Source organism: Pyrus communis, chromosome 11, assembly GCF_041283825.1.
Source record: "Pyrus communis isolate YQ-2024b chromosome 11, ASM4128382v1, whole genome shotgun sequence".
Taxonomy (NCBI): domain Eukaryota; kingdom Viridiplantae; phylum Streptophyta; class Magnoliopsida; order Rosales; family Rosaceae; genus Pyrus; species Pyrus communis.
The window spans coordinates 24,322,933-24,466,544 of record NC_142575.1 but is presented as its reverse complement, the minus strand read 5'-3'; the positions used below and the strand labels follow the sequence as shown (position 1 = coordinate 24,466,544).

The 143,612-nt window shown below is 35.8% G+C and overlaps 9 protein-coding genes, 1 long non-coding RNA gene, 1 other non-coding gene and 1 pseudogene across 24 annotated transcripts in view; 7 read left to right on the top strand and 5 right to left on the bottom strand.

Moving 5' to 3' along the window:
- Window positions 1-2,470, top strand: part of LPXK (tetraacyldisaccharide 4'-kinase family protein) — a 3,735-nt gene extending 1,265 nt beyond the window's left edge. For 2 of the 3 annotated variants that reach the window (XM_068482629.2, XM_088680426.1), the window contains exons 4-9: window positions 232-381; window positions 518-727; window positions 956-1,015; window positions 1,365-1,445; window positions 1,683-1,825; window positions 2,102-2,470. In XM_068482629.2, the coding sequence (XP_068338730.2) occupies window positions 232-381; window positions 518-727; window positions 956-1,015; window positions 1,365-1,445; window positions 1,683-1,825; window positions 2,102-2,105 (648 nt within the window). In that variant the 3' untranslated portion in view covers window positions 2,106-2,470. The remainder of the gene's footprint in view (window positions 1-231; window positions 382-517; window positions 728-955; window positions 1,016-1,364; window positions 1,446-1,682; window positions 1,826-2,101) is intronic. The other variant, XM_088680427.1, reaches the window with a different exon arrangement.
- Window positions 1,827-5,053, bottom strand: LOC137742695 (lactoylglutathione lyase GLX1). Its single transcript, XM_068482630.2, has 9 exons — window positions 4,931-5,053; window positions 4,535-4,656; window positions 4,297-4,424; window positions 4,069-4,133; window positions 3,745-3,957; window positions 3,596-3,643; window positions 3,169-3,279; window positions 2,359-2,511; window positions 1,827-2,125 (listed from the first exon to the last, which is right to left on the bottom strand). Exons 1-9 carry the CDS (start codon window positions 5,000-5,002, stop codon window positions 2,060-2,062), a joined length of 978 nt encoding a protein of 325 aa, XP_068338731.2. The 5' UTR covers window positions 5,003-5,053; the 3' UTR covers window positions 1,827-2,059.
- Window positions 5,054-16,336: 11,283 nt separating this feature from the next.
- On the top strand, window positions 16,337-18,837 carry LOC137742895 (5'-adenylylsulfate reductase 3, chloroplastic-like; annotated as a pseudogene). The gene is made up of 4 exons (XR_015952843.1): window positions 16,337-16,460; window positions 16,840-16,995; window positions 17,097-17,223; window positions 17,490-18,837. The product of XR_015952843.1 is annotated as a 5'-adenylylsulfate reductase 3, chloroplastic-like (transcript).
- Window positions 18,838-21,082: 2,245 nt separating this feature from the next.
- LOC148693146 (uncharacterized) lies at window positions 21,083-22,152 on the bottom strand. The gene is made up of 2 exons (XR_015953606.1): window positions 21,851-22,152; window positions 21,083-21,649 (listed from the first exon to the last, which is right to left on the bottom strand). It is a non-coding gene; the product is annotated as an uncharacterized LOC148693146 (long non-coding RNA).
- A 28,024-nt stretch (window positions 22,153-50,176) lies between these two features.
- On the top strand, window positions 50,177-52,489 carry LOC137741482 (GDSL esterase/lipase At5g55050-like). Of its 2 annotated transcripts, XM_068481188.2 has the most exons (5): window positions 50,179-50,629; window positions 50,740-50,879; window positions 51,324-51,557; window positions 51,653-51,896; window positions 52,094-52,489. In XM_068481188.2, the coding sequence occupies exons 1-5, from the start codon at window positions 50,281-50,283 to the stop codon at window positions 52,312-52,314; spliced, it is 1,188 nt and encodes a 395-aa protein (XP_068337289.1). In that variant the 5' UTR covers window positions 50,179-50,280; the 3' UTR covers window positions 52,315-52,489. The 2 variants fall into 2 exon arrangements, with proteins under 2 accessions (XP_088535283.1, XP_068337289.1); XM_088679157.1 differs by lacking the exon at window positions 51,324-51,557 and having other exon boundaries at window positions 50,177-50,629.
- Window positions 52,490-55,149: 2,660 nt separating this feature from the next.
- On the bottom strand, window positions 55,150-57,892 carry LOC148693145 (uncharacterized). Of its 4 annotated transcripts, none has more exons than XM_088679148.1 (5): window positions 57,423-57,892; window positions 56,980-57,007; window positions 56,794-56,880; window positions 56,208-56,239; window positions 55,150-55,874 (listed from the first exon to the last, which is right to left on the bottom strand). In XM_088679148.1, the coding sequence occupies exons 3-5, from the start codon at window positions 56,865-56,867 to the stop codon at window positions 55,720-55,722; spliced, it is 261 nt and encodes an 86-aa protein (XP_088535274.1). In that variant the 5' UTR covers window positions 56,868-56,880; window positions 56,980-57,007; window positions 57,423-57,892; the 3' UTR covers window positions 55,150-55,719. The 4 variants fall into 4 exon arrangements, 3 of the variants coding, with proteins under 3 accessions (XP_088535274.1, XP_088535273.1, XP_088535272.1); XM_088679147.1 differs by having other exon boundaries at window positions 56,980-57,047; window positions 57,423-57,891; XM_088679146.1 differs by having other exon boundaries at window positions 56,980-57,047; window positions 57,378-57,888.
- Window positions 57,893-67,430: 9,538 nt separating this feature from the next.
- On the top strand, window positions 67,431-69,693 carry LOC137743584 (GDSL esterase/lipase At5g55050). The gene is made up of 5 exons (XM_068483507.2): window positions 67,431-67,781; window positions 67,892-68,031; window positions 68,515-68,748; window positions 68,844-69,087; window positions 69,285-69,693. Exons 1-5 carry the CDS (start codon window positions 67,514-67,516, stop codon window positions 69,503-69,505), a joined length of 1,107 nt encoding a protein of 368 aa, XP_068339608.1. The 5' UTR covers window positions 67,431-67,513; the 3' UTR covers window positions 69,506-69,693.
- On the bottom strand, window positions 69,569-80,529 carry MSH5 (MUTS-homolog 5). Of its 5 annotated transcripts, none has more exons than XM_068483505.2 (35): window positions 80,407-80,529; window positions 79,950-79,981; window positions 79,682-79,776; window positions 79,410-79,490; window positions 79,265-79,337; window positions 78,597-78,660; window positions 78,181-78,335; window positions 77,954-78,055; window positions 77,861-77,888; window positions 77,743-77,774; window positions 77,589-77,646; window positions 77,283-77,369; window positions 76,806-76,862; window positions 75,714-75,815; window positions 75,564-75,608; window positions 74,980-75,057; window positions 74,658-74,708; window positions 74,468-74,549; window positions 74,197-74,270; window positions 74,025-74,124; window positions 73,760-73,856; window positions 73,547-73,636; window positions 73,384-73,448; window positions 73,222-73,280; window positions 72,613-72,689; window positions 72,428-72,514; window positions 71,975-72,036; window positions 71,822-71,883; window positions 71,666-71,719; window positions 71,497-71,579; window positions 70,983-71,014; window positions 70,640-70,663; window positions 70,271-70,386; window positions 69,977-70,076; window positions 69,569-69,884 (listed from the first exon to the last, which is right to left on the bottom strand). In XM_068483505.2, the coding sequence occupies exons 1-34, from the start codon at window positions 80,443-80,445 to the stop codon at window positions 69,990-69,992; spliced, it is 2,430 nt and encodes an 809-aa protein (XP_068339606.1). In that variant the 5' UTR covers window positions 80,446-80,529; the 3' UTR covers window positions 69,569-69,884; window positions 69,977-69,989. The 5 variants fall into 5 exon arrangements, with proteins under 5 accessions (XP_068339606.1, XP_088536269.1, XP_088536268.1 ...); XM_088680143.1 differs by lacking the exon at window positions 80,407-80,529 and adding an exon at window positions 80,138-80,257; XM_088680141.1 differs by having other exon boundaries at window positions 69,762-69,896.
- A 2,242-nt stretch (window positions 80,530-82,771) lies between these two features.
- On the top strand, window positions 82,772-82,895 carry LOC137743962 (small nucleolar RNA snoR86). The gene has a single exon (XR_011069567.1). It is a non-coding gene; the product is annotated as a small nucleolar RNA snoR86 (small nucleolar RNA).
- A 9,224-nt stretch (window positions 82,896-92,119) lies between these two features.
- On the top strand, window positions 92,120-98,671 carry LOC137742289 (uncharacterized). 2 transcript variants are annotated; one of them, XM_068482119.2, is made up of 14 exons: window positions 92,120-92,343; window positions 92,540-92,616; window positions 92,899-93,099; window positions 93,562-93,656; window positions 94,796-94,986; window positions 95,111-95,289; window positions 95,727-96,068; window positions 96,156-96,220; window positions 96,406-96,454; window positions 96,541-96,697; window positions 97,478-97,562; window positions 97,664-97,733; window positions 97,847-97,987; window positions 98,236-98,671. In XM_068482119.2, the coding sequence occupies exons 1-14, from the start codon at window positions 92,247-92,249 to the stop codon at window positions 98,557-98,559; spliced, it is 2,073 nt and encodes a 690-aa protein (XP_068338220.2). In that variant the 5' UTR covers window positions 92,120-92,246; the 3' UTR covers window positions 98,560-98,671. The 2 variants fall into 2 exon arrangements, with proteins under 2 accessions (XP_068338220.2, XP_068338219.2); XM_068482118.2 differs by having other exon boundaries at window positions 92,875-93,099.
- A 1,237-nt stretch (window positions 98,672-99,908) lies between these two features.
- LOC137743463 (uncharacterized) lies at window positions 99,909-103,019 on the bottom strand. Of its 2 annotated transcripts, none has more exons than XM_088680579.1 (9): window positions 102,845-103,019; window positions 102,638-102,747; window positions 102,376-102,494; window positions 102,173-102,270; window positions 101,871-101,958; window positions 101,637-101,777; window positions 101,387-101,498; window positions 101,049-101,179; window positions 99,909-100,534 (listed from the first exon to the last, which is right to left on the bottom strand). In XM_088680579.1, the coding sequence occupies exons 1-9, from the start codon at window positions 102,904-102,906 to the stop codon at window positions 100,490-100,492; spliced, it is 906 nt and encodes a 301-aa protein (XP_088536705.1). In that variant the 5' UTR covers window positions 102,907-103,019; the 3' UTR covers window positions 99,909-100,489. The 2 variants fall into 2 exon arrangements, with proteins under 2 accessions (XP_088536705.1, XP_068339459.2); XM_068483358.2 differs by having other exon boundaries at window positions 101,387-101,495.
- Window positions 103,020-135,715: 32,696 nt separating this feature from the next.
- LOC137741300 (uncharacterized) lies at window positions 135,716-136,514 on the top strand. Its single transcript, XM_068481023.2, has one exon. It carries the CDS (start codon window positions 135,791-135,793, stop codon window positions 136,289-136,291), a length of 501 nt encoding a protein of 166 aa, XP_068337124.2. The 5' UTR covers window positions 135,716-135,790; the 3' UTR covers window positions 136,292-136,514.
- The last annotated feature ends 7,098 nt before the right edge of the window (window positions 136,515-143,612 follow it).

The following is a 143,612-nucleotide window of genomic DNA, read 5'->3' as shown; positions in this document are numbered from 1 at the left end:
CAAATTGGCCTAAATCAGACTTTAACTGTTTAACATATTTACATTTTAACATGTAGAGCTTCTTTTGCTCTGCTACTATTTTTAATTTTGTAAATATGTGTTCTGGATGCTAAGTCCATGAATCTGTAATCCAACTCCTAGTTGCTACTTTTTGTTACTTTTTCTTATAGTTGTCTTATGCTCATTGAGGTGCTATGCTCTTGCTTTATGCTATAAAAATTTGGAAGACAGCACTGGAGCCTGCAGCGTAATCTGGAGATTCTAATGATTAATGGATTAACACTATGGGGCAACTGTCACTTAACACCACGTGGACCGTTAAGGGAACCTTTGAATGCACTTAGACGGGCAGATGCTGCTGTGCTCCATCATGCAGATTTGGTATATAAACTGACCTTTTATTTCAAGGTTAAAAAAGTGGCTTAAAGATTATATGCCTTGGGTGCCCTTGGTAACTTTGTGTATGTTAGCCAGGGAAAGTCATTAATTGACAATTTTATGCTTGTGAATCTCGCAGGTTTCAGGACAAAAGCTCATAGATATAGAATTAATGCTAAGAGAAGTTAATAAATCTGTTCCAATTTTCTTCACTAAAATGGATCCCTGCTTTTTCTCCGACGTGGGAAATGTCAACTCCAGAAAACCTCTTACAGCTTTGTCTAACAGCATTGTATTATGTGTTTCTGCCATTGGTTCTGCGGATGCATTTGTGAAGGGAATGGAGAAAGTATTATACTCTTGCCCATCTCTCCTGTACATATATAAACATATTTTTGTGTGTTCTACTGATGATCAATTAAGTTTCAAATTTCCTTCTTGGAGGAGATTCCAAGAAGCTTAAAGGTCTTTTTTTTTTGGTCTTGCTACAATTTCTGTGGGTACAATTTATTTCTTTAACCTTTGGTTTGTTTCTATTATCTGTGATTGTATCTGTAATGTGGATAACTTGCTGCAGATAGGAGCCTTCTTTGTCGATCGACTTGAATTCAGTGACCACCACATATTTCAGCCCAAGGTACAATCTTCCTCTTCTTCGACATGAGATTATTGTCCTGTACAGTTTTTGTTCAACCAAATGTTGGAGAGACACCTTTATACCTTATATGCTTACTGCATAAGTAAAATGTAAAATTGTTGTGGGCTTTTTAGAGTCTGTGCTGCCTTTGCCCCTCCAAAAAATGTAAAATATGTTATTCTTTGTGATTACCATCCAGTCTCGTCAATATAATCTAATTTCAATCTTCTGGTCAGACACAAGTAGATGGCGGGTAATGCTACATTAAAACAGAATATAGCCCGCAGGGTTGGTCAAATGTTGATTTGGAAGCTAACGTGTTGACTTCGTCTTTTTGTTGTGAATCTAGGATATTGAGATGATCAGGAAGAAACTAAGAGAACTGGAGGATGCATTTGGTTCCAAGCCAGTTGTTATAGTCACAGAAAAGGTAAAATAAACATTAATACTGGCAGGTGGCATAAGCACAGCACTCTCTTTTTCTTGCTTAGTCGTTTCCTTTATCATACGATAATGTTATGTATATTGGTGAGAATTGTGGGAGGCATGTCTTCCCTTTCAATTGATGTAGGGTGGCGAGGTGTTGAAAATATGGATTGTTTAATCAAGATTGCTGACTACATCATTTCATTTTTCTTCTTTCTGAATTTAAATTTCATGCTATCAGGATTATGATCGAGACCCGGGGATTTTTAAGCATCTGGATCATTATGAAATCTTGGCACTCTGTTCTGAATTGAAGATCATACCTTGCGGCGAACGCACTGAAGATAGCTTCAAAAAGCTGTTGAAGGAGGGAAAACTTACAAGGTACAAACAGAATACAGGCTTGCTCATTTTTATTATTTTTTATTTGGACAAATACAGTTTGCTTAGTTACAGTAAGGCAAATGAATCGTTAACCTAGAAACAGAAAAGAACGGAAAAAAGAAAACCTAACAAGGATGCAGAGAAACAATTGGAGAAAGGGACATAAGTAGAACGAAAACATATTCGAATCAGGGCTTCTTTATTCAACTAGAAATACATGAGCAGTACCAAATGCTACGGATTTTGCTTTACCGCTCTTTCTTCAATTCTTTTCAGGTAGTCTTCATTGTCTACCAACACCTAGAGGGTTAACAAGAAATGTTTCTGTAAGCTTGCGCCCATAAAAAATAATATATCTTTGAGTTATGCAATGAAAGGAGGTTCATGTTGCCTTTGCCGGTTAACTCAAGCAGTGTGAAAGAGAGTGACGCAATGAGTTAGGACCAGGATATGTCCAGGTTTCAAATCTTTCCAACATAAAAGCATGAAAGAATCAAAGAATATAGTTTTCATGTTGTTTTCTAGTTCCTTACCGTTTCAAAGCCATCTGTATCAAGGAATGCTGTGATCTTGGTGTGAATTTTTGGGATTGGACCTGGTGGTCTTATTATTTTCCCTCCAACTTCCTGGATAACCAGTTTTGCAGCTGCTGCGCTCTTGTACACGTCATCAGTGCCAATAGCAACCTTCAAATACAATGTTGGACAAAAATAAAATTAGAACATAGAAATCCCTGACCAAGGATTAATTTTTAATTGCAGTCACTCAACAAAACCCTAGACACGAAGGGGCCAAACAGAGGGAGGTGGGATTAGGTGATGAGGATTCTCTCCGGATCCTCAAATCGTGTTCGTTTATCGTACATCGTGCGATTAGTTTTTGTTAGGTACTATTTATACTTAATTTTAAATAAAAATATTTAAAATGATTTCTGTTCGCACGATGTATGATGAACGGACACGATATTTGGGATTAGGATTGGGGGTTTGGTGGGTTCGATAAAATTTTTTGTTTTGGGGGGGGGGGGGGGGGGGGGTGTTGGGTGGGTTTGAGGTAAATGTGTTTTTTTGGTGTTTGGTCTGTAGAGTTGACGTTATTCGGTTTTTAGACGCTAGAATTTAACCTTAATCAATGACTAGGAGGCGAGGCAAGTGTGTATTTTTGGTTTGTAAAGTAGAGAATGAGTCAAGAAAGTCAATAGACATCTTGATGAAACAAGGTCAACAGATTTTGGATTCTAATTTTTGGCCAAATCAAAGACAACGACTCAACGCGCTTTGCAATTTCTTTCATTTGTGTGTTTGACTGAATGAATTGCATAAATATGCATGGGTGTAGCTCACCTGTGCGTAACCATTTCCTCTCCTATATGCCGTCACATTATAATTGTATTTCAACTCGATCACAACTGTTTGAGTGAGATTGGATCCATACCCCACCATACCTACGGTATACTGCAACACAAAATAATGATTAATATAACATTTGTTGTGCATATATTACAAAGTAAAATGAATCCCGTTATCAGCACTGCAATTTAGTGGTTTTTCTCTTAACATGTAAGTAAGACATGTTTTAACTCTCCGTGATGAGTTTGGTACGAATTTATGATTATTCGAGTGAATGACAGTATTCTATATCAATTTATAGTTGGCTCATTATCTGGTTTAGTCCAAACTCTCACCACCAATGTCGTCATATAAAAGAAAGTATAAAACTGACCTAGAAGGTAAAAGAAAAAAATATATATTTACACGCACACATATATACCTGCTCTTGAGGGACGTCAAACTTTAGTAGTAGGTTCATGCCCAAGGACTGCACGTGGCGTTTCAGCAAAAAATGCAATTGTGTAAGCATTCTGATAATCATAGCTAAGAGGGAATAAGGGGGTTTATGAGAGAGTACGCAAAATCAACCTTGTTGTAGAACTCAATAGACCGATTTATATCATTAACATTAAGACATATATGAGAAAGTGGTTCTGGAGTTGGCGGCCTCTGGAGGAGCTCGAAACTGTAGCCGTCGGGATCGTTCATGAAGGCGTAAACGGTACCCCCCCCTACGAGGGGCCCGGGTTCACGAGTGATCTCACCGCCACTGGCTCGAACTTTTTCAACCGTGTTATAAATCTGAAGGTTGATACAAACACACAGAAACGAAAATGTTAACCAAACGGTCACCACTCCTCAAAGTTTCAAACTTATTATTCAGCGAGAGTTAATGAACAATATGATACATACATCTTGAGTTGCAATTCCAAAGTGACTAAAGGCTGTTCCGATGTCTAGCTTGTCCGTTGCGTTGTCTGCGAATTAAGATCGTATGACTAATAAATCAGTATTTGCTAGTACATACACGCATAAAATATTAGGGTTTCTTTAAGAGTTCAATTGCCTCCTATGTGTATATATATTAATATATGTTTTGATCAATTTAGACAAAGTTTTGGAGTGAAGAAATTAACATACGATGCCATGTGAGCCCTATCACAAAGTGAGATTCTTCAGGTCCAAACCCAACGATTGCATTTGAGTATTTTTCTTCTGGGAAATCTTTTCTACTCAATACTTTCAATCCAAAAAGTTCTGTGTAAAACCTGAGAAATAATATTTTGAGAAAAAAATTAATTAATTATGTATTAAAACAAGCTTAACCTGAAACGAATTTGCATGCATGCAAGAATACTTTGCCAAATTAAAGACATACTTAATGGTGCGATCAAGATCACTAACTCTGATATTAGCACGCAGGAAACGACGACTATCCTTCTGTACCCATTCTAGCACATCGTCATGGGGTACTGCCCGAGCTGCCATACTTGATCCCATCTGATCATTAACATATATAGATGATGTTCATTAATCACCTCAAATAATTTAATTATTAAATATTGACTAATTGAGATATCAGTATTTTTATAGAATGAGGAAAACCAGAATTTTGAACAACTAATAGTATCGATATTCGTCCAAAAGTATGCCATTAACGATTCTAAATATGAATAATCTGGATAAATAAGTTGCTTAACTAGTTATAAAAACTTGAAAAATCTAAAAAGATGATCCTGATGACGTATTAGCTAGGTTACCACAGACAGCTTACCAAAGAGAGGAACAGAAGAATACCACACACCAATTGCTCGGACTTGATCACCATCGTTGTATAAATGTACATATATTTTCTTGGACTATAAGGAAAAGGTTCAAATGAAAGTATGTGATAGTTCCAAACTTCCAAAACTTGTATATATTCAGATCGGTTGTCGCTTATTTATAACTCTTGGGTTTTTCTGACTTTTCTTCGATTGAAAATTATTGCATTGAATAATTCTCTCTCATGCCAAGTATTTTCATGATTTTGGTCAAATTATATGAAGTTGAGAAGTTCTTTCGTCCATCGTTTGACTTGGCTAGGCATGCACGATCTAGATAATTAGTTGTATTAAAAGAATCTGATGATGTTCATTTACTATGTAAAAATTAATTTTACATAAGGCGAAAAGGAGGCCATACATTTGATTTTTTACACTAAAGATAAGTGCATGATGAATCTTTTACGGTATTAATAGCTAGCAACTCTCAAAGTAAAAGACAATATTTTTATTTGGGTTGGCCGACGTGTTAAAAAGAGTTAGTAATTATAACAATATTGCTGTAGTAATATGGGTAATGAGTACGATATGTATTGATACAATGAGTTCAAAATATTGAGCTCAATTAGAATCACTCTCATAGAACTCAAATTTTCTAGCCTATTGTAGACTTAGATTATTCCGAGCCCCACCTCTGTTGCCGTCGCACGAACCATTTATGATGATCGCGTCTGGGTGGATTGTGGTTTGATTCCTATAAAATTGGAATAAACTCAATTTTCTAGCTCATTGTGGAAGGCATGAAAACTACTAAAAGAATAACCTTTATATAAAGAAAAGTTGTTATTGACGCTTCAAAAAGGTCATCGTGCACTCATTTTTTTATTAAAACACAAAAGGACAAATATACATGGAAGAGTGCAAGATGATCTTGTTAATCTGTAGTATATATGATAAAAACACAAAATTGTACTAAACTAGGTTCACAGAAGATACATATGAGCTAATTTTATTAAAATTCTTGTGCGTATCGAGATGCTCCTTGATTTTGTCGTGGAAAGGGGTTTGTCTTAGCATTTTATGATAAGTTGCGATGGCTTTAGGACACTTTCTTTCGAAGAAAATGACATAGATAACTAGCGAACCACTACAATAGAATATAACGGGTCTAGTCCCTTAAATTGAAAAAGCTGCTTTACACTACGTGTCTTCTGGATATAGTTGTGGTTAGTATGTGCATGTGGTGCCAATGGTGGTTTATAGATATGGAGAATATCTATATGTTCCATTGGAAACCCGGAGGTTGTCGTGGGTTTGGTAGACTCACTAGGATCTCGCCTGATGAAGTACACCGTGGATGAGTCAGTCGTATTGTTTTTCTTGTACCATCGGATGACATGTTGCTATCTACAACAATGTCGGGCATGGAGCAAACCCCGCGACATGTAACATGAGATGAGTTTGGTAACTTTCTTATAGTGAGAACTTCATAAAAAAAAATAAAATGAATTTTTCATTCTTGCATGTCTACAAAACTCTGCAAATAATCATTGTATCATGACAAGGTTATTTGATGTTGTACTCTAACTTAAGCCACTACAGTGGCAAAAGATTTTAGAAGATCTTAGTAGCATCGAGGGGATTCTTTCTAAGGTCCAATTGCTATTATTTGAAGGTTATACTAAGGAGTACTGTGTTGCAACTCACCTATTCGCCCAAAGAGTACTAAGCTTACGATCTGGTATGATAATTGGATCGATAGTAGGCAGGTGTTCCCAAAACGAATCCAGTGTTTGTTACGGTTGCAGCTTCTGGTTTTCCACATAATGTATTTGTTGTGCTCAATTATAGCAAGTTTGCTAGCGATATCCATGGCTACTTAAAGTTCTTTCTTGCAGACTTCTACGTTCCATTTTGCCAAAGAGAGACCGAAAGAAGCTTTTATTTATAGGTGTTGGAGGTCCTTAACCCTTTTTTTATTAGGCTATTTTGGTTTCATAACATGGATAATTTCAAACCTGATTTTTCATGAATATTGAACCCAATCACTAGATTTTAGTACGCTCAATAATTCTCCTTTGAGTACGAAAGACTCCCACAAGAGCGAATAGTGAATAGTCCTTTAATTTTTTGTGGGTATTGCCACATAACCCTGATCACAAGATCGATGGAGACCTTCTTGATTCATCTTAGGTTCTTCAAGCACTCTTAGACAAAACTCTTCTATTGGTTTTTAACCAGTACGTCACAATATTGAATGAAACCCTTACTTATATAGAGTACCTACATACTTGTCGTAATGTCTTTTATATCAGCGACTCAACACTAGTTACTTCTTCTAAAAGACATAGCATGTGACCTTTGTGGATTGCCAATGCCTAATTGGAAATCCTGCGATCATGAACTTTTAGGAAATGAGTATGAGAGAGAAAGCTCTGATGAATCTAACTTCTTTAGATTACACTCTCTATTACATATTCATATGGACTCATTGCTTAAGCATATAACTTTTAACAAGACAACTATATATATATATATATATATATATAAAATCTTTTGTTCTTTAATTATTAAATGGGGCTTTTAGATTCAGGTCCAAAAATTAATCTTATGATTGCTTTTTGGGGCTTTGAAATGCCCATAAAATTCATCTTATGAGCTTTTTAGGGCAGATTTTTAACAATCTCACTTGGTTATTATGAAATTTGATTTTGTACATATAACTTTGAAATTTTTATTGAGTAGTACTGAACAATAGAGATTGATATGGCCCAAGCATTTGATGAATTCACCATACTCCAAATGTCTATGCCTAAATCCTTAATTATTCTTCTTAGTAAGGAGTATGACTTTCTTTCCTCCAACTCACCTTCCCTCCCGTTCATTCCTCTCTCACTTTCTTCTTTTTCTTTTTATCTATAAAGAAGTTAATACCAGAAGTTGACATGGTTTAATCGTGACCGTTCAAATAGAAGGAACTATAGGGAAGGGGAATTTAGAGAAGAGAGAATCCTATTCATTTGAATAAATGAGAGCCTCTCCACATTGTTTCTTAATTGTACGACACTCTAAATACTTTTATTTGCAAGGAGGGTGATTCAATAAGTGCAAAAGGGCAACATATTACACTGGCTAATTGCCGACACCGCATTCTTGATGTTTACCATATCGTCATGCTTCTGGTTGTCGTCCACCGCGTTGCTAATAAAAAAGAGAGGGAATGGGAGTTGTAGACCTTTTCCAACTTTAGGAAGAGAAATAGTACTAGATTGAGATTCATTGACTAATGAATGTTCATAACTATTTTGACCATTATCATCTGAATATATTTATTGAATAATTCAAAAAAAATTAAAAAATGACTATTCAATTGGGATTTTTTTCTCAATACAACAAAATAATAATAAATGGGATTTGGAGTGATCTTAATATTTTTTTACAAATTCAGAGTATTCAATCAGGATTTTATGTGATTCTCTGAAAATTTATGTGGAGTCGAAATTAATTCCAAAAATTCACAAGGCAACATGTGGACCTTTTACTTTAGAAAGACAAGATTGCCTTAATTAAATGGACAAGGCTGTTAAGCGTTCCCACACGCAGCTCAACATGCCTATAAGTTCTAGCAGCTGACTACGACTGCTCAAAACTCCCCTACTCGTGACAAAGAAAAGTCAAAGGCATTAAAGATAAGATTAATTACCACATTTTGTCTTTAACACATTCCCAATTGAAGACAAACTATTTCAAGTAACTAATCCTAATCACATTTAATATGAGATATTTTCACCATTATCCCAAGATATTATTTACATAATATATTGAGAATATTCTCATAAAAATCCAACCCTAGGTCGGTCACCTTATCTATAAATACCATATTTCTACACCAAAATTCGATAAGCTTTTCTACATATAGAAAACCCTAAACACTCACTCTTTTTAGAGAGACTAACTTAGGCATCAGAGATCCATTGACCAAAATCCCCCACTATCGTGGGCGCGTGAGGCTTTTGGTCTTTGATCAAAATTGTTGATTGTTTTGCATGTGAATTTTCGTCAAGACTGAAGACGGCATAAACTTGCATCAACAAATTGGTGCTTTCATTGATAGTTTGATTTAAACGCTCGAAGAAAACCCTCGCATTCAACGTTTCTAATTTTTCCTTCATCTGTAGATTTTCCCACACGTTCCTACTCCTAGAATTTTTATATAATTTTTTGAATAGCCATAGGAAGAAATACGATGACGGGAAATTCAGAAACCATAACGAATGAACTTCTTACATTCAAGGATTTAGACAGGAGAGTGAAGAGGAACACTACCTCTGCGAAGCCATACCACTGTTGTAGCCACTGCTTAGTAGCCCACGGCAAGGACCACTACCTAGCAGCCATCACTGGGCCACCAAACAGCACCCCGCCTCGCTGCCTTAATACCTGCAAGCCACTGGCAAGAGGCTTAAACTACAGCAGTTGCCACATCACACCTAGGGCAAGAAGGCCAACCCATTGTAGTAACTGCAGCAGTAGGCCACGTAGGCCAGACAACGCAAGCTTAAGCTAAGCCATGATGCGTGCAGCGCAAGCTAGGGGGTAGACGACCCATGCGCAAGCCTTGCGCATGGCCTAGCCAGCCAAATAGGCTGGCCCGCCTTGTGACCTGCTATGACTACCTATCCCACGACCGAGACCATTTCAGGCGATTTAGATTTCGACCACCGGACCGATGATTCACTCAGGGATATTTTCACCCTATATTTTCGCAGGTATACCCGTTCAAGGCCCAAGTTTTGTACCTGCAGCTTATTACACTTCAACCATATGTGGAGATGTCTATTATTTAAACCCTTCCACCCCAAATGACGAACATCACTTGTCCCAGCAGGTTGCTGACAAAACCAGTGCTTTCCCGCATGAGACAACCTTGGTGAATAAGCTATTTGAGCACATCGAGATGCAGCGCGTCTTAGATGAGGTGTTCAGAAATAGAACAAGGGCAGATGATCGTGACTTTTTCTAGTGACGTTCCTGCAAGTAGTCTCTTTGTCTGCCATGAACCGAGCGTTTAGGCAATGTATACTCTTGTCTTAGTCCTCATGAAAATTTTCTCTCCTACCTTAATACACAGAGAAACGTTCATTCCCGACTCAACCCACAAGTTAGTGTGCACTATAGGTTGGGTTCACACTCTGATGAGCACTCTAGACATTTCATGTAAAACATCCACACGAAGTTAGGCCTAAGAGGATATCCTCCTATGAGGCACTGGAGTAAGCAACTGCACGATGGGCCAAGGGAAGCACGAGAGCAATTCGTCTCGAGTTTAACTGGAAGCCCACGCCAAACGCAACAACCAATTATTCACTCACCAGCTACAAACAAACCACATGCACCACAACTGCGACACGGATGGGCAGAACGTGCATAAGAGTAACATAGACCAGCAGGTCAACACCGGGGGTAACCGAAGGCTTCGCTGCCCTAGCAGAGGGAAATTTAGGAGGAAGTACAAAGGCTTATAGCAGAGCAGTTCCGCATAATCCAGCTCATTGAAACCATCGACGAAGCTCAACCTCGCTAGACGCCCATCCAAAGAAGACCTGAACGATCGTAGATATGAAGTTCCCTAGTACTCTAGAGGAGATACAAGGTCTAATTAGGCGAACATCAGCACTCAACCGTTTCTTCTCGTGATTGACTTACCGATGCAAGCTCTTTTTCAAGGCGATCAGGAAGGCACGACGAAACAAATGTAATGACGAAGTGTGAGAAAACATTACAGGACTTGAAGAAGTACCTGACACGGTCTCCTTTACTATCCAACTTGGAAGCAATGGAGGACTTATACATCTATTTTGTGGTATCTTAACTAGTAGTGAGCCCTACCCTCATACGAGAAGAGTTAGGGACCCAATTATTTATATTCCACATTTCAAAAGCTCTCCTCGATGAGGAAACGAGATACCCAAAAATTAAAACTTTGATTTTGGCACTAATTATTGCAACCCAGAAGCTCAAATTGTACCTTTAGTCACCCAATCCAAACGCGTGACAATAAAGTCATAGAAATTAACGGACATTTCAACTAACGCAGCAACTTAGCCCAAAGGCACGCTGGGGGCAAATGAGCACTAAAAGGGCGCATTAGCCCAACCTGCAGGAGAGTTCCTCCAACTACCAGGGATTAGAAGCATGCATTGTTCTCATTACCTAGACGGTTCCTTACACGAAGCAACCCAGCGCTAACAGTTGAGCATTGCCTCTCGCTATGTACAACTCAGCCCTTAAACAACCCAATATTACTAGTTGATCAAGCTAGCCTTAGCTATGTAGCTCCAACTGCGCCTATCATGCACAACGATTCCTATTCATGCCAAACTTGTCCTGCGACTCTTTGCAGCGCCGATTCATGCTCCATGGCTCCTAGCTGCGCTGATCAGGCCAATAATATTACTAACTTCAAAGCATCCAACAACAGAGAAAAATACGAGGTTTTATTAGCAGCCCTCTGCTAGCGAAAAACTTAAGGGGTGAAGAAGCTTGCAATCCATTCAGATTCTTAGCTAATCACCAATCAAACATCTGGGGAACACAAGGCAAAACATTCAAGGATGGCACAACACTTGGATTAAGTTTGGGAGTAGCGCACGACGTTCCCCACTCACACCCTTATGCGGGATCCACTAGTGGTTAGTCGAATAAGACCTCACAACTAATGATTGATTCAGTTGTCTAGCAATCCATATTTCCTCAGCTGTACTCACAACAATGACTTTCATGCTCTCTAATGTGAGAGGGTAAGTTGATCCCCCGACACCTATCTGGGTATGCTGTTCCATGCTTTTTAGTGCGAAAGGGTAAACCAATCCCCTGAAACTCATCTGGGTAAGCTCTTTAGTGCGAGAGGGTAAATGAATTCTCCGACACCCATATGGGTAAGTTTTCAAGTACGAGAGAGTAAACTAATTCCTTGACACCCTTTGGGTAAGCTCTCTAGTGCAAAAGGGTAAACTATTTCTCTAACACCTATCTACGTAAGCTCTCTAGTGCGAAAGGGTATACTAATTCATCGACACCATTTGGGTAAACTCTCGAGTGCGAGAGGGTAAACTAATTACTCGACACCCATCTGGATCTACTATCCAATGCGAGAAGGTAAACAAATTCCTTGATATCCATCTGGGTACGCTCCAGTGTGAGAGGGTAAACTAATTCTCCGAACCCATTTGAGTTTGCTTTCTAGTGTGAGAAGGTAAACTTATTCCCCAACACCCATCTTGTTAAGCTCTCTAATGCAAGAGGGTAAACTAATTCCCCGACACTCATCTAGGTATGCTCCCCAGTGCGAAAGGGTATACTAATTCTTCGACACCCATCTGGGTTTACTTTTTAGCGGAATGAGGAAAACTGCCCATGAATTTTCACACTAGTCATTTTTTTAATGTGATTAGTTAACGATTTTCATATCCCACATATATTTATCATGTTATGTAGGCCATGTAGCTCAAATGATCGAATGCTCAAAGACCAACTAAGCAGCAAATGGTTAGGGGGCAGTAGCTCATGGTGAATGCAATAACTCAATGCCCCAAGAAGCCAGAACTCAAGACCATAGTGACTCTGTGGGATCGTCTGCTTTTGTCTAAGCAGTGTACCCAACCAATAGTTCTATGGCTAAAAGCTTCGCAAGACGCTTCAAGCAAGCAAAGTTTCAAGAAAAACAAAGATAAAGTAAAGCGAAGAAAGCAGTTTATTAAATTTCTAGCAAATTGATAAACTTGCACAAAGGTTGCCAAAATCCGAAACAAGAAAAACAAAGCATGACTACTCATTTAGCAGCTTGGATGACCTTGGGCTCTCCAGCAACCATCCTGCCTTCATTAGCCACTTTGCACTTAACAATTTGTTCATCCAACACTTTATCTTCAGTAGCTCTATCCTCGACTGCTTCATCTATGGTAGTTGAGAAATCAAATTTAAGCAGTTCCCCTTTCTTAGCAAGCAGCACAAATGTGGTAGCAGCAAAGAGAGCATACTGTGACGTCTCTTTTTTGCCAACAACCTAGTAGGTGTGAGGGCATTTATAGAGCAAAAAAAAATCCCAAAAATTCACAAGGCAACACGCGGACCTTTTACTCAAGAAAGACAAGATTGCCTTCATTAAATGGGCAAGGCTCTCAAGCGTCCCCACGCGCATCTCAACATCCTTGTAAGTTCTAACAGCTGACTATGATTGCTCAAAGCTCCCCTGCTCGTGGTAAGGAAAGTTAAAGGCATTAAAGATATGATTAATTACCCAATCCTATCTTTAATACATTCCTAATTGAAGACAAACTATTTCAAGTAAATAATCCCAATCACATTCAATCTGTTATATTTTCACCATTATCCCAACATATTATTTACACAATATCTTGAGAATATTCTCACAAAAATCCAACTATAGGGCCAACCTCTCTATAAATATACTATTTCTCCACCAAAATTCGTAGGCTTTTCTACATACAGAAAACCTTAAACACTCATTCTTTTCAGAGAGACTAACTTAGGAATTGGAGATCCATTGACTAAACACCCCCCCCCCAACCCCACTCATTGTGGGCTTGTGAGGCTTTTGGTCTTTGATCAAGGGTGTTGATTGTTTTATAGGTGCATTTTTGTTAAAACTGAAGACGGTGGAAATTTGCATCGACAATCTAGGTGTATTCAATCAAGATTAACATTCTAGGTGCATTCAATTAGAAATTATTTTTAAAGGATTTTAAAAAGTTGGAGAATTCGAGGGAATTGGAGAGATTTCATAATGTATTTTAATCATTCTCAAATCTTACCGCTCTCCCTCATAATATGAGGGATTAATTTTTTTTTTTTTTTTTTTGAGAAAAGAAAATGATGGAACTCACTCAAAACTTTACATAGAATCTCTAGAAGTCAATTAAACTCCATCAAAATTCATAAATTTATAAATGCACTAAAATACCTTAACATAAGAATTGAATACACCTCCAAAGTATGTCCTCAATTAGGGATGGCAAAAATACCTGTAGGTGTGAATAACCTCGGGAATTTGCACTTTTTAAATCAAATGTGACGGATATGGTAAGAGAACCCTCCATCTCGAAACCGTACTGTAATGGTTATATTATATCAAACATATATGATTTTTTATGATCTAGAGATTTTCTTTTTCTTTGTTCAAACTTAAAGAGTCATTTTTGTAGTATTTAATGTTGCTTATATTATTATATGATGTGTTTCATTTTGTTTAAATACAATATAATGTAATTAAAGTAATTTTTTTTATTATTCTAACAAGAAAAAGCATTTCAATTAAGGTTGATGGTTCCCGACCTGCCCCATTGTCAGCCGTTGCCTAGTCATAGTATTCATCATAATTGAATACTAGATTCAGTACACACTGTGTGATCTAAAATTTTAAAAGGAATTTTAATTTATCAATGTTAAATTATATCAAATAAATTAGTGGATCGGAGAAGTGTGAAAATGTGGAAAAGATATTGATAAAGTGACATGGTTGTGAAGTTGAAAAACAAAAAAACAAAAACTTGTTTGTGGAAAATTACTTTAATGCCCATATTTTTACTTTCCTAATTTATTTTTGTTATATATAAAAAGGTATAATAATTTTATTTGTTTTTTCAGTTGACAACTAGAATTTTATTAATATGTAATTTAAATTTTATAATATGCTATTCACACATTTTTTCTTTTCTTTATACACACTCCTAAATTTTTATATAAAAGAATACTTTATCGGCTAATGACTTCTAATGTTTTTGGGCCTTGCTAATGGTAGTCCCATGGACTTTGTAGTATAACCTTTGTTTGGTTTGGGCTTGGCCCGTCATAATAACAAGTTAAATTTTATTTTATCATTATTGTAGACGCTCATGTTAGAAGATAAGGTTACGAGACAAAGATTTAGGGCAAAATGGATAAAAAAAGACCTAGAAAGATTTGGAAATAGACTTTAAAAAAAGACTTGGAGTACTTAGGTCTAACGGAAGACGTGGCACAAAGTCGAGTACCGTGATGTTCTAGGATTCATACAGCTAAAACTTTGTTGTTGTTTGAAATAGGGTAATATTGTGGACACTAAAATTTTAAACTAAATGATATGTCACAAATATAAAATAAACACATTAATCAATAATTAAATAATCATCAATAACCACATTATTTAATCTATAAAATTTAATTTAAAATTTTAATCATCTTAGTATTACGTTTTAAAAATAAAATAGTAAAGGCTTCATGAACGAAATTGCGTCCCTCTGAAAATAAAGTAGTGGAGACTTCAGGAACGAGATTGCGTCCAGGTTCAATGAATCGTGACATTCGTCAACTGCTTCCGTTACCGCATTTTAACGCTTTTCACCTGTGCTCTCCACGCTAACACATTACGGGAGCGTTTGTTGCGCCGGATTATCTCGGACTGGATTAGCTTCAAGGACTAAGCTGGACTGGCTTAGACTAGACTAAATTAGACTAACTTAGTGAAGCGTTTGGTGCAGTATTGGACTAAGAAGCTGGATAATAACAAATTCTAATATTATATTATTTAATATATAAATTATTAATATTTTATTATGATCTTATCTTTTTCTTCATCTTTTCCTACCATTTCCGTCCCACTCTTTTCCTCTTCTCTCATCGTCCCACCCTCTCCTTCTTTTTTTCCTCTTAAACCTCTCAATTCATGTCTCTTTCTCATTCCTGGTCAAACTCCTTATTGATTCCAATCTCTATTTCTCTGTCCTCCCTCCCTCTCTAGCAATGCGTTGTTCGAATGGAACCTCACGGCTCCAATTTTCCCCACGAGTTGCAGGTTTCCCGATGTGTTTTCCGGCCAACCCTCGTTAAATTGGATGAAGTTAGCACCGCCAAAAAATTCATCACCATCCCTAGATCGAGATCTTAGCTTTGAATGCTCAAATCTGTCATGGATTTGAAGAAGCCCAAACAGGCCGAGACTTCCAGACCATTTTCCGACCACATTCGACCACATTTTGGCCTCAATTCAGGTAAAATCGTAATCTTGTCACTCCCAGCTTCAATTTGGTATATTTTATATGAAAGTTGGTTGTGAAATGGATCTGAAAGAAAGTCGGAAAGTTAATGATTGATCTAGGTGACCGGAGATGATGAGGAGTCTGTCGGGAGTAGTCGTTGAGCATGACGAGGACGAGAAAAAGATGATAGTCTTAGCTAGTCCCATGGTTATTGGGGGGTCTTGCTAAGACCTCTTAGTGAAGGCTTTTGTCCATACTAGTCCCCTTTAGTCTCATTAATGTTAGTCTCAGCATGGAACAAACACAGTATTGGACTAATAGCTAGTCCAGTCCAGTCCAGTCCAACTTAGTGAGGGCAAACAAACGCCCCTACAGATACTCGCTCTCTCTCTCTCTCTCTCTCTCTCAGCATTCAGATTTCTCTCATGGCTTTCTTAGCTCCGCCTCCTTCCACCCAATCTTTGCTTCGCGCTTCGCTCTTCGCTCTCTTCCCACGAACCCAAAGGTAATCTCGTAACACTCTCCCCCTCTTTTAATTTTTTTTTTTGCAAATTTTTTGTATTTATTTATTATTGTTGTTGAAATGTACGTGGTTCGTTATCATTTGCCTGTCTGAGCTAACTCTGATCTCATCGAATTCACTTGTTGGTTATGAAATTTGAATTGAATTGGTGCTCATGATCATGCAATGTGAAATGTGAATACCCAAATGATTAATTTGCTTAATTTTTTATTTAAGTTTTGATTCTTTGGGATTGAATTCTGAGAAATTGAGTTTAAAATTTGTGGGTTTTGTGTAGTTTTCTGCTTTGTTCTTTAATTTGTTTAATTGAATTTGAATGGGATTTTGTGCATTTTTTGATTTGTTATTTCAAACACATTAGCTCAATGGACATCTTCTTTGAATCCGTCAGATCAATTCTCGTTTCAATCGACGGCTAGGGCCGTTTGCCGGAGACCATCATTGGCAAAACCCCTTTCCGCAGAATCGGAAAGGAGCAAATCAGTTGTTCCCCTTGCTGCAAAAGTGGCATCTCCAGGTATAATGTGCTAACTGGTAACTGTTATGTCATTGTGAGAAGCTTGAAATTAATCTTTTCGTTTTCTCATCGACGTGAAGGAGTTGTTGGGGTTATTGTAGAGGTTGGCAACAACATAGTAGGAGAGGATTACGAAAAACTGGCAAAAGAGTTGGAAACTGCTTCCCCACTTCAAATCATGGAGAAGGCTCTTGACAAATTTGGGAATGACATTGCCATCGCTTACAGGTAATTTCACCTTTTGTAGTGCTAATTTCTTGATTTGGTAAATAAATTAAATTACTAAAAACTGAAATGTGCCCACCATGGGGCTCGAACCCACCAACTGTGCTAGATGGGCTTGTTATTTGTAATACTATTCAGTCTCTTCTACATAGTGTTTATCGAGCCTATTCTCTCAAGTAAAATGTTTCAATTTAGACAGTTTTACTTTTACTGGGGTTTATAATCATTTACAATGAACACTTAAATTTAGTTAATGTTCATTTGTGCAGTGGAGCTGAGGATGTCGCCTTGGTCGAGTATGCCAAAATAACAGGTCGGCCCTTCAGGGTATTCAGCCTGGATGCTGGGAGGCTTAACCCGAGACATAGCAGTTTTTCAACACTGTTGAGAAGCACTATGGCATTCGCATTGAATACATGTTCCTGGATGCTGTTGAAGTTCAAGCACTAGTGCAAGGCAAAGGACTGTTCTCATTCTCTGAAGACGGCCATCAGGAGTGCTGCAGGGTAAGGAAGGTTAGGCCTTTAAGGCGAGCCCTTAAAGGTCTCCGTGCCTGGATCACTAGGCAGAGAAAAGACCAGTCTCCTGGCACAAGAGCTGAAATCCTGGTCGTCCAGGTGGACCCATCCTTTGAAGGAATTGATGGTGGAATTGGAAGCTTGGTAAAATGGAATCCTGTTGCCAATGTGGAAGGCCATGACATATGGAACTTCCTCCAAGTCATGGATGTTCCTGTCAATCCTTTGCACTCACAAGGTTACATTTCAATCGGGCGTGAGCCATGCACAAGGCCGGTGCTGCCAGGGCAGCATGAAAGGGAGAGAAGATGGTGGTAGGAGGATGCTAAGGCAAAGGAATGTGGCCTCCATAATGGAAATATCGAACAAAAAGCGGCACTGCACCTCAACGGCTATGGAAATGGGATGTCGACCACAAATGGGGAGTGCCAATATCCCAGACATCTTTAACAGCAAGAACTTGGTTTCCTTGAGCAGGACTGGGATAGAGAACCTGGCTAGATTGGAAAACCGAAGTGAACCTTGGCGGCTTGTTCTTTATGCACCATGGTGCCGTTGCTGGGGGGTGAATACTATTCGTAATTTGTTGCCATGGGTTAAGCCAAAAGTTGGCTTACTCTGACACTAAACTTGATTCTTTTCCGGATTTTTCTATGTTGAATTAGCTGAGAATCTGGCAGAAGCAGGGGTAAAGGTGGGTAAGTTCAGGGCTGACGGGGAACACAAGGAATATGCACAGCGAGAACTGAAGTTGGGGAGCTTCCCAACAATACTCTTCTTCCCCAAACACTCATCAAAGCCCGTCAAGTATCCATCGGAGAAGAGGGATGTAGCATCGTTGTTGGCCCATGTGAATGCCCTCCGGTGAGAACTCAATGCACCTGTAACTGTAACGGGAAAGCACCAGCACAAGTAACTGTTCGTGTTAGTCTTAGACAAGGTTAGGCAGTCTTATCGGAATATCAATGGAAGTGTTGATGGTGTACTTATCTTAGGCAGAGTAGGCATGCAATGTAAATACGGTGGTAAGGTCAATCGTTTCGTCGATCTCTGCCGCATGTTTCGCTGAATAAAAAGACTGGTGTTATCTTTTGTAAAACCATCCTTTTGGAGCTGAATAGTGGATTCCATCTGCCTATTCAGAAGTTTGCAGTCAACGAACGTAATCAAAAGCCTTGTAGTGTAAACCTTGGGAAACAAGTCAACTTTTTAATATGCAAATCCTGCCCGTGAAAATTAAGTTCTTAAATTATATTTTTTTTTGAAAATAAGTCCTTAAACTCATTATTATTAAGTTCCTAAATTATATATATATATATATATATATATATTTTTTTTTTAAAAAAAAATAAGCCCTTAAACTCATTATAGTAAACATATTTAATTCTCAGCCGGATAATATTTCAATTATCAAATCGGCTCATTACTCTTTAATATGTGAAAACCTCTTGGCAGATCAAGATTGAGTGTTCCAAATAAAGCCTCATCTTGGATATGCTTAGAATGCAAGTTGGATCGGAATTTCTGATTGTGTCATTAAAGTTTTTGTCTGAGAATTTTCGAAGGAAAATGATTTTCACATCTTTTTAGCTTTTCACACGTTCTTTTTTATTTATGGCTATCTGATTGAATAAATCAAACGGAATCAACGGTTAAGATTAAATAGGGATATATAAGAGGCTAAAACGGTTAAGATTTAGCCTCATTAAATCAATGTTTATTCACAATTGACAAAAATGCCCTCATTAAATTGGCGAGGCCCACATCCGTTCCCCACATTGTTAAACCACCAAGAAGCTAAGTTGTTGACTACAATTTCTTCAAGCTCCGATGCACATGACAAGGAGATAAGCTAAAAAAATTAAAAATAAAATTAATAACTAATTCTTACCTTAAAACTTTTCTCATTGAAGACATATTCTTTTATTTCACATTCAAAAATAATTCTTAGATATTGTTATTATTTAATAATATCCCCAAGCATCTTTAAAATATTCAAACATCTAAAGATACTTTTCTACTGCCTCCAATGGATGATAAACTCTGGTCAATTAGATGCCTACGCATGGCATGTGAATCCCTACTCATGTGATCGGCTCTGGCTCGCTATAACTACCTCATTTTACATACTTCTCAAATAAATTGAAGTTAACTCTATACAACTCGACCCTAAATATCTCTCACTTTTTGATAAATTGACTTAGGTATTGGAGGTTCATTCATCAAATCCGCATCTTTGAGCGAGCAAGTAGCTTTATCCTAAACCAAATGTGTTTAATTTATTTTGTAGGTACAATTTTGTCAATATGAAGAATACGGAATGTTACTACCACATTTTGAAATTTTTGGATAACAATCTCAAAGTTGAAAAGCTTTGAATTATTTGCTCTTGGTGTGGGATAGGATAATACTTACATTTGGGATGGAAATTGCAGAGGACGCATCGATCATGGTCCCGTTCGGGGAATTAGAAAATCTGCTGAGTCATTTTCTGGGTGCATTGGGTTTACACCACTCACTGCTGTACAAATAATAATATACATATTGATGATTTATTTATTTATTTATTATTTTATTGGAAGCATATACATATTGATGATAAGACATGGACTTGCTACACAAAAATACGGTTTTCCGATAGTAGATTTCCCTCAATGAGATGATACTTTGTTTTCTTTGTACTTATATAAGTGATTAATCTCTTTTATTAATATAGAATCTTACACCATATATAGATATGTCTTTACTATATACATATTGATGATAAGACATGGACTTGCTACACAAAATACGATTTTTTGATAGTAGATTTCCCTTAATGAGATGAGACTTTGTTTCCTCTGTACTTATATAAGTGATTAATCTCTTTTATTAATATAGAATCTTACACCATATATAGACATGTCTTTACTATACATATATTTTTTCTTTTTAAAAAGGGGGACAACTGGTGGCAAGTCACGGTTATCCATCCCTTTTAGAGGCTGAGAAGACTCACAAAGACATTTTAAGTTTGTCTATAATGTTTGTTTTTTTTTTTGAAAACTATACTCATAAGTGATTTTAACAATTGTACTTTCAAACGAAGCATTTTTGTTAAAGAATGGTGAAACTTTTATTAAAAATTGAAGAAAATGACTTGTAACTACTTTCCTGGAAAAGCACCACAATCTAATCTAATTGTTTTGTAACTTAGAAATTATTGAGAATGAATTCCACATTGATGAGATGAAGGATCTTGAGCTTATAAGTAAGTCAAGCTATTCCTCATATTACTAATTTATTTTAAGGTAAATTACAATTTGCATCCTCAAGTTTGGATGCAATTACAACTGCATACAACATCTTCAAAACATTTCAATTTTATACATTTACTTATGATTTATTGCAATATCATACATCAATTACATAATCAGTTAAACCCACCGTCAAGTCATGATGTAGCATATCTAAGGCCCCACATGTTTTGATGACTCAGAAAATAATAATAATTAAATATTTAAAATCAATTTAAAAACAAAATTAAATGAAAACAAATCTAAACTAAACTAAAACCCACATCACTCTCCCTCACCCTCTTCCTCCTCTCACTAGGTCGTCTTCTCCAACCATCCAGCTCTGCAAATTTCAATACCACTGAGCCAGCTTTGCCAAATTCCAGTTAGGTGTTCCCGTTCTTTTCTTTCTTCACTCAAATCATTGCCCAATTGCTGCCGCCATATCGCAATCAACGATGACATAATCCCCAAAGTAGAAGGAGATGCTAAAGAAATTTTGAATTCAGATGGAAAATTTCGCTTTCTTCTTCCTTTTCCCCTACAAAAGTCGAATGGGAAATTTCACCTTTGTGAAGGGATTGGTCACAGAAAGGAGTTGTGGCCATATTTTAGGGGACCCAAGCTCTAGCGCACCTGCAAATTTCAACAAAAACCCATGTAAGCTAAGAGGAGACAACTGGGATTTGAGTAAATCTTGCGTAATCTCTGGAACCTCATTATTTGCAACGACAGAGTCAATGCCTTTGCATTTTGCAAAAGCAATTTCATAAAAATGAGTAGCAGAATAGAGGAATTGGATTAGAGATTTGAGAAAAACGGGGGAATGACTTTTACCTTCAGAGGGAAAGAACAACCTAAGACGCCAAATTGACAAGAACCCATGAATCAAAACTGATCCAAAACCCAAAACTTTGAAAAGCCAAAAGGGAGTTGGAGGAAATTGTACCAAACCATCGTCATCGGTGAAAGAGGCTCCGAGGCGGCATTGTAGATGTTGGAAACAACGATGAATAAGTCGGGAAGGACGGAAAGGTTCCAGAGGAGGTTGAGGGCGCAAATCAGGGACTTGGTCTCGTGGACACGGTCGAAGTTGCCCTTGTTGTGGCTGTCCTGCTTGCCATTGGAGACCTTAGGGGTCGAAGGGGGAGAAAGAACATTCAGATGCTCCATTTAATATAGTTTTATTATTATTAAATTCAACGTGGCAGTCCGTTTGATTTTTTAATACCACATGGCAGTCTAGCTGGGGCTGAAATGGAGTGTCAACTAGGCATATAACGGAAGAACTGATTGAAAAACTAACGGTTGTATAAAACTGAAATAAATAATAAGTAAATGTATGTAATTGAAACGTTTTAAAGATGTTGTATAAGGTTGCAATTAGGCACAAACTTGAGGGGGTAAATTGTAATTTACCCTTTATTTTATGGTAGAACCTCAACTTTCTTCTGAAACACCTCTAACTTTTTTCTTTCAATCATTGTGAGAAGTATATTTAGACACCTAAAAGACTTCTAAAAGGACATCCGAACATATGATACATGTCACACTATTGAAACCTGCTCAACATGGACGGTTCTTATTTGTTACAAAGCGCTTTCGTTGCACACCTTTATTTTTTTTCTTTCAAACCAACCTTGACTATTGAGATTATCCATCTTTTTTTCCGAATCAAACTGAAACTAGTATCTACCTTCTTCCTTTGCCGGTATCCTACGATCTCTTAACTAAGTTATTTCACATTAAGCACTGAGAACATGGCCCGTATTGTGGTACTGCCTTGACCTAGGGTTCTTTTCCTCACATCGGATATTGAACTGGCTGTGTGGGGTTAGGGGCATATATAACTAAGTGGATTAAGGCAGTGGGTTGTGAATCCACCACCCGCAATTCAACCCCAGTTGTTTGTCTATTAATAAATGGACCATTTATTATGGAAAAACTAGATATCTCTTGGATAAATATAGGTTTCGCACGATATGAATTTACCATGCGATAAAAATATATGGACAATGAGTTTGTGCAATTAAGAATACACAAATTTAAAGGAGAAAATAAGTATACAGCCGTTGGGATTGTAGTTTCGTAACCGCTCTACAATGAATTACATAATCACACCATAATAACAACATTAAAAAAAGTTATGAAGGCCAGGGCTCAGCTGCTCTTCCATGTTCTTAAAATACCAACATCCCTGCTCTTAACTATTCTGATGTAGTCCATTGCTCTCGCATGAAAAGCTGTGAGTTTGTTTACTAGCTCCGAAGTATATACATCCGTGAGTTCCATAGTCACCTACACATTTTTGGGTGTTTGTGCTGTCATTTTTTTAAGCTGGTTTTGCAGAATGGAAATCGAAGAGGAGGTTATGGACTGCCTTAACATAACTTTTGAGAACAGTCTAAATTTGGAGGAATGATTTTGAAAACAACATTCATCTGGTGGGAAGCTTGATTATAGATAATGAACCTTCACAAACAGTGGTAAATGAGATCATCATATCAACATGGAACAATATGGGAGTAGTCAGGGTCCAAGGGGCGAAATTGAATGTTTATGCTATCACTGTAGGAGAAGAGGCTGTGGCTAGATGGATACTGGAAGGAAACCCTTGGTTCATCAGGGACTATACCTTCTCCGTAAAACTATAGCTGACCTACCATTCACTTGACGATATTGAAGCAGATATGGCAGTTTTCTGGATTCAAGCACATGGGATACCAAGAAATTTCTGCACTATGAAGAATGCAAGAAGCCTCGGAGAATCTTATGGGCTGATGAAGTCAATTTGCGGATTCTATCAAACTTGGAATGTTATATTGATATAGAAGTTGGGGGCGTTGGGGATACAAGTTGCTGGAGGTTTACGGAGTTTTATGGACACCTGGCTACAGTAGAACGAACTCAATCCTGGGACATCATGTGTAACTATTGACAATATGCTCTCTTCCTTGACTAATCGTTGGGGGGGGGGAACTTTAACGAGTTATTAGGTATTCACGGAAAAGAAGGGGGACCAGGATGACCAGTAAATCACATCCTTGAATTTAGAAGATCAGTCAGTGATTGTCACCTCAATGATCTAGGTTTTAATGGTACACCATATACTTAGATCACTACTCGGGCATGGGGTATCAAGAAGCCCTTAGATCGGGCACTGGCAACGATGAATTAGAAGGACATGTTCAACAAGGCAAGGGTGACTCACCTTGATCCAAGTAAGTCAGATTATGTCCCCTTATTAATAAAGATTGATGGTACCACTACCCACAAAAAACAACGCCGTAGAAGCTTTTGTTTTGAAAACTTCTGGGCATATCACGAGGAATGCGAGGAAATCATTCATGAGGCATGGAACTTACAGGTGCTGAGGGTGCCAATGTACCAAGTGGGAAACAAGATAAAAGCTACAAGGGTGACTCTAATTAAATGGCAAAAAAATGTATTGAGGGGATGACAAGATGAAATCACCATGATTAGAAGAAAATTGGGTGTCATCTTGGCCCAGCCACTGATGGAATGGGCGATCGCCGAATGTGAATCTTTATTACAGAGAATGAACTAATTACTTGGGCATGAGGAAAAGTATTAGAGACAAATGTCATGGGCCCTATCGATCAAGGCCGGAGACCGCAATACGCGGTTCTTCGATCAAAGGGCAAAAAACAGAAATGCAAAAAACTCGATCAGGAAGATCAAAAACACAAACGGGGATTGGGTTTGTAATGAGGCAAGGACAAAAAAATGGTGATCAACTAATTCCAAAACATCTTTGCTTCTATAGGGAATTTGGAGGACTCTGAGATTATCGGGGCCATAGAGTCAAGATAACCACGGAAATGAACATATGTATGGATATGAGTATATCTGAAGAAGAAGTGAGGAAAACAGTTTTCTAGATGCAACTAGAGAAAGCACCGAGGCTTGACATAATGAATCCGTTTTTCTATCAACGGTATTGGCATATTGTGGGGTTGGATGTCACAAATGCAATTAGGAATTTTTTTGCTTTGGGTAGGTTGTTGAGACAAGTCAATTTCACCCATGTAACACTTATCCCCAAATCAAAACGCCCTAAGCATATGAGTTAGATAAGGCCAATCAGCCTCTGTAACTTGTTCTTTAGAATATTATCTAAGGTAATGGCGAATTGACTCAAGGTTTTTCTCCCTGTAGTTATATCCCAAAACAAAAGTGTGTTTGTAATGAACCGTCCCTAAATATTATGGTTTTTATAATTTAAAGTGTGAATTTACAAAAATGCCATTTGAGGCAAAAAATTTGACTTTTGTTGACTGCCTTACCATGTCACGTAAGTTTTACTTCCTTGGCCTTGGCGTATCCTTGTAGTACTCATCGTTACGAAAGCATGGACGTAAGAAAAATTGAATTTGGAGCTAAAATAAAGATTTTACGGAATTCGAAATGTATGGGCATTATAATAATTTTACGTCTCGAAAGATATTTTTGTGTGTGTGTTGTTTTGTGAGCCATGGGGCCCACACCCCACTTCTCCTTTTGCCCCGTGTCCTCCCTCCCATATTCTCTCTCTCTAGAACTCTCTCTCATTTTCCCTTTCTCTCTCCTTAACTCTCTTTCTCTCACCTCTTTCCCACTCTTCGAGCATACACACAAATAAACATCGACGAAACCTTCTTCACCACTACCGTAGCTTACGCTCCGATGACCTCACCACCATCTAGACCTCCTCATCATGACCCCAGATCGGCTGAGGCTCCTCCTTCTCTTTCTTTCTCACTACACAATGGCGTTGCCACTGTTCACAGTTTCTCCGAAGAATCCTCGTCGGCTTCGACGTTGGTGAGCTTCTAAAACAATCCCAAACTTCCTAGATTATGTCTTAGGGCATGATTAGGATAGTTTTTACCTACGTGGTATACTTTTGGATGTAGGAAACCCTCAAGGGAAGCTTCACCAAATTTCGATGAGAACCCGTGCCTTGTAGGCAGTTTTTTGACCAACTTCGACCATAGTCGAGCAAACCAAAGGTATATTCCGACTCCTTGTTCTTTGGGTTTCAATTTGGTATTTTGAGTGACTAGTTTTGGTTAAGTTTTGGGGATGATCGAAGCTTGGGAAGCTCCGGTTTTCTACTTCGTGGAAACCGACTGACCCACAGCCTAAAATCGGGTCGACCCGACTAGCAAACCTAAAGCCCAATCCACTAACCTGACCCAAACCTTAGGCCTATTAACCTTAGCCCAAACCTAACCCAACAACCCAAAACCTAAGATCCGACCTGACCCGAACCTGATTACTAGATTTCAGGTCAGCGCGTGGGCGCTGCCATGGCCGGCATATGGAGCCGGAGGTACTGTGCTCCGCCACCGTCCATGGTGGAGCTGGCCACTTTTTTGGTGACTTATCTCAACACGTGGCGGCACATACGGTGGCGCGTGGCCTTCCAGGCTACTATCTCGTGGCAACAGCGAGTGGGGGAACCCGAGGTCTCTACTTAGGTTTTTTGACGTGCCAAATCCGAATCCGTTTTTTGCTTTCCCAAATTATTGTTTTAGTAGAGTTTTATTAAATGGCCTCTGTTTGTGCTTAGGTGCGTCTCTAATTTAAGCAATTCCCCGGCATTGGAATACTGTGAGTGAACCCTTTCTTAACTTGCATGTTTTTATAAAATACTAGGCTTGCATTCACCAAAAACATGATTTCATGATTTCATGATTTAACATTTTATGCATTATATATGATTTATCGAATTTACGTTTTACGAAAGGTTATGAATTATTGGATTTTTGTATATGAAATTCTACGAATTTGCAAATATGTTTTATTACGGATTTATGAGATTATGCTTTGAGCTTTTGAGCTTCGGTGATTGGATATGAGATTTTGAGATATGTTTTCGATGTTTATTTAGTGGGTTATCATACAACACATCTACGCAACACGGGTATGTAGACATCTATGGCCATAGGACACAATTGAGGATATTTATGCCATACCCCCAACTTCATTGGCGAAACCAATGTCGAACAACTTCACTAGCCATGGCTAATGTTGGTGTGTGATGTTATATGTTTCTTTTCTGGCGTAACCTAGAGTCATACAGCTTCACCTTTGGGTGATGAAACCTACCATGTTTCTTCACTGGCGTAACCCAGTGTCGTACAGCTTCACTTTCGGGTGATGGACAGGTACTGGCTTCAAGCGACTACAGTTGAGTACGTCATAGATGAGATTTATGGAGGTTTTACAAATTTGCCTTTGGGCGGCTATATTACCATTTATGAGCACTGGTTTATACGTATTGGTTTTACTAACGTTTTTCATGGAATGCTAAAGTTTTCAGAAAACCTACTATGTAGTACTATAGATGTGTTTTCAAAACAAGGGGTTAGTATGTTCAGAAATAAAATGGTTTTCTTATTATTATTATCAATATTATAAACTTTTGTCCATTCACCTTTTGTTTTGCGGTCTCTCAAGAGTTAGAATCGAGGCATACAATCCTGGCGTTAAGGCACCTCCTCTTAGGTATCTTCGATCCTTCTCTGTGTAGGACATATTCCTCTATTAGTACCTTTTTATATAACTCTTTCACATTATTCTTGATTAGTTGTACGCTCTAAACACGGTTCTGCCTTAGTATATTTCTTTCTAATCACATATTTTAATTTGCATGCGTTTTAAAATGGTTTCGTCACCCTCGAGTGTTGGCCAGCACATGCCTATCTCGGTATATGGTGAGATCGAGGTCGGGGCGTGTCTATTTGTTATTAGAGCATGGTTTGTTCAGAGCATACTTAGGATCTTCTTTTATTCTAGTAGTGTGTCGGCCTTGATATCATTTGGATGTCACGACTTCTGTTAATTGATGTCCTCTGGCATAATTATGCAATCCTCATTCTGCCTGAATAGTTACATCCTATTTGAAACATAAGAAATTCGTGTTGGGATTGTGCCTTAAGTTAGATGTAATTGATTAATGGACAACTTTCAACAATGGATCGATACTCTGCATCATGTGTTCCTTAGGAAAGGTGAGCAAAGGCATACTTGTTGGGAGATCGCCCAAAACATTCGAAATTTGTGTTAGAGAAAATTAAGGAAGCACCAATTGTAGGCAAAGTTAGCAAGTATCGGTGGGGTAAACCGAATCAGTTTCCTCGGGCTTGCTATTTCCACTGAGGGAATTCGTGTGGACCCTCAGGGAATTTCTTAGTGATTGTTTTACCAATAATATCATTGTTTACTCCAACCACGAGGTTAGCTTAGTAAACCTCAACAGCTAGCTTTATACCAAATTCCTCAAATGTCGACCTTATTACTCAAAAGTACCAGAACCTCTTATTACTAAACTTCAATTTTGCAACCTGAAAACAAAGTGAAAAGATAAATATAACTTAAAATCACAAAATGGCCAATAAAAATGCTCTTCATGAAGTTTATTTTTAACATATAATTACTGAACTTCATTTTGCTTGCAGTCGTCAATGACATTGACGAACGACAAGCAGTGATTTTCAGTTTAAAAATAAACTTCATGATGAGCACCATTATTGCCATTCTTTTTATTCTTTTCGCTTTATTTTCTGGTTGCAGACTTGAAATTTAGTAATAAAAAATTGTGGTGCTTTTGAGTAACTCGACTCCCCTGCCATATATACACACACATATATGTTTGGAAATTATATTTGTATTTCACAAATGAATAAGTTTACAATATGAGTATATATACTAGTTGTGAGCCAAAAGCAAGTCACAACACTTTCTAACTAAGAGAAAACAAACCTATAACAAACTAACAGTTTTACTTAGTCTCTAAGTATTATCTCTTGAGGATGAATTTACAATAGTATCCTTAATATCCCCCCTCAAACGAAACTGGAGAGGTCGAAGTGGAAGTTTGGCACGGAGGAACAGAAATCTGGGCTTGGACAGAGACTTAGTACAGATATCAGCAACTTGGTCCTGGGAGCATATGAAATGAAGAGAGACCTGCTGAGCCAGAACCTGTTCACGGATATAATGATAGTCAATCTCGACATGTTTGGTGCGAGCATGGAAAACAGGATTCTTAGCAAGAGACAGGGCAGAGATATTGTCACAGCAGAGGTGAGGAGAGCAAGGTAAACAATACCCAATATCAGTAAGCAGTTTACAAATCCAAGTGATTTCAGAGGCAGTGTTAGCAAGGGAACGATACTCAGCCTCGGTGGAAGAACGAGCAACAGTGAGTTGCTTCTTAGCACTCCAACTAATAAGAGAATTGCCCAGATAAATGCAATAACCTCCAGTAGAGCGCCTGTCTAACGAACAACCTGCCCAGTCAGCATCGGAGAAGGCCGTGAGAGAGAGAGGAGAGGAGGATTTAGTAAACCATAGGCCAAGATCAAGAGTGCCCTTAAGATAGCGAAGAATACGCTTGACAGCTTGAAAATGGGACACTCGTGGAAGATGCATGAACTGACAGACAAGATTAACAGCAAAACTAAGATCAGGCCGTGTCCAGGTTAAGTATTGGAGAGCACCTACCAAGGATCGATACTCGGTAACATTTTCAAGAGGAGGAGAGTCATGATCAAGTTTGGAGGTGCTAAGGGGTGTTGCACAGGGCTTGGCACCAACCATGTTTGCTTTAGTAAGCAAATCAAGAATGTATTTAGTTTGAGATAAGAAAATGCCAGTAGAGGAACGTTTGACCTCAATGCCAAGAAAGTAGTGTAAAGCTCCAAGGTCCTTGATGGGAAACATAGCACTGAGTTTGTGAATCACAGCTTGACAGGCAGCAGAGGAAGGACCAGTAACCAAAATATCGTCCACATAAACCAGGATGAAGATTAAGGAAGGATCCGTTTTGACGAAGAGAGAGTGGTCACTCTGAGAACCAACAAATCCAAGTGAATGAAGAGCAGCATGCAGTTTATCATACCAGGCTCGAGGAGCCTGTTTCAGACCATATAAGGATTTATGGAGCTGACATACATGATTCGGTTTAGAGGGATCTTGAAAACCAGGTGGTTGCTGCATAAAAACCGATTCAGAAAGAGTACCATGCAAGAAGGCGTTGCTGACATCAAGTTGATTCAAGAACCAGTCAAATTGAACAGCAAAAGTAAGGAGAAGACGAATTGTCACAGGTTTAGCCACAGGGCTAAAGGTCTCAGTGTAGTCAAGACCTTCTTGTTGATGAAATCCCTTGGCAACCAGCCTGGCTTTATAACGATCAATAGAGCCATCGGGCTTCCTTTTAATCCGAAAGACCCATTTACAACCCACTAGGTTTTGAGAGGGATGGGAAGGAACCAATGACCAGGTTCGAGTGTGTAAGAGAGCAGTAAATTCCTCCTGCATTGCAGTGCGCCAATGGTGATGTTTGGAAGCTTGAAGATAAGTGGTGGGAAGATAATCTGGGAACAATTGAGAAGGTAGAGGATGTTTAGTGGCAGTGAGGGCTCGAGGCCTGTATATGCCAGATTTTGAGCGAGTTTGCATAGGATGAGTGTTTAACAGTGGGGAGGAAGAGGCAGGGGGTGGGGAAGCTGAGAAAGAAACAGGGTGAAGAGGAGGGTGAGTGGAAAGGACAGGTTGAGGGGAAGGGACAGGTTGAGGGGAAGGGACAGGAGGAGAAGAAGGAGGAGGGATTGAGGTAAAAGTAAGAGAAGATGGTATAGGAGAGGTGGAGAGGGTAGAGGGAGGGTGGGAAGAGAGAGGAGGAGGAGGAAGAGTATGAAATGGAAATTGAACCTCATCAAAGACCACATGCCGAGAGATGTACAGTCTCCCTGTACCAGGATCAAGACATTTGTAACCTTTATGGTGAAGGCTGTACCCCAGGAAAACACAATGCTTGCTCTTAGCATCCAGCTTGGAAGAAATATAAGGCTTCAACCATGGGAAGCATAAGCAGCCAAAAACTCGCAGTGTACTATAATTAGGAGCTTTCTGGAAAAGAGACTCCCAAGGAGAAGGGCGAGATAGAGTAGGCAACCGATTTATGAGATAAATGGCAGTAGCAAACGCATCAACCCAATAGATATGAGGGACTTTAGAGGCTGCCAAGAGAGTTCTTGCAGTTTCCACAAGATGGCGATGTTTACGTTCTGCACATCCGTTTTGTTCAGGAGTGTGAGGACAGGACAGTTGACGTTGAATGCCATGTTGAGCCAGGAAATTGGAAAATTGAGTGCTCAAGAATTCACCACCAGAATCAGATCTTAGAGCAATTATTTTAGTACACAAAACATTCTCAACCAATGACTTATATTGCATGAAACACGAGAGTACATCAGATTTGTAACGCAGAGGGTAGAACCAGCAATATCTAGTAAAGTCATCCACAAATATGACATAAAACCGAAAACCTTCCTTAGAAGCAATAGGAGAGGGGCCCCAAACATCCGTATGAATGAGTTCTAGGGGTTTCTTTGTAGTACTAGTAGTAGAAACAAAGGGCAACCGAGAACTTTTGCCTAATACACAAGAGGAGCAAAGAGAAGTGCTCTTATTCTGTAACATAGAGATACGAGAGCTGGAAGCTAGCTTATTAAGAACTGCAACAGAAGGATGGCCCAATCGTCCATGCCAAAGAGTCCTGGAAGCTTTGGGAGCAGCAGTGAGAGCGAGATGCCTGGCAGTAGTACAAGAATGTGGAGGAAACTGATAGAATCCATGCTGAACAGGACCTTTAAAACGCATCCTCCCCGAAGAAAGATCCTTCACAACGAAGTGAGATGGATAAAGATGCATGGAGACTTGATTATCAATTAAAAAACGATTGGCAGACAGAAGATTGTGTTTCAGAGCAGGCACATACAACACAGATTTGAGTGCAAAATTACTAGGTGAAGCAGTAAGAAGAGAAGAGCCAGAATGAGTGATAGGCAAACCTTTGCCATCACCAATATACACTTGTTCAGGGCCTGTGTAAGCTTCAGGATTCTGGAGCGTGGCATAGTTGTTGGTCATGTGAGAGGTGGCACCGGAGTCGACAATCCACGGAGAAGAAGAAGGATTGGAGGTGCTAGCAGCCAAAGCCGATTGAGAGGACTTGGTATTATAGTGAGGATCCATGCGATGAGGACAGGCGCAGGCCTCATGATCAGATTGGCGACAGATTTGACACAAGAGTTTCCGGGTGGATGAAAAATTCGGGCGAGCACCACGATTGAACCTCTGATTATTGCCTCGATGAAAGTGGGAAAACCTCTGAGAATTAGATTGCCTGAAATTACCTCGATTATACTGATTGCTCCGATTAGAATTACGATCCAGTCCACGATTGGAATTGTTGAAAGATGAAGAAAACTGAGCAACAGGACCTTGAGAGACAGAGTTGACAGGCAAAGGTAGAAGACCAGTGGAGGTGTTGTAAGCCTGAAAGGAAGACACAGGAGTACTTTGCTTGCGACTGGTCAATTGAATCTCTTTGCTGAGAAGCAATCCATGTAACTCATCAAGAGTTGTAGAGCCGAGACGAAATTGGATAGCATCCACAAAAGAATCAAACTCAGGAGGTAAGCCATGAAGAACCACAGAAATTAATTCAGAATCTTCAACCGGAGCACCAGCACTGGCAAGAGCATCTGCAATTTCTTCAGTGCGTTGAAGATATTGAGCAGCAGTGAGATCACCTTTGGTAAGATTCCGAAGGCGAGATCGGAGTTCATGGATATGAGAATGGGAGGCAGCAGCAAGTCGTGACTCCAATTTTGCCCAGAGTTCACGAGCCGAAGAAACGCCAACAGTATAGGGAATTAGGGATTCAGAGAGAGAGGAGTTGATCCAGATGAGGATGTTCTGATCATTTTCATACCAGGCAATATACGCCGGATTGAGAGTGCGAGCACCGGAGGAATCAGTGAGAAATTGAGGCGGCGCCACCATGGAGCCATCAATCAGCCCGGTGAGATTGTAACGACGAAAGATTGGAGCAAAGAGAGCACTCCAGGTCAGGTAATTGGTAGTGGTGAGCTTAATCGGAACCATAGATCCAATGTTCTGGACCGTAATCGAAGAATTAGGGTTTGAAGAAACAATTGGGGGAAAAGATTGAGATTCTGAGGCCGAGGAGGAATCAGACGCCATGATTGGAGATACAGAAATCAGAGGAGAAGACAAGCAATAGCAAAGGATTGCAAGATCAAAGACGAGCAAGAACAAGATCAAAGAAAGAAGATCGACAGAGAAGCGGGAAAAAGCAAAGAAAAGCAGAGAAGCGGGAAAAATTTGGGATCGAAAGGTCGTGAGACTCAGGCGGGTGATACCATGTTTGGAAATTATATTTGTATTTCACAAATGAATAAGTTTACAATATGAGTATATATACTAGTTGTGAGCCAAAAGCAAGTCACAACACTTTCTAACTAAGAGAAAACAAACCTATAACAAACTAACAGTTTTACTTAGTCTCTAAGTATTATCTCTTGAGGATGAATTTACAATAGTATCCTTAATAATATATCCAATCTGTGTAATTGTGTACATTGTGAACTTTGCCATAGGTAACGTTCTAAATAATTTGTTTTCATTTGTACTCCTGATAATATATCGTGACAAGGTCTGTTTGCTAAATATAAAAATATAACCGTAAATAATGGTTGGCTTGTGTTTATTTACCACAAATACATGTGAAAATTATACAAGAATCATTATCAAGGGATATCCTAGGATAACAGACAATAAAAAGGAGATCATATGGATTGTTTTTTGGATTGCTAAGTGAATAATGTATTTTAATATGAAATTATATAGAATAACTTGCAGATAAAAGAGTTGTATGAATATATGAAAGCAGAGAGGAAGAAATTTAGTATTAGTGTTGAATTACCACATAATTAATGAAAATATGGTCTTTATTGAATTACCACATAATATATGAATATAGTCTTTTTTTTATTGTATTCACTAGTAAAAAAAAATCCTTGCATGATGGAACACACATAATAGCGCAAAATCTTTACAAAAATAAATAAAATAAAAAAGTATTTTTTAAATCTTTGCGTGACGTAATCCAAATATTTCGTCACCTAAACCAATTTTTTTTCGTTTTTATTTAATTTTATATTATAAATTTTAAAATATAGTTATTTTCATAAGTTGTTATTATTTTTTAAAAACTTTTGCGCAACGAATATTAATATTTTGTTGCCTAAACCTTATTTACTTATTTTTATATTTTAATAACATATGGGCACACACAAAGTGTGTGAGCAAATTTTTTATTTTGTGTTTTTGAAATAGAAGGAGAGAGGAACAAAGTGATAGAGAATGTGGGAGTGGGAAGTTTTTTTTTTTTTTTTTTAATTATTATTTTAAATTAGAGATATGTTAGAATTACATGTAGGTAAGGCTTTGAAAAAAAACAGCACAATTTAGTTGTGTGAAATTACATTTCTGCTCGATATTTCTTATTCATGTTCTGTTTTAATTTAGAGGGTTAAACTGGTAATTTTATAGAGTTTTGGTTGACAATGAGTGTTTTATTAATTAGTAGAGATATTGTTAAACTAAATTATTTCTTTATTTTTTTTATTATTTTCTTTGCGCGACGAATACACATTTGGTCGCCTAAACCTTATTTATTTATATTTTAAATTGTAAAACAAAATTATTTTCTTTTTTATAAATTTTGCACGACGAACCAATATTTCGTTGCACAAAATCCTTAAATTTGGGCGGGAGCAAAACATGGGATGTGGGAATTTTTAAAAAAAAAAAATTTTAAGACTTTGTGCGACCAATATTTCGTTGTGCAAAGTGATATGGTTTTTAAAACCAAAATAACTCCTCCACAATTTTCTTAATGTCTTACCTCTCCTCTCTCTTTCCCTCTCCCCAAATCCAACCCTCTATCTCACAATCACTTAATCTCTCTCTCTTCTCTCTCTCTCTCTCTCTCTCTCTCTCTCTTCACTATCTCTCACTCTCACTCTCACTCACTCTCTCATCTCTCTCTCTCACTATCTCCTCTAATTCTTTCACACTCACTCCTCCCTCTCATTCTCACTTACTCTCAATCTTGCCAAAAGGTATATTCTCACCAAATTTTAATTTTTTTCCATTAATATGTGTTTTTGGAGTTAATTTTGAGTTTGGTGCAGGGTTGGGGTCGAGTATAGGGTGAGGGGTGGAGTTTGGGGTCGGATTTGGGATATACCAATTTTAGGGGAGATTATGCCAATTTTTTGGTATTATTTTATGTTATTTTTTGGTTATTTGACCATGTTTGTTTGTTTGTTTTTTTTTTGTAGGGAATCGTCGAGATTTTGACGGCTAAAGTTGAGAATTAAGACGCTATTGAACCATATCCCTGCCACTACCACCATAACAGACTTGTATTAGGATTTTATTATTGTACTTTGTTAATTTATGTGTACATTTTGAATATATTATCTATATTGGGTAATTTGATTACTACTTTTCATATGTAATTTTATTTTGAATATGTCAATTGACACACCCCGACCGGAGTCATGGCATGTTGACCATCACCCAAAGGTGACGTAACCAAAAGTGTAAGTGATGTAAAAATGTGAACAAATTAAAAGCGAAACTAGAACTTATTTAAACTAAGAAAATGAGTGTGCAGTAGTGGGTAGAACCCATAAAATACAAATATTCAGAGCATAGATGATAAAAGGATGCAGTTGAAACTAATAAAGTGATGGCTAAAGTTGAGGATTAGGCTATCGAACCATAACCCCCGCCACTACCACCACAATAGACTTGTATTGGGATTTTATTATTGTACTTTGTTAATTTGTGTGTACATTTTAAATATATTATCTATATTAGGTAATTTGATCACTACTATTCATATGTAATTTTATTTTGAATATGTCAATTGACACACCTCGACAGGAGTCGAGGCATGCTGGCCATCACCTGAAGGTGACGTAACCAAAAGTGTAAGTGATGTAAAAATGTGAACAAATTAAAAGTGAAACTAGAACTTATTTAAACTAATAAAGTGAGTGCGCAGTAATGGGTGGAACCCATAAATTACAAATATTCAGAGCATAGATGACAAAAGGATGCAATCGAAACTAGTTTAAGTACTTAAGACGCAACAGGATAAGTTCCTACACTTAAACAACGATATGTTAGAATTGTCGGCTAATCCTTGTACACCACCGAGTAATTCAGCTATCTATGACCTGCAGGGGCAAAAAACAGAAGGGTGAGTGACAAAAACAAAAGTTTATAAAAACCATTTATTTTCAAAACAAACTAACCCTTCGCCGTAAAACATGTATAGTTTCCAGAAAATCATACTACGTATATGTATGAAATCAAATGCAAATCAATAGTGAATCTACAAGTATGCCACATCATAATATCTCAACAGTAATATAAGTATAATCAGGGGTTCAATCAATCTATACTAACACACAAGTCGGAGTCTAATGCGACCTGTACGACTGAACTAATTCTCATTAATCTATGCTAGCACATGAGTCGAAGTCGCCTAATGCGACATGTACGACAGGACTGGTTGTAATCATAATATACGCTCTAGTGCTACAATCACGGGAAGACTGGCGCTAATTACGGTCACCTATGAGTCGGAGTTGCCTAATGCAACCTGTACAACAGGATTGGCACCTACTTGGATCCAAGGTGAGGGTGCAGTGCGGAGGTGAACATACACGTGAAAGACTAGCCCTGGCCCGGGGCGAGCACTAACACCAGGGTGCAACAATGATGAGTAGATTACATAAATATAAGCATGTCATAACAATTCAATAATTCTAGTCAACATAATAAACTTACATGACTTTAAACTTACCTTCGCATCCCGTAGGATTATTTTAGCATTTCACCACAATACATCATTCCTTATAACGTTATTTAATCATGACATGATATGCATAAATCAATTCAAAAACATTTATGGAAACTATAAAGTTGATATATATATATATATATATGTATACACACGAAAATAAATGCCCACTCATTGATATGTCAATGGATCGTAGTCCCCTAGCCTCGCTTGTCCTCGTACGTCCTCAGGATAAGTCTCCCCTATATGCGAAACAACTAATAATAATTAATTAATTAACACATACACTAAAAGCTAGGAAAAACCACCCATAGTTTGCTCAAACGGAAGGTTTGAATATACGAAAACATTATACTCGACGTCACGGAACAGGAATATTTCGTCAGACTTAACAAAATTTTCTGTTAAACAGTTAACAGAACTTAACAGCGTTACCTGACACCGTTAGAATATTCCGTCAACTTTGATGGAATATTCTTCGTCTTCTTTGGTGAGTCTCATCGTCCACCGTTGTCCGGCACCGCCTAGTTTCCCAGTTTCTGGAAATTTTTACTGGTTTCTTGAAAAAATTTCAAAATCACATAACTTGCTCATTTCTCAACCATTTTCAACAATCTTTATATAGAAATGAAGTTGGAGGATAAAAGAACAAGTTTATACCTCTTAAAAGTCCTAAAGGTGGACAAAAATGGCCTAAAAAAGGTTCAAAAGGTTCAGCCTAAATTTAGTCTAGGTACTTTGGGGAGTTGACTAGGTGCTTCTACAACCTTCAAAAACTTGTAACTAGGTCGGGATTACGCTGGAGCAAACTAGTCCGAGTCGGAGCTTCTGAGTTGACAAGTCAAGACTCAACCATTTGAGAATCGGTTTGGACGGTTAGTTCGTGAAGAGGAGAGGATCATGATGATGGTATTTTAAAGTTCGATCTGTGAATGTTTAATGAAGGTCCTTGTAGTTGTAGAGAAGAGAGAGTGACAGGTGAGGAGAAAAAGGGAGAAGATGAGGGAGAAAGAGAAAGGTTTTTTTATTGGCTGAGAAGGAGAGAGATCTGTTTGATTGGTGGAGAGAAGTGAGGATGATATTTGATTAGTGGGTGAAACAAGTCACAGACATGTTTTTAAAAGAAGAAAATGATAAGGTTTGGTACACATTTCAAATTACATGAAATTTGTCCTCTTATCAAAAACAATGTTTCTAACACTGGATAATTTACACACACGTGCACAAACCTACCTGCTGTTTACATACTTTAATATAACGTAACTTTTTCGTTACCACTCTGATTCGGGTCTAATTCCTGCTCATGTGATTGTAACAACGAGTATTATTTAATTATAATAATGAGGAAAATAATTAAAAGTCCAACAACCATGTCCACGTCACTTTGCCAACAAGGGTATAATTGTTAATTTACACACTCGGGGAGAAAATTACATAGAAATTTAGGGACGTGTCATCACAACCTACCCCTTTAAGAAAATATCCTCCCCGAAATTTCAATACTATTAAATATCATAGTTAAAGAACATATGGGCATAGAGATCTCGAATACGCTCATCTGTCTCCCAGGTAACTTCCTCAATAGAGTGGTTTCTCCACAAGACTTTCACCATACAAACGGTCTTGTTCCTGGGAACTTTGTCTTTCTAGTCAAGAATCGTCACTGGACCTCATTATAAGTCAAATTCGGGTTAATCTCTAACGGCTGAGGATGAATCACGTGTGACGGATCAGAGACGTATCTTGGTAGCATGGACACATGGAAGACATTATGCATGCTCGACAACTTTGGAGGTAGATCAAGTCGGTAAGCAACTTCACCAACTCATTCAATGATCTGGTATGGCCCGATGTAACGAGGGCTTAGCTTTCATTTCTTCCCGAATCGTACAATGCATTTCCATGGTGATAGTTTTAAGAATACGAATCTCCAACCTTGTATACTTTGTCGTTGAATGTTTGTTTACCATACTCTTTTGTTCATCTTGGGCTGTTTTCAAGTTAGCCTTTATCACCTGAATGTTCTTTGTCGTTTCATCCACAATTTCAGGACCAACCAAAACTCTCTCGCTGACCTCGGACCAACACAACGACGTACGACATGGTTTCCCATACAACACCTCAAATGGTGACATACTAATGATGGAGTGAAAGTTGTTGTAGGCAATTCTATCAAAGGTAAGCGCTTGTGCCAATCATCTCCAAACTACATGATTGAATATATCAACATATCTTCCAATATTTGAATAGTTCTATCTGACTACCCATCGGTTTAAGGATGATAGGCGGTGCTGTAGAGCAACTTCAAACCAAGAGCTTCTTGAAAAGCTACCTAAAATTTTGAAGTAAACCTAGGATCCCGATCAGAAATGATACTAACTAGAACACCATGATACTTGACGATTTTAGAGATGAAAAGTTTGGCCAACTGACTTAGGGAGTAATTCTCACGAACAGGTAGGAAGTGCGCTGACTTGGTAAGCCGATCTACAATCATCCAGATACCGTCATAGCCATTTCACGTACAAGGTAGCTTGTACATGAAATCTATTATGATATCTTCCTATTTCCACTTGGGTATAGGAAGTGGTTGTAGCAACCTGAATGGTTTCTTTCTTTCTATTTTGACCTGTTGACAAACCGAACAACGACTCACGTATTCCGCAATTTCTCTCTTCATTCCTAGCCAGTAATAGAAAGGTCGGATGGTATGATACATCTTAGTACTCCTAAAATGCATCGCATAAGCTAAGATATGCACCTCATTGAGTATTTCTTTCTTCAATTCTTCCACATTCGGTACATACATCCGATCTCCTTGCATAAGCATACCATTAGCCATTCGAATCCTTAGATTTCCCCTATTGCTGTTCATAACCGCTTGTTTTAACTCATGCAATTCTGAGTCATTCATCTGGGCCTCGAGAACACGATCCAACAAAACTGGTATAACTTGAAAGTTGGCAAGTAGAGCTCCCTGATGATTTACTTCTAAATACGATCCAGTAGATCTTAGGTCACTGAGAAGAGGAACACGACATGTATATAGAGCATTAAGTCAGCCGCGAGATTTCCTGCTGAGAACATCTGTTACAGTATTTGCATGGCCAGGGTGATACTCGATAGTGCAGTCATAATTGCTAATCAATTTCATCCATCTACGCTACCGAAGAGTAAGTTCTTTTTTAGTGAAGATATACTTAAGGTTTTTATGGTCAGTGAAAATTCAACACATTTCCCCATAAAGATAGTGCCTCCAGATTTTCAAAGCGAAAACAGTAGCTGCCAATTCAAGATTATGAGTAGGATAATTCATCTTATGGGGTTTTAACTGTCTTGAAGCATACGTGATCACCTTTCCATGCTGCATTAGCACGCAGCCTAGACCATTCAGAGAGGCGTCACTGTAGATCTCGAAATTCCCACTATCATTGGTAAGTGCCAAGATAGGCGTATAAGTGAGACAACACTTCGACTGCTGGAAACTTTGTTCACAATCATCAGTCCATTCAAAATTAACTCCTTTCTTGGTCAACCTTGTCAAAGGTAGGGCTATGGTTGAGAAATCTTTCACAAAGCGTCAATAATAGCCCGCATGATCAAGAAAACTCATTACTTCAGTAATAGTCTGAGGTTGCACCCAGTTTTCCACTGCTGCTACTTTGTGAGGATCCACGAGAACGCCCTGGGCTGATATCACGTGTCCCAAGAGAGACACCTAATGCCAAAACTGGCACTTGCTGAATTTAGCATACAGTTGATTCTCCATTAGCTTCAAAACCAGACGTAGAAGTCTAGCATGGTCAATCTCGCTCTTAGAATACACCAGAACGCCATCAATGAATACAATTACAAACTTATCTAGGTACGGACAGAATACCTAATTCATCAAGTCCATAGAAGCTGTTGAAGCATTAGTAAACCCAAATGGCATAACAAGAAACTCATAATGACCATATCGAGTTCGGAAGGTTGTTTTCAGAACTTCATTACTTCGGATCTTCAATTAATAATAGCCAGACCTTAGATCAATTTTCGAGAAAACATAAGCACCATGAAGTCGATCGAAAAGATCATTGATACGAGGCAATAGATAACGGTTTTTAATCGTCACCCGATTTGGTTGCTTGTAATCGATACATAGCCTCAAAGTTCCATATTTCTTCCTCACAAACAAGACTAGAGCTCCCCATCGGGAAGCGCTCGGCTGAATAAACCCTTTTTCAACAAGTTCTTGCAATTGAGTTTTTAATTCCTTTAACTCCGCAAGAGCCATACGATAAAGAGTTAGAGAAATAGTATCGGTACCTGGAATTAGGTCGATGGTGAACTCCATTTCACGATCCGGTGGTAGGCCAGGTAAATTGTAAGGAAAAACATCAGGAAAATGTTTGACTACTCGAACGTCTTCCACACGAGCAGGAGTCTCCTCAGTCAGCACTACATGAGCTAAATAGCATTGACAACCCTTCCTCATCATCCACTTTGCCTTCATGACAGAGATAACTCCATGTTTCAGACCGCTACGTTCATCGACAAAAGTTACCATAGGCATGCCCGGTCGATGGAAGGTAACAATCTTCTTATGACAATTCAATATGGCACGATTATAATCTAACCAATCCATGCCCAAGATAACATTGAAATCAATGACGTCCAAGGGAACAAGATTAGTTGGCATTATGACATCCTCGATGAGAATAGGACATCCTCGATACTCCCAACTAACATATTTCACTCATAGGCATCAAGAACTCCAACTCATAACAGAGTGGAGTATGGTTTTGAGCAAATGTATGGGAAATAACTGAATGAGTAGCACCAGAGTCAATTAATATTATAGGAAAATGGCCAAGAACATTCAACGTACCCATAATCAAGTCGGGGTTACCCTGACCATCCTACAAGGTGATGTAATTGACTCGACCCTGTGCCTGTTGTCGGCCTCCTCGACTCTTGTTTCCCTAGTTGCTGCGTCCTTGGTTACCTCGACCTTGATTTGTTGGATTAGATTGCTTGGTCAATGTGCTGCTGCTAGAAGCTACATTAAGATTATAGGACTATCCCCCGGTATACCACTACGATCTGCCGCCCTGATACGGCGTATAGCCTTCTGATATTATGAATAACCGCTATGGTAATAAGAATCAGGTGGGTACTGATATGCTCATCTAGGATACTGAGCTACGTCACTCTGGTAGTGGTAAGCATCCCCATAACCTATATGTGGGTAGGTACCAGGTCTTTGAATCTGTTGTAGATGAACTACAGGTGGTAGTGTAGGAGGCTGATTTTGCTGACTCTGCGAACACTGATTAGCTCTGTACCCTATTTGACCGTAAGTATAGCACCCATTACTTCCCATTTTACACTCATCTATTGCATCTGTGACAGAGATGAGCACCATAATTGCTAGGGTTCCTTTGATTTTGAAAGTGGGAACTGCCCGTGGACTTTTCGCCTTTTCGCGGCGTATTAGAATTTGAACCACCGCTCTACGATCCAGAACTATTACCACTTCTTTTGAAATTCTAAGTCTTTCGAGGGCTCAAAGATGAATACCCCCTGTTATTATTCCTCTGAGCATTATTATTATTATCCTCTTCATCATCGTCATCATCAGCAGCATTCTTGGAATCTTTAACGTGAAGCAGAACCTTAAAGAATTCTTGGTAGGTAGAGCACAGAGTAGAAGTCGTCAAAGAACATAGCCACTTACGAGTCCTCTTTTGAAAATAACAGAGCATCTTTCTAGGATTCCTAGCGATCTAGGGACAATAATAAGATAAGTCAGTGAACTTTCGATGGTACTTTGTGACTGACATTTTTCCTTGCTTCAAGTCTGTGAATTCCTATCTCTTTCAATCCTTGTACTCCAAATGTGTGAATCTAGCCACAAATAGACGCCTGAAAACATCCCAATTCGTAGCATCTTGAGCAGACAACGGGCGTGACTCCTGAGCACACCATGATCTATCTCCCAGACATAAGAACCAAGTCGTTGTCTCGACCTGTCTCTCATCTGGAAGATTCCCCTATCGTTGCATAACTTGGAAAATATTCTCAACATGGTCGATCCAAACATTGAATTTATCAGGCCCCTTATTGCCAAAGAAATTATTTATTTAAAGGTGGGATACGATCTCTAGGGTGGTCCTCTGGGGAGGACGAAGTGTGGACTGAATGGCGCTGGCGATCACCTCACTGAATTGCCCAAAATCAGGAAAATTAGTCTCATAAGGGACACGTGGCTCTCTATGAGGTGGCATGATTCTGACATAAGAGATAAAAAAATCATTAGGACCTATAACACATATGAGGAATGTAGGATTGCCTAAACCTATGATCTGATACCAAACTAACACACCCTGACCGGAGTCGAGGCATATTGGCCGTCACCCAAATGTGACGTAACAAAAGTGTAAGTGATGTAAAAATGTGAACAAATTAAAAGCGAAACTAGAACTTATTTAAACTAATAATGTGAGAGCGCAATAGTGGGTAAAACCCATAAATACAAATATTTAGAGTATAGATGACAAAATGATGCAGTCGAAACTAGTTAAGTACTTAATACACAACGGGATAAGTTCCTACACTTAAACAGGGATATGTCAAAATTGCTAGCTAATCATCGTACGCCACCGAGTAATTCAGTTATCTAGGACCTGAAGGGGCAAAAAACAGAAGGGTGAGTGGGCAAAAAGAAAAGTTTATAAAAACCATTTATTTTCTGAACATACTAACCCCTCGCTGTAAAACATTTATAGCTTCCAAAAAATTGTAAAACATGTATAGTTTCCAGAAAATCATACTACATATAGGTATGAAATCAAATGAAAATCAACAGTAAATCCAGAAGTATGCCACATCACAATATCTCAATAGTAGTATAAGTAAAATCAGGGGTTCAATCAATCTATACTAACACATAAATGGTGGAGAAGAGGATCTTTATATGGAAAATTTTCAAAATTGCCTAACTTGCTCATTTCTCAACCATTTTCAATGATCTTTATATGGAAATGAAGTTGGAGAAGAGGAGAACAAGTGTATACCTCTTAAAAGTCCAAAAGGTCGACATAATGGCCTAAAAAAGCCTCAAAAGGTTCGGCCTATTTTTTGACTCCTAAAAAACGTGTGTTCTCGTGTCAACTCCACTCCAAACTTAGTCTAGGGACTCTAGGGAGTTAACTAGGTGCTTCTACAACCTTCAAAAACTTGTAACTCGGTTGGGATCACGCCGGAGCAAACTCGTCCAAGTAGGAGCTTACAAGTTGACGATTCAAAACTCAACCATTTTAGAATCGGTTTGTACAATTGGGTTCGTGAGGAGGAGAGGATCACGACAGTGGTATTTTTAAGTTCGATATGTGAGTGTTTGATGAAGGTCGTTGTAGTTACAGAGAAGAGAGAATGATAGGTGATGAGAGAGAGGGAGAAGATAAGAGAGAAAGTGAAAGGTCTTTTGATTGGCTGAGAAGGAGAAAGAGAGAGAAAAAGAGAGATCTATCAGATTGGTGGAGAGAAGTGAGGATGAGATTTGATTGGTGGGTGAAACAAGTCACAGACAGGTTTTTTTTAAAGAAGAAAATGACAAGGTTTGGTACACATTTCAGATTACATGAAATATGCCCCCTTATAAAAAAATAATGTTTGTAACACTGGATAATTTACACACACGTGCACAAACCTACCCGCTGTTTACATACTTTAATGTAACGTAACTTTTTCGTTACCACTCCGATTCGGGTCTAATTTGTGCTCACGCGATCTTAACAATGAGTACTATTTAATTACGATAACGAGGAAAATAATTAAAAGTCAAACAACCACGTCCACGTCACTTTGCCAACTAGGGTATAAATGTCAATTTACACACTTGGGGAGAAAATTACATAGAAATTTAGGGACGGGTCTTCACATCAATTTAAATTAAAGTAATTAAAAAAATAAAATCATACAATTAAATTAAATTCAAAAAGTAAAAATTTAAAAAATCTTGCGCTACCAAATATTTCATCGTGCAAACAATTAATATAATTAAATTAATATAAAAGAAATAATAAAACAAAAAGTCAAAATCCTTGAGCGACAAAATATTTCGTAGCTCAAAATATTAAATTAATTTAATTTAAAATTTTAAAAATGTGCGACGAAATATTTCATCAGGCAAACTGTATCTTCATAAGCTTTCCGTACCTTCATGAGCTTTGCACGACGAACCATGCACAACCAAGATTTCGTCGCACAAGGTTTTCCGTGACGAAATTGTACTTTGAACAACAAACTTGTTTCGTCGCGTAAAGTGTTTTTTGTATTAGTGATTTGTGTGAATGTGAATGACAAATTCCCAAATTGGTAATTGACCAAATCATGATAGGCTTACAAATTAGACTATTCTCTACATTGTCAATTAATTTTTTGATACAAGCTCAAAATTATTCGATATTAGGAGTGTCCTATCACAAAAAGAAACTATAAAGATTGTGTTGTAAATTACAACTAAAGGCAATTTTCAATTGTAAAAAAAGCCGTTTTCTAGCCCAAAATAAAAGCCACAACTGAAATAACAAGTGTGGGTTTCTGACACAACACTAGATATATTAAGAAGAGGCCTAACCATCAAGCCAAACTTTGGATTCGACCAAATGTCCACATTATATGAACATCAAGAGAAAAAGAATTGAGTTCTCGTATTCACATAATTTACCACATTTTTTTCGAGGACATTGGAGTTCAGGATCCTGTCTGGAAATCCAACTACTCAATGCCAGGTCCAACTCTGGGATGATAGACGAAATGTATTCATTTGCAACACCGAAAAACTTATTTTATCAGCTTACTCTATTTTGACATATTTAAAATAAACAAAATGTCGATTGACAAAGCAAATGGTGAATGTCCATAGTGGTTAGGGTCTTTTCCAACCCACTGCGTCGTTCAACACCTTGCTCTCTCTCAACAGTGTAATAAGCTTTTCTTATAAAATGTCGGTTGAGGAACAGCATAGTTGTGAAAATCAACATCCAAAAAATCAACAAAATGGAACACACAAGGGCATCCGTGGCTTCCCTAGACCTAGCTAGATGCTTCCCTTGCAAAAATGAGTTAGTGGCCTCATCTTCTTGTGGAGTCCAAATTATTGGACCGACTTGTCGATAGGACTATAGTCCAACGTGTACATATATTTTGACTCGAGAGGTTTGAATTTGGACACTTAGATTCCAATTGGTAATCAACCATTCATTGTCCTCCAAGCATTATACTTACAATAATTGTTTTGTTTGAATAAATATCATCTGCAATGTATTTTGCCGAGCTGTAAATCCATATCTCACTATCACAGATCGATGTTCCCACGCACCAGAAAATGGTAAAACCCATTCGCACCGGAACAAAGATTGTGGTATTGACACATTGGCCGCACAATCGACATCTCATAGTTTACTTATTTTGTGAATGAATTATATAGAATGGGTCCATAGTTGTTGTGATCATAATACAATGTTGTAGGTAATTTTCCTCTTACACGACATATTAATAGGCTAGGATGTTATGTGACCATGTGGAGGTGAAATCCGTTTAAAGAAAAATGATCATCATTTTGTGGTTGTGATGGTTTTGTTTGAGGGAGGTGAATTTCCCACATTTGTTTTAGTTTTCACATATCCCCTTTATTTTTAATCATCAAATTGAATAAATTAAATAAATAAATAAATAAAAACCAAAAATAGTTGTACAAGAGACTTAAATATGTGCTTATCATTTCCCGCTTAAAAATATACACCCCCATTCCGAATGGAACAATGTGTGATATTGACATATATATTGTCCCCACCAAATATCGACTATTCCACTGTTTACTCATTGTGTGGGAAGGCAATTTGTGTCACAGACACCAACTTTTCAATGGTAGCCATCCCCATCCACTACCCACACCACTGAGCTAATCCCAGTGGCTTTCAAAGAAACGTAATATCATTTGCACATATGATTTAGATGATTTTATTAATTTGGTACCAATACTGTAAATTATTTTTTGAATTTCCACTAGGAAGAATGTATTTTGCTCCTCAAATATTTTTATCAATAGGTTAATACTTGGATACATTTCGATCCATAAACGAGATCAATTTGAATAATTTTTTATGCGTATGATCTTCAAGGGGGCTTAAAAAATTGGATCGTTCCGATTGTAAAGTTTACATGATGAACATATGTTATTCATAAAGGGTGAAATATGTATATTCCCCTATAAGAGAAGGCACGTATTATCCTTACTAATATTAGTTTGAAGCAAGAGCGGGTCCACAGAGACCTCTTACTAATATTAGTTTGAAGCAAGAGTAGGTCTCAGAGAAATAGTTGGTGAGGTTCTCTAGTGACCTTTCGAGTGTTTGGTACAATACTCTTTTGTTCCCATCAAGTATTTAATGAAATGCATGGTAAAACCTGTCGACAATTATTCGGTAGGGATTCTCGACAAAAGTCACCAAGGTCACTTGATAGCACTCATCAGATGTCGATATATGTCAGCATGTGAGCAACATAGCTTGGCAAAGGACGACATACATATCAAGTACTCGACGAAATAGCCATAAATAAATAAAAAACTAAAAAACTAAAAACCATTTACACACTACGCGTGCTAGCTATTTTCTTTTGCCCTAGAACCCCGAGATTAAAAATTTCAAATTCGTCACTGATTTGAAGTAATGATTGTTTCCGATTACTGTATGCATTCATATACTTTAATAATAAATAACATTCGGTATTTTATAATTCAAGTGCAAGTATCTCTACGAATTATAAAAGTCAGAACAGCAAACATGCAAGATTGCAACTTATGAGAAATCTGTAAACAATTGTTTTGGGTCATCAAAAAAAAAAAAAAAAATATGCACAAAATACAAACAAGTGTTCAAATATGGAAGAATAGAGAAAGAAGAAGAAAAAGTAAAGTTTGACGGTGCCTGGAGTGTGGAGTGTGGAGTGTGGGAGATCGGGAAGGAGCATCCACGCAGCAATCAGTAGATTAGACTCCGGCATCAGAAAAATTAGTGTATGACATTTTTCAATTAACAGATGATACGTGTTTACGTTTAAAGAAATTGATCAAAATGATTATTTTTCTAATTCTAATTTTTAATATGAGATTGATGTTTGATTGGTGTGCAGTTGAAATTTAATTGATATGTCATGAATATTCGAATTTTACTAGTTCAACTATTTATATTTAATTTTTTATCATTTTGATCAATTTCTCTTAAATTTAAGGTCGATTACAATTTTTCTACTCTTGTTTTAGCGGTGAGCGTAAATTAAATTGTAAAATATTTATTTTAGGCTAAGATGAGAGCATCTCACCTCTAGACAGGAGGAGGTCCTCTCTTACAAAAAGTGGTGTTACTCGGCCTATAATTACTTGCTATGTGTTTATAAAGTAAACGACGTATTAAAAAAAAAAAATTCTTTCCATGTGGTTAAATGGTTGCGAGGGAATATATATGGGCATCATTAGAGATTAAAATTGTAAAATTAAAAGGGCATATTTGTTGATTTGCCTCCAACTTTCAATTTCTCATAAGAACTCTAATTTTAGGCAATTTATTAAATTTTAGGAAGTAATCGGCTAAAGTTAAATTTCATGAGAGAATTGCCTAATTATAAAAATTTAGAGGTAATCTATTAAAATTAAAATTTAAAAAAGAAATTGGCAGTTCAATATAAATCAGAGAGCAAATCAACAAATATCCCAATTAAAAAACTAAGACTGGCTTTCCAAAGTGGCCACTGCAAGTCTGTAACGCATTTCCAATGTTAGATCACTGGCCTACTTTAACACGTATGGAGCCCCACTTAAACCCATGATGTCTCTTTCTTCTTCTCTATATCCTTTTTCGTTTTTGTGTTCATATTCTATGATTTTTCCTTCCTTCTTTTGTTCTTTGAAACGGGAAAGAGAAAAATGTAACTTTAGCAACAAAAAACCAATTAGATATACAAAAGATGTGATAAATGTTAATTCTAAGGGTGCTAAATTATAAGCGAGAACAATTTAATAAGATTCATATCGCATGAATGATGAGTTTGTAGCTAATTTATTTCGCATCCCTTATAAATGTATAGTTGTTTAAAAAAAATAGTTGAGACTAATATGGTGAAATTTGATGTTTATCATTGGCCAATATTTATGCAATGATAATGTCACTTAAAAAGGTAAACTAGCAAAATCAACAAATCTATCAATAGATGCCACTAGCACTATTGATATTCATTTTCACTTGTAAGTAAGAGATCTTAGATTCGAATCTCGTGGATGGTGAATTCAATACCAAATTAGATTGCCCATTGTGTGGCTTTGCCGAACTCCCCCTTCCCTTAATGTAAAATATATGAGTAATGTTATTCATACCATGTTTTTGTACCACATTTTCATACCACTTTATATGGCATTTGATGTAGGCAGCCGCATCATTTGAATTAATCATATTTTTAAATTTAGTTCATTATTTAATAAACTAATAATTAAGAAAAACTAGTTAATTAAATGATGATTGTGGTATACGAGGAGTCTTTCTTCTTCCTTTCCTTGGGTTTTGCAAATTTTTCAAATGATGTGGCTGTCCACATCAGATGTCACCTAAGATGGTATCAAAATGTGGTACAAAAATATAGTATGAATAGCATTGCTCAAAATATATCGTTATACTCAAAACAAATATATCAACAGAGAAATTAGTAATTAACCAAAGGAACAATTAAGGAATGATGAGCATGATCAATGGTGATCGACGAAGTGTGATGATATGAAGGTAAAAGAGTTCCACATCTGTAAAAGAATAAATCTTGCAAAGGCTTATAAAAGGTTGGGTTGCTCCCCATATTGTCAGTTAGATTTATGGTGGAGCATCAACTTTCTTTATAGTATCAGAACATATTTGCCCACTTGTGAAGCCCAAAGTCCACACGTACTTCATTTCATCTAATTTGTGTTGTCAATGTATTTGACTTGAAAATTCATCACACGTGAGGGGGTATGTGAGGATGTGAAGATAAAAGAATTTCACATCAATGAAAGAAGTGCAAGAGCTTATAAGAAGTTGAACTACTTCCTATATTATCAATTGATTTATGGTGGAATCTCATGTTTGTTTATGAAGATGATGGGATGGTGATTAATGAAATTGATATCGGGATAACTCTTAACAATTAAATGATTAAAAAAAGTAGTTATTCAAAAAATACTTACAAAAATGAAAAAAGTAAATTCCAATGACAAAATATTGATATTTTGAGAAGAGACAAGCAAGAGTTGAAGAACAAATTATAAAATATTTAAACGTAATGACAATATTACTGTCAGAATAAGAGGTTTTAGATGAGTGCTACTGCTATTACTCGAGCCCACACGGCTGAAACCTCTCGATCGTTTTCATACACGAAATTTGAACACTCATCAACTTATCTCCCTCTTTAAGAGGACATCCGCTTGTTCATGTCCCTCAAACCATCACACAGAAACATCACATGCCAAATTAAGTTTGAGGGAGTTTTTAGACACGATTCATTCATAACCATGGCTAAACATCACACTGATGTTTTGCCAATGGCTTCCTTTGTCGTCGTCTTCTCTCTCTTCACTACTAGTTTCATCGTCGATCTCTCGGAAGGTCAGATGGTTCCGGCCATTTACGTGTTTGGAGACTCGTTAGCGGACGTCGGTAACAACAATTACCTAAAAATTTCTCTAGTCAAGGCAGATTTTCCTCATAATGGGGTTGATTATCCTGACAAAGTAGCAACGGGGAGGTTTGGTAATGGCAAGAATTCTGCAGACTTTCTTGGTAGGTTTAACATATCATCAGTTAATAAATCATGACTAGTGACAACTATGCATGTTGAGAGAATGAGACGGTACGTAGTATATATAATCTTGTTTTCTTTTGTTTGGCAGCCGAGAAAGTAGGGTTACCACCGTCGACACCATATCTGGCACTTGTATCCAAGTCCAACAGGCGAAAAGTGTCCTTTGTCGATGGAGCTAGCTTCGCCTCCGGAGGAGCTGGAATCTTCAATGGCTCGGATGAACAATTTGTAAGTGCAATGTTTTCAACACTCTTTCAAAAGAAAAATAGCACTAGATACCCAAAAAAAGGAAAAGAAAAATAACACACTTTCTTTAGCACATGTTAATATATATTCCGTTCCACTAAAAATGCTTTTTGAATCCAATTCATTTTTTACATGAGCTGGGTGGGATTTATGTAACCCTAATTACAAAAGCTGGTGATAAAGCTTTTACAAGAAATGTTTGGTGTTATTCTGCAGAACCTTCTTGTAAAGAGAAATTTTTTAGTAGCAAGAAGAATGTCACATGGCGTCATTATTTTACAAATTATAATAAGTGAACTTAAAATCTGACGTGTCACTAAAGATATATCTCCTCCTTGGATATGACATCCATCAAGTAACGGCTGGTGAAGGGCAAATCGAATAACTTTGTCCAACAACTAATGCTTTGCCTATTTTACGTCACAGCGTCAGTCAATACCTTTGTCATACCAAGTAAACTACTACTCAGAAGTACATCAAAACATAGGGTTACAGTTAGGATCCGAGGGCACCAAAGACCATCTTTCAAAATCTCTGTTTCTTATTGTGATTGGAAGCAATGACATCTTCGACTACATTAAAAAATCCAAGCTCCAAAATGAATACACACCGCATCAGTACGCGGATTTAATGGCGTCGAATCTAAAGGAACAATTACAGGTAACAAGAATACATTGGCTTAGCTCCATGTTTGCATAGTGAAACTTTAGTTGCACTTCAATGCTTAATGTGTTTCTTTCGTCATTGTTTGGCAGAGAATACATGCTCTGGGTGCCCAAAAATTTGTAGTTGTTGGGACTGGGCCGGTTGGATGCTGTCCGTCGCAAAGGGATTCAAATACTGAAGAGTGCAATGATGGCGCAAACTCATTGTCTGTCATGTACAATGAAGCCCTTAAGTCCATGTTGCAGCAATTGAAACCGGCATTGGGCATAAGCTACACCCTCTTCGACACTTACAGCGTCTTGACTAACATTGTACAAAACGCAGCTTCTTACGGTACTCATATATTCTTTTCCTTCTTCATAAGCAGAAATAATCTAAGAACAATTCCGTTTAGCATGTTGTGTAGTAAAATTGTCAATTATAATACATACAGATCATGACAACTGATATTCTGCCGCCTTTGTAAGAAACTAGAGGAAGAATTTTCAGTTAACTCGACTGACAAACCAAAATTTCGTATTCGATTTCAGGATTTACAGAGGTTAAAACTGCTTGCTGTGGGATTGGGCAGCTTAACGCCAAGGGTCCTTGCCTTCCAGTTGCATCCTTGTGCTCCAACAGAAGGGACCATGTCTTCTGGGATTTTTACCATCCAACACAGGCAACTCATGGCATCATAGTGGATAAACTTTTCGATGGCCCTTCAGAATACTCATCCCCAATGACTGTGAAGGAGTTAATTGCTCTATAAAAAGCTCGGGCCACAAACTCCAAACGAAAGACGGAATCTCAGATAGAATATGGCCTTCTTGGGAGGTTATACTTGGGCTAAGTTCATGTGCAGTAAAGAGTGAATGAATGAGTTTACATGTGTACCATTACAAAAGAAGTAAAGCATCTTGATAGATTTTGAAATGCAAGGGAAACGATCATATTCCAGCATCATGCGCTTAGTATGACATCAAAATTTGAGTTACGTAGGAGAAAAAATGATAAAAAAAAGGAGAAATTAGATTCTCATCCCTAATTGTTATATAGTATTGATTGAAACTTTATTGGTTTTAAGTTTTGGATCAAAGTCCTTTGACTTTGTCCACGTTTCATTTTTTGATTGATTTTTCTTTTCAAAATTGTATTATTCATTTTCACATATCATTTTGTTGGATTGTTTTGGGAAAGTTGACCTAGTTGGCCTAAATTTTAGGGATTTGAAATTTGAAAACTTTTATGAGTTATATTACCTTCACGGTTAGCAGTGTTAATCAACCTCCATTGTAGGCACAACTGCTTTTAGTATACGGCCTCATCCTCAAATCTTTGCCTACGCTTGCAATTTCCCCATATAGATCCTCCAAGCCTAGATCATAGTGTTCCCTAATGCCTACGTCTCAACAGTGCACTTGTGGTGCACATTGTGTTAAGTTGGGTGGTAGTGTACAAACTACAAATGATGTTGAGTGTTTCTTGGTGAATTGTACAATTTTTGTACATTATTTTCGTTGGGTACATTCTCTTTCAAGGTGCAAACACACACACACAAAGGTTTTAGCATTGATTAGGGCAATATTTACACGTGTATATTCTTTTCCTTGGGTACCTTCTTTGAATTTTTTTAATATTTTGTTGAGCCAAAATTAGTGGGTACGTACATTATTTTCCTTGTGTTTTAAATGTACCCATGAGTTCTTTTTCTTATCCCTTTTTATTTGGGTACGTACATTGTTGTGTTCATGCAGGAGTACATTTTTGCTGTTGTCAAGTTCATGGGTACATGCAATATTAATTTACTGCGGGGTACATTCGCTTGACCCTACTCAGTAAAATTTGCAAAACTTTGTGCACAATTGTTTGTTATGTACATTGTGTTTAGTCTCATAATCCTTGAGATTTTTACCATTTATAATCCAATAATTATGAGATTTTAAATTTCATAAATGGTGAGATATGTGTAATACAATTTTAAGTTAAAAGAGAAAATAACTGACATAAAATATATCAATGCTAATATGATGATGTGTACAAAGTCAAAGGACTTTGATCAAAATATAAAAATCAATAAGGTTTCAGTTAAAAAATATTGGGACCGGATCCTTTTCCTGGGCATCCTAAGGATCTCGTAATCTTGACCGTTCATCGTACATCATGCATTCAGTTTTCATTAGGTATTATTTATATTTAATTTTAAATTTTAAATTTTGAAATGATCTTTGATCATATGATGTACGATGAATGGTTACGATCACGGGATCCCTAGGATCCCCAGGAAAAGGATCCGTTGATGACTAAGGATCGCATCCAAAGTATCTCATAAAAGAATTATCTGGCCCAATTAATGATTCAACCTTTCTCTTGGACGGAGACGAGAAGATATCGTTGCAGTCCATCGAAGGCTTCAATCCTCATAAATTGTCCAGAAACAACTGTTTATCTTTCTGCATTCACAATCTTGGGAAAATTATATGAGAAGCATAAAGTTTCCTAGAGAAAAAAGAAAGGAGATAAAGTAATATCTTTAGCGTTTAAAATTGTATCTTATTAGAAGAAGAAAAACTTACCTTTAGTATTGTTTTAAGGCTCAGTTGGAAGAGAAGAGATCATCTCACGATCTCTTCCATCAAGATCATCGGATCAAGTGATCTGAACCTTTGAAATTTCATCCAATGGCCCACCTGTTTTGACCCCTTAAAAGCTACAATATTTTTTGGCCATTGGATGAAATTTTAAAGGCACAGATCACTTGATCCGGTGGCCTTGGTGGAAGAGATCCAGCTCCAGTTAGAAATAAATCCTGAAAAAAAAACAAGCCTACATCGCCTTTGCGAAAATCAAATGCCAGCATCTTGTCCACTGCATTCTACAATTGGATTAAGGAAAATACATATCATAAAGATATGGGTTTTTATCACAAATGGTCTCTGAAATTAACCCTCACCATCAAGATGGTCCTTGAAATTAAAAATCAATCAATGTAGTCCCTGAAAATAGGTGTTGCAAATCAATATGATCATTTAGTCACAATTCTGTTAAAAATTCTGTTAAATACTGATGTAGCACATAAATGGATCCTACAATATTTACGAGTTTTTATCACAAATGGTCCCTGAAATTGACCCACACCATCCATATGGTCTCTGAAATTGACCCGCACCATCAAGATTATCCCTGAAATAGAAAATTGATCAATGTAGTCCTTGAAAGTAGGTGTCACAAATCAATATGATCCTTCTATGACAATTATGTTAAAAAAAAAAAACAAAAATTGTTATATGCTGATGTAGGTTTAATAATTAATTAAAAAATGGTCTGAATACCTTTTGGGTTGACAATTTTTTTATTAACTATTAAATTATTAAGCCTATTTGTAATTTTTTTTTTTTAAATTTAATTAGACTTGTGTGATCCATTTATGTGTCACAGCAGCATATAACATAATTTTTAACAAAATTGTGACGGAATGACTACATTGATCAATCTTCAATTTCAAGGACCATTTTGGTGTCACGTGTCAATTTCAGGGATCATTTTGATGTCGTGGGTCAATTTCAATGATCATTTGTGAGAAAAAAGGACTTATGGGATACATTTATGTGTCATATCAGCACTTAACAGAATTTTTAACAGAATTGCGACGGAAGGACCACATTGATTTGCGACACTTATTTTCAGGAACTCCATTGATGGATTTTCAATTTCAGGAACCATCTTGATGATGAAGGTCAATTTTAGGGACCATTTGTGATAAAAACCCTAAAAATATAGAAACTTAAACAATTAAAACAGAAATATATGATTGAAAAATGTTATTCCGGCGTAATATAGAATTGCTACATTCAATCTCATGGATTTGGTTTTGCAGGGGAAGTGTTACTCTATATAATATGTCATATTTACATTTCTGAATCACAGATTCTGTTTTGCGATTAAAACCTGGTATTGTTGATCCATAGCTGATACATTTTCATTGCACTATCGCGCAACAGGTTTATTGTTTCCAAAAGCGTCCAATATAAATGATGCTCTCTGAATAACTTCCTTGGGACACCTATTCAACCTGTACAATTAATTAGTTCTACTGGAAAATTATAGCAGCCGCCAAGAGTGCGTAACGATTTTTTCACGAGAAGGAAATACATGTATATGAACCCAAACGCTCATTTCATGAATGTGCATGTGTATATATGCATGAGCGGGTATGGATGTTTGTGGGTGACAGAAGGAAAACCCAAAAGATCTTTTTCCCCTGTTTCTGAAAATCGCGAACACGAGTTTTAAGCTCTGGAAAAGTACCAGCAAGTAGATCACAATGCAGACCTGCAGGAAGTAAATAACAATATCCAAGTTGACATTCCCAACTTTGTACATTAATATACGTATATACAGGTGCTAAGACATTTTCTGGGCAGTATTTCAATAAGGCACTTATCATCTTTTACGCAGTTGAACCAAGCAAGTTCTTTATTAAAACTTAGCATATATACTTATCCTCTCTCTCTCTTCCTCTCTCTCTCTCTCTCTCTCTCTCTCTCTCTCTATATATATATATATATATATATATATATAGTACATACAATTGCACACAAAATTTATGTACATATTTGGTCAAGCTCTCTCTCTAAATCTATATAATGTCTGTGATCTACTCACCATAGCTAAGAAGTGCATGCCCAGGAACTAGCCTGCAAGAAATGAAAAGTGAAACTACAAGCATTAACTAGAAAAATTGCATTGAACAGCAGTGAAACATAGAAATCAACACTTGCATGAGCTTGGAATCAGAGGTTGCTAATACTGACTACACTTCACAAAGCTATATCTGATATTTTGAGTCTAAGACGCAATTAAACTGTTTAGACCCGGGAATTATAATCGCCTACTGACGCAATTATCTCACTCAAGAAAACAAGTTAGCAAGATATAGATACATGCCTAGTGGTCAGATGACACAGAATTAATGTAGATTAAATGTGTTAAGATTAAAGAACATGTTTTAAGCATGAACCCTGAGATCCAAACCTTAGGATTCATATTAGTTAGTAGTCTCAGAAATGCGAATGATTTTTCATTCTTAAGAAGTACTCTGCCTTTTAAAAATACTCGTACACATGCCAATGGGATAAATCTTATATCTGGAGCACTGAGAGTTATGCCTATACTGCTAAAAAGATGCAAGTTCAGTTTTATCTCACACATTATAATTACAATTTAGCACAGGGAAGCTGTTTGAGTATACCTTACGATTATCCCTACTTGATGCAAATCAATCATAAATGTCGACTTTTCGGCACTCATAAACTTGGTTCCCATTGCGCAAAATATTCTGTAAATAGAAATAGAAACTATGGTCATTGTTTTTCTTTACCAATGTCATGCAAGCATAACACTGTACGTAAGAAAGCTGTCGGTATGTAGATCAAACCTATCAGTCAAGCCAACAGTTGCAGAATCTGCTGGAACAAACATATCAGGAAAACAATTAAAAGCTATCTGAAAAAGAAATTTTTGTCAATATGTGTAGATCTGCAAAAAATTCTTCACCAGAGGCATAGCCAATGGCCATCTATGTGAAAGAGACACCAAAAATCAGCAAGAGGGCTACCATAGAACCAATTCAATGCCATTAAAAATAGTCACAACCATTCATACGGTAGACATGTTAAACATGTCTCTTAGAACAAGTCAAGAGACTACACATGTCAAAAGCATCACAACCCTACAATTACAAACACATCAAAAATACAATACGATTCTTCAATCATGGAGAACCCCTAGTCCTAAACCCTAAAAACTAGTCACTAGGACTAAAACATTACAAACCTGAGAACTATTATAGAGGCTCCACAAGGAAAGGACCACACCAACCTCTGATGATTTTGCAATCGTTTGGCAAAGAAACCCTGTTATAAGCCCTTCCAGCAAACGTCAAGTTTCCTTCTCATTGTAATTTGTTGGGTGCACAAATCATAAACACCACCACTTCAGATTTGAACAACAATCGCCAATCTAAAATTCGAGATTGAACAAACCACGGCCATGCACAACCACAAAATCTCTCTCGACAAAGCAAGAGAGCGACCATAACCACGAACTGAGGACTCTCCTCAACAACACAAACAAAGATGATGAAAAAAAAAAAAAGAGATCAAGAAGTATTGCCCGAACACAACACCAAACGCAAGGGTTGGCAACTAGGGTTTTTTCTCTTGATTTTCTCTAGTCCCGAGAAGAATCTTTGGCCTTTATTCACTTGTACCAGGGTGTATATATTAATTAAAAATTAGTCATGTTTCATTATTTTTAATTTGTCTTATATTTTCTTACATTGAATGCGTGTAGAGATTAATTTGTAAAGTTTTTCTTTCAATGTCTAGTCATTAATATAAATATAAGGATGAATCATTGCCAAACAGGCATATAAAACAAAATCAGATACTTTGTATCAAAACTCAATGCCACACACATATTTATGCTCACTGTATTTTCAAAAACGTTATTCTAGATCTTTCCTCTTCTTTTATAAAATGGGCCCAAGGCTTGTTTGCTTTGTACGTGTTTATGAATAAGACATATCTTGATCTATATGCTTTAGATTATGATTCATGTAGAGAAAATGATGCAGAGTTTTGAGACATTTGATGGTCAAGATGAAGCGGAATATGGTGATAGTTCTAAAGAGCTTGAACCATATGTAGTTCTAAATAATCGCATCCATGATTTATAAGAGGTATATATTAACTTTCATCACTCTTCTATTCAAATTTTAGTTTTATCTATTAACAATTTTTTAATTTTATTTATAAAACTATCTCTAATATAAGTGAGTCTCACATACTATGGTAAGGCCCACTTATATTCAGTGATCTTAATATCATTTTGTGATCATTATCAAGCCTAAGTAAAATTTAATCCTCACCACTAATATCATTTGATTCAGGAGGATGTGACACACCCCGATCCGGAATGTGCATCTGGACTTCGAATCAAGCTGTGATGGCCGACATTAGGAAAGTGACGAAGCCATAAAGTGTAGTGATGTAGAAAATGTGAGTAAATTTAAACCTAAAAGTGCCTAAATGTAAGAGTGTGCTTGGGAGCGGGAATGAACCTGTTTCACACGTAATGTTAGAGCATAATTAAAGTACAGTAAAGGTAAAAGAGGAATTATACCATCGGGAATATCCCCATAACAACGTTTTGCCAGAAATCCTCGTTGACACGAAAGCTCAGCTACTAAACTTGGAGGAGCGAAAAATAAGGGTGAGTGGGCCTAAAAATAAAGCTTTATAAAACCTTTTCGAAAATGTAATATAACCTCTCTCTGTAAAATAAGTATAGTTTCCAAAATATACACATGTACTAGTATCTGGCAGTGATACCTTTGTGCCAGAACGCCGGTTCACAGTTTCAGGATAATGAATAATATCAAAATATCATATATGCGTTAATTAATGGTGCGACTGATAAACTAATTAACAGTGACTACTTGAGCCGAAGAAATTAAAATCATGGAAATTTAGGAGCAAGCCTTGACTCATAGTTGTGTTAACCATATTACCCGGTTAGGTAACCTGAACATTCTCGACCAGTCATTCTTGTGGTCACATCCACTAACAAATATTAGATTTGAAGCACGAGTTAAATTTATGATGTAAGAGCGAATTTAGTATTGAGAAAGTTATGAAGGCCTTTTAGCACGTGGCGTAGTGAAAGGAAGTAGTATGGTATGTTTCGAAGACCTATATCCTTGGCGTCATTTCTCAAAATTTTACCTGGGATACCACTGAAGCGGGAAGTTGAATACACCGTTAATTCAATTTCTTGTACTACAGAAATTATCCTTGCATCATATCAAACGACTCTTTCGACTTCGAGAAAACTTAGTTACAAAAGCTTACCGATTAGGAATTTACCCAACCAAACACTTTATCTAGGGAACCTTAAACCTATATGCAAAGGCGAAAGACTAAACCTTAGGATCGTACCTAGATTTTAGCAACTCAATCAGGTGACTACGAAAAATCGTTAACTCATACTTTGAGTTGATGGTCTCTTCTACTAACTTTTGGATTTTATTTTTTCTGCTCAGTGAATAATGTATTTTTGTATGAAACTATATAGAATAACTTGTAGATAAAATAGTTATATGAATATATGAAAGCATAGGGAAGAAATTGAGTATTCAAGTTGAATTACCACATAATTAATGAAAATATAGTCTTTATTGTGTCTAATTTTATTTTCAAATAAAATATAAAGTTTGAATCTCTTGATTGTATTTGTGCGAATGCGAACGACAAATTTTCAAATTAGTGATCGACTAAATCATGCAAGGATTTACAAATAATTAGACTATTCTCTGCACTGTCAATTAATTTTATGATCTAACCTCAAAATTATTCAGTATTAGGATTGTCCTATCACAAAAAGAAACTATAAGGATTACGTTGTAAATACAATTAATGGCCATTTTCAATTGTAAAAAAAGCCGTTTTCTCGCCCAAACTAAAAGCCACAACTAAAATAACAAGTGTGCGTTTCAAACACAACACTAGATATATTAAGAAGAGGCCTAACCGACTAGCCAAGCTTTGGATTCGATCAAACGTTCACATTATATGAACATCAAGAGAAAAAGAATGAGTTCGCCCATACACATAATTTGCCACATTTTTTTCGAGGCCGTTCGATTGAGGATCCTGTCCGGAAATCCAACAACTCCATGCCAAGGCCAACTCTGAGATAGACGAGATGTATTCATGTGCAACACCGACATACCTCTCGCATCAACCTACCCTATTTTAACAATTTTGAAATAAACAAAATATCGATTGACAAACAACATAGTTGTGAAACTGAAAATCAACATCCCAAAAAATCAACAAAACGGAACACACAAGACAGCTCATGCATATGTCCTGCAGAATCAATCAATCATCTGTTGCCCCCTTGACCTAGATGCTTCCCTTCCAAAAATGGGTTAGTGGAAAATCTTCTTGTGGTATCCAAATCGTTGGACCGACGTGTCGACAGGACTATAGTCCAATATATACATATACTTTGACTCTTGAGGGGTTTGGATTTCGACACTTACTATTCCAATTGGCAACCATTCGTTGTCCTCCTCACATATTTATAATAATTGTTTTGTTTGGATAAATATCATCTGCAATGTATTTTTCCGAGCTGTAAATCCATATCTCACTATCACAGATCGATGTTCCCACGCACCAGAAAATGGTAAACCCATTCCCACGGGAACAAAGATTGTGATATTGACACTTTGGCCGCAGAATCGACTATCTCACAGTTTACTTATTTTGTGAAGGAATTATATAGAACCGGTTTATCGTCATTGTGACATTTTCATTTCATAATACAATGTGTAGGTAATTTTCCTTTTACATGACATATTAATAGATTAGGATATATGACCATGTGGAAGTGAAGTCCGTTTGAAGAAAAATGCTCACCATTTTGTGGTGGTGATGGTTTTGTTTGAGGGAAGTGATTGTCACATACTTTTTTTGCATCTCACATATTCCTCTTTATTTTTCGTCATCAGATTAAATAAATTAAACAAAAACAACAAATACATTTGTGTAAAAGACTAAAATATGTGTCTGTCATTTCCCGCTTAAAAATATAAACCCCCATTCCGAACGAAACAAAGTGTGATATTGACACATTGTCCACACCAAATATCGACTATTCCACAGTTAACTCATTTTGTGTGGGAAGGCAATTTGTGTCACACACACCAAATTTTCAATTGTAGCCATCCCCATCCACTACCCACACCACTGAGCTAATCCCAGTGGCCTTAAAAGAAACGTAATATCATTTGTACAGATGAGTTAGATGATTTTATTAATGAGGAACTAGAGATGACATTCCTAGCTCAACACTGTAAATTATTGTGTGCATTTCCACTAGAATAATGTGTTGATTTACTCCTCAAGTATTATTATCAATAGGTAATACGTGCATTAATTTCAATGCATAAACAATCTTCAATTTGAATTTTTTTTTTTTTTTTAATGCATATAATCTTTAAAGAGGATTAAAAATTGGATTGTTCTGATTATAAAATTTATATGATGAAGAGACGTTTTTCATAAAAGGTGAAATATGTACATTCCCCTATAAGAGAATGCAAGTATTATCCTTACTAATATTAGTTAGCAGGTGTGGGTCCACATGGACCGTCCAGAGGTCAAAGAAACAGTTGGTGACAGTTCTCTTGTGATCTTTTGAATGTCTTGTATGGCTCTTTTGTTCTCATCAAGCGCTTGATGAAATGCATGTTTGACATATCTTGATAACACTCGACAGAATGTGTCGACATTATTCAGCAAGCGTCTCGACAAAAGTCACTAGGATCACTTCATAGCACTCATCAGTTTTTCACTTATGTCATCATGCGAGCAACATAGCTTGGCAAAGGACAACATGCTTATCAGTGCTCAGTGAAATGCCCAACTAAAAAAACATTTACGCTCTACGCATGCTAACTATTTTCTTTTGCACTAGGACCCAAGATTAAAACTTTGAATCCGTCACTGGTTTGAAGTACTTATTGTTTTCGATTACTATATGCATTCATATATTTTAACAATAATAACATTTTGTATTTTATAATTCAGGTGCAAAAATCTCTATCAATTATAAAAGTCAGAACGACAAAGATGCAAGATTGCAACATATGAGAAATCTGTAAACAATTGTTTTGTGTCATCAAATAAGATTAAAAATGCACAAAAATACAAACAAGCGTTCCAATATGGAAGAATATAGAAAGAAGAAGCAAAGTTTGATGGTGCGTGGAGTGTGGAGTGTGGATTGTGGGAGTCGGGACGGTGCATCCACGCAGCAATCAGCAGATGAGACTTCGGCTCCAGAAAAATTAGTGTATTACATTTTTCACTTGATAAACGATAGGAATAGGGGTGGGCACTTATTTGAAGAAACCGGTCAACCCACCCGACCGACCTATGACTGCCTGCCTTAGGTCGGTTTTAAAAGGTTCAATTTTGACTAGAGGGTTATAACCCACCCGCCGGCCCACCTAGAGATTAGTGTTCGGTGTACAAAAGTTGTAACCCGTTATAAACCTAACCCGTCCATTAGCCATCAGAAACATACTTTTTTCTTTACATGTGTCATGATCTAATTGGCTTTAACAAACCCATTATGTGATAGTCTTCCATTCAACATGTAATAGCCCGAATTAAAGAAATTAAATTTTGTAAACTAAATGATATAAAAATTAATTAGTGAATTATTACTTAAATATTGATTAACATGCTTATTTTTCATTAGTAATATATCATTTAATTTACAAATTTAATCTCTCTAGCATTACTCGTCATATCGTAATGGCCCACTATCTCTTTTACCCTTGTTGGAATTGCCGCTGGCCCGCCGCACCAAGACACCACGATTCCTCCGATCGTTGCTCCAGCTTCTAAGTACTAGCCTTAGCCTTCACTTTTTAGAGTTAAGCGAACCATGGATACTTTGTCACCACTGAACCCACAGGCGATAACCATCTTTCTTATCATAATATCATCGCGTTGGCGACTTGAGATGGCAATATCTTCTAAGCTACCAGTAGGCAGTCCCAGTTCATCTTCAACCGCAAAACCCGCCCAATCGAACCGAAAATAAATGGGTCGGGTGGGTCGGTCTTCCTTGTTGTACGGACGGCGGTGGTTCCATTAAACGGTAACCCGACACGGTAAGATTAGCCTGCGGGTTGACACTTAACCCCGCCCAACCCCACCGATGCCCACCCCTAATAATAGACGATACGTGTTTATGTTTAAGAAAATTGATCAAAATGATTATTTTTTAAATACCAGTTTTTTAGTATCACGAATATTCGATTTTGATCAATTCAACCATTTATATTTGATTTCTAATTCAAATCAATTTCTCTTAACAAATTATATTCACACACTTCAAATAATTTCTCTTATACGTTTTTAATTTTTTAATATTTTTGAAACACCATTAACACTAGTTAGAAAAATATTAAAAAATTAAAAGGATATGGAAAAAATAATTTAGAATGTGTGAATATAATCTCTCTTTCCCTTAAGTTTAAGGTCAATTATAAATTTTCTACTCTTGTTTTACCTATGAGTGTAAATAAAATTGTAAAAATATTTATTTAGGCTAAAATGAGAGCACCCCACTCCTAAATTGGAGAAATTCTCTCTTACAATTAGTGGCGTTACTTGACCTATCATTACTTACTATGTGTTTATAAAGTGAACCACCTATATTTTTTTGTGGTCCCTGTGGTGACAAGCCACTTTCAATGTGACCTTTGTGGTGAACAAGCTATTAATTAAACTCTAGTGGTAAGCCCTGTTAGCAATTGAGGTTCAAATCCAAAGTTCCGTTAGTCTTCCGTTAAATAAAATCATGTGACTATCACATGTAGATTGGTCAAAATTAAGTTTATTTATTTTGGAAAATGAAAAGACAAAAACATGATTGAATTAAAATAAAACTACAAATAAAAGAAACTTGTAAAGATAAAAAAACCTAGTAGTTCCCATATCTCATCTCAGGCTCCCAACCACCGCCATAGCCACTAGTGGACCTCCTCCACCGCCATAACCATCACCCCAATTTGATAGCATATGTATCTCAACTTATATAATGCAGAAAAATCACATACGCACAAGAATAACTTAAAGAGTTAAAGACAATGGGTGAAATGCAGTATATATGCATTCAGACGGGTGAAAGGCATTGTAGAATTAAAGACAATGGGTGAAAGGCATTGCAGAAAATTTAATCTTCAGGTCTACCTTCGCATATGAACTTCAAGAGCGTAAGAAAGTTAAAGAATTAAAATTCAAAGAAGATTAAGAAAAAATTGAAAGGTTGTGCTGACACACCCCGACCAAAATCAAGGCATGCTGGACCCATCCTGGGAAGTTCTCATGTGAGTTCCCAGAAACAAAACCGTGAGGTCGTGGTCGGGACCCAAAGTGGACAATATCGTGCTACGATGGAGTTGAGCCCGGGATGTGGTGGGGGCCTAGGTCGGAATGTGACATGTGTACTGCCCGACTAGGGCCTACATAAAACCACATTACCAATTAAAGACAAAACTGAAAGACATTTATGCATTCAAACTGATACAAATTGATACAAGAATGAAAATTCAAGTAAGACTAAGGGTTAGTTTGGTATTGATGTGCTTTGAAAAAAACTGATTCTGTTGTGCTGTAAGAATAAGCAGCTGTGAAATAAAACAGTATGGGTTTTTCTTCCTTTCTTTTCTTTCTTCTTTTTCTTTCTGCCAAAAAGTTCATGATTGTTTCCTTTTTCCTTTTCTTTGTTTCCCTTTCTTTCTAGCTTTTTCATTCTTCTTTCTGTATATTTCGTTTGGCCTCAATGTTTCTGGCTTTTCTTCCATTTTTCATCAATGATCCTTCTTGAAATTTCAAAGTCCTCACCCACCTTCGTCCCTTCGCATTTCTCTTTCAGTTCCGGTGATCTGGAACCTTCGTCCTTACTCCCATTTCTATTTCCTGCATTTCGATTTCCAGGGCATTACATGTTTTGGAAGTGCATTGGTGGATGGGTGGGTGGGATTTTGGTTATCATCCAGCAGGGAGTGGGTTGGGATCATGGTCTGCGAGGTGGCGGTGGGTGTATTTGGTGGGGATTAGGAGAGAGATGGGGTGGCGAATCTAGGGAGTAAGAAGAGATGGAGGGGATGGGGTGGTGAATCTGGTTAGTACGGTGCCAAAGAACGATTGGAGAAAGGGGGTGGAGTCCAGAATTGGGATGAAGGAGAAAGAGAAGGTAAGGTTGCCATTTTGAAAAAAAAATCATTTAATGGCACTGTTCACCCGTATATTGTGATAAAAAGCTGGTTTTCCAAAGCTGGGTTTCCTGCTTTGCCTTTTTAGCTTTTTTTCATCCAAAACTATGAAAAAAAAGTTGATTTTGAAAGATTACCAAACACAAAAAAACTGGGTGCTTTTTTTCATACTTGCTTTTTAAAAAAGTTAAGCAGTATCAAACTGGTACTAAGACTCTAACTTATGATCAAAGACGTGTTGGCATTAAAAAAAAAATCGTATATTAGAATTATTAGGATTTCCAAATGAAATTAAACCATACCTAAGAAATTAGGTGCAACTTCACCTTCACCTTCACCTTCACCTCTTCTCCAAGCCATTGACGTAGTTTTACAAGTTTAGTTTTAGTCTTTGCATTCAAGTTTTTTTTCTGTAAAATCTAATTTCAATTAAACCCTAAATTATACTAGATGTCCAATGAATAAGATGTAATTTGGATTGAAATGACGAATTTCACCTTTCATGTGATAGTTACGTAAGTTTATTTAACAGAAGACTAACGGAAATTTGGATTTAAACCTCAATTGCTAACGAGACCCACCACAAAAGTTTAATTAAAAGCTTTTTCACCACAAATGTCACATCGAAAATGGCGTGTTACCACAAAGATTACGAAAAAATTTGACCTTAACAAAAACTTGCCCTGTGGTTAAATGGTTGCAAGAGAATATCTATATGGGCATCATATGAGATTAAAAATTGAAAAATTAAAAATAAATAAATAAAAAAGAGACTGACTTTCCAGACTGGCCACTGCAAGTCTGCAACCAATTTCCAATGTTAGATCACTGGCCTACTTTTAACACACTTATGGAACCCCACTTCAACCCATGATGTCTCTTTCTTCTTCTCCATATCCTTTTTCCATTTTGTGTTCATACCTATGATTTTATTCCTTCCCTTTGTTCTTTGAAACGGGAAAGAGAAAAATGTAATTGTAGCAACAAAAACCAATTTAGTTATATACAAAATATGTGATTAATGTTAATTCTAATGATGCTAAATTATACGCAAGAATAATTCAGTAAAATTTGAATCTCCCTAATAGCAAGTTTGTCATTAATTTATTCTCTACCCGTTATAAATATATAGTTGTTTCAAATAACAATTATAGTCGAGAATAATTTGGAAATTCAATGTTTATTCATTGGGCAATATTTATGCAATGGTAATGTAACTAAGAAAGGTAAACTAGCAAAATCAACGAATATATCAACAGAGAAGTTAGTTATTAACCAAAAGAACAATTAAGGAATGATGAGCATGATCAATGGAGATAGACAAAGTGTGATGATGTGAAGGTAAAAGAGTTTAACGTCGGTGAAAAATGAAATTTTACAAAAGCTTATAAAAGGTTGGGTTACTGTCATATTGTTAATTGGTTTTATAGTGGAACCTCAACTTTTTTCATGGTATCAAAGTATATTTGCTCATGTGTGAAACCCAACAGCCATAAGTTCTCCATGTCACCCAATTCTTAGTGTTCATATGTTTGACTTGAAAATTCGTTACACGTGAGGTTGAATAACTCCTATATTACTAATTATTTTTCACATCAGTGAAAGAAGAAACCTTGCACGAACTTATAAAAGGTTGAATAACTCCTATATTACTAATTATTTTTATAGTAAAACTTCAACATTTTTCACGAAAATGATCGAAGCATGATTAATGAATTTGATATATCAGGATAGCTCTTTACAATTAAACGAAGAAAAAAAAAAGTAATTCAAGAAACACTTGTATTTAAAAAGAAAAGTAATTCCAATGACAAAAGATAGATATTTTGGGAAGAGAAAACAAAGAGTGGAACAAATTATAAAATATCTAATACGTAATGACAATTTACTGTCAGAATGAGAGGTTTCAGTCTTTCAGATGAGTGCTGCTGCTACTGCTTGAGCCCACACGGGTAAAACGTATCCTTTTCATACTCGAAATTTGCAAACTCATCAACTTATCTCCCTCTATAAGAGGGCATCCACTTGTTCATGTCCCTCAAACCATCACACAGAAACATTACATACGAAAGTTTGAGGGAGCTTTAGACACGGTTCGTTCATAACCATGGCTAAATATCACACTGATGGTTTGCCAATGGCTTCCTTCGTCGTCGTCTTCTCTCTCTTCACTTCTAGTTTCATCATCCCTCTTTCGGAAGCTCAGATGGTTCCAGCCATTTACGTGTTCGGAGACTCGTTAGTGGACGTCGGTAACAACAATTACCTAAAAATTTCTCTTGCCAAGGCAAATTTTCCTTATAATGGGATTGATTATCCTGGCAAAGTAGCCACGGGGAGGTTTGGTAATGGCAAGAATTCTGCAGATTTTCTTGGTAGGTTTAACATATCATCAGTTAATAAATCATGACTAGTGACAACTATGCATGTTGAGAGAATGAGAGGGTACGTAGTATGTATAATCTTGTTATCTTTTGTTTGGCAGCCGAGAAAGTAGGATTACCACCGTCACCACCATACCTGTCACTTGTATCCAAGTTCAACAAGCAAAAGAAGTCATTCGTCAATGGAGTTAGCTTCGCCTCCGGAGGAGCTGGAATCTTCAATGGTTCAGATAAACAATTTGTAAGTGCAATGAATTCAACACTCTTTCAAAAGAAAAATAACGCTACAGACCCAACAAAAGAGAAAGAAAAATATCATCCTTGCTTTAGCACAGGTTAATATATTCCGCTAAAAATGCTTTAGAATCCAATTCGTTTTTTACATGAGCTGGGTAGGATCCTTGTAACCCTACTTATGAAAGTTGATGAAAAAGCTTTCACAAGAAAAGTTGGGTGTTATTTTTTAGCACCTTTTTTTTTTTTTTTTTTTTTTGGTCAATTTAGCACCTTCTTATAAAGAGAAATCTTTTGTAGTGGAACCACTGTCATGTGACGTTATCATTTTACAAATTATAATGAGCGAATCTGAAATCTGATGCGTCACTAACGATACACTCTTCTCTATCCTGAATATAACGCTCATCACGTGACTTGGCTTGCGAAGGGAAAATCGAATCTCTGTCCAACAACTAATGCTTTGCCTATTTTGCTCTTGCTGTCACAGCGTCAGTCAATACCTTTGTCATACCAAGTAAACTACTACTCAGAAGTACATCAAAACATTGGACTACAGTTAGGATCCAAGGGCGCCAAAGTCCATCTTTCAAAATCTCTGTTTTTGATCGTGATTGGAAGCAATGACATCTTCGGCTACATCAAAAACTTCAAGCTCCAAAGCGAATACACGCCGCAGCAGTACGCAGTTTTGATGGCGTCAAATCTAAAGGAACAATTACAGGTAACGGGAACACATTGGCTTAGCTCCATGTTTGCATAGTGAATCTTCAGTTGCACTTCAATGCTTGATGTGTTTCTTTCTTCATTGTTTGGCAGAGAATACATGCTCTCGGCGCCCAAAAATTTGTAGTTGTCGGGACTGGGCCGGTTGGATGCTGTCCGGCGCAAAGGGATTTAGATACAGAAGAGTGCAATGATGGCGCAAACTCATTGTCTGTCATGTACAATGAAGCCCTTAAGTCCATGTTGCAGCAATTGAAACCGGCGTTGGGCATAAGCTACACCCTCTTGAACACTTACACTGTCTTGACTAATATCGTGCAAAACGCAGCTTCTTACGGTACTCATATGTTCTTTTCCTTCTTCATAAGCAGAAATAATCTATGTACAATTCCATCAAGCATGTTGTGTAGTTAAACCATCAATTTGAATCCATATCAATCATGATAACCGATATTTAGCCGCCCTTTAGGAAACTAGAGGAAGAATTTTAAGTTAACTCGACTGACAAACCAAAAATTTCGCATTCGATTTCAGGATTTACAGAGGCTAAAGCTGCATGCTGTGGGATTGGGAAGCTTAACGCCCAGGGTCCTTGCCTGCCAGTTGCATCCTTGTGCTCCAACAGAAGGGACCATGTCTTCTGGGATTTTTACCATCCTTCACAGGCAACTCATGGCATCATAGTGGAAAAATTTTTCGATGGCCCTTCAAAATACGCATCCCCAATGACTGTGAAGGAGTTAATCGCTCTTTAAAATGCTCGGGCCAGACTCCAAACGAAAGACGCAATCTCGATATGATATGGCTTTGTTAGGAGGTTATACTTGGGCTAAGTTCATGTGCAGTAAAGAGTGAATGAATGAGTTTACATGTGTACCATTACAAAACAAGCAAAGCATCATGACAGATTTTGAAATGCAAAGGAAACGATTATATTCCAGCATCATGCGCTTCGTATGACATCAAAATTTGAGTTACTTATACCTAAGAGAAAAAATGATAGAAGAATTATCTGGCCCAATGATTGAACCTTTCTCTTGGATGGAGAAAGGAAGATATCGTTGTCATCCATTGACGGTAGAGACAATGCTTCAGTCCTCATAAATTGCCAACCAGATACAACTTTTTATCTTTCTGCATTCACAATTGTGGGAAAATTATCTGGAAAGCTCATAAAGTTTCCTGGAAAAAAAGAAGATAAAGTAATAACTTTGGGGTTTAATTACCTTTAGTAATTTTTTAAGGCTCAGTTGGAAATAAATCCCGAAAAAACGAGCCTACATCGCCTTTGCAAAAATCAAATGCCAGCATCTTGTCCACTACATTCTGCAATTGAATTAAGGAAAAAAAAATCATAAAGATATAGAAACTTGTACAATTAAAACAGAAATATATGATTGAAAAATGTTATTCCGTCGTATTGTAGGATTGCCACATTCCATCTCATGGTTTTGCAGGGCAAGTGTTACTAATGTCATGTTTTCAATTCTGAATCACAGATTCAGTTTTGGGATTAAAACCTGGTATTGCTGATCCATAGCTGATACGTTCTCATTGCACAATCGCTCAACGTGTTTATTGTTTCCAAGAGCGTCCAATATAAATGATGCTCTTTGAATAACTTCCTCGGGGACACCTGCATAACCAGTACAATTAGTTCTACTGGAAAATTAGAGCAGCCACCAAGAGTCCATAAAGATTTTATTCACAAGAAGGAAATAACCCACAGACTCATTTCATGAATTTGCACATGTATATGCATGAGCACATATGCATGTGTGCGCTCGCCCATGGATGTGTGTGTGTGTGTGACACAAGGAAAACTCAATGGAACTTTTTCCCCTGTTTCTAAAAATTGCGAACACAAGTTTTAAGCTTTGGAAAAGTACCAGCAAGTAGAGCACAATGCAGACCTGCAGGATGTAAAGAGACTGATTACAAATAACATTATCCAAATCGGCATTCCCAACTTAGTTGTTGCATTAATATACATATATACAGGTGCTAAAACACTTTCTGGTCAGTATTTCAATAAGGCACTTATCATGCTTTATCTTTTACGCAGTTGAACCAAGCAAGTTCTTATTAAACCCTTAGCATTCATTTTCTCTCTCTCTCTCTATCTCTCTCTCTCTCTCTCTCTCTATATATATATATATATATATCACACACATATACAAGTACACACAATATACATGTATATATTTGGTCAAGCTCTATCACAATACTCACCGTAGCTAAGAAGTGCATGCCCAGGAACTAGCCTGCAAGAAATGAAGGTGAAATTACATACATTAAATAGAAAAATTGCATTGAACAGCAGTGAAACATAGAAAATCAACATATCCATGAGCTTGGAATCAGAGAGGTTGCTAATAATGACTGTACACTTCATAAAGCTATATCTGATAATTTGAGTCTAAGACGCAGTTAAAACTGTTTTGACCCAGGAATTATAATCGCCTACTGGTTCTGTAATTGAAGCAACTAGAGTGCCATCCACTGACACAATTATCTCACACAAGAAAACAAGTTAGCAAGATATAGATACATGCCTAGTGGTCAGATGATACAGAATTAATGCAGACTGAATATGCTAAGATTAAAGAACATGTTTTAAGCATGAACGCTGTGATCCAAACCACCATAGGCATAAACCTCGTACGGAATACCATCTAATTTGGTACTGACAGAATGCCACATTTCCTTTGCAGCAATGCAACGTATAGAGGTAATGAAAGTTTACCTATATAGGAATACAATATCCTCAATATCTGTAGAGTTCTCAGGCCTCAGCACACTCATAGTGTAAAATTTGATATTCTTGGACTGAAATAAGAACAAAAAGATATTACCCTTCATTCTTACGCAATTCAAGTATGGAAGTATTGTATAGTAACTCAAGCTTTACTTACTTTAGGTAAACAACTCTCACTGAATAACTCAGTCAGATGAGTGCACACCAGAACCTACAAAATAAATTGCAAAGCTCAATACAAAATGACCTTTAATTGGAAGAAATAGATGGTACTTGTAACACGATCCTCATGGTATGAAGAGGAGCCTGAAACCTTTGGGGGGTCATCATATGAAACCAAGTAGTTTATAGTTCCACCGAGCAAACCAACACCATCTGAAACAACAATGAGAACATTACACTAATGCAACTGCTAAACTCAGACCAAGAATTTTTTCTTGTTTGCGAGGGAGTGTGGAAAACTAACCTTCTGTAAGAGTACCTTTACCAAATTCATCAACGAGGCACAAAGACCTTGAAGTCGCCTGCCTGTTAATTTTCTCAAATGAATGCATGCGAATCAAATGGAATACTTATGTTAATACTGTGCATGGATATAACCAGAAAGAAGGCAACCAATAATTAGTGATCATAACTGTTCAACGTAATTATCCAAGTCATTTGTTATTGAACAAAAGTCACGTTTCTTTAACACAATGATATTGTGCTACCATAATTAGTTAGTAGTCTCAGAAAATGCAAATGATTTTTCATTCTTAACAAGTACTATGCCTTTCAAAAATACTCTTGCACATGCCAATAAGATAATCTTATAACTGGAGCACATAGAGTTATGCCTATACTACTAAAAAGACGCAAGTTCAGGTTTATCACACATAATATGATTACAATTTAGCACAGGGAAGCCTAACGAGTATACCTTAGCATCATCCCTACTTGATGCAAATCAATCATAAATGTTGACTTTTCGGCACTCATAAACTTGCTTCCCATTGCGCAAAATATTCTGTAAATAGAAATAGAAACTATGGTTATTGTACTTTTGACCAATATCATACAAGGATAACACTGTACATAAGAAAGCTGTCGGTATGTGGATCAAACCTATCAGTCAAGCCAACAGTTGCAGAATCCGCTGGTACAAAACTTCCTATGTGGGACAGGAAAACAATTAAAGCTACCTGAAAAAGGAATTTTTGTCAATATGTGTAGATCTGCAAAAATTTCTATGCTAGAGGCATAGCTAATGCCCATCTATGTGAAAGAGACACCAAAAATCAGCAAGAGGACTACCATAGAACGAAATTAAGTTCAATACCAACATCAACATTCAGCATGGTATTTGCACAAAAACATTCAAATATTTCTGACATGGCACAAAGATCCTAAAAGAGAATGTCCTTGTTACATAAATTGTCATTAGCTTCATTACCCCTGCCTATCTGAATCATTGATTTGTCACAAGTCACAACCACCTGAACCAAGAGATTAGATGCTTGGAAAGAAGTTCCAATATTTCATATCCAGATAAAATATTGTGGACTTGTAGAACTTAAATGAATGATGAATGATAGAAACACAGCCCCACAAACCAAACACATATTAAAAAGGACACGTGCGCGTGCGGGGCGGGTAAGAAGGGGGGGGGGGGGTGGTGATGTTGGTGGTGGGTTGGGGGGACAGAGGGAGGGAGACAGAGACAGCCTTACTGACCTGCTTTATGTAGATGCTTTTCCCTGAATAGTTAGGACCAGTGATGATATTAATTCTTCCTGGAAAGAAAGAAGCATTGGAAACCAAAGATGGGAATTGTTATATTCCTGAACTGAGCCAAACCATAATTAAATATGGCAATTAAATGTATAATTCCATTACCATCATTTTCGATCTTTGTGTCATTCGGAACAAATGTGTCTACAGTCATTTCCTGCAAAACATGTCTGGAAATTGAAAAACTCTTGTTACTATCCCTACGTAAATAAATAACCACTAGAAGTATTGTCCATCAAATAATGCAAATATATCATGCGTGTCTCACCTTCCGTTTTGTATATCAATCAAGCAATCCATAGTCAGCGTCGGCCTCACATAATTGTTTTGACGAGCAACCAGTGCCAATGACAAAAAGCTAAATGTCCGCATGAAGATATAAGTATTACTTAGTAAGACAAATATACTAAGACGAAAAAAATAATGAGATGCGGGAAGGGAAGGGACTAGGCCGGAGCACTGATACTGAAATGATTCTCACCAATCAAGTTCAGCTGCAAAATTTACAGCCTTAAGCAGGTGTTCTGAAAATAGAAGTATATGCGACACCAAATCTCGAGTGATTGCCCTCTCCATATCTTTATCAATAAATTTGATGAATGAAACATTTGTAGAGAAAAGATAATAAAAATTAAAACCAGCATGAAAATTCTGACTGTCTCATTAATTAAATAGTATTAAATTTAAGTTATGGGCTTACTAGGCTGCTATAACACAATATTGATGTTCAGACTATCATGCATTACCTAGTATTTTATGATAGATATCTCCCAGCAAATTATCCAGCTCTCGTGTCTTTGGTGTATAATAAAAGAACCTTTTTGTTTCTCCTTCTGCATCAGAGAACTAATTTTGATGGCTATATTACCTCATAAAAATGCATATTAGTTATAGAGACTAAACTATATTTCAACTCACAGCAAATTCGAAATCTTGAACCTTCTCCAGGGTAGCTTCATCAATTTTTTCTTCGAAAATGCACATCAAGTATCCTACAAATCAACAGTAAATAAAAGGCATTTAGAAAGTGTGCAGGGAAATACCACAATAAAACATAAAAGTCATTTTTGAAATTTCATCATGTACAGGTTATCTGACAAATAAGGGGCAATCTTTCTGGGGAGAATCTAAATAAAATGCATCTCACCCAACAAAATTCTTTTTAAGATGGTACAAAATTAAAACCAACCTATCTGATGTATATAAACAATACAAGGAGCAAGCTTGTCTTTGTACAGCTGAGGAAGTCTTTCAAGTTCCATTTGAGACACCTGCAAGGCAATTGTAAGATCAAAAGAATCTTATTTAGTAACTAGTAAGTAAGTCAGACTTCAATCCACTTTCTAATTAGGTCTATAAAAGAACTGTATAACAGTTACCTGTTCTAAAAATTCAGGCAATTCCTCATATATTTGCCTCAGCTCATCTAACTATAAAAGAAGATAAGGGAATTACTTGTTAGCATTACAAATAATTCAAATTCAGCCAAACCCAGCAGTACAGACTACAGATATATCAAGACACATAAAAGTTGAACACATAAATTATACCCCTTCAATATTGAACTAACAGAAACGCTACATGAAACTAACCTCATAAACAAAATGTAAATATAAAACTAAAACCAACAATGGGTAGATGACGCTGAATATGCAATCTGATTGAACAATTAAGAATGGGAATTTGGGACTTATGCCTAACCTCGTCACAGAAGTCATCTTTCACAATCGTCTCATATCCCTTCTCTTTACTTCTACTTACATCTAGAACACCAATTACCTACAAAAGACATTGTTGATATTACGATAATAACGCATTAAAGGGAAACAATTTTGAAGATTAAAACCAATAAGAGTAGCAAACATTTGTTATGTTGGCTTGAAGCATAACTAAATGAAGACAAAAGATTCTTCACTTTCCAATTATACATATGTCATTCAGAGAATCCTGGGCGTAAGAGGAAATGGAAATAAGTTCCACAACCACCGAAGGCTAAACCAGGTATGACACACCTTCTCACCAACCTGGGATGCAAACAATTTACAGGGAACTGAATAAAAAATCTCAGAAACCATTCTCAATCTTATTAGGGAAACTTAAGGAAAAATCAAATGAAATTCTCTCTAGAGTTGTTTTACCACATGAGGTGCGGACTGTAGGGTTTTAGACATGGTTTTGTTCAACTAAAGATTAGTCCCTTCTTCTTATGGGATTCACACTTATCAAATTTCATTTTGATGTTGCAAGAACAGCTGTAAAAAATGAAGAATGCTTCATAAACTTACCAATTCATATACATAAGCCAGCTCGGTTGTAATGCATGAAGCAGCCTGCATAAATTCAGACAACGGACCAAGAAACAAATTAGTATATAAGAATAACAGAAAGAGAAGGTAGAACAAACAGAATATGCAACAAAATAAATATCATCATACCTTCTCAACAATGTCCAAATTGAAGTACTTTGCATGCTCTTGAAGACTCTCTGAAACACCTACTTCAAATATCTTGTTTACATGCAAGAGTGAACAAACACTCTACAAGAAAATCATAAAGAATTCTTTTAGTCAAAAGAGGAAAGCTTTCTCTGAACATTGCGCAACACTGTTATACCACTCTTTATAAATTCTGCTGAGGTTCAATTAGCCCTTCTTTGTAAGAGACAAAAACCTTACTAACAAATATGGAAGAAAAATACAACTAAGTAGGACAAGCTCCCTCAAATGAAAACACATACTACAATTTGTTTACCCCCACCCCAAATTGAGATAAATTCAACTAGAAGCAATATCTCTGAAATGTTTCGACACTGGCAAAGAAAGTCTCTCAAAGAATATGAGAATCTAATTCTAAAAGTCATGCATAAATTTATTTTCTTACATAATAGCAAAGAAAGACTCTCAAAGACTAAGAGAATCTAATTCTAAAAGTCATGCATAAATTTATTTTCTTACACAATGTTAGCATGTTTACCATTAAGAGTTGAACTTTGGTTGCTGATTTGAAAACTTCATCCCAGTAAAAGCTAAAAAAAAAAGATATTTTCTATGTCACCTAACTTAAAGCTAGGAAAGAGGTATGATGCCATACATGATCTAAGAATCAAAGTTTATAAGATAGTTGAGGTTGACGTGAAATCATGGCACGTTTCATGAACAAAAATGCACAACTCATTTGAAGTGGACATGAAATCATGGCAAGTTTCATGAACAAAAATGCACAACTCATTCTATTCTTCATAAGGAGCTTGGTGTTTGTCTTACTGGGAGTTCGACAAGTGCCACACAGGAAACTAATCAGCGAAGAGAATTAGAGGAAGTATGGTATATCATAGTGAACATGACATTAATGTTTGATCGTTAAGGTTTTACTAAGTTCTAAACACAAGCACATCTAGAGGTAAAAATGAATTGTAACACCATCCAGTAACCTAAGTGTATCTTGAACTCCTGATTTGCCTGATGGATAGAAGACATTTAACAATCAGGAAAAAGGGTTAAAGGCGCATAGCATAGCTAAAAACATACCTTTAAAAAAGCTGTCCAATCACTGCTGGTACATATCGAGCTCGGAGAGTTGAATTTCTTCAAAAAAAAATATGTAAGCTTCAACTTAAAAATTACAGACAACATTCGCAAAACAGACATTGCCAGATCTACACAGCCATTCCTATAGTAGAAAGATAACAAATAGGAAAATATAGTTATCGCTATGCTGGTCAATATTTGGCATAAAAGCCACAACTGTGTTTAAAAACTAGATGGCACACTATAATCAAACATTCCTTGTTTTCAAAACAGAAACAATGAGTATGGAAAGTTTTAACATAAGTAATAAACCAATTGAGCAAACAGGGATAACTGATATTTAGTTGCACAGAAAGAGCTCTAGTTTTAACCAGACTCCAGTTGTAGCTACAAATCTACCAACCATAACATTTACTTTTGGAAAGAAATCCAGACACAAAGCAGCAGAAGGAGAATAATTAGTATAGTGAATGGTACCTTGAGTATGTGAGGAATGTCCTTTACAGATTTCAGAGTTCCATGTAAAGAATTTATCAATTCTTCAGAAGAAAGAAAGAATGATATCTTTATTGTCAAAGAAAATAGCTTTATGCTAATGATTCGAAGTCAATTCTGTATTATAAAACATTTCATTCAAATGTGTGAGAGGCAATATTTGCTCTTAATGCACTGATCTCAATTTGAAATCAATTAACTAACATGATTCAAACTATTATTAATCTTCTTGGCTACCAGATACAAGTCATATTTAAGCAGTAGTGTAGTTTAACAATGAAAGGATACGGCATTGAGACGGTTGTTCAAAACTTCAAGGTCAAGTATTGGCCTCAAGAACCAGCTTCTGGTATGAGAAAAATTAACATTCGTTAAAAGGACTTTGGGTTAGAGATAACATCCAAGGCAGTGACATCACACAGTTCTCTTTCACAAAGTCTACCTCAAGAGACGTCTCCCCATTGGCGTCACACACTGAATTTAAATATGAGTAAATTAGCTTGATATAAAGGTGGGAAACCCAGCCAACCAAGAGAGAAAAATGTGAAAGATCTACTGACCTTATTCATCATACCAAATACAGAGAACCTGCAACTAAAACACATCAGAATAGTTTTCAAAGGAAACTATCCAGAAAATTATTCAGAAATTACCCTTCTTTTGCTCTACCAATCCCCATATGGCTTGGATGCTTATCTGTTAGGAATATCTGCAGTGCCTCATGAGCCGCTGCATCCAGTTTAAGGAAATTATTTCTATTTTGGTAGTGAAGGAGTACATTTTGTTGCAAGTATCATCCCTGAATTAATTAACCAACCCCACCCACAAGAGTAAAATGAAATAAAGGAATCTAAACATTGTAAACAACACAAAAAGATACAGTGACACTTCTATAACAGAATCAATTGCAATGGATGGGTTCCCACTTTCCATTTGTCCAAGCGTATCTACAACCCTTTCATTCTCTAATATGGCAAGAAGGCCACCACTACTACGAACTTGAACATCACTTCCCATGTCCATCATAGAACTCAACTACGGTTGACAAACAAAGAAAGATATTCATTGTCAATACAGGATAAAGACATCCATCGTTGTTTAAGACAAAAGGAAGATAGATATGTATAGAACACAAAATACACATATTATAGATCATGCGCGCGCACAGAGCACATCCATGACCTAGGAGGCATGAATAAGCTAAGTGTAATATCCTGGGGTTAAAAACACCAGTTGGACCACAATACAAAAGGATTTATAAGCTATGAAATATAAATATACAGCTATCTAACGTACATAGCAAATTCTCTCCTTGATGTTTAATCCATCATCCATCCCTGTTACTCGAAGGTATATCAATCTGTAAATTGAGCAACAAAATTAACAACATGATGATGATAAAGATGAAAAGTGAGAATGGGAATAAGAATGAAACACAGTGCCTGTATTAATCATAATAATAGTAGTTGTAATAGTAACAATAAGAATGAGAGAGAGAGAGAGAGAGAGAGAGAGCGAAGTGGGAGGGGTGACTTATCTGTCTATCATATTGATCACATAAACTTTTTTATGACACCACCAATAACACATAAAATTGTAGTTTATCAGCATATGATATAATGTTGGATAAACATGGACATGATAGAATGGAAATGCTGATCAATGATTTCATGGGAAGACATAAACTTACATTAAAAAGAGGCAAAGAAGGTTTGCCATCCAAAGGTTGAACATAGATGAAGTTTTAGATTTTGAATTTCGCTACCGAAAAACCATGTGAAGGAAATTGCACAAACGTACTTAAGAAGACACTCTGAATATTACAACCATGTGAGCTTTTGGAGAAAAAAAATGTTAAATATGCTCACGAAACTAATTGTTTTCAGCCTACTACACTTGGCCAAATTTAAAACTTCAGTTATGTTTAACAAAATCTTCAGAGCATGCATATCTGATTCTTTTACCTGTGCCATGCTTGCTCATAGCTAAATATTGAACTTTTCACAAGCTTTATTGTAAAAGCCTCAGTCATTCCATCTGCAATACTTTAGAAAGTAAACAGCTGTCCTCATGCTGAAATTCAGAACCTACCAATTAACAGCAACATACCACTTCGCTGTAAAGCGGACAAGAATGATTCTTCACTTTTAGTGCTTGTGTAAATGATAAGCGGCTTGGCTTGATATTTTACTGCATATAAAAACACATAAGATACATTTTATTACGCTCACTAAACTGAAACTGAAATAAAAGTGAAGGTATCAGACACAAGTAGAAGTTGAGTGAGAAGGAAACCCATCAAATCATCCAAATCAGAAAGTCCAGTACTAAACCAGCAGGGTAAAGGAAATTGACTGCCTAATGAGACATCAAAATCATACCCAAATCAATTAGGGGGAAGTCTGGGCTGCCATCTTCCCAAACTTCCAGCACGTGAAGCTGGCGAATACTAGAATCGTAATAAGAAACTCCAACACTGGAATGAAGGAGTTGCAAAGTCATCAATTTCAAATGCATTCTACTGCTTGATTGAGAATGGAATGTAAATATTAATATAATATATGGAATATACAATGAGTAACCACATTAACCATATGGCATATACAGACTGATACCAAACATTAGGTAAGGTAATAACTAAGGACTCACCGATGGCCATGTCGAATGCACGCCATATACACCTGCATTTGAACCCCAAAACAACAAAACAAAAAACAAGAAAGAAACAGATCAATTACTGCCGGTCAAGCTTGCTTAGCTAGTACTAGATAGAATTTAGCGCATTTATCCATAATTCAACAAAAAATGAAACAAAATAGGTGAACAGTTCAGTCTACATTTCTTGATTTTCTGGGCGGCCAAATGGAGGAAATCAAACTTTTGAGTCCAACTTAACTCAAATTTAACCTAACAAAGCAAATTGCGTCATTTTTTCTTCCAGTGAGTAGCGAATTCTGTATGATTTCCGTTTACTTCGTTATAAAATCAACGGAACCCGAACAACAAACAAAAACTTAATTAACTCTTCTTGTTTTCCTCCATTTTCTCGGCAACCAAACGGAAAGTGAGAAAATAAAATATGCGAGGTAGAGTAGTCGAGATGGACCTGAGGTTGAGCATCGGTTTCGTCCATCTCCTCCTCCATTTCGGAATCGAACCGCGCACAGGTTGACAGAGGGCAAAAAGGTCGAGCGAGCGAGCGAGCTAGCTCAGTCTGACTCGGACAGTCAGGAATTATGGGCGGGAGAAGTAGTGACTCGTTTATATAAGGCATCCATGGACGTAAAGCGGCACGTGTCAACTGAATCCGAATTGCGTCATTTTGGATGTATTTTTTCTCGAGAACGGTTTAAATTTTGAGATTTGTTATCACTTGAACGAGATGATGAGCAAAGATGTTTTCTTTTTTAGAAACAATTGTCTCTATTCCTAAGGAATACTTTTTTTTTTTTAACACCCCAAATGATGGTGATACTCACCACTTTATCTATCATCATTGAATTAGTTTAAATTTTAATATTGGTGTACTGGATAGAAATAAATCTCAAAATTTTAAATTCATCTAATGGTATCAAGTAGGGTGGTGAGCAATATGAGGATGTAAAAACAAAAGAGAGTCACACATCAGTGAGACATAAAACCTTGCAATGGCCTATAAGAGGTATTACAAATTAGTTTACGGTGAAACTCCAACTTCTTCATGGTAACAGAGCTAGATTGTCCTGTATATGAAGTTCAACGGCCACATGTGCTCCACGTCACCCAATTTGTATTGTCCACGTATTTAGCTTAAGATATTCACATTCTCATAAACAATACCACCACTTGAAAATAATGAGCAAAAATACATATTGCCCACGTATTTGGCTTGAGATATTCACATTCTCATAAACAATACCACCACTTAAAAGTAAGGAGCAAAAATACATCGGTGCTAAAGTCTTTGACATTAGCTTACTAAATAAAGCTGAATTATCTTCCTTCCTATTTTGATGCCTTCTAGTACCTTTTTTTATTCAATCTGAATCGTTAAACTAAATTCAAGGGTCAAAAGATATGCCACGTCTTACATGAAACAGAGAAACTATTTATCTGGGGAGTTAAGTGATATCTCCGGTGCGTCTGCACGCATGCGCAAGATAAAGTTTATTGGTTTAATGTTGATCATGAAGAATCGTGATTTATTAGAATACACACCAACAATTATTTGTATTCTAACAATCCGCTTACGTGTAGGCCTATTGACAGAAAACGCTCTGTAGAGTTGTACTTCAAAACCAGCCGTGATCTTCTTAGTTCCCATCTAAATTTTATTTAAATACACTTCGTGTTAAAAGGATGAAAAGAAAATATTTCAAACATGACTTAAATATCAAATAGGCTCCAACAAAAAAAAAAGGTATCAATACACTTTCACCTTTACACATGAGACACATGGATAGATTTGGCCAAAACTAAGAGGAACAGTTGAATTTAGACCAAGAATGATAGCATGTTTAACCACAATGCCCCGTTTGTTATGGGATGGTGGAGATCGTCATTGTGCCATTTGGTGGCTAAAGAGTAGAGATGAAGAAGGCAAGATTTGCGGGGTTCTTAGCAATCCCACCCAAAAGCATGGGATTGCTAACACCGTGTTAGTGAAGCTCGTAGTCTAGGTAAGTCCCACCTTGTCTAATTTAATGTTAATCCTTACACCACTAAATATGAGACACTAATTCTAAAGTTATGAGACACTAAATCCTACCTAAGTTAGTCCCCTCTAAATAGGTACAACAAATGTAGCCTAATAATACTACTAATTATATGAGTTTTTTCTTTTCCGTCTAAACTAATTATAAAAGAACTGTCATGGGATGACCTGATGATTGGCGATGAATTCCAAGCTCGTATTGCACACGAGGCATTGATGAATTACACGTTGGTAATCAGAATAAGTTAAAATATTTATATGAATCTTCCCGAAATCCAAAAAATAAACTACCGGACTGCGTAACGAAGTCACTAACTGATTTCTTTAAAAAAAAAAAAAAATATTAGAGTTTTATAACCACAAGATTTGTATTAACATACGATGCACGTGATGTGATTTAGTTCAATTGAGAGAGCATCCACGCCGATGACATGCACAAACTAATGTGAAAGCCCACCAGCCCAAACCCCAACTTTTGATAGGCAGACTCGTCATTTCCTTCATTCTCACAGAGAGTTGAGCAGTCTAGGGTTTCACCCTCGGCGCATATAAATATGACTACAGCAAACCTTTCTTCATCAAACAAATTTCGACGCCTCTCCTTCACCTTCCGCCTCCGGTTTTTTTTTTTTCTACAAATTTTGCTGCTTTTCTCTCAGTTAAAATCTCCCAGAGTTTTTCTTTCGTCTCAGATCTTTTTGTGTTTGTTTATTTCGAGTAGTTTTGTTTAAATTTGTATTCGAGAAGTGCTTTCTGTGGAAGTAGAAGCCAATTTGCAGAGCAAGGGCGTCCAATTTAAAAAATGGCGCAAATTGCATTGAAGGTTGGCGATAATAAAAAGCGATTCTCCGTGCCTGTCAAATATTTGGTTTTGATTTTGGCCTCGAACAAGTCGCAACATTCATTACACCCGCTCTCTTCTTTTCTTTTCTTGATAATTCCTTGGTTTTAATTAATCACTGAAGTCGTTTCGGATATAAAATTAATTTTATTGTCTCTTATATTTTTGTTGATTACATGCTAATGTCAATCAAAATTCTAAAAATTACCATTATATTCCTTCTAAAAACATGGTCAATAATTTGTCAAAAAAAAAAAAACATGGTCAATAATATAATTTCATACATCAAATTTTACTATTTTTTTTTATCTCAAGCCTTATTTATACGTAATTCTAACATATATGATATTAAAAAATAAAAATAAAAACCCTCTCTCACTCTCATTCTCCTTCTTCTGTTTATTTTAAAAACAAAAATAAAATATATTCACACATTGACATTTTTGCTCGATGTAAATATTTTTTATTTTTGTTTTTAAAATAAAAAGAAAGAGGAAGTGAAATAACATAAAAGTGTGGAGAAAGCAAATGAGGTTTCTTTTTTATTTTTTAATTAAAGATATGTTAAAAATCGGTGAAGTTTAAAAAAGGGCAGAATTTTAGTTGTATTAAATCAATTTTATTTATTTATATTCAATTTTAATTTGAGGATTATGATGAAAATTTATAGAGTTTGGTTGACAATTCATATTATATTAATATGTAATTTAGATTGGTATTTTACTTTTAATTTGATTGAACTCAAATTTCTTATATACATGCGAACCTCAAATAAAAATGACATTAATAGTATTTTTCAATTATAATGTCAATTTATATGCGGCATGACATGAAAAGACAACAAAGAAATTTGCTGTTAAATTTGACAACAGCTTCGAATTTATTTCATAATTTTTATACTTATCTTCATTCTACTCTCTAAGACATTAAATGGATGGCTGCTAGTTTTCACTCTATTTGTTAGAGGCATGTTTTTAAGGAAGCAAATTTTGTGATCGATAAGTTGGCTGATGCAGGGGTTTCAATTGCGAACCCCACTTTTAGAATCCTCGTCTACCCCTTTTATCCTTACAAGCTTTTAACTTTAATTATAATGGTTCTGGTTGTTCCAGAAAATTCTCCTTTTAATATATTTATTTTCTTATTAAAAAAAATAAAGTAATAAATAATAGTTTAAATTTGACATATTTGTCACATCCTAATCCCGATTCCACCGTAGTATAATATTTGTCCGCTTTGGATCTTGGGCACATCCTCACGGTTTTGTTTCTGAGGACTCAGACGAGAACTTCCAAATGGTTCACCCGACGGAGTCGGAATTTTGATGGAATCCAAAGCCAGAGAGTTTCCAAAAGGTCTCGTGCTATATGGAGATGGGCATGTAATATAAGGCATATCACCCCTCTTCGTTGGTTGATGTGGGATGTTACAATCCATCCCCTTTAGGGGCTCGACATCCTCGTCGGCACACTCGCACCACACGACAGAGTGGTTCTGATACCATTATGTCACATCCCAGTCCCAACTCCGCCGTAACATGATATTGTTTGTTTTGGGCCCCGGCCATGCCCTCACAGTTTTATTTCTGGGAACTCAGACGAGAACTTTCCAGTGGGTCACCCATCCTAGGAATGCTCTCTCTCGAACTCGCTTAACTTCGGAGTTCCGATGGAATCTGAAGCTAGTGAGTTCTCAAAAGGCCTTGTGCTATATGGAGGTGGACATGTACATATAAGGCACATCGCTCCTCTCCGTTGGTCGATATGGGATCTTACATATTAGTTGGAGGAAAATTTAAAAATATATCAATGTGCCAATAAGCCTTCAAATTTAAATTTTATGTTTAAATTTTGACATCTCATTTTGAGATAATCTTATATGACACTTTGATTTTTTTTTTTTAATTTTTTTTTCTACTTGATATGTCAAATTTAAATTATTATTTGTGGATTATTATTTTTTATAATTGTAACAAGGAACTCTAGGACAAAAAATAATAATTGTAGAAAACATTTATTAATCAGTATAAATAGATTTGAAGTTGTTATCAAATTTGTCAGCAACCACCTTTGATGTCAATCCACGTCATGCCTCATAGGAATTGACATTTAGGTTGGAAAACATTAAACCTATCCTTTTTACTGTTATTACTGATATAGACATTTTGACTCCTCTTTAAAAATGCTCTAAGTTGTTCATTTTATTTTTGTTCGTAATCAAAATGCAGAGGTTGGTGAATGAAAGAGTAGGGCTTTAAAAAATTTCTGAAAATCCTGATACCAAACCAAAATCCCAAAAATTTGGGGATGACATACTGATAGCCCTTTGCTTCATTTGCTTTGCTTCATTTGTTTAACACTGTCATCCAACTCTTGAATTTCCAAAATTTTAACTCTGTCATTTGGTCTACAATAGCACTTTATCACCACATCTGGTATGAACCTCCCACACACACTTAGCCTACACTGTTGCTTCTCAATCAAATATTTCTATTTCTTCAACATGAAATCAAAAAATTGTAATTTTAGTTTCCAAACATATTAGGTTTTTAACTTACTGTTTACTTTTAGGTTTGTTATTTATTTTATTTTGGTTGCATGTTAATTTGACTTGGTATGAATGATTGGTATTTTAATTTTTATAAAATTTGAGAATAACGAACCATCCCAAAATACCGAAAATATATTTGAACATCCTGAAAATTAGAAATACCGAAATTTCAGCTTGGGTTAGTCCCAAACCACCCCTAAGAAATAGGATAGATTATGTGCTCAACCTCGTCAACTAAACTATCAGAAGCTCAGTAGGACACTTAACAATGATGTCTGCCACATCAGTTCCAATTGTTTGTGCAAAACAAATCTGGATCCTATTTGTGAGAATCTTACGAATCCGTGAATCGTGTTCGTTAATCGTACATTGTGCGGTCAGAAATCATTTTAAATATTTTTATTTAAAATTAAACACAAACAGTACTTGACAAAAAATGACCGCACGATATACGATGAACGAACACGATTTATAAATTTTTAGGATCCTCACCAAAAGGATCCGGAGAGAATCATGTTGGTTGCAAAACGTCAGGTGCAATCTCAAGCACTAACACACTCAAGTACCTCGCAGCCAACACAATTCATCATGCTTACATCAAGTAAACAACGGAGGATTAGAAATAATAATCAAATTTTGGATCTCATATAAAATTGTAGTCAAACTGTTAAGTTTGTATAATTATAACCAAAATACTAATATACCTTTAAAATTAGGTTTTTCCAAAAGAACCAAAAAGGATAATTAAAATGAGGATCATGAGTCAATTTAAGGAATTAATCTCTATTTTTGGAGACGTAGTAAAACACACACTACAATTGCAATCCAACAAAATTCACAATCACCAAAAAACAACCACCAAGCATAATCCTAAAAAACACCCGTAATCCTCCTCGATGTGCACCACAACTAATTATAACCCCAAAAAGAGCACGAAGGCTATCCCAACCCTCCCCTTGAGTAGCACATATTGCTCTTTGTGGTGGCGAACCCCTAGATGGGCTCAAGGACAGACACCAAGCAAGCCAAGTGCCAAAGCGCGGTGAGGTAGACATGGTCGACTAAGAAGAGGAAGATGACAATGCCAGAGAAGAGCAGCTGAATTAATCTTTATTTTGGAGAAGGAGATGAGCTTGGAGGTGTAAACAACGCACATGTTTGTAACCATTCCCAACTTTGCATTCACTCAAGTCTCAACTAATACAAATGTCTCGAATGACACATATAGGATAACTTACTAAATTAAGTATGTTGAAGGGATAAATTATATAAGTATGATCACCTAAAGAATTAACACAAATGTCTCGTATGACACATATGATTGGATTAAATAGGATAACTTACTAAATTAAGTATGTTGAAGGGAGAAATTATATAAGTATGATCACCTAAAGAATTAAGTGAACTTTAACGAAAAACTCCCGGTATTGTTTACTTTAATGAAAAATCACATTTTTACTCTAAAAAGTCAATCCTAGTACTATTCATTTTACCTTTTATTTTGTCATTTTCGTTAAAATTCAAAGTTTTCAAATCATTTTTATTAGTTTTCTCAAGAATAAAAGATAGATTACTTATAAAAGAAATTCATCCATTTTAATCCTACCATTCATGGCTAATCCTATTCTAATCCCTTCCTGTCACATCCCGGCCCGGGGCGGATCACTTCCCGGGCCCGTTCCACCACAGTAGCACGATATTGTCTGCTTTGGGCTCCGACCACTCCCTCACGGTTTTGTTTTTGGGAACTCACGAGCAACTTCCCAGTGGGTCACCCATCGTGGGGTTGCTCTAGCCCCCTTCTCGCTTAACTTCGGAGTTCCAATGGAACCCGAAGCCAGTGAGCTCCAAAAAGGCCTCGTGCTAGGTAGGGATGGGAATATACATTTAAGGATCACTCCCCTGGGCGATGTGGGATGTCACAATCCACCCCCCTTAGGGGCCCGACGTCCTCGTCGGCACACACGCGACCAGGGTTAGGCTCTGGTACCAAATTGTCACATCCCCGCCCGGGGTGGATCACTTCCCGGGCCCGTTCCACCACCGTAGCACGATATTGTCCGCTTTGGGCTCCAACCACGCCCTCACGGTTTTGTTTTTGGGAACTCACGAGCAACTTCCCAGTGGGTCACCCATCGTGGGATTGCTCTAGCCCCCTTCTCGCTTAACTTCGGAGTTCCAATGGAACCCGAAGCCAGTGAGCTCCCAAAAGGCCTCGTGCTAGGTGTTGGAAGTATGCCCACAAAGCCACTCATTTGATGTAATAGCTTTTTGGAATACTTATTGTGTTAAACTTTTATATGTTTAATAGAGGGCAAAACTTATTGTTAATCACTATTTATAGTATCTTGTGTTTAAGCAATAAGGGAATCCAAGGAATGTATTTGATCTAAGAGACAAGTGATTTAAGTTAGTTAAATTAACGAGACCTTTCTCTTATGTTCATTCCTAAAACGTTCCTAGCCATAGGATTGCCAATTGGGCATTGACAATCCGCTAAGGTTAGTATGTGTTATGTCGACTCAAGCGTGAGTATGAACTAGTCTCAAGTCATTTGGTGTTGGACACTAAGGCAAACACATAGGTGCTCGAAAGAGTAATCGAGTACACTGAACAACGATCAAACGAGAGTTCGAACATACATGTCATGTGAGAACTCAATAGTTGCAATATGCAAAGTAGTCCTTTGACCTGAGGCATCATTGATGTCTAATGGTTAGGTCCTTGATCTTTGATTATGTCAACGGCATTCCATTGGAGTGTCCACGACATTGTTGGGGTCAAGCTATCTAGTCATGTAGGCATATGAATGTACAACAAGGGATCTCTAACCTTCCATGATGGAAGGAGAATACTCTAAGATATGATTCGAGAGTCTTTGGCCAAAGCATATGAATATGACTAAGGAAGATGTTCCAAATCTTATTCAATTGAATCATATAGAGAAGTATCACATTGGATAGTAGACATGAAACAAACTATCACTTAAACAATGTGATTAAGAGTATTGTATTAGAGAAGGACCGTATTGCATTGTAGTTGTAACTGGATAGGTTCTCCAACCACTTCTACTTAGCTTGGGTAACCATGACATGCTGCTAGGCGTCACCCATGGTTTGTGGAAGCCCTAAAGATTAGCAAACACTAATTTTAAGGGAGAATTGAAATGTGGTTTCAATTCACAATCGATAGTTAAGAGTAACATCGCCCACTACCTCGCTAATTGGAACCTAAAGGATCGTACACCGAGTAAGGATATAAGTGAAGAAATTATATGAAATGGATAAGCAATTAAATGGTTTAATTGAAGAATGGTCAAGATTAATTAAATAGTTAATTAATTATACGAAACGTTCGTATTAGGCGTTTAAGTTAGTTTTGGGCTTCGGGGCGCAAAAACGTTTTGGTTCACAAGGCCCATTATGTTTAAGTTGTATGACAACTAAAACAAAATGGGCAATTAAGCCCAATAACAACATATGGCCGGCCATAAGGGTGGAGGGTAGTGAACTTGGCTTAATTGCAAGTTTGCCACTCCATTGTGAGGTGGTATAAAGACATCTTTATAACCATTTCATCCTAAGGGTTTTCTAATTGAATTTGGGTGAAACCTATTCTCTCATTTTCTACATAGAGGCCGGCCACCTTAGGGGAAGAACATCTAGCAATCTTTCTTCCCTAAGTCATCCATTTCATCTTCACACAACATCTTTGGTGTGGAGACTTAGAGACACCAAACTTTTGGTGTTTTGGAGAACAAATCCTCAAATCCTCAAAGAAGAAAAAGGAGCACTAAAAGGGAGGAAAACACAAGGAAGATCCAAGGAGCAAGGAGGTGACTTGAAGGCCCTCCACTTGGGTGAATCCCTTGTGCAATCAAGGATGAGCTTCAAGGGTAAAGAATCTCTAAATTCTTATTCTCTTTAATATTGTCAAAGAGTCTTATGGTTCACCATATACTAGGCTTTGAAAGTCATGGGTTTTATGAATTGTTTTTGAATGCATGCCTACTTTAAAGTGTTATTAGTATGCCTATGTATTCAAATGTTCATGCATGTTCTTAGTTAGGACAAAATTTTTCCTTCACTAGGTAGGGATGGGAATATACATTTAAGGATCACTCCCCTGGGCGATGTGGGATGTCACACTTCCAAATAAAAAACCCCACTCATTTCATTTCCACATTCAATATACCTTTAAATTCCAGTGACACACCCCGATCCAAAAATTGGGGCGTGCATTTGGAGTTTGCTCGTGAGTTCCTAGAAACAAAACCGTAAGGGCATGGTCGGGGCCCAAAGCGACAATATCGTACTACGGTGGAGTTGAGCCCGGGATATGGTGGGGGCCCGGGCTGGGATGTGACATCGAGAGTTCTCCATTTCAATTAAATTAAATCATGTGTACTAAAAGAGCTCCCAAAAAAAAAATATATATGATTACTACAATGCTATATAGACATTAATGAAACACATTTTTAAACACTCAAAGTTGCGTCTTTAGTAGAGTCACATAACGTATATTCCATAGACAAAAGAGAAAACACTGACCAGGTTGACCAGATACTAAGTTACATAAACGAGTTTATCATTACATGACAATACATTGTTATTCAATAAAAAAAATAAGAAAATTGTAGCAATGGTCCCTCAACTTTAACTCAATTAGAGCAATTGTAAGCGACAGACCCTTAGTTTAGATAATATCGTTTGTTAAAAAAAAAAAAAAAAAAAAAATCCTTGACTATTTGTTCATTAACTCATCAAAACATGCAACTATAATCTTTTCCGTCAATTCCGTTAAATCTTCTGTCAAAATAAGTCACGTGCCACGCAAATGAGGTTGAATCAAGGGGCAACTATGGAAAAGAAATGAAAAAAATTGTAGTAATAGCTCCCCAACTTTAACCTAATTGGAGAAACGGTCTTTCAAATTTAACCAAATTGTAGCAATGATCCTATTTTTTTGTTGTCAAAATTGTAGCAATGGTCCTTCAACATCAGCCATTTTGAAGAAATTCTGACGGAGTTGACGAAAAAGACAATAGCTGCACATTTTGTTGAGTTAAGAGACCAATGATTATAAATTTTTAATTGAAGTATCATTGCTCCAATTAGATTAAAATTGAAGAAGTATTGCTACAATTTTATCTATTTTTTTTTTATAAATTACAATATCTCTACTAATTAATAAAACACTCATTGTCAACCAAAATCCTATGAAATTACCAATTTAACCCTCTAATTAAAAAAAATATGAATAAGAAATATGGGGTTGAAATGTAATTTCACACAACCAAAATTTGCTCTTTTTTTTTTCTTTCAAAACCTCATCTATATGTAATCCTAACATATCTCTAATTTTTTTTTAAAAAAAATCCCACTCTCACATTCTCTATCACTCTCTTCTTTTCTCCTTCTATTTCAAAAAACAAAAATAAAAAATTTTCTCACACACTTTGTGTGTGCCCATATGCTAGTATTATTGAACAAAACACAACATGTGAAAACTAAGTCCACCTCGTGTTAGGCCATCTCCAACCGAGAGGCTGGCCAGATGACTCGTTTTATGTCACATCCCCGCTCGGGCCCCCACCACATCCCGGGCTCGACTCCACCATAGCACGATATTGTCTGCTATGGGCCCCAACCACGCCCTCACGATTTTGTTTTTGGGAACTCACACGAGAACTTCCTAGTGGATCACTCATCCTGGGAATGCTCTGACCCATTTCTTGCTTAACTTCGGAGTTCCTACGGAACCCGAAGCTAGTGAGCTTCCAAAAGATCTCGTACTAGATAGAGATGAGAATATACATATAATGCTTACAAGATCCACTCTCTTGGGCGATGTGAGATGTTACATTTTAACCCTCTGGCCTTCCAATATATTAATATTTTAATGAACAGTAAATGACCATATTTGCCTCCATCTCCAATCGAGGGCTAAATGGCCATAAGGCTCATTTTAGCCCTGTTACAAAAAACCGTCTTCAACAGAGGGCCAAATATAATTTATTATTTAAATTTAAAAACTACAACAACTTAAATTTAAAAATAACAACTTAAATTTAAAAACTACAACTTATATTTAAAAACTATAACTTAAATTTAAAAGCAATAAATTAAATTTAAAAACTACAAATTAAATTTAAAACTACAAAATATGAGAATTGATATGGCGTGGGAATGGTGAAAATTTTGTGAGGAATGATGAATAAATGGTTTAGGTATTTATAAGGAAAAAATTAGATTTTTTAAGAATTAAAAAAAAAAAAGCCCAAAATTTGAATCCAACGGTAATCGGTGTCAGCTAGCCGTTGGACTTAAATTTTTGTTTAAGCATTCCTGTCGGATATAACCGACAAGAAGATATATAAATGTATTCTTGTTAGTTATACCTGACAAAATATAAATGCTATAATTTTTGGCCAGCTCCAAGCTGGTTGGATGGCCCTTTGGCCTTTTCAAATTCCGTAGGACCCACGAACCCCTTGACCACCCCTTGGTTGAAGATGATTTTTGTGCTATTTTTGACCTTCTAATCCCTTGAATGCTTCGGTTGGAGGCCCTATTCCTTTCGGCAAACCGCTTAGAAAACGTCGGGTAAAATATCCATAATGATTTTCTCGCCAAATTTCGTATCTCATTTAAAAAATAATAAATATAAAATCTTAAGAAAAATAAAAAAATTTCAAAACCCAAAAAATATAAATACCATCCGAGTTTGATAAAGTCTCACTCTGTACACAAATGCCATTTTCTTCCCCACATCTCTCGACAGCTACAGACTTGTACTCCTCCCTTGGTGCAGCAATAGTAGTCACAGTGAGTGCTTAACCTGCGCACCCCCGGCGCAGGATATGGAGCCGCCCTCCTTTGTATCCAAAGCGAGGACCGCCTTCCATTCCGCGGCGGCTAAAGCGGAGCGAGTTCTCTCTGACTTAAAGCCCGATCGAGGTCAATCTTATTTTTAATCTCATTCACTAAAACCGTAATTTTCTCCGTTTACTATTTTTTACTGCCCCGGACTTCCATTTGACTCTTCCCAAATGCTATTTTTGTTTTTGTTTTTGTTTTTCGGGATTTGATTTCTTATTTTCGGATTATAAATGTTGTTTAATTTTTTTGGTAATTTGGTGTTGAATCGGTGAAGATTCTGACAAGGAATCGCCGAGGAATTCGATCGATTACGCAGGTTACGAATCGCCGAGGGAGGAGGGAGAGTCCAAGGTCAGTTTGTTGTAATTTTTTTTGGAATTTCAAATTTGCTTTGAATTAATTGTTTTGGATTGGAAATGTAGGATCCATCGCTTTAAGTTTTGTAGGATTTCTCTTTTCGGTGTTTGGTTTAGGAATTAGGAGCAGTTTTGGATCATTTTCTGTTTGGTTGCTGAGAAAATACAGAAAAGAAGCTACATTGTTAAATCCGGCTTAATTGAGTAAAAGTTTTTTGATTATTTACGATTTGATAGGTTTGTTTGATTTCAGTTGCTTGGGAATGAAATAATACAGGGCTCGAAAGAATCGAAGCATCTTGGGTGGAGACCACCGAACATAGGGACAAAGCAAGATTGGCAGGATAGATTTAGGAACATTGGACTAGGGAAGAAAGGAGGTGAAGATACTGAGAAGGCTGAGTATTCTTCCATGGCAGTCCCGTTTTATGATGAAAATATGTATTTGCTGAACATGAAAAACGATACTGAAGCAAAGGTAAGTTTGCTTCGTTATACCTTTTATTTCCGTCTCCACACATTATAATGGTTTGTTTTCTAGTATTTTGGTTTATTTTTATATCATCAATACATAATCACATAATATTTCCGAATTAAAAGGTAAACTATTCGACTTTTCCCCTGGACCTGGCGGACTGGTTTTGTTCTTGTCTTAGGAAAGGCAACTGAAGTTTTAAATCAGGTGTTTGTTACTGTACATATTGAGAAAATGTAGTGATACACACTGAGTAACTAATGTAACCGATAACGATGGAAAAGCACCTTTCAATTGTACTATGCTGATAGATAACCAGGAAAAAAAACACGATTGTCATCCAATTTATGCGATGCCTATCCTGGAAGTTTGTGATTGATAACTACATTTACTGATTTATTAGCCCTTTTGTTTCAATTTATTGTTTTTTCTTTGATGATAAATTGGGATTTGATATTTCACAAGGGGGCAGAGATGATTCCATCAGTTGAAAGCTTAGTCTCAGACAACATTCTGATTCCTCCGTTATCTGTTATGAGACAATTGGCTATAGCTGTTGAGTAAGTCTATTCAACATTGTGAATATGTTTATATGTTAAACAACAGGTATCTTAAGGAAAGGGATCTGAATTTTCTTGTAAGATATGGGGACTACTTGTGGGCCCCACTCCACATTAAAATTTAATGATCCGAACTGTCTTTTTTAAAATTTCAAAGATCACCCTTGCAAAATATTAGCCAAATCGGTTGTGCTCAAAGAAATGGATGAGCATGATGTTCTAAGAAATGTTGAAATTTCATCATGAGAATCAAATGGGTAAAAAGTTTCAGACCGAGCTGATTTTTTGCAAGGAAAATTGAATGAAGATTTAAATAGTAGACGGTTGGAATCGTTGTAAAAGAATGTGGAGTGACCCTTGGAATTAGTCCCCATTTCTTGTATAAAGGGGGATCCTCTTCCTTAAGGGGCCTATGTTAAACAAATATTAGTTTATCATGGGATGTGAATGTTCTTTTCTATAACGTGAAAGTCTCTTGCTATAAAATGTAATCAATGTGGCACAAGATATGCACTTAGTTTTAGAATGGTCCTACATATCAAATATGTTTAAAAGGCGAAGGCAAAGCCAATGCATTTCATGGATAGCCTCGTCTAGGTGACAGCCTCAAGCCTCACGGTGCCTCAAATTATTATAGTACTTAATATATATATATATATTATGTGTGTATATATATATATGTATGTATGTATGTATGTAGTATAATACTTGGTAAAACAATCAAGCAAGCACGCCAAACAATCAAATATTTGACTATTATTATTATTTCTCTAATTCATATAATAAAGTCATAATAAACTAATAGAAACTAAGTTAGAAACATAAAATTAGTATGAGTTTTATAAAGACCCTGCCCAAAATGACGTAGTTTGGGTTTGGGTTTATTTTTTATTTTTTATTTTATTTTTATAACAAAATTCAAATCCCCAGGGCACCTAGGCGCTTGAGATGATAGCCTAGGCGTTAAGGCTAGTTTGAGCCCACACGTTATGGGCTTAGGCATTTTCTTCATAGCCTTGCCCCAACAACCACCTAGGCGAGTCTTGAAACTAGTTTTTTAAAACACTATCAATATAGGTTTTCAGTTTGTACATGATATCCTAACTTTCTGCCCTAAATATTTTGGAAACTTAATCCAGGGCTGGAAAGAAGTCCAAGTCATTGAAAGATTTTTTGGCGTCATCAGGGAGTTCCTCACCTGTCAGGGAGAGAGCGGGTCTGAGTCTATCTGCAGTGAAGTCATTAATGCTTCGTGAAAAGGATGAAAAGCCATCTGATTTTGTTAATAACGAGAAGGTCCTAGCGTTGATTCGGTCTCTATTTGATGCAGGTAGATTCATACGTTAGGTGGCCTCATGACAGTTCCTGTTGGTATTTTCTTATTCCTAATTTTTTTTTTAATTATCGTGTTACGATCTTTCACCTCTGTTGTAATATTTGCAAGATATTCGCAGAGGGGAATTTTCTGAGATGGAAGATTGATTCTGGTTCAGAGGCAGTTACCCCAGCATCTTTGCCTAGAGATATTCATGGTGCTCCTCCTGAAAGCCTTGTTGTTAAGTTAGCTGAAGTCATTGGGAGCTTCAGAACCCTCAAGAAAATGACTCTGTTTTGGTGCAGAGTTGTTGTTGAAGTAAGTTCTGTATACAAGAAATATGAGTTCTTTGAGATTTTTCCAATGACTTAAAGTGAAAAGAAAAAGAGAAATATGATCTCACGCTTCTTGCTTCCTGTATTGCAATCATAACACGTTATATATTTTCTGGAAGTACGTGTCTCTTCGAATAAGTGTTTGTGTCTAGGCTTGTGTATTTTGTGATCTTTTTTTTTTTTTTTTTTTTTGAGCAAAATATTTTGTGATCTTGAGTATAAACTTATTATCTTAAATTGAAAAAGAAGAAACTGGGTTCAGTATCAGGTACAATATTATTTTGCTGAGTAGAATTCTAGCCAGAAAGTTTTCCATCCTCTTAAAGTTTATGGCTTTGTTATGCTATACTTGCTCTAAATATAAATAAAACACTGTTTTATCATCATTGTTTTGTTGATTTGAATTTCCTTCCCATGCAGCTGAGAAGACTTTGGTCTGAAGAACAATATGTGCCTAGCATCCCCTTGGATGAGATTCCAGATCTGAATTCCTGTCTTTTGTACCAGCGGTTGCAAGTGATGAACTGTTGTGTTTCTAGGAAAAGGCATCATGATATCGCCACTGAAAAATTAGACCTTGTAATAAGGGAAGCTAGTCTACATACAGAAGAATCCGCTCTTTCCAAAGACAATCCTGCAGGCCCTATTTTGTATGCTAGATTAAGCACTGGGGAACTTGTCCTCCGACTAGGTGCTAGTAGCCCATCCGGCGACCTAACAATGTTGGAAACTGGTGAACCTGTGTACTCCCCTGTGACCCAGGTATGTTTTAATAGCTGTCCTTCAAGGACTACTATTTTAACTTGCATCCATAAAATGAGACATATCATATAGCATTATTACATGTAGGAAGGACCTTTGCTTACTGAAGATCTTATCAAAGAAAATGAGGAGTTTGTGCTTCGAACAGGAAGGTCTGTATTTGAGTTAATTCTTAGTCATTTTTTGAATTTCAAGGAACATTCGTATTTTGCTTAAAGCGAGTCTATTTTTCCTAGTTCTCTGAACATATACATATACATCACAGTGAACATGCATATTTTTATTCTTATTAATCTTGATATTTTTTTTGACAATTTGCCTTATCTTTTATGGTCAGTGTTGGTGCTGGATGTTCTCAACTCCTCTCTGACATGCAGGCTTTCAAGGTCAACACTAATGAAAGTCTTATAGATGCATTGAATGCTGTGTTGACTTCTCTGGTTAACTAAGTTCTGCTAATTATCATATGTAGGCTGCAAATCCTGGTTGTATTTTGGAAGACTTTGTGAGATGGCACTCCCCTCCTGACTGGACAGAGACTGAGCCAAGTGATGAGGAAAATGACTCTTTTGTTGGTATTGACGTATTGTCCACACGGGGCTATCTCAGTAGCCGAATGCAAAAAGAAGGTGCCACCTCTTCCTGTCTTTCCATTTCTATATAGTTTATGTCACATGACAGCTATGTATATCCAAGTTAACAGTTATAAGAGGATATAGAATGCATAAAACAGAAAATTACTTTGCTTAAAATAATACTTTAGTTAGTGCACCTTGTCTGTCAGGTATTTTACTGTTAAAACTCTTGCTCTTAGTATATATGGGGAAATTGCTTAGGTGACCAATCTATCATAGTATTGCAATAGATGGGATATATAATATGCTCTAGTGAAAATTAGATGTATAATTGGACAATGAGCTTGGGCGCTCTGTGCTTTATTGCAATCGCATGGGTGACTTGAGTTGCTCTACGCATTAAAAAGGGTTTTTTGCATGTTTTAACAAACAGTAATCCAACTATCATAACCTGGGCTTTTGTGAATATAAGATCATTCTTGTAGTAAGTTCCAATGAGTTTTTTTTTTTTTTTTTTTTTTTCAATAGTAATGAAATATAAGTTCACAAGTTCGAGTCATGGAAACAGCCTCTTTGCAAAGCAAGGGTAAGGCTGCGTAAGATAGACTTTCCCCCACCCTTACAAAGCAGGGAGCCTTGTTTGCTTGGGGTTGCCCTTTTTTTATTTTTTTTAGGACCAACCATTGAAATAAAATAGCTGATGTATTGTGTATAGCAATGTTGTATAGCATTCGTTCTAGAAAATGGGTGCTTATTTAGGCATCTAGAAGTTGCAACTACCACCATATATTTAAATCTGATATGGAATTTCATAGGGTTATGCTTTGATGTTAGGCAATTTGTGGCGTGAGTTTTGGGATACATCCAAACCAGTTCCAGCAGTTAAACAAGCACCCCTCTTTGATGAGGATTTAGCAGTGTAAGTAGGAAGAACTAATGTTCAATTTATCACTTCTGTTTTTTATTTTAGCAAATACTTCTGTCTAACATCACATTAATAGCATTGCGTTAATCCTGTAGGGAAGGTATCCTGGATGGTTTAGAGGACATATCACCTTCCGAGCTTTTTCAGCAGCTGTTTGTTTCTTTGGTAAGATCATTTTTTGTGTTTCTCATGCTTGGTTGTTTTTAATATCACCTAATAGGTGGTACATTACCACTGCTCTTGTACTGTTCTAATAATGCCCGTTCTGCAACATTCAGCTTGGTTTAGGATTTGTAATTGCTGAGGCTAAACTGTCCACGAGCAGTGATTTTTCGAAGCTGTTTTATGAATGCAAGGAATATGTTGTTTCCTCTTGTCAAAGCAGCACCTGGACTGAGAAGGTTGAAGAGCTTTGCCAGGTAAGATGGATCCATATTTGCCAAACCAAAAGGTTGATTGCTACAATTTTATGTCAAACTTCTGTGATTAAGGTAGTCATGGATGCCCGATCAGAGATATCTGTCGAAGGTGTCATTCACTCGTAGAATGGATCCTTCAAAATATAGAAAGTTAATTAGTAAACTTTGTTCGTGGAATATTATCAGGCAATGAATTTGTTGATACCCGAATTTGAGTTTGATATTTACTTGGACAACGCTTGGTACAGGTATATGAAACAGTGGAGACTATGTTACTCAATCCAGAGGAAGCATTAAGAGCAATGAATCAGCCAGACGAATCGACAACCCCTTCTGGCGAACCAAAACGGCGGTTTAGGAGGCTTACCCTCAACTTTGGTGGCAAAGACAAGCAGTTGAGAAAAACTGCATCAAAGGACCCGAAAAACTCAACAAGCCCCGGTAGCCAACCGTTTTCGAGTTTCTTCGACAACAAGTCATCATTATTTTCCAAAAAGCCTCCCAAGCCGGAAAATACATCTCCTGTTGAAAAACCTTCGAATACAGTTGAAAATGATTGGACAGTTGTTTAAATATTATATTTTGTTCCTTTGTTTTCTTTTTCTCTCTTTTTTTTTTTTTTTTTTTTTTTTTGTTAAAAACAGGCTTAATTTTGCTGGTAATTGTAAATTGTTTTGAGCAAAACGAGGTGATGGGGGTTACCATTATCCACAATTTAAATGATTTTATTGGCTTGAATTGAAAAAATTGAATTTCTTTCTTGATGAATGGAAAGATAACAAATGCATTAGTCTTGTTCTTATTTTGTTCTACATGGTCATCTTTTGTCCTGTTTTTTCGTTTATTTTTATCTTGAAATTGGTAATGTCCAACAGAACTCTTGCTTTTTATCCCATCAAACAACGTTATATTGTAGCCTATTTTATTTGAGGAAGAGAGAAGGTGTGATTCTTTATATACTAGCGCTTTTATTTATAGTAAATTAAGAGGAAATGAATAACTTGTACTCTAAGTAAATACAGTCTTAATTGAAAAAAATCACTGGAACAATGGTTAATTTGGCAACATCAATAAGGATGATCTTTTCTATTCAGTTTCTTTTTTATACAAGCATGCAGTATACTATTTTAAACTAATCTAAGTTGCAGAAAGGATGTTCAAACTCAAATTCATAGGGGAGTACATCCCCTCTTAGCCAATAGGCACAACAGCATAGGGATATTAATCAATTTAGCGACAAATCCAATTAGAATAAGATAAGCACTCACCCAAAACCAAATAGTAACGACCAATTTTGTTACGGGACGTACTCTTAGCACGTCCCTTAACGTATGCCGAAACCTGAGGCAAATACGTGTACTTGTATTTGTTAACATATATGGTGGCCGGATTTGGTCTGGTTTTGGGGCTTGGACACAGATGGCCCTAAGTTTGTGACTGCAAGTGGTCGATTGAGAAGCAGGAGAAGACGAGAGTGGATGGTGTATCCGCAGCGTGTTCGATTTGCGTTGTGGAGATTAGGTTGGTCCGGAAGCATTTCTTATGCCATGCTCGCATCTTTACCATGGGGGTTGCATTGTCGAGTGGTTGGACAAAAGCCGGTTTTTCCAAGAGCGCCGCTTGCTGTCTGCTGCCGATGACAAGTTGACAACCTAAATTAATAAGAATAAGTGATTCATTTGGCCGAAGAGGGCTTCTAATTTCCTTTGTTTTGATGATATGTATTCAACCGTTTAATTTGTCCGCAGTTTCGTTTAGCGTACACACTTTTAACCACTTTAACTACAACCCCGTTACATTTTTAAGAGCATTGTCGCAAAATAAATAACGAGAATGTTCGGAAGGAATCACAAGAAAGCAATCCAAATAGAGTAAAATAATTCATAAACAAGACAAAATCCAAACACATAAGAAAAGTAAATTGCCTACCAAAAAGCCGGGATATCCTTTGGAATAAAAAAAAAATTGTCTTGCTTCGTTACGGAAGACGTTCACAACCCAGAAGAACGAAGTACAAACAAAAAAGCTGCCTCCAAACTCTAACCAGATCCTCACTCAAAAGACATGAGACACAAAACTGGCAGTACAATCTCTGAGATTTATAGATTCGTCAGGCAACGTAAACCATAACAATAATCTGGGTACCTTGGTTTTTTGTATTAACAAAAACAACAAATTGTCTTTCTACGATAATCAAAACGGTGGTGCTATGCAGTATGCACACCCCTATTTTTACCTCTCACACACCCTTTTCAATTTCCGGACATCGGATCAAATGAATTGAAGAAGATGAATGAACAAAATTAACAAGGGCGTGCGGAAAGTAAAAAAAAGGTGTGAATAGCACATGCTGAGCTATCAAAATCTTTGAAACTTGGTCTCCTTTAGAAAGTTTCTTCTTTGCGCCGCAAGCTTCGTGAAGAACCGACAACCGACCGAACAAGCAGAAGAGCATTGCAACCATGTCTTTTACAGGTCAAATGATGAAATAAGCAGTGGCCCTCACTGGACTGTTTTTTGCCTAGCACCAGTATCTTCATGTTCCACCTGATAAAATAAGGAATAGATTCATATTGGGAGAAAGAGTCGTGCACATCAGTCATCACAACAGACGTGGATACAGGGGACATAGCAAGTTATTTATAGTGACTTTCCCATTTAACAAAAAAAGCTATTATTTGTACGAAGGGCGCTGCTCTACTGACGAATTACTGATAAACCTTAGTTTTAACATACGAAAAGATCTAAATCCAACCTGGGATCATTTAGTCTATCCCCATAATAGGAAATAGGCTTTGTTTAACGGTCTTAGGTGACAGTGCTACTAGTTTTACTTCAAGTGATATTATCAATAATTTCAACTAATGAGTGACACGACTATACTGAAACCAACTGCAGAGCTCCAGTAAATTTGCACCTCTTCAAAATAGTGGCTTATAAGCTATTAAATATATAATCACCCATTTTCTGATCTCATAATCACTGAAATGATTAAGGTTATATTAGAGCATAATTAACAATGTAGTGAGACTGCAGGAATTTACAATGTAACTAGAATTACCTCAACAAGCACCCTCGGCTTTTTCTTCGATTTGACAGCAGGTTCATCCTTCTCAAACTTTCTAGAAGTAAAGGCAGATTCCTTTCGCCCTCTCTTGCGAGCAACTACTTCTGCCTCTTCATCAATTCCAACTGCACATTAAGATCCGTTCTTAAGTCCATTTGATACACACAAACTTTTCTTCACCAGTTAGAAGTTAGAACAATGCCTGGTGAACTTTTTTTCCTTTAAAATCACGACAGAGTACAAACATAGAGTATGAATACTAGACTTATGAAATAATACTACAGTATGTATGCACCCATTTCGTATGTTAAGATACTAGAATATGGCTATACCATTATCGTCATCTGCATGTGGATTGTCCATTGCAAGACCAGCAAAATCTTCAATATCATCTTCCTCTTCAAGTTCATCATAGCCTTCAACATATTCAATCTCAGGTTCCTGCTTATTCCAACCACAAAAGTATTTACATTGTGAGAAAATGTAATTTCAAATAAACCTAAAATTAAATATTTTAGATTTCTATACAGCTAATTGAGATACTTGCAAAAACAGGGAAATGATAAGATTGTACAAGAATACCTCCTCCTCCTCCTCCTCTTCTTCTCTTGCAGTCTCCACCTCTGCCCCATCAAGAACTTTTTGGTATTGTTTAAATGGATAGTTGTATATATCACCATAAACATTTTTGTTAAGGCGTTCTAATAGTTCTTTTTCAATGCTCTGCAAAAGAATAGTAAATCTTTATGAGATCTAGGATGCATAACCGATAACTCTGGTGCATTTATAGCGTATGGCAGCAGCATAAGTTATAACCTGGTCCAACAGTGCAGCTTTTTCAGCCTTTTCCTCTCTTCTAGCCTCTCTCTTTATCTGTTTCCTTGGTGTTGTCATTATTTTCTCCCTGATAAAAACACGATAAATTGTCACGATACAACAGTTCAGCATAGCATCCTTGATATGGACATTAGGAAAGTAATGAAACCGTTACCTGAAGCCACTTTCCAGACAATTTTTTTAAAGAACAATAATTACGAGAGGAGTGAACATTCACCGCACAGAACAAAAATAAAAAATAAAATAAAAAGAAAAGCGACACAGATTTAGAAGATACCAACCTTGTTTTCAAAGCAAGCTTCCTCATGCGTATCCGCATCTGAGTCATTTTAGTTAGCCGTTGCTTTGTTTTGTGCACGAGAAACTTAGGCCAATACATCTGCCAACTCAGAAAGGTCAATGTGATTAACGGCTTCTAGAAAGCTAATAACATAAACAAGTGAGGTAATAAACAGTTAAAAGAGGGTCCAGGGTTTTCAAATACCAGATGCTTGTCAATGATTTCAAGTGCTTTCTCATAATTCCGCGGCAACTTCACTCTTTCCCATAATTTGTTCGGCATATGAGCTCTCTCGATAGTTTTCATATAAAGATAGAAGACTCCTGCAGGAACCAAACATAACATATACAAGTAATTATAAATTTCCGCCAGCGTAGGGGCGAATTTGTTGACATCAACATAACGAGAAATTTGGAAAATCGGCTAAAACGATCAGAATTGCTTGAAAAAATAACCAAAAAAGTACCGTCATGGTCGCGAATGGTGGCGTATCGACTATTAGCGAGAGGGCAGGAGCTCCGGTTACAAATCCCGGTAACGTTATAGGGGTTTCTACAGAAAATCCCAGTTTCAATTCTGCCAAAAGAAACGAAAAAATTAAGAAATAATACAAAAACGCAAGTAAAAATGCTCAAAATTTAAGGGAAGAAAAAAGGAAGAAAAAGGCACGTACTTTGACATGTAGCTGCAATGCTTGTGCCGGATAACCTGCCATATCACCTCGTCGTGCTGCATCTTTAATCGATTTTGTTGATTGCAGAGGAGGAGGTCAGGGACTCAGAGGGGACGGAAGGAAGGGGAAAAGGGGGAGCTCAGCTGGTTAGGGTTTTAGGTCCCTGACAGTGCAAGAGAGATTGAATGAAGAAATGGGGTTTAGTATTTGGGCTGTTGGGCTTAGAGAATTAGGGAAAACATTTGGGTTTTGAGTTGGGCCCAGCAGAATGGTGGGGTAAATGGCTGTTGGGCTTCTGGAATCAAGGCCGAACTATTGATCGGTTTGGTCTGAACTAGATTTTTGAAATCGAACACCGTGAACCGAGCAGTTCGGTTCGATTGCTGGTCCGGGTTTGACCGGTTCATTGGTTTTTTTTTTTTTTCACACCTCTAGTTTTAGTATAAAGGTGCGCATGGTACAAAAGGATTGGAAAACTAGGTATGTTGAAGGCAACCTATTCTTCCTAAAGAAATGAAGTCTTGGACCATTTTCAAAGGAAATATAAAAAATGTCACATAGATATATAATAGTAACAACGACGTATCATTTATTCCAACTGAAATGTCAAAGATGACGTAGAAAAGAAGACTAAGATGACATGGACAAAGAGATGTCAAATTTGAAGCTACCTTCAAATTTGATTTTTGTTATTTCCAAAGGCATTCCCCACTTGTCTTACCCTAAATGCTAGCATATTTAAGTATTATTTTATTATTTTTAAATCAACAACAACTCAACTTTTATTATTTTTGTTTAGAAAAAACATAAATGAAGCAATACATTTTGGCATATCGTGTGGAAAGAAAATATTGACAATACGTCAAATTGCCAAGTCAACCATTAAATTGAAATTTGATGTTTCATTTGGAGATGCTCTTATAGTTTTCATTCATTAAGAGCATTTTCAAAAGAGTCTACAAATGTTTATTTTGTTAAATTTGAAGTGTTACTTAGAATTTATTTGTTCCAACAAAGTTGACAAACTCACTCATCAAATTTATGACATTGCTTCACTCACTATATTTGGAGACTTGTTATCTCACTCTTCAATCTTCTTATTATAATAATGTGTTTTGTGTTGAAAACATTGGCAGTGTTGAAAATATTTGGCAAATTAATGAATGCCCACATAGATTTTCAATACCCACACAGTAATGTGGACTTTGGAAATGAAGGAGACCGTATTTTCAAAAGATGTGTGTTGGAGTTGCTCTATAAATAGAGCGCTCCATGTACTATCAAAATACAAAGAAAAGGAAAGATACATAACATCAGTATCTATCCGTCCCTCTTTTGTTTGTCATCCCTTTGTGTTATAGTTACAGCGTGATATTTTACACCTGCTTCATTCGTGTCACTAAAGGTTATCTCTCTAAGTTTTAACTATTTATAACACGTTATCAGCACGACTCTATAATCATTTCCCATTTCTCTTCGCTGAAAGAAAAAAAAAAGAGTTTCCTCTAAGGATTTTACTGTTCATCTTATTCCTCTACCTGCTGGATATACCCTCCTGAAAAACTATTTCCATGCCTGCTTCTAGTTCTCAACCTAACGGTTACATATATCTTTAATTTCTTGTTTGGTGTAGATATTGATTACTAATCCAGTGATTATTTATGTTGATCTTACTGCAATCTAAGATGGTGCGGTATCATCGCCTATTTTGGACTGCAGATCTAATTTTACTGCAAATTTTAGATGGAGTGGTATAATCACCCACCCTACCCTGCGTATTTAAATTTGCCTGCTATTTAATTTCATTGCAATTTTAGGTGGTGCGGTATACTCGCCCACCCTGCTCTACGTATTTAAATTTTCCTGTTATTTGAGTGGTGCGGAATAATCGCCCATCCTATATTATGTTATTTCAATAAGAATTGTGCGGTACAATCGCCCTCCTCATTCATCTTGAAAATCTCAAGCCTGAAGTTTTGAGTGCTTATCATTTTGGCCTGAAGATCAAAATGAAAAATTTGTAAGAATCAGAAGTTCAAACACTACATACCTCCATAATACATATTATTGCAAGTTCTTACACATCTCAGTTTTCTTTCAGAAAAGAAAATGGTGAACTTGGCAAAATTTGATTTTGTTGCCTTGGACATTACTGGGAATAACGACCTTACCTGGGTAGTGGATACCAAGATCCATTTGGAGGCAGGAAATCTTGGAGAAACAATCAAGGAAGAGAACATTGCATCTTCTCAAGATCGGGCGAAGGCCATGATCTTTATCCGTCGCCACCGTGATGAAGGACTAAAAAGCAAGTACCTAACGGTTGAAGATCCGTTAGCTCTCTGGAAGGCATTGAGAAACAGATACAATCACCAGAAAACAATGATTCTTCCAAGAGCTCGTTATGAGTGGACTTACCTAATGATCTAGGAATTCAAGTCAGTGGCTGAGTACAATTATGCGATGTTCAGAATTAGTTCCTAGATGAAACTTTATGGGGAAACCATTACTGAGGAGGATATGCTGGAAAAGACTTTCAGCACCTTTCATGCCTCAAACGTGCTCCTGCAGCAGCAGCATAGAGAGCTAGGTTTCATTGAATACAACCAGCTAATATCTGTGTTCCTGGTAGTTGAACAAAATAATGAGCTCCTGATGAAAATTCATCAGTCCTGACCTACTGGATCTGCACTATTCCCAGAAGTTAATGTTGCTTCCCTCGAAGTGAACGCCACATCCTCTGGTGGTAATAATCATAAACGAGGACGTAGCCACATGCGAGGACGGTGGAACGGGAAAGGAAGAATCATGGTGTCCAGTTTCACAACCAGGTTCCAAGGTATAATTTAGGCCTGATCTTCAAAAATGTGAATCACCACAAAGGCAAAGCTCACATGAGTAATGCTCCCAGAAACTCTGAAGGAGTTTGCCATAGGTATGATGACAATGGGAATTGGGCGTGTACTTGTCGTACCCCAAAATATCTGGTGGATCTATACCAAGCGTCCATTAATGAGAAAGGTGTCGAGACCAATTTTCTCGACCATGTTAAACCAATAGATATACCTGATCCAGTGTGCGACTTATCAGGGTAGTTGAACACAACCCACCTAGATGTCTCGGACTTTATTGTGGAAAGGGGGAATGAAGTGTATCGGTCCGATTGAATCATTTATGTTTGATGTACTGAACTTGTAGTTTGAAACTAGCATTTCAAATTCAATAAAAGTGGCATTTAAATTTCCTGTTATAAATTGCTTTTAACTAGGATCCCCTTACTCAGAAAGCACGGATAAGCACTATGGTCATTCTCAAAACAAGAGTAATGGCGAAGATTTTTGTCTTGTAGATAGCGCAACCACGCATACAATACTTCGAGATCGAAAGTATTTCTCAAGATTAATGCTTACAAAAGTAAGGGTAACAATAATATCAGGCCAATCAGATGTAATTGAAGGCTCAAGGAAAGCCCAGATTATGTTACCAAATGGAACAATATTGTTCATACAGAATGCGTTGTACGCTACTCGATCTACTCAAAATTTGTTGAGTTTCAAAGACATACGCTTAAATGGATACAACATTGAAACGAAAAGTGCAGAAAATGTGGAATATCTATGCATTACCTCCAATGATACCCAGAATCGTAAATTGAAGAAGTTGCGTGGTTTGACGAGTGGATTGTATTATATATACATAAAGACATTTGAATCACATACTGTCATGAACCAGAAGTTCATTGATTCAAAAGTTTACATGCTTAGGCATGACCGTTTGGGTCATTCAGGATCTACCATGATACTTAGGATCATTACCAACTAACCTGGAAGAACAAATTAGCCAAGATTAGCTTTGCTACAACAGATTTGTGTTCTGCTTTCTACAGTAAATTTATTTATATCTTTATGGGTGATTAGTGAGTGAAATAGATATTAAAATTGAAAAGAAGAAAAAAAACCAAAAAGTACTTTTCCGCTGCCAGGAGTCAAATCTGGACGAACAAATTAGCATAGATTAGTTTTGCTACATCGCATTTGAGTTCGATTTTCTTCGGTAAATTTATTTATATCTTGATGTGTGATTAGCGAGTGAAACAGATATAAAAAATGAAAAAAAAAAAACCCAAAAGTATTTTCCGCTGCCAGGAGTCGAACCTGGACGAACAAATTAGCCAAGTTTAGTTTTGCTACAGCGGATATGTGTTTTATTGTTTTCAATAATTTTGTTTATAGCTTGATGAGTGATTAGTGAGTGACACAGATATTAAAAATGAAAAATACAAAAAAAAATAACCCAAAAGTATTTTCCGCTGCCAGGAGTCGAACCTGGATGAACAAATTAGCCAAGTTTAGTTTTGCTACAGCGGATTTGTGTTCTATTTTCTTCAATAATTTTATTTATATCTTTATGGGTGATTAGTGAGTGGACTAGTAAATTGGAAAGAAAAAAAAGTTTAAAAATGATTTTTGAACCTGGAAGAACAAATTAGCCAAGCTTAGTTTTGCTATGGCGAATTTGAGTTCGATTTGCTTCAGAAAATTCATTTATATCTTTAGGGGCGATTTCTGAGTGAAATAGATCTAAAAATCGAAAATACAAAAAAAACCCCAAAAGTATTTTCAACTACTAGGAGTCAAATCTAGGATAACAAATTAGACAAGTTTAGTTTTACAACAGCGAATTTGTATTTTATTTTCTTCAAATATGTTATTTATATATTTATGGGTGATTAATAAGTGAATAGATATAAAAACTGAAAAAAAAAAAAAAAGGCAAAAAGTATTTTTCAATACCAAGAGTCGAATCTAGAAGAACAAATTAGCCAAGTTAAGTTTTGCTAAAACAAATTTATGTTCCATTTTCCTCAGTAAGTTTATTTACAACTTTATTGGTGATTAGTGAGTGAGTTGATATCAAAATCGAAAATAAAAAAGGCTAAAAAGTATTTGCGATGTTAGGTATCAAACCTGGTTGAACAAATTAGCCAATAATAGATTGTAAAAACATATATGCGTGTTGTTTCCTTCTACAATTATATTTATATCTTTATAAGTGATTGGTGAGTGGAATAGATATCAAAATCGAAAAGAAAAAAAAACCAAAAACCATTTTCTACTACCAAGAGTTGAACCTGGAAGAACATATTAGCCAAGATTAGCTTTGCTACAGCGGATTTGTGTTTTGCTTTCTACAGTAAATTTATTTATATCTTTATGGGTGATTAGTGAGTGAAATAGATATTAAAATTAAAAAGAAGAAAAAAACCAAAAAGTACTTTTGCGCTGCTAGGAGTCAAATTTGGACGAACAAATTAGCATAGATTAGTTTTGTTACAGCACATTTGAGTTCGATTTTCTTTGGAAAATTTATTTATATCTTGATGTGTGATTAGTGAGTGAAACAGATATAAAAAACGAAAAAAAAAAAAAAACCCAAAAGTATTTTCCCCTGCCAGGAGTCGAACCTGGACAAACAAATTAGCCAAGTTTAGTTTTCCTACAGCGGATTTGTGTTTTATTGTTTCCAGTAATTTTATTTATAGCTTGATGGGTGATTAGTGAGCGAAATAGATATAAAAAAATGAAAAATACAAAAAAAAAAAACCCAAAAGTATTTTCCGCTGCTAGGAGTCGAACCTGGATGAACAAATTAGCCAAGTTTAGTTTTGCTACAGCATATTTGTGTTCTATTTTCTTCAATAATTTTATTTATATCTTTATGGGTGATTAGTGAGTGGACTAGATGTCAAAATTGGAAAGAAAAAAAAAGTTTAAAAACGATTTTCGAACCTGGAAGAACAAATTAGCCAAGCTTAGTTTTGCTCTAACGAATTTGAGTTCGATTTGCTTCGGCAAATTCATTTATATCTTTACGGGCGATTTCTGAGTGAAATACATATATAAATAAAAAATACAAAAAAAAAACCACAAAAGTATTTTCAGCTACCAGGAGTCGAATCTAGGATAACAAATTAGAGTTTCATTTTACTACAGCAAATTTGTATTTTATTTTCTTCAAAAATGTTATTTATAAATTTATTGGTGATTAGTTTTGCTATAGTGCATTTGAGTTCGATTTTCTTTGGTAAATTTATTTATATCTTGATGTGTGATTAGTGAGTGAAACAGATATAACAAATGGAAAAAAAAAAACCCAAAAGTATTTTACATTGCTGAGAGTCGAACCTGGACTAACAAATTAGCCAAGTTTAGTTTTGCAACAACGGATTCGTGTTTTATTGTTTTCAGTAATTTTATTTATAGCTTGATGGGTGATTAGTGAGTGAAACAGATATAAAAAATGAAAAATACAAAAAAAATAACCCAAAAGTATTTTCCGTTGCCAGGAGTCGAACTTGGATGAACAAATTAGCCAAGTTTAGTTTTGCTACAGCGGATTTGTGTTCTATTTTCTTCAATAATTTTATTTATATCTCTATGGGTGATTAGTGAGTGGACTTGATATCAAAATTGGAAAGAAAAAAAAGTTTAAAAATGATTTTCGAACCTGGAAGAACAAAATAGCCAAGCTTAGTTTTGCTATACCGAATTTGAGTTCGATTTGCTTTGGAAAATTCATTTGTATCTTTATGGGCGATTTCTGAGTGAAATAGATATAAAAATCGAAAATACAAAAAAAGACCCCAAAAGTATTTTCAGCCACCAGGAGTCGAATCTAGGATAACAAATTAGACAAGTTTCATTTTACTAAAGAAAATTTGTATTTTATTTTCTTCAAAAATGTTATTTATAAATTTATGGGTGATTAATAAGTGAATAGATATCAAAATTGAAAAAAAAAAAAGGCAAAAAGTATTTTCCACTACCAAGAGTCGAATTTAGAAGAACAAATTAGCCAAGTTAAGTTTTGTTACAACAAATTTATGTTCTATTTTCTTCAGTAAGTTTATTTATAACTTTATTGGTGATTAGTGAGTGAGTTGATATCAAAATTGAAAAGAAAAAAGGCCAAAAAGTATTTGCGATGTTAGGTACCAAACCTGGCTGAACAAATTAGCCAATAATAGATTGTTACAACGTATATGCGTGTTGTTTCCTCCTACAATTATATTTATATTTTTATAAGTGATTGGTGTGTGGAATAGATATCAAAATCGAAAAGAAAAAGAAAACCAAAAACTATTTTCTGCTACCAAGAGTTGAACCTGGAAGAACATATTAGCCAAGATTAGCTTTGCTACAGCAGATTTGTGTTCTGCTTTCTACAGTAAATTTATTTATATATTTATGGATGATTAGTGAGTGAAATAGATATTAAAACTGAAAAGAAGAAAAAAACCAAAAAGTACTTTCCCACTGCCAGGAGTCAAATCTGGACGAACAAATTAGCATAGATTAGTTTTGCTACACCGCATTTAAGTTCGATTTTCTTTGGTAAATGTATTTATATCTTGATGTATGATTAGTGAGTGAAACAGATATAAAAAACAAAAAAAAAAAAAAACCCAAAAGTATTTTCCGCTGCAAAGAGTCGAACTTGGACGAACAAATTAGCCAAGTTTAGTTTTCCTAAAGTGGATTTGTGTTTTATTGTTTTCAGTAATTTTATTTATAGGTTGATGGGTGATTGGTGAGTGAAACAAATATAACAAACGAAAAAAAAAAAAAACCCAAAAGTATTTTCCGCTGCCGGGAGTGGAACCTGGACAAACAAATTAGCCAAGTTTAGTTTTCCTACAGTGGATTTGTGTTTTATTGTTCTCAGTAATTTTATTTATAGCAAGATGGGTGATTAGTGAGCGAAACAGATATAAAAAATGAAAAATACAAAAAAAAAAACCCAAAAGTATTTTCCGCTGCCAGGAGTCGAACCTGGATGAACAAATTAGCCAAGTTTAGTTTTGCTACAGCGGATTTGTGTTTTATTTTCATCAATAATTTTATTTATATCTTTTATGGGTGATTAGTGAGTGGACTAGATATCAAAATTGGAAAGAAAAAAAAGTTTTAAAACAATTTTCGAACCTGGATGAACAAATTAGCCAAGCCTAGTTTTGCTATAGCGAATTTTAGTTTGATTTGCTTCGGCAAATTCATTTATATCTTTATTGGCGATTTCTGAGTGAAATAGATATAAAAATCGAAAATACAAAAAAAAACCCCAAAAGTATTTTCAGCTACCAGGAGTCGAATCTCGGATAACAAATTAGACAAGTTTCATTTTACTACAGCAAATTTGTATTTTATTTTCTTCAAAAATGTTATTTATAAATTTATGGGTGATTAGTTTTGCCACAACGCATTTGAGTTCGATTTTCTTTGGTAAATTTATTTATATCTTGATGTTTGATTAGTGAGTGAAACAGATATAAAAAACGAAAAAAAAAAAAAAGACCCAAAAGTATTTTCCGCTGCTAGGAGTCGAACATGGACAAACAAATTAGCCAAGTTTAGTTTTGCTACAGTGGATTTGTGTTTTATTGTTTTCAATAATTTTATTTATAGCTTGATGGGTGATTGGTGAGCGAAACAAATATAAAAAATGAAAAATACAAAAAAAATAACCCAAAAGTATTTTTCGTTGCCAGGAGTCGAACCTGGATGAACAAACTAGCCAAGTTTAATTTTGCTACAGCAAATTTGTGTTCTATTTTCTTCAATAAGTTTATTTATATCTCTATGGGTGATTAGTGAGTGGACTAGATATCAAAATTGGAAAGAAAAAAAAAGTTTAAAAACGATTTTCGAACCTGGAAGAACAAATTAGCCAAGCTTAGTTTTGCTCTAGCGAATTTGAGTTCGATTTGCTTCGGCAAATTCATTTATATCTTTATGGGCAATTTTTGAGTGAAATAGATATAAAAATCGAAAATACAAAAAAAAACCCCAAAAGTATTTTCAGCCACCAAATTTCAAATCTAGGATAACAAATTAGACAAGTTTCATTTTACTACAGCAAATTTGTATTTTATTTTCTTCAAAAATGTTATTTATAACTTTATGGGTGATCAGTTTTATTACAGTGCCTTTGAGTTCGATTTTCTTTGGTAAATTTATTTATATCTTGATGTGTGATTAGTGAGTGAAACAGATATAAAAAACGAAAAAAAAAAAAACCCAAAAGTATTTTCCGCTGCCAGGAGTCGAACTTGGACAAACAAATTAGCCAAGTTTAGTTTTGCTAAAGCGGATTTGTGTTTTATTGTTTTTAGTAATTTTATTTATAGCTTGATGGGTGATTGGTGAGTGAAATAGATATAAAAAACGAAAAATACAAAAAAAAAACCGAAAAGTATTTTCCGCTGCCAGGAGTCTAACCTGGGTGAACAAATTAGCCAAGTTTAGTTTTGCTACATCGGATTTGTGTTCTATTTTCTTCAATAATTTTATTTATATCTTTATGGGTGATTAGTGAGTGGAATAGAAATCAAAATTGGAAAGAAAAAAAAGTTTAAAAACGATTTTCGAACCTGGAAGAACAAATTAGCCGAGCTTAGTTTTGCTATAGCGAATTTGAGTTCAATTTGCTTCGGCAAATTCATTTATATCTTTATGGGTGATTTTTGAGTGAAATAGATATAAAACTCGAAAATACAAAAGAAACCCCAAAAGTATTTTCAACCACCAGGAGTCGAATCTAGGATAACAAATTAAACAAATTTAGTTTTACTACATCGAATTTGTATTTTATTATCTTCAACAATGTTATTTATATATTTATGGGTAATTAATAAGTGAATAGATTTCAAAATTGAAAAAAAAAGAAGTCAAAAAGTAGTTTCCACTACCAAGAGTTGAATCTAGAAGAACAAATTAGCCAAGTTAAGTTTTGCTACAAAAAAGTTGTGTTCTATTTTCTTCAGTAAGTTTATTTATAACTTTATTGGTGATTAGTGAGTGAGTTGATATCAAAATCGAAAAGAAAAAAGGCCAAAAAGTATTTGCAAAGTTAGGTATCAAGCCTGGCTGAACAAATTAGCCAATAATAGATTGTTACAACGTATATGCGTGTTGTTTCCTTCTACAATCATATTTATATCTTTATAAGTGATTGGTAAGTGGAATAGATACCAAAATCGAAAAGAAAAAAAAAGACCAAAAACTATTTTCCGCTACCAAGAGTTGAACCTGGAAGAACAAATTAACCAAGATTAGCTTTGCTACAGCAGATTTGTGTTGCGCTTTCTATAGTAAATTTATTTATATCTTTATGGGTGATTAGTGACTGAAATAGATATTAAATTGAAAAGAAGAAAAAAGCCAAAAAGTACTTTTCCGTTGCCAGGAGTCAAATCAGGATGAACAAATTAGCATAGATTAGTTTTGCTACAACGCATTTGAGTTCAATTTTCTTCAGTAAATTTATTTATATCTTGATGTTTGATTAGTGAGTGAAACAGATATAAAAAAAAAAAAACCCAAAAGTATTTTCCGCTGCCAGGGGTCGAACCTGGACGAACAAATTAGCCAATTTTAGTTTTGCAACAGTGGATTTGTGCTTTATTGCTTTCAGTAATTTTATTTATAGCTTGATGGGTGATCAGTGAGCGAAACAGATATAAAAAACGAAAAATACAAAAAAAATAACCCAAAAGTATTTTCCGCTGCCAGGAGTCGAACCTGGATGAACAAATTAGCCAAGTTTAGTTTTGCTACAGCGGATTTGTGTTCTATCTTCTTCAATAATTTTATTTATATCTTTATGGGTGATTAGTGTGGGGACTAGAAATCAAAATTGGAAAGAAAAAAAAGTTTAAAAACGATTTTCGAACCTGGAAGAACAAATTAGCCGAGCTTAGTTTTGCTATAGCGAATTTGAGTTCAATTTGCTTCGGCAAATTCATTTATATCTTTATGGGCGATTTCTGAGCGAAATAGATATAAAACTCGAAAATACAAAAGAAACCCACAAAGTATTTTCAGCTACCAGGAGTCGAATCTAGGATAACAAATTACACAAATTTAGTTTTACTACATCGAATTTGCATTTTATTATCTTCAACAATGTTATTTATATATTTATGGGTGATTAATAAGTGAATAGATATCAAAATTGAAAAAAAAAAAAGTCAAAAAGTAGTTTCCACTACCAAGAGTTGAATCCAGAAGAACAAATTAACCAAGTTAAGTTTTGCTACAAAAAAGTTATGTTCTATTTTCTTCAGTAAGTTTATTTATAACTTTATTGGTGATTAGTGAGTGAGTTGATATCAAAATCGAAAAGAAAAAAGGCCAAAAAGTATTTGCGAAGTTAGGTATCAAGCCTGGCTGAACAAATTAGCCAATAATAGATTGTTACAACGTATATGCGTGTTGTATCCTTCTACAATTATATTTATATCTTTATAAGTGATTGGTGAGTGGAATAGATACCAAAATCGAAAAGAAAAAAAAAAGACCAAAAACTATTTTCCGCTACCAAGAGTTGAACCTGGAAGAACAAATTAGCCAAGATTAGCTTTGCTACAGCATATTTGTGTTGCGCTTTCTATAGTAAATTTATTTATATCTTTATGGGTGATTAGTGACTGAAATAGATATTAAATTGAAAAGAAGAAAAAAGCCAAAAAGTACTTTTCCGCTGCCAGGAGTCAAATCAGGATGAACAAATTAGCATAGATTAGTTTTGCTACAGCGGATTTGAGTTCAATTTTCTTTAGTAAATTTATTTATATCTTGATGTTTGATTAGTGAGTGAAACAGATATAAAAAAAAAAAAAAAAAACTCAAAAGTATTTTCCGCTGCCAGGGGTCGAGCCTGGACGAACAAATTAGCCAAGTTTAGTTTTGCAACAGTGGATTTGTGCTTTATTGCTTTCAGCAATTTTATTTATAGCTTGATGGGTGATTAGTGAGCGAAACAGATATAAAAAACGAAAAATACAAAAAAAATAACACAAAAGTATTTTCCGCTGCCAAGAGTTGAACCTGGATGAACAAATTAGCCAAGTTTTGTTTTGCTCCAGCGGATTTGTGTTCTATTTTCTTCAATAATTTTATTTATATCTTTATGGGTGATTAGTGAGCGGACTAGAAATCAAAATTGGAAAGAAAAAAAAGTTTAAAAACAATTTTCGAACCTGGAAGAACAAATTAGCCAATCTTAGTTTTGCTATAGCAAATTTGAGTTCGATTTGCTTTGGAAAATTCATTTATATCTTTATGGGCGATTTCTGAGTGAAATAGATATAAAAATCGAAAATACAAAAAAAATCCCAAAAGTATTTTCAGCTACCAGGAGTCGAATCTAGGATAACAAATTAGACAAGTTTGGTTTTACTATAGGGAATTTGTATTTTATTTTCTTCCACAATGTTATTTATATATTTATGGGTGATTAATAAGTGAATAGATATCAAAATTGAAAAAAAAAAAAAAAAGGCAAAAAGTATTTTCCACTACCAAGAGTCAAATGTAGAAGAACAAATTAGACAAGTTAAGTTTTGCTACAACAAATTTATATTATATTTTCTTCAGTAAGTTTATTTATAACTTTATTGGTGATTAGTGAGTGAGTTGATATGAAAATCGAAAAGAAACAAGACCAAAAAGTATTTGCGATGTTAGGTATCAAACCTGGCTGAACAAATTAGCCAATAATAGATTGTTACAACGTATATGCGTGTTGTTTCCTTCTACAATTATATTTATATCTTCATAAGTGAATGGTGGGTGGAATAGATATCAAAATCGAAAAGAAAAAAAAAACCAAAAACTATTTTCCGCTACCAAGAATTGAACCTGGAAGAACAAATTAGCCAAGATTAGCTTTGCAACAGCAGATTTGTTTTCTGCTTTCTACAGTAGATTTATTTATATCTTTATGGGTGATTAGTGAGGGAAATAGATATTAAAACGGAAAAGAAGAAAAAAACCAGAAAGTACTTTTCCGTTGCCAGGAGTCAAATCTGGACGAACAAATTAGCAGAGATTAGTTTTGCTACAGAGAATTTGAGTTCGATTTTCTTCGGTAAATGTATTTATATCTTGATGTGTGATTATTGAGTGAAACAGATATAAAAAAAAAAAAAAAATAACCCAAAAGTATTTTCCACTGCAAAGAGTCGAACTTGGACGAACAAATTAGCCAAGTTTAGTTTTGCTACAGCGGATTTGTGTTTTATTGTTTTCAGTAATTTTATTTATAGGTTGATGCATGATTAGTAAGCGAAACAAATATAAAAAACGAAAAAAAAAAAAACCCAAAAGTATTTTCCGCTGCCAGGAGTCGAACCTGGACAAACAAACTAGCCAAGTTTAGTTTTCCTACAGCGGATTGGTGTTTTATTGTTTTCAGTAATTTTATTTATAGCTTGATGGGTGATTAGTGAGCTAAACAGATATAAAAAACGAAAAATACAAAAAAAATACCCCAAAAGTATTTTCCGCTGCCAGGAGTCGAACCTGGATGAACAAATTAGCCAAGTTTAGTTTTGCTACAGCGGATTTGTGTTCTATTTGCTTCAATAATTTTATTTATATCTTTATGGGTGATTAGTGAGCGGACTAGATATCAAAATTGGAAAGAAAAAAAAGTTTAAAAACGATTTTCGAGCTTGGAAGAACGAATTAGCCAAGCCTAGTTTTGCTATAGCGAATTTGAGTTCGATTTGCTTCGGCAAATTCATTTATATCTTTATGGGCGATTTTTGAGTGAAATAGATATAAAAATCGAAAATACAAAAAAAACCCCAAAAGTATTTTCAGCTACTAGGAGTCGAATCTAGGATAACAAATTAGACAAGTTTCATTTTACTACAACAAATTTGTATTTTATTTTCTTCAAAAGTGTTATTTATAAGTGATTAGTTTTGCTACAGCGCATTTGAGTTCGATTTTCTTTGGTAGATTTATTTATATCTTGATGTGTGATTAGTGAGTGAAACAGATATAACAAACGGAAAAAAAAAAAACCCAAAAGTTTTTTCCGCTGCCAGGAGTCGAACATGGACAAACAAATTAGCCAAGTATAGTTGTGCTACAGCGGATTTGTGCTTTATTGTTTTCAGTAATTTTATTTATAGCTTGATGGGTGATTGGTGAGCGAAACAGATATAAAAAAAACGAAAAATACAAAAAGAATAACCCAAAATTATTTTCCGCTGCCAAGAGTCGAACCTGGATGAACAAATTAGCCAAGTTTAGTTTTGCTACAGCGGATTTGTGTTCTATTTTCTTCAATAATTTTATTTATATCTCTATGGGTGATTAGTGAGTGGACTAGATATCAAAATTGGAAAGAAAAAAAAGTTTAATAACGATTTTCAAACCTGGAAGAACAAATTAGCCAAGCTTAGTTTCGCTATAGTGAATTTGAGTTCGATATGCTTCGGCAAATTCATTTATGTCTTTATGGGCGATTTCTAAGTGAAATAGATATAAACATCGAAAATACAAAAAAAAACCCCAAAAGTATTTTCAGCCACCAGGAGTCGAATCTAGGATAACAAATTAGACAAATTTCATTTTACTACAACAAATTTGTATTTTATTTTCTTCAAAAATGTTATTTATAAATTTATGGGTGATTAATAAGTGAATAGATATCAAAATTGAAAAAAAGAAAAGGCAAAAAGTATTTTCCACTACCAAGAGTCGAATCTAGAAGAACAAATTAGTCAAGTTAAGTTTTGCTACAAAAAATTTATGTTCTATTTTCTTCAGTAAGTTTTTTTATAACTTTATTGGTGATTAGTGAGTGAGTTGATATCAAAATCAAAAAGAAAAAAGGCCAAAATGTATTTGCGATGTTAGGTATCAAACCTGGCTGAACAAATTAGCCAACAATAGATTGTTACATTGTATATGCGGGTTGTTTCCTTCTACAATTATATTTATATCTTTGTAAGTGATTGGTGAGTGGAATAGATATCAAAATCGAAAAGAAAAAAAAACCAAAAACTTTTTTCTGCTACCAAGAGTTGAACCTGGAAGAACATATTAGCCAAGATTAGATTTGCTACAGCATATTTGTTTTCTACTTTCTACAGTAAATTTATTTATATATTTATGGGTGATTGGTGAGTGAAATAGATATTAAAACTGAAAAGAAAAAAAAAACCAAAAAGTACTTTTCCACTGCCAGGAGTCAAATCTGGACGAACAAATTAGCATAGATTAGTTTTGCTACACCGCATTTGAGTTCGATTTTCTTTCGTAAATTTATTTATATCTTGATGTGTGATTAGTGAGTGAAACAGATATAAAAAACGAAAAAAAAAAACCCAAAAGTATTTTCCGTTGCAAAGAGTCGAACTTGGACGAACAAATTAGACAAGTTTAGTTTTGCTACAGCTGATTTGTGTTTTATTGTTTTCAGTAATTTTATTTATAGGTTGATGGGTGATTAGTAAGCGAAACAAATATAAAAAACGAAAAAAAAAAAAACCTAAAACTATTTTCCGCTGCCAGGAGTTGAACCTGGACAAACGAATTAGCCAAGTTTAGTTTTCCTACAGCGGATTTGTGTTTTATTGTTTTTAGTAATTTTATTTATAGCTTGATGGGTGATTAGTGAGCGAAACAGATATAAAAAATGAAGAATACAAAAAAAATAACCCAAAAGTATTTTCCGCTGCCAGGAGTCGAACCTGGATGAACAAATTAGCCAAGTTTAGTTTTGCTACAGCGGATTTGTGTTCTATTTTCTTCAATAATTTTATTTATATCTTTATGGGTGATTAGTGAGTGGACTAGATATCAAAATTGGAAAGAAAAAAAAGTTTAAAAACGATTTTTGAACCTGGAAGAACAAATTAGCCAAGCCTAGTTTTGCTACAGCGAATTTGAGTTCGATTTGCTTCGGCAAATTCATTTATATCTTTATGGGCGATTTTTGAGTGAAATAGATATAAAAATCGAAAATACAAAAAAAAAACCTAAAAGTATTTTCAGCTACCCGGAGTCGAATCTAGGATAACAAATTAGACAAGTTTCATTTTACTACAGCAAATTTGTATTTTATTTTCTTCAAAAATGTTATTTATAAATTTATGGGTGATTAGTTTTTTACAGCGCATTTGAGTTCGATTTTCTTTGGTAAATTTATTTATATCTTGATGTGTGATTAGTGAGTGAAACAGATATAAAAAACGAAAAAAAAAAAACCCAAAAGTATTTTCCGTTGCTAGGAGTCGAACCTGGACAAACAAATTCGCCAAGTTTAGTTTTGCTACAGCGGATTTGTGTTTTATTGTTTTCATTAATTTTATTTATAGCTTGATGGGTGATTGGTGAGCGAAACAGATATAAAAAACGAAAAATACAAAAAAGATAACCCAAAAGTATTTTCCGCTGCCAAGAGTCGAACCTGGGTGAACAAATTAGCCAAGTTTAGTTTTGCTACATCGGATTTGTGTTCTGTTTTCTTCAATAATTTTATTTATATCTTTATGGGTGATTAGTGAGTGGACTAGAAATCAAAATTGGAAAGAAAAAAAAGTTTAAAAACGATTTTCGAACCTGGAAGAGCAAATTAGCCGAGCTTAGTTTTGCTATAGCGAATTTGAGTTCGATTTGCTTCGGCAAATTCATTTATATCTTTATGGGCGATTTCTGGGTGAAATAGATATAAAATTCGAAAATGCAAAAAAAACCCCAAAAGTATTTTCAGCTACCAGGAGTCGAATCTTGGATAACAAATTAAACAAATTTAGTTTTACTACAGCGAATTTGTATTTTATTATCTTCGACAATGTTATTTATATATTTATGGGTGATTAATAAGTGAATAGATATCAAAATTGAAAAAATAAAAAAGGCAAAAAGTATTTTCCACTACCAAGAGTCGAATCTAGAAGAACAAATTAGCCAAGTTAAGTTTTGCTACAAAAAATTTATAATCTATTTTCTTCAGTAAGTTTATTTATAACTTTATTGGTGATTAGTGAGTGAGTTGATATCAAAATCAAAAAGAAAAAAGGCCGAAAAGTATTTGTGATGTTAGGTATCAAACCTGGGTGAACAAATTAGCCAATAATAGATTGTTACAACGTATATGCGTGTTGTTTCCTTCTACAATTATATTTATATCTTTATAAGTGATTGGTGAGTGGAATAGATATCAAAATTGGAAAAAAAAACAAAAAAAAACCAAAAACTATTTTCCGCTACCAAGAGCTGAACCTGGAAGAACAAATTGGCCAAGATTAGCTTTGCCATAGCAGATTTGTGTTCTGCTTTCTACAGTAAATTTATTTATATCTTTATTGGTGATTAGTGAGTGAAATAGATATTAAAACTGAAAGGAAGAAAAAAACCAAAAAGTAATTTTCCGCTGCCAGGAGTTAAATCTGGACGAACAAATTAGCATAAATTAGTTTTGCTACAGCGCATTTGAGTTTGATATTCTTCGGTAAATTTAGGTATATCTTGATGTGTGATTAGTGAGTGAAACAGATATAGAAAACGAAAAAAAAAAAACCCAAAAGTATTTTCCGTTGCCAGGAGTCGAACCTGGACGAACAAATTAGCTAAGTTTAGTTTTGCTACAGCGGATTTGTGTTTTATTGTTTTCATTAATTTTATTTATAGCCTGATTGGTGATTAGTAAACTAAAAAAATATAAAGAACGAAAAATACAAAAAAAAATAACCCAAAAGTAGTTTCCGCTGCCAGGAGTTAAATTTGGACGAACAAATTAGTATAGATTAGTTTTGCTACAGCGGATTTGAGTTCGATTTTCTTCTATAAATTTATTTATATCTTGATGTGATTTGTGAGTGAAACAGATATAAAAAACAAAAATACAAATAAAAAAAAAAACTCGAAAGTATTTTCTGCTGCCAGGAGTCGAACTTGGACGAACAAATTAGCCAAGTTTAGTTTTGCTACAATGGATTTGTGTGCTATTTTCTTCAAAATTTTATTTATATATTTATTGGTGAATACTGTTCTGTTTTCTTTCATAAAGTTATTTATATATTTATGGGCGATTAGTGAGTGAAATAGATATTAAAATTGAAAAGAAAAATAACCAAAAAGTATTTTCCGCTGCCAGGAGTCAAACCTGGAAGAATAAATTAGCCGATTTTAGTTTTGCTACAACGATTTGTGTTTTATTTTTTTCAGTAATTTTATTTATAACTTGATGCGTGATTAGTGAGTGAAACAAATATAAAAAATGAAAAATGCAAAAAATAAAATAACCCAAAAAGTATTTTCCGCTGCCAGGAGTCGAACCTGGATGAACAAATTAGCCAAGTTTAGTTTTGCTACAACGAATTTGTGTTATATTTTCTTCAATAATTTTATTTATATCTTTATGGGTGATTAGTGAGTGAAATAGATATTAAAATCGAAAAGAAAAAAAAATCAAAAAGTACTTTTTCGCTACCAGGAGTCAAATCTGGACGAACAAATTATGAAAAATTAGTTTGGCTACAATGGATTTGAGTTCGATTTTCTTCGGTAAATTTATTTATATCTTGATGGGTGATTAGTGAGTGAAACAGATATAAAAAATGAAAATACAAATAAAAAAAAAACCAAAAGTATTTTCTGTTGCCAGGAGTCGAACCTGGAAGAACAAATTAGCCAAGTTTAGTTTTGCTATAGCGGACAAATTAGGTATCAAACCTAGCTGAACAAATTAGCCAATAATAGTTTTGCTACAATGGATTTGGGTTTTGTTTTCTTCTATAGTTATATTTATATCTATATCGATGATTGGTGAGTGGAATAGATATCAAAATCGAAAAAAAAGAAAAAAAAAAAAAAAAAACTATTGTCCGCTGTCCGGAGTCGAATCTGGAAGAACAAATTAGCGAATATTAGTTTTGCTAGCATGGAAACCTAGAACAAATTTGCCAAGATTAGTTTTGCTACCACATATATGTGTTTTGTTTTCTTCGGTAGTTGTTTTTGTATCTTTATTAGTGAGTGAAATGGATATTAAAATCGAAAAGAAAAAAAGCCATAATAAAGTTTTTTCCGCTGCCAAGAGTCGAACCTGAGTACAAATTAGCCAAGATTAGTTTTGCTACAACGGATTTGAGTTCAGTTTTCTTCAATAAATTTACTTATATCATTATGGGTGATTAGTAAGTGAAGTAGATATAAAAATTGAAAAAAAAAAAAAAGAAAAAAAACCCAAAAGTATATTCCACTGCTAGGAGTCGAACCTGGGAGAACAAGTTAGCCAAGTTAAGTTCAGTTTTCTTCAATAATGTTTTTTTATATCTTTATGGGCAATTATTGAGTGGAATGGATATCAAAATCGAAAAGAAAAAAAAAAAGCTAAAAAGGATTTTCTGCTGCCAGCAGTCGAACTTGGAAAAACAAATTAGCCAAGTTTAGCTTTGCTACATCGGATTTGTGTTCTATTTTCTTCCGTAAGTTTATTTACATCTTTATGGATGATTAGTGAGTGAATATATATCAAAATCGAAAAGAAAAAAAGCCAAAAAGTATTTTATGTTGTTAGGTATCAAGCCTGGCTAAACAAATTAGCCAATATTAATATTGCTACAACAGATTTGTGTTTTGTTTCCTTCAATAATTATATTTATATCTTTATAGGTGAATAGTGAGTGGGATAGATATCAAAATCGGAAAGAAAAAAAAAACAAAAACTATTTTCCGTTGCCAAGAGTCGAACCTGGAAGAACAAATTAGCCAAGATGAGTTTTGCTACAACGGATTTGTGTTTTGTTTTATTTGGTAAATTTATTTATCTCTTTATGGGTGATTAGCGAGTGAAATATATATTAAAATCGAAAAGGGAAAAAACCAAAAAAGGATTTTTCACTGCCAGGAGTCGAACTAAGAAGAACAAATTAACCAAGATTAGTTTTGCTACAGCGGATATGTGTTTTGTTTTCTTTGGTAATTTTGATTATATCTTTATTAGTAAGTGAAATAGATATTAAAATAGAAAAGAAAAAAGGCCAAAAAACATTTTCCGCTACCAGAAGTCGAACTTGGAAGAATAAATTACCCCAAGTTTAGTTTCGCTATAGCGAATTTGTGTTTTATTTTCTTCAGCAATTTTATTTATATCTTTATGGGTGATTAGTGAGTGGAAAAGATATCAAAATCGAAAAGCAAAAAAGTAAAAATCTATTTTCCCCTGTCAGAGTATATTTGAGTTCTGTTTTATTCGATAAATTTATATATGATTATGGGTGATTAGTAAGTGAAATAGATATAAAAATCGAAAAAAAAAGAAAAAAAAACACACAAAAGTATTTTCCATTGGCAAGAGTCGAACCTAGGAGAACAAGTTAGCCAAGTTTAGCTTTCCTAGAGCGGACTTGTGTTTTATTTTCTTCAATAATGTTATTTATATCTTTATGGGCGATTACTGAGTGGAATAGATATCAAAATTGAAAAGAAGAAAAACAAAGACGCATTTTCCGCTGCCAGGAGTCGAATCTGGAATATCAAATTAGCCAAGTTTTGTTTTGCTACAATGGATTTGTGTTCTATTTTCTTCAGTAAGTTTATTTATATCTTGACGGGTAATTAGTGAGTGAATGGATATCAAAATCGAAAAGAAAAAAAGCCAAAAAGTATTTACGCTGTTAGATATTGTCACAGGGTAGAGGCCAAAGTAACTTTAATTTTTGAGATTGATAGAAAAATTCAAACTCGAATCCGAAACATAAGTTAAAAACTAAATAAATAAAAGGAAATTGAAACCAGTTGGAAAATAAATTTCTTCTTATAAAAATAATTCTTAAGTCTTCAAGTAAATAATTCTCTACATCCCATAGTAAATAGATGAATAAACATTCTATTCTCATATCTAATCCGATCTCATCATGCCTACCCTTTTGAATGTCTAGTTCATAAACCTGCATAACAATAGAGGGGTGAGCTTCAACAGCTCAGTAGGTGACATAACCTTATCACAGTAAATTGACTATACTAAATTAAGTGACATGAAATCATATAGCAAAATATCAAATCATTAATAATAACAATGCATGAATATAGTGCAACCTCTTCGGCTGCCCTCGTTAATTTATATAATAAAACATGTGCACCTGCACGTCCTATGTCATGCATTTTACCTTTACAATGGTGATTCGAATACTCTATTATAGAAATTAACCCCCATACGATATCCCAAGTTCATAAACTACTTTTTCTAGTCATCTTATCTAATTCATTGATCACCAGCCCAAATCATCCACATCAACAATTTATCCTGCCTATATCCTATTCTAATATGCACATCAGGCTCGCCTGGAACCAGTTTCACAATGAATAGATTCAAGTACACAAAAGATCCTTTCCAACTACCCTCATTTCCTGAATTCCAGTCTCAACATTGAAGTTCAAACCACATCTCACATGAGTGATGCATACATAATGCCATTTCATCTTTCACATGTATCACAGTATATTCTCAAAGAATAGTATTCCAGCAATAATTCCATAACCAATAACAAGTAAACATAACTGAACCAATTAGCCAATTAATATTCAACCACGTTAATCAACCAAAAAGATCAAGAATATTATAATACTTCACGAAATTTAATAAAATCAATTTCCGTAAAGGTCTGCCGTATTTCTCCTACCTCGATTCCAAAGCTAAAACGAAGATCCACATCACTACTGGAATAATTAAGTTCCACGTACTTATTCACATTACTACCAAAGTAGCTAAGCTCCACGTACTTGAATAAGCTCCTTGATCACTCCTAATGCCATGTATTTCTTCCACTCTATTTTCTTTTCTAATCTCTCTCTCTAATATATATAAACTACACACACACACACACACACACACACACACATACATATCTCCTACGTGAGCTCCTGAGGGCATGCACTGCATGCTAGCTCATGTTGGAAAACTAAATGGAGCTTAGCTCCTATTTATAAGGATCTGAGGCGGCTACCAAAGGCTATAATTGGTGGATTTGGGTGGCAAGTGTAAGATCCCACATTGACCAACGGAGAGGGGGTGATGTGCCTTATATGTACGTGTTCCCCTCCCTTTAGCGCGAGGCCTTTTAGGAACTCACTAGCTTCAGATTCCATCGGAACTCCAATGTTAAGTGAGTTCGGGTGAGAGCAATCCTAGGATGGGTGACCCACTAGGAAGTTCTCGTCTGAGTTCTCAGAAACAAATTTGTGAGAGAATATTAAGCCCAAAGCGGACAATATCGTGCTATGGGGGAGTTAAAACTGGGATGTGACAATTTGGTATCAGAGCCACTCTGCCATTCAGTACGGATGTGTCGGTGAGGACGTCGGGTTCCCCTTAAATGAGGTGGATTGTAAGATCCCACATTGACTAACAGAGAGGGGGTGATATGCCTTATATGTACATGCTCCCTTCCATATAGCATGAGGCTTTTTGGAAACTCACTAGCTTCATATTCCATCGGAAATCCGAAGTTAAGCGAGTTCGGGCGAGAGCAATCCTAGGATGGCTGACCCACTAGGAAGTTCTCATTTGAGTTCCCAGAAACAAATCCGTGAGGCAATGGTAAGCCCAAAATAGACAATATCGTGCTACGGCGGAGTCGAGACTGGGATGTGATAGCAAGTAGCTGGAATGATAACTATGGCTTGGAAGAGATGATCATTGAATCTAAGATGTAAGGTCCAAGTAAATGTATGCAAATGGTGTCATGCAATAACAAGAACATTTGCCACCTCTATTGACAAATAATGCTTACAAGCACCTCATAGTAAATACCAAAGATGTCTATGAACTAAGTCATGACACGTACCTAATGGACATCTATTATTGAGCAGACACATTGCTATCTTTAATGATAACACTTGTAAGGCTTGTTCTCAAGGGAAGTTGGTAATTAAGCCATCACAACTAAAGGTTGATGCTGAATCCCCATCATTTCTGCAAAGAATTCAAGGGGATATTTGTGGTCCTATGCAACCATCATGTGGACCATTTCAATATTTTATGGTTTTGGTTGGTGCATCTACCAGATGGTCATATGTTTGTCTCTTGTCTACTCGGAATGTAGCTTTTGCGAGACTTCTTGCTTAGATGATTAAGTTGCGAGCACTTTTCCCAGAGATTACCTTATTACGTCTCAAACTTTTGATGATTACTTCATGACATTGGGTATTGATGTTGAACACCCTGTTGCTCATATCCATACTCAAAATTGTTTAGCAGAAGCATTGATCAAGTGGATTCAGTTAATAGCTCCACTCTGTTCATGAAAACAAAATTGCTAGTTTATGCATGGGGACATGCCATCTTACATGCTGCATCACTGGTTCGATTGAGACCTATAGCCAACCACAATACTTCTCAGTACAACTCGTGTTTAGGCATCAGCCAAACATTTCACATTTACGAGTTTTTGGTTATGCTGTTTTTGTACCTATTGCACCACCACAATGCACTAAAATGGGACTTCAACACAGACTGGGAATTTATGTGGGTTTTGATTCACCATCTATCATTAGATATTTGGAACCCTTCACAGGTGATATGTTTACAACTCATTTTGCTGATTGTCACCTTGATAAGACAATATTCCCGTCGTTAGGGGGAGAAAAGATCGTTCTAGAAAAACGACAAAAGCTGATGTGGGTTGTCCCCACATTATCTCATTTCGATCCACGTAGCACTCAATGTGAAAATGAAGTGAAAATGATCGTTCATCTTCAAAGTATTGCCAATCAAATGCTAGATGCATTTAATGATGCTATGAAAGTGGCAAAATCATATATACCAGCTGCAAATGCACCTGCAAGAATTAATATCCCTGTTAGAAAAATAATGTGGCAGCGAATGATTCATCTGGTGCACCCTGAAGCGTGGTAGACCTCTAGGTTCAAAAGATTCAGCCCCTCGAAAGAGAAAGACAATGGCACAACTGAATCCAAATGAAATCATTCAAGAAGAAAAAATGAATGACAAATCCACAATTCATGATTTTGTACTTTCAGAAAAAGAAAATGTCATTGATGAGACATATGTACCTGAAGAAACAGATGTACATGAAAGCAAAGAAATCTCCATAAATTATGCTTGTACTAATGAATTGTGGGATCAGAATGAAATAATCATCGACGACATATTTGCATTCGCAATAGCCATCGAAATCATATTAAGTGATGATATTGAGCCTCACTCTGTCGATGAATGCAAATAGAGGCAAGATTGGCTTTAGTGGAAAGATGCAATCCAGGAAAAATTAAATTTCTTAGAAAGGCGAAATGTTTTTGGACTAGTAGTCCAAACCCCGCCTGGTATAAATCCCGTGGGTTACAAATGGGTATTCATAAGAAAACGAAATGAGAAAAACGAGATTGCAAGATATAAAGCACGACTCGTTGCACAAGGCTTTTCTCAAAGACCTGGAATTGATTATGAGGAGACATACTTTCCTGTAATGGACGCAATTGCATTCTGTTACTTAATAAGTTTAGTGGTTTCAGAAAAACTTGACATGCGACTTATGGATGTCATCACCGCATTTCTATATGGAGAATTAGATACTGACATGTATATGAAAGTCCCAGAAGGGCTTCAGTTGCCTGAAACAACTAACAAACCACGAGGTATGCTCTCAATTAAATTAAGGCGATCATTGTATGGGCTGAAACAATCTGGATGAATGTGGTATAATCGTCTCAGTGAGTATTTGATTAAAGAAGAGTATATCAACAAAGTCATTTGCCCTTGTGTGTTCATTAAGAAATTCAACTCTGGATTTGCTATAGTGGCAGTATATGTCGACGATATGAACCTAGTTGGAACTCCTGAAGAACTTAATAAAACTGCTGAATATTTGAAATGAAAGACCTTGGAAAAAAAAAAATTGTCTCGGCCTGCAAATCGAGCATTGTGCTAGTGGAATTTTGGTCCACCAATCAGCTTACATTGAAAAAATCCTGAAGCGATTTGGCATGGACAAGGCTTATCCACTCAACACGCCAATGGTCGTTCATTCTCTGGACATTAAAAAGATCCATTCCGTCCAAAAGAAGATGATGAAGTGGTCATTGGTCCAAAAGTACCATATCTGAGTGCAATAGGTGCTTTATTGTATTTAGCACAATGTATTAGACCAGATATAACTTTTTCAGTCAACTTGTTAGCAAGGTATAGCTCTGCTCCAACAATTCGTCATTGGAAGGGAATCAAAGATATATTGCGATACCTTCGTGGGACAACAGACATGGGTCTTTTCTACTCAAAGAAATCCACAAATGACCAGGTCCTTGTTGGATATGCATATGCTGGTTTTCTCTCTGATCCCTATAAAGCCCGCTCACAAACTGAATATGTGTTCAAGAATGGAGATACATCAATCTCATGGCGCTTAACGAAGCAAACATTAGTTGCTACATTTTCAAATCACTCAGAAATACTTGCTTTACATGAAGCAAGTCGTGAGTGTTCTTGGTTAAGATCAATCATCCATCATATCTGGAATTTATGTGGTCTAACTCTAAAGACAGACAATCCAATTATCATCCATGAAGATTATGCAGCTTGTGTTGCCCAAATGAAGGAAGGATTCATCAAGGGCGATAAGACCAAATACATATCTCCAAAGTTTTTCGGTGCACATGAGCTTCAGAAGGCTAAAGTTAGTGAAGTTAGACAAAACCGTTCCAATGAAAGTCTAGTAGACCTGTTCACCAAGTGTCTACCAAAGTGTACATTTCAGAAGTTAGTGCAAAGTATCGGATTACGTTGACTTACCAATCAGATAAATTTGAAAAATATGGAATTAGGAGGAAATACATATCAGGGGGAGCATCTATGATACATGTATGTTGTACTCTTTTTCCTTCGATTAGGATTTTTCCCACTGGGTTTTTCCTATCAAGGTTTTAACGAGGCAACATAAGCATACTTAACACTATATCAACAATCCAGATAAAGTTGTACTCTTTTTCCTTCGCTATGGTTTTTTTCCATTGGGTTTTTTTCCAAGCAAGGTTTTAACGAGGCAACTGATGTTGATATGTGCGCATCCAAGGGGGAGTGTTGAAAACATTGGCAGTGTTGAAAATATTTGGCAGAGTAATGAATGCCCACACAGATTTTCAATACCCACACAATAATGTGGACTTTGGAGATGAAGGAGACTGTATTTTCAAAAGATGTGTGCTGGAGTTGCTCTATAAATAGAGCGCTCCGTGTACTATCAAAATACAGAGAAAAGGAAAGATAAATAACATCAGTATCTATCCGTCCCTCTTTTGTTTGTCATCCCCTTATGTTATAGTTACAATGTGATATTTTACACCTGCTTCGCTCTTGTCACTAGTAAAGGTTATCTCTTTAAGTTTTACCTATTTATAACATTTTGTCCATTTTTTCCCATTCACCACAAGAAAAATTGTAGGACCAACTTTTCTCTCCTCAGAATAAATTAAACAGGAATGTTAGCTACCTTTGCCTCTTGATATCAAATCTTCTGCACCCAAAATAGGTGTGGCCTCTTCTGCACCCAAAATAGGTATTGCATCTTTGTATCCTCAATCAATGCAAATTAAGTTTAGGACTATAAAGTTAAGAAAATTAAGTTTATAAATATGTGTTAGTCAATGATTGGGACCACAAATAGGTCACATCCATTATGAGTGCAGAATATTTGATCCCTCCCCTCTTACACTCTCTAATTTACTTTTCTCGTTCATTGTTTGCATGTTGATTCCAATATCACTTCAAACTAGACAATTGGTGTGGTTAAAATTCTTCCTCAGAGCAAGAAGCTGTTCAAATCCTTTCCTCAATAGAAAACACCTCTCCATTAATCGAATCCTAGTACAAAAAATGCTTCTTCCTCAGGCCCGAATCGTTTAATCACATGTTAGTTGCGGCCGCCGCCGAAAGCAACGACCTTTGCTTCTACAAGTCATATTTGCATGGTATCAATCTTTAAACTCTGCGTGTCTTGTCACTGTTGCCAAGGCGTTCACAATATCGGATGATTGCACGGAGTTGGTCAAGATTAACCAAGCACGTAATGGAAGCTTATCTCTTATCTTTGCTCTCGACAAATGTAGTGAGACTGAAGAGTTTTCTAGTTTTTTCCCATATGAAAACTCTCGATTTCGTGCACGATTTGTACACCCACAACACTATTTTAGACATTTTGGGGTGCGACGGGGTGCGCTATGGCTCTGCCACAAGTTGTAGTGAGGGGCGATGGGGTGCGCTATGGCTCTGCCACAAGATAAAATTTGAAAATCCTTGAAAAAAATAAGAAATAAAAAAGGTGATAATTGAATGAGCGGTGTCCGGTATGTATGACAAGGAATTAAGAGAATTTTACACATTAATTGTCTAGTTTGAAGTGATAATGAAATCTACATGGCAAACAATGAACGAAGGGAGTAAGGCTAATTTGTATGGGAAATGATTTCCAAATTTTTCTCTTCCTAACAGTCTTTTCCACCGTTAGTGTGAGTGGTTTTTCCTCTGTCTAATTTCGTCGCCACCATCCCTTCCTGTGTCGGGGACCAGTGGTAGATCTATCATTTTTACCTCTGTTTCCTCATTTCGTTTCTTTTGCTATCACATCTCAATTGAAACTAACTTCTTTCCTAGTCAACTTTGTAAGGAATAAGGGTATGTGGAAAAAAAAAAAATTACCACAGACCGTCAATGGTAATCGACAAGACCAAGGATACCTCATATTTTGCAAAACCTTGTGGGGTTTCCAATTTTCTACAACTCCAACTTCTTTGGGAATTGACAAAAATATCATCTATTGAGATCACATTCCCCAAAAAGGCACATGATCTAAATATGACTGACATTTGGAGAATTTAGTGTAAAGCTGATTCTCATTAAAATTGCTCGTATTAAATCATCTGTGTTTAGAAAGTTGGACTTTATTATTGGAGTAAACAATGATATTGTTGATAAGGTTATCACGAATATGTCGGGATATGGACGGAATGCCCGGTCTGTTAGGTTCATGAATGATATTGGAGTATTTGTCAAACCGCTTGACATCACAAGGAACTCATAATGAACATGTTGAGTCCTGAACGCAATCTAAGGAACATCATCATTTTTGATCTTCAGCTGGTCACAACCAAACTTCAAATCCTGAAGAAAACTCGGGTTCTAAAGAGTTGGTCAGAGAGATCATTAATTCGAGACATGAATTAACGGTTTTATAATCGTCACCCAATTGAATTGCTTGTAAACAATGTACAATCTTACGATTCGGTCCTTCCTCTTCATGAATGGAAGCAGAGGTTTCAACGGCGAAGTTTCAAGGAAAATAGGTGTTATACTTGGATGTAGATCAACAGTGCCACACACATCTCAATCTAGTGGCATCACAAGTAGATATTTAAGAATGGCGTTAGGAGTTTAATTTGACTAGATTCACAATTTCCAATTGTACCACATTGTCTTCTTCCTCTGCAACACATGCTAATAAGCCTTCACAACTTTTTCTTAATAACGGTTTTCACCTTTACAGCGGGAATTAATTTGTGATTCAATTTCTAAGGTTTGCCTATGGAGGTAACCACATGGATGACAGGTCATTGAAAAAATGACCACTTTTGGTCGATGCTCCACCAAAGGAATAATAATGATGTAGTCAATCCTCTGTTGGATTATATGGAAATCCATGATATCCAGTGAAATAAGATGAACTGGCATTATTTGATTGGTAATGGAAACCAGTGCAACCACTACACTTACACAGGACGTTAAAGACTTGCCTCGTGACATTGGGATTCTCGAGACGTACTCGACTGAGGTACCATGTTATTGAAGTATTTGAACAAACAAGGGTAATATGACTGATTAGTGCTTTATGTCATCGATATGACTACGGGTTTGCTGTTCTCCTATATGGCTTGCTCCTAAGTTTCCACAATTGTGGTTCCATTGGCCCTACTTGTCTCGATACGTGTATGTAGGTTGTGCCACTACCAAACGTTTCTATGGTATTCTAGTAATGTCTGCCTCCATGGAACTATAAACCGGTATCCTGGAAATGAGGTATGATAACCAAATATTGCATTGTATTTTCAATATAAAGAAATCATACTGCATGGGTACTATTTCACAACTCTCGGGTACATGACAGTCTTGTTCTGGTGGCAATTCTTCTCGATTTACTTTGTTCTTCAAACCTCATCTTCCTCAACCACTTTTAATCCAGTCTACGGTTAATTTTAAACGCATATTGTTGCGATCATTCGAGAGGGTGTGTAGAGTTCTAATGGTCACGCTGACTCGGGTGTTTACAACACCACCTCCTTCTTTGTATGCCTTTGTTGACAGTGTTGTTCTTGGTAATTCCACGAGCTTTTTTCAATTTATGGCTGAGATTGGCGCGGCCTTCTTGGCTGGATGAAGGGATGGTACTTCATTTCATCTCCGCGGTGCTACTTGGTTGGATTATTGGTGTTTACTGGGGAAATTGAATCAGATTGATCAGGAGACACTATTGTGACGGTGGTAGCAGGAATCTCAAACTTTCTTTTGTTTTGTATCTAGCTTTGGGCCCTTTTTAAGGCTGCTTTAGGTTAGCTTGGGAGGCCCCTTTTTATTTTGTTTATATTTGTATGTGGGCTTTTGATGTGTGAATTATTTAGGAATAAAGTTTTGTTTCTTTCTACGGAAGGGATTTCTAAAAAGAAAAAAAAAAAATGTATGAGAAAGACAAATGAGAGAAGGTAAAAGGAGAAGGTAGCTAGCATTCCTCTAAACAAAATAACATTTAAAATTTATAAAGTTTGTTGGAATGTAAAATTGCAAAGTAGCAAAGTTTGGTTTTCAAATTGTCACTTAGATCAGCAAACTTTACTAAAACTTACGGGGATGAATTCGAATTTTAAGGAAATTTAATGGATTTATAAATTAAATTCATGGATATGATTGTGATGGAGTTTCTATGTAAAATTTTAATTCAATTCTCTCGAATTATAAGGGGAGAAGTTAGATTTGTGAGCTCCCTCGAATTATAAGGGGAGAGGTTAGATTTGTGAGCCCTTAAAATACACTACGAGACCTATCCACTTCTCTCAAATTCCTCAATTTAAAAAAAAAAAATCAATTTCTAAGTGAATACACTTGAAATGTTATAAATTTCTTTAAAATCCTAAATGAATACGATTTCTAAGGATTTTAATAAAATATCTTAATTTTTTTTTTTTCAAACCATATATATCTTAAATTCTTATTGAATACAGAAAATTACTTAAAATTATGATTGAATACTCCTATATTTATTAAAAAACTTAAAATCGATCAAAATCTCAACTTGTGGAGCTGTTAGAAATGCTCTAACGTCGTCTTTTTTTTTACTTCTCTCACTGGCTTTGCTCCGGTGAAACTGATTATTCAATGTTCAGCTACCATTTAGCCTAATTCAACTCAACTTATATACGCAAACAGAAAGTTCAACTCAACTTATATACGCAAACAGAAAGTTCAACTCAACTTGCAGAGTTTTGGTTAATTTCCCTGTTGGTCAAATGAGGCAATCAACCCTCACGTCGCTTCTTTAATCAAACGCCAACAGCGAATTAACTTTCACAGTTATCAAGCCCTATCAAGCTACGTGCTACATATTTCTAAAGCAAGCGTTCTTCTATATTTAATTAAACTCTTTCATTTAGTATTGAATTGTCAGTGCCTTTGTGCCTCAAAGTTTGTTTTGTGAAATTTGTCATATTTATCGTGAAAAGAATTTTGTTGTTGATGATTTGGCTTGTTTGGTTTTGTTATGCAGTTTGGATCCAGGCTTTATTGAGCAAACTCCTTCTTCTTAGCATTGGTTGTTAGATGCAAATATAGCTAAGATCTCGTGACCTCGTAATATTCTTATGTAATTGTTCTTTTTCTTCTGAACCTATGTCTTGTTGTCAACCAAAAAAAGAAATTAAACTCTTTCATATAATTATAGTTAAAGCATATACCTGGCCAATGGAGAAAATATGCAATATACTACTAGTTGATTACAGTCATGTGAGGCATATTTATCGGTTTAATATATTCTATCACCTAGGATATACAACCATATATCTTTCTTTATCACATAAAAAGAAAGATAGACATTATTTGTAAAAAAACCTCCCATATAAATTTCCTATTAATGCACCTCAATCTTTGGTTTTTCAAGCATTACTTGGACTTGAAAATCAAGTTTTTAGGACGTCCTAGCATGCATGCATGCATAAAGCCTAATTTTAACAAACATTTTGTAGACGAATTAATTGGATTGAGATGTTTTCCCACCAATTAATCAATATACTGTTCCCTTTCTTCTGAACATGTAAAGCAAAGGTAAGGAAGTAAACACTATAACTTGTTACTTGTGTATACATCATCATGCTCTAATATGCATGTACAATCTCTTTGTACCGCCTTAAATTATTACGCTTTTGCTTTATTGTTGAAAAGCATGCCCAATATTAACTTGTCGTGGTCCCTTGATCTTTAATCCATAGATCTGCACAAGAGAAGCAGCAAGACACCCTTCGTAGCAAAAAAAAGTATGATAAAAAATTTCAGTTAACTAAATAAAGAACAATGTCGTACTTTTAATTTGTCATTTCACACTTTAAGTGAGTAAAATAGATTTCAGCGTGTAGAATGACAAACTGAAATTGTAAATGATGACTATCAAAGTAAAAGCTGAAAAATGCATGTTTGTACGTAATGGATTATACAATGTCAAAAATATATAGCAAAAACGTTGGGTTAGAATCTTTTGATGAAAATAAAAGGTGGTTTAGTTCTATCCGCTCAATAAATGTTCTTGGCTAAATCCTCATATTACGGTTAGGACTACTGGGGTATCTAATCCCATTTGCTTCCCTAGCTTTTGTTTCTTAGTGTCAGTATCGACCTAGCAGAGTACTTTTGCCGTTGGTATTCTTTCCGATCTCTACTCATTTCACCGCAATTTCACAATCAATATTGAAAAGAAGTGTTAGATAATTTCTTTCTTCTTTTCTTGTTGCTTGTCGATGTACAATTTTGTACTATTTAATATAAAATTCCTCAAATTCCTGTAGTATGTAGTATAAGGATTTTCTTCAGTAGAAACTGAAGATCAAGTACAATGTGAATTCAACAGGATGGTTTCCAATGATTTATGAAGGAGATTCTCATATTCTTATGATTCAATTAGACGTTACATCTAAAAACATACCTTTTGTGGTTGTATAAGATGTTTTTTGTTGGAATCTTCTTTTAGGAGCATCTTCAATACAAAAACTCAAATTTTATATCTAAACTTATTTAAGTTCAAATTAACAAAAAAAAAAAAAAAAAAAAATTTAGCTACAATACTTGGGAACAAATACCTATATTAACAGGAGTCCACAATCAAAATTTGATTTGCAATTTGGATATGTGCATCGGAGATGATTGGAACTCAAAACTCAATTATTATTTTCTTGTAGACATGATACTCTACTCAAATTTCATATTGAAACCCAAATTTGAATATCTTTTTAACCGGAAATCAAATATGAGTTTTGAGTTCTAGATCTCCATAGCATTGGAGATACTGCTACATATACATCGATCGAGATAAAAGTTTTGGAGAACGATGCATTATGTAGTGCACCAGATTCCTAGCTGAAAACATGAAATGAGGCACATGTGGTCACCAGAAACCCATGAGAGAGAGAGAGAGAGAGAGAGAGAGAGAGAGAGAGAGAGAGAGAATGGAATGGAAGTAACTAAGCGGTAAAAAGACGTTATATAAAAATATATATACTTTAAATAGTAAGACATATCAACCCTATTATAGCAAATTAATGGTACACATAAAAAGTTCTCTAAGGGCATGCATGCTGTATCCAGCTGAGGCAGATGGTTTCCTTTTTCAAAGACGTACAGTTGGGGTTTGCATGCATTAACTGTCCCAACACGGTTTTATAGATGAGAAGATGATCAAAATTTAAGACCAAACCGTACTACTATCTCCAGTCCATCTTATCCTTCACATCCATGTCTATATATAATCCCCTCTCTCAATCCCCCGCTTCACAGCCAAAGTCATCTTTTGATTAGTCACTTAATTAGCTACTCTATCCAACTATGGCTAATTATAAGATGCCTTCTTCTTCTAAGCTTCTTCTTCTTGTGCTTCTCGGTGCTTTCGTTTTCACTAGTGGTGCAAGGAAGCTCGGCAGTGAAAAGGGTTCTTTTGAGGATCAGAAAAACTTGTTTCACCGTGGTGGTGGTGGACTAGGCGGTGGAGGTGGTCTTGGAGGTGGAGGAGGTTTAGGTGGTGGTAACGGTGCTGGTTTTGGTGGTGGTGCTGGAGCTGGAGCTGGTGGTGGACTTGGTGGCGGTGGTGGTGGAGGATTTGGTGGTGGTGGTGGTGGTGGTGGTGGCGGTGGAGGAGTAGGTGCTGGATCAGGTTTTGGTGGAGGAGCTGGTGGCGGGTTCGGAGCTGGGGGTGGCCTTGGGGGTGGAGCTGGAGGAGGTGGTGGCGGAGGATTCGGAGGTGGTGGAGGAGGACTTGGGGGAGGAGCCGGCGGAGGTTTCGGTGGAGGAGCTGGTGCTGGTGGTGGGCTTGGGGGTGGATTGCCTTAAAGACGTACGTACATGATCTGCATGAATAATCTACGATTCTACATGCACTTCCAAATCAATTATATTTACCTTGAATTAATAATTTAGTACTATTGAATTGAACTCTCTCTAGCTCTATAAGTATGTGTTAGGGAGAGTCTTGTTGTTTCGTGTCAATTGTAATGTGTACCATCGTTGCTTTGGCTACGAAGTATTCTAATGGTGATGAGTTTGTTCAATTCTAGTTCGACCCTTAATTTATTGAAGACACAAAGCTGATCTTCATATGAATGTTTGCCCAATTGTGCTAATTAATGTCCATGTGTTATTATAAGAAACTTTTTTCTGCTCGTGACCTCCAGCCAATGCTAAGCGCTCTCCATCTCACTCGTATACAAATGACATTGCTGAATTTAACTACTAAATGTACCATAATTAAAACTAACTTGTCTTTATAAGTTGATTGTGACGAGTTATAACTTCTTATTGTTCGTAATAGATTGAGATAAGTTAACTGTGACGTGGTTTACATAATGGACCTATCCATAATATTTTTTGTGTACTTAGTTAGAAGATTTGTCTCGTGTTATAATTTACATGGGCAACTAATATGTCTCACTTTTATGATATATTAATTAAATAAACAATTACACAGGTTATAATTTTAATGGAATTTTGACACCAAGTAGTGATATTTTAGACACTGAAAATTTTCCAACTATCGATGTTGTCGCTCATTACTCTTATTAGTTTATAGGTAGGAAACTGATAAACATACACCCTTCAATATTTCACTCATCCCTATTTAGCTATGTCCATATTGTTTCGTTTGATTTATTCAATTTGATAAAAAATAAAAAATAAATAAAGGAATTGTTATTAGCACTAAAAACATCTCATTTGGCACTCCAAAGTTTCTATAATTAGAAAGAAAAATATACTTGTACGGAGTGTAGAACAAGATTTTTGGAGTGCTAATAATAGTTTAAAAAAATAATTATGGTGTGGAAAAATCACCTTTATTAGAGGTATATATTAAACAATTTTGAGTTTGAAATCCCGAACTCGATGGACTTGGGTCCACTGATGAGGTCAAAAATATAATCAAAAGGGTAATGTTAGAGAGATAAAATTTGGAGATAAAATTTTGAAAACTAAAAGATATAGAAATTGATAATTTGTTTATTACTTAAGCGTTGATAAACGTGTCATTTCTATTGATGATACATCATTTAGTTTGCAAATTTTATCTCTACATTTAATCTTCTTAGCATTACCCTAACCAAAAGGTCCATCTGAATTTGAGGGATTTCAAAATAGGGATTTATTACATGTTTATGACCGGATATGAGAGAAGTGAAGTGCACTTAAAATTGACTTCTCCACAATTATTAAAATGTGGTAATATTGTGGATGGATCATATATATAATTTATCGAGTACCTCAAGTTCAAGGTAAACATCGATCAATCATTTGTTTAATTCTTTCTATTTGTTTATAACAGCTGGTTTCATGACATCTTTAATCCTGGTTATCCTCCACATCAAGTTCCACATAACTCAATTAACAATTTATTTAATCTTGGTATAAAAGTCCTCATCGTTATTATTATCACTAGTTCCGCCCCATTTGGTATCAGAACTAGATCAGTCAAGTGGTGGGATAAAATAATGTTATCTTATTGTGTATACTAGTGGCGTACGTATTTAGACAAACATATAATTTATTTGTATGCGTAAATGATTGATAATATATGATGCTAGTAAGTGCGCTTAGGGGGCAAACCTCTCTTTCTTGCGCTGCATCTGTTTGAAGTTTATGGTGCGCATTTGCTCCGAATCCTGTTTTACTGATGCTTTGCTTGACTGAGTGCCGACATAACCGTTTGGAGTTTAGTTGCGAACTAGGTTTGGCATCTTTTTATTCGTCTACGGTCTCTTTCTGAATCCTGTTTTTGCCCCCTTTTTATTTGATTTTAGGGAGACTTTGGATGCGGTCCTTAGTTATGAATATTCTTTGATTGAAACCTTATTGGTTTTTAATTTTTGATCGAGGTCTCTGAAATTAATGTGATAATTTATTTCTATGTATGTTACTATATTTTTTTAAATTAAAAATTAGAAATTTTAGTTTTTTTTTTATATAAATGAGATTTTAAATAAAAAATCATAATTTGTGGGATTAAAAATATTAAAATATAAATATACTATTGTGTGTGTATAAACATGCGTACATTCATCAAAATTAACAAAAAAAATTAATCAAAACATGGGTACATTCTTCAAAATCACAAAAAAAAAAAAAAAAAAAAAAAAACGAGAGAGAATGTACCCATATAAGTTTAAAAATGGATTAGAAAAAAATTGAATAAATTTTAATTAAAAAAAAAAGCGTACATTTTACATATAGCAAATTGGTATATTTAAGAATGAGTACATTTTAACATTAAAAAGTTTCACATGAATGGGTACATATAATTAGCATGGGTACATTTAGCAAAATAAAAAGTACAAATAAAAAAAATATATGGGTACAAATACAAATAAACTTTAAAAAATATGGGCACAAAAAGAAATTAATATATGGGTACAAATTAAAATTGAAAAGAAAATTGGTACAATTTAAAAAAGAATTACAAATTAAAAACTAAAACTAAAAATATATGATAAAAAATTTAGTCATAAATATAAATAAGGAACTGTTATTACCACTCCAAAAATCTCATTCTACACTCATCACAAATGTATTTTTCTTTCTAATTATAGAAAGTTTGGAGTGCCAAATGAGATTTTTAGAGTGGTAATAACAATTCCCTATAAATATACTAATTGTAACATTTTTAACATTAAATGAATATATTTAGAAATAAAAAATATTTTATTATTGAAATAATTAATGATGCTATTAATACTCAAGGACCTTGATCAAAAATTGAAAAAAGAATAGGATTTTAATTAATGAAGTAGTAAAATGAAAGATGAGAACCCAATTTCTCCTTGATTTTATTACGAATATTCATGTTTCCGTTGGTCTAGTTAAATTTTCTTTATTGATCTGAATAAAAAGAAAAAGAAGGAAGTTCTCATGGCTTGACTGTCTCTCAGGAATGTGGGCGGCTATATTTCGCCAGAGCCTATCACGCAAATGTGGAGCATGCCTCAATCTCCAAGTTTATTAGTTTTTCTAACTTTCTCTTTAGTTGTTTATATTAATCTCATATATAATTGATGTTGTGAATTTCTTTATGATTATTATCATTGGATTTATATTGTTATTTTTCATATTTTCCAATATTGCTCCAACAATCTAAAGATAGATATTTCTATGGAACAATTAGAAGATATGGATGTGAGAAATTAATCTCATAATGTAGAAAAACTTAAATCATAATATGTTCAATAATGAGTCTAGCCATCATTTGCCATCATTTGGAGGAAAGAAACATTTCTCTAATATGGGGAGAATTGTCGTTGATTTTGAATATAGAGAAAGAAAAGTGAGAAATCATGATGATATGCGGATGGATATTCATATATATAATATGATGGGTTGTTTCTTGCATCTGCTTATACTCACTAGTCACGCAATTGGTTTGTGTGTTTTATATATGATTGATATATGTATGTGTCGATACATTATTAGATACTTTAAACCCAGAATATGCATACTAGTTGTACACAATTTTATGCCTGAAATGACTGTTTGAGGAACCACTGAACCATGCACATTGGTTGTTTTGTGGTAATTTATAGCATATATGTTAATTTATATTATGTTTCCGTGCTTAGTTTTAGAACTTTATATATATGGGGCAATTTTTATTCAACTAATGTCAATATCTAGATGGAATTAAGTCACTCAATTATACTCAAAGCATGTAGATAACTTCCCAACATCATGGTTATCCATGAGCTTGGTTCATGCAGAGTCTGGAACTCATACCTGTTCATGAAAAAGTATATATTTATATATACTGACGATTAGTCATTGGACTGGCATCCTTGTGTCAAGGCCCATAGGAATTGGTATGATTGTAGATGATATGAAAATATATCTCTACATATGCATTACTTGGCGGAAGGGCGTTATGCTGGAAAGGCATGACTATTTTTGTAACCGCCATGACAACAAATATCTGACTTTGAATTGCAACTGAGGCTTATTGAATACCTTTCAACTGATTTGGATGATGAGGAATTATAGTCCTATCCCAACATACTGGATCATGGTTTCTTAACCATTGCGGCTTTGGAAAAGTGGTTTCTTATTGGAAATCAACGAGACTAGGATTGGGTTTTATTGCTTAATATTCCCATGTTGTAGTATGGTCAGTTTACGCACACACTGAAAAGATGTGTCGGTTAAAATCACGAACTGCAGGTGTAATGGATTCATACCAGTTCATGAAAGAGTTCATTTTACAGAAAGAAGATGTGCCGAAATAGAGAAGTTTGGCATTTGAAATATGCCAAATGCCATTGGATTTTTCTAATAAAAGGAATGTAATGGTTTGATTCTAATCAGACACATCCATGAAGGTTTTTTTTATGAAAAAATAGAATAAAGATGTTGATTTGAATTGGTATATCTCACAAGCGACGCGTAGTTTGCATTCTAAATGCAGACACGTTGTGAAATAGCAAACTTTGTATGGATCATTTGGTCCAAATGAATGAGCGGGTTTCAAAAGTTGGGTCCCTTTTCCATTGGTATAGATATATGTGTAACCGCTCGTCTGACGAAGTTATCAACTGCTTGGAGACACCATTCACCAAACTGGTAATCTATAACCATGGTGGGTCAGTTGGCAAGTTGTATATAAAGTGAATTTGATCTGTGAGTGGTTTCATGGTGATCTGCAAGTGTCATGAAAAATTGCAAATTGTGAAATGAATCTTGTGCTATTCTCACATGATCAATTCAACGTAATGATATGAGGAGCTGTGTTATTACGAGACAAAAATCTTCGCAGTATGTATTTTGAATATGCGCAAGAAGCATGTTGGATTCTCAAATAACATGCTTGCTGGTCAAGTTTTGTCTTTGGACAAATTATAAGGATTAGCTAATTAACATCGATGAAGGTATTGCTTTGACAACTACCGTAAAATTAAGAAAGTCATAATTTCACCCTACATGTTAGTCATAATGATCGAGTTGCCTGCAAGCAAGGGTTAATCATTTTAGAGTGAAAGTTTAGCCATGGAAACTTATCAAAGTTCAAAGGTTGAAGGCAAAGTGCCAATACGTGCTTATACAAATAAGGCTAATGAGATGTCAAATTCTGGAAGTGAAGATAGACAAAGAACCTATCTTTCTAATTTTCTTCTTAAAGTGTAAAAGTGAATTATTGATAGTGTTAAAAGCAACCACAATGGAAGGGGATTGTGGGGATAACTTAGCTATCTTTTGATATATGAGATTTACTAAAGAAGAAGGGAAAATAATTTGGTAATTGAACGAGACAATCAAAATGTTAGCTCTTGAAATGAGAAATTTTTTAAGGTATAAAGAGGTTAGAGACCTTCTTACAAATTCCTTAAATGTGGGGGAGTGTGCTCTAGTGTTAGCAAATTACTTACAAAAGTCCCAACATATATATACTTTTGAGGACTTGATGTTGCAAACAATTACTCTCGTATGAAATATAATTTCATAAGGTGGATTGTGCACATCATTAAAAATAGTTAACCTAGTAGTGGATCCAATTTTTAAAGGTTTGACTAGAGAGTAAGTTGATCATCGAGGGGAATGAGGCTAAAGACAACATAACTAGTGAATCAACAGGACGGAAACCTAACTTAGTTGATTGAAGATCCCATGGTTTAAGTTCAATAGGCAAACTGGTTGGGCATGATTCAAAGAAGTTAACACACTATATACCTCATTCCTATGGTGGAAGAAGTGTGTTGTCTACAGACGTTTTAGGTTGTGTATTTATACTTAATGACAGTGATATCTTATCAATAAGAGGAATAGAGCAGGCTATTCTTAATTAGTGGTCACCTATGTGAGAGTAGAAGTGGGTCGCTTCTATGAGTATGAGATGGCTAAATTCTCTAAAGCTCTCATGAATTCGGGATTTGTTCAGGACCAAAATGAACACAACCGTATGAACCAGAATGTATTAGGATCAGTGATGTGTGTTGCTTATTGTCTCGGTTTACTACTGAGGTGAACAGTTCAAGATTCTATATTTACTGCGTCACCAAGTAAATCCAATAAGTATTCACTAAGGTAGGTTCAAGTCCAAAAGACACCTCTCCCGATGCATCTCTTGTTCGCCTGTACTCTCAAATTCTTCCTAATTTTTCATTCATGTGGGGGATTGTTGGAAATTATATATTATAATTAATATTATAATATTTAATTTTTATATGAATGAAAAATAAAAGTCATGTGTCATAGTTGAATTCAAATTTATGAGTTGTGTCTGTTTGTTGGAACTTTAGGCAACAGTCACAATGTTTCAAAAGGGGGTGGCTTGAGTTCTATATAAACTCAAACATCCCACATGTCTAGAGAATTAAGAGAAGAGTTTTCCCCTAAGATATTTTAGTCTTGGTTAGTCAAATTCCGAATCGTGTTTTGAGAGTATGAAATATATGAAGTTCGCTAGAGTCCGATGATTGAAGTGTTTTGACTTTGGATTATAGATTGTTGAATCTTAGGAGATGGACGCCTACTGAACTACAAGCACAAGAGTAGGGGCGGAATTCTGTCTTCAGGACATTGCATTTATGCAGGCCTCAATCTCCAAGTTTGTTAGTTTTTATAACTTTCTCTTTAGTTGTTTATATTAATCTCATATATAATTGATGTTGTGAATTTCTTTATGATTATTATCATTGGATTTATATTGTTATTTTTCATATTTTCTAATATTGCTCCAACAGTTATCCGCAATGCTGATAAAATGAATTTTGTTGAGATAGATAAGGAGATCAATGATGAGTTGATTTTATATTATATATTTAACCATATGCTTGATATATTTTGGTTATTATTTTGGAAGAATTTTGATACTTTGAATTGTATTTTCAATATAGGACTTTTGGCTTCCTCTGGAACAAAACATTATCAAATGGATGAATTTTGGAGTAATTCTAGTTGGAGACGTTCGTGAGTCACTTGGCTTGATCATATCAAAATTTGGAATTTTTCTACCAAGCGGTGATTTTTTTGCGATAGAATAAATAAGAAGTGCACGGTGCTGGAAAAGTGATGGGTTTGAATTGAGTTTTTGGAGCCCAAGATGACCTCTGATGGGTTCGAGCCCTTACAGAGATTTTTTTTAGAATGTTCCGATCTTCAAAACAAGCTACCATGAGCTGGATTTGGA

What these genes read in the sequence shown, in the direction of transcription:
- LOC137742695 (XM_068482630.2), bottom strand. Translation starts at nt 5,002, where the DNA reads ATGTACATTTATACAACGATGGTGATCAAGTCCGAGCAATTGGTGTGT. An exon ending in TTCTTCTGTTCCTCTCTTTG is followed by an intron (nt 4,657 to 4,930) that starts GTAAGCTGTCTG and finishes GTTAATGATCAG; the next exon opens with ATGGGATCAAGTATGGCAGC. An exon ending in TTGACGTCCCTCAAGAGCAG is followed by an intron (nt 3,280 to 3,595) that starts GTATATATGTGT and finishes TTTGTGTTGCAG; the next exon opens with TATACCGTAGGTATGGTGGG.
- LOC137741482 (XM_068481188.2), top strand. Translation starts at nt 50,281, where the DNA reads ATGTCCCTCAAACCATCACACAGAAACATCACATGCCAAATTAAGTTT. An exon ending in GAATTCTGCAGACTTTCTTG is followed by an intron (nt 50,630 to 50,739) that starts GTAGGTTTAACA and finishes TTTGTTTGGCAG; the next exon opens with CCGAGAAAGTAGGGTTACCA. An exon ending in ATCTAAAGGAACAATTACAG is followed by an intron (nt 51,558 to 51,652) that starts GTAACAAGAATA and finishes ATTGTTTGGCAG; the next exon opens with AGAATACATGCTCTGGGTGC.
- LOC148693145 (XM_088679147.1), bottom strand. Translation starts at nt 57,023, where the DNA reads ATGTTTGTTCCAGCAGATTCTGCAACTGTTGGCTTGACTGATAG. An exon ending in CAAGTAGGGATAATCGTAAG is followed by an intron (nt 56,240 to 56,793) that starts GTATACTCAAAC and finishes CATTTCTTGCAG; the next exon opens with GCTAGTTCCTGGGCATGCAC. An exon ending in GCATGCACTTCTTAGCTATG is followed by an intron (nt 55,875 to 56,207) that starts GTGAGTAGATCA and finishes TACTTCCTGCAG; the next exon opens with GTCTGCATTGTGATCTACTT.
- LOC137743584 (XM_068483507.2), top strand. Translation starts at nt 67,514, where the DNA reads ATGGCTAAATATCACACTGATGGTTTGCCAATGGCTTCCTTCGTCGTC. An exon ending in ATGGTTCAGATAAACAATTT is followed by an intron (nt 68,032 to 68,514) that starts GTAAGTGCAATG and finishes TTGCTGTCACAG; the next exon opens with CGTCAGTCAATACCTTTGTC. An exon ending in GCAAAACGCAGCTTCTTACG is followed by an intron (nt 69,088 to 69,284) that starts GTACTCATATGT and finishes ATTCGATTTCAG; the next exon opens with GATTTACAGAGGCTAAAGCT.
- MSH5 (XM_068483505.2), bottom strand. Translation starts at nt 80,445, where the DNA reads ATGGAGGAGGAGATGGACGAAACCGATGCTCAACCTCAG. An exon ending in ATGGGGAGACGTCTCTTGAG is followed by an intron (nt 77,647 to 77,742) that starts GTAGACTTTGTG and finishes TTCTCATACCAG; the next exon opens with AAGCTGGTTCTTGAGGCCAA. An exon ending in TTCAAGATTTCGAATTTGCT is followed by an intron (nt 74,125 to 74,196) that starts GTGAGTTGAAAT and finishes CATCAAAATTAG; the next exon opens with TTCTCTGATGCAGAAGGAGA.
- LOC137742289 (XM_068482118.2), top strand. Translation starts at nt 92,247, where the DNA reads ATGGAGCCGCCCTCCTTTGTATCCAAAGCGAGGACCGCCTTCCATTCC. An exon ending in TGACTTAAAGCCCGATCGAG is followed by an intron (nt 92,344 to 92,539) that starts GTCAATCTTATT and finishes GAATCGGTGAAG; the next exon opens with ATTCTGACAAGGAATCGCCG. An exon ending in CTGACATGCAGGCTTTCAAG is followed by an intron (nt 96,455 to 96,540) that starts GTCAACACTAAT and finishes TATCATATGTAG; the next exon opens with GCTGCAAATCCTGGTTGTAT.
- LOC137743463 (XM_088680579.1), bottom strand. Translation starts at nt 102,906, where the DNA reads ATGCAGCACGACGAGGTGATATGGCAGGTTATCCGGCACAAGCATTGC. An exon ending in CATTGCAGCTACATGTCAAA is followed by an intron (nt 102,748 to 102,844) that starts GTACGTGCCTTT and finishes TTCTTTTGGCAG; the next exon opens with AATTGAAACTGGGATTTTCT. An exon ending in AAGCTTGCTTTGAAAACAAG is followed by an intron (nt 101,959 to 102,172) that starts GTTGGTATCTTC and finishes TGTTTTTATCAG; the next exon opens with GGAGAAAATAATGACAACAC.
- LOC137741300 (XM_068481023.2), top strand. Translation starts at nt 135,791, where the DNA reads ATGGCTAATTATAAGATGCCTTCTTCTTCTAAGCTTCTTCTTCTTGTG.